The sequence below is a fragment of the Sphaeramia orbicularis genome, chromosome 4 (assembly GCF_902148855.1).
Source record: "Sphaeramia orbicularis chromosome 4, fSphaOr1.1, whole genome shotgun sequence".
Taxonomy (NCBI): domain Eukaryota; kingdom Metazoa; phylum Chordata; class Actinopteri; order Kurtiformes; family Apogonidae; genus Sphaeramia; species Sphaeramia orbicularis.
The window spans coordinates 50,641,490-50,785,668 of NC_043960.1; the positions used below are offsets into that span (position 1 = coordinate 50,641,490).

Consider the following 144,179-nt stretch of genomic DNA (forward strand, 5'->3'; position numbering starts at 1 on the left):
TTATAATTGCTGTCAATCTATTTTTGTATCTTTTATATTTATTCTTTTTCTTTCGTTCTGTGCTTCAGAAATTCCTTATAAAGCCTGTTTTTCTTCTTACAAGACCTTTCCAATCCCTTGTTAACATGGTTTCTATTCTTTTAAATTTTGCCTATGTTCTTTCACAGGACAATGTCGTTGTCACAATGTCAGGAATATGTCCTAAGAACAGCATTCTATGAATTCATTAACATCATCTACATAAACGTCATGCCAGTCATAATTATTAGTTCCCTCTTTTTAAGGCCATAATTGCTTCTGGCTGACTTTGTTCTCTAACCAGACAAGGTTTTTGCTTATAGTTGGGTAAAGATAATTTGTTGTTCATTTCCAGTTTCTACAAAACTGGCCAACTGATCAGTAAGAAATAGACCACTCGTTATTTCACCATCAATAATGTTTTGTAAAATATTATCAATCAATGTTGCGCTTTCCAATGTGATTCTACCTTGGTTTTGTAATTGACAGGATGAAAAATCAAACTAACACATAGTATTAACAAATTCTGCCGTTTCTGCATGTTCATTCCATTTCAGTAGATCAATGTTAAAGTCACCACAAACCAAAATCACCTTATCACACTATTTTTCATATAATCAGTAAGCTCCTTATTGAATTTCTTCAATACATTGACCCTGGTGTCCTGTAAATACAACTAAGAACTATGTTTTGTGTTTTCCATCTTCATTTCACCGTTACACATTCCCTCAGATTGTCTATAGCAATGTCAAGTCACCATTTAGCTTACATTTCAAATCATTTAATCCAAATAGGGCCCCGACGCCCCCTCTCTTTTATTGGCTCTGTTTTGCCAAAACATTTCACTATCCTTCTAATTCATCATGTAACCCTTTTCATCACTCAGCCAAGTTCGTCTGAAATTGATATACACTAAATTTCTGCTGGAATTGTTGAAATAATCTTTTATTTTATCAAAATTACTATAGAGAACTCCTGCTATTAAACGTGACATCACCGAAAACACCTTCATTTAGAATTCTACTTATCTTCGAATAATATTCACATGTTGTTTTAAGCTTTAATGCTCTATGTCAGCTTTCTTTGTAAAAGTTACAAATGTGATTATATTGCAGAATTTTTGAGAGTTGAAATTAGACGTACACCTACAAATCTTTATCATAAATGTGTGTGGTGACTATACTGATGCAGCAGTGACCATAATTTTTACATTGAAAGGTTACATATTGTAACTCAATTATTTTTGCTAAATTTTAAACATAATCTATGTTTGAACTTAATTACAAATTAGACCCAGTACCCACATGCTTGGTATTCACCATCAAGGTTTGGAAATGGGGGTAAATCAGCCCAAGTATATGACAGGTTCAGCCCATCGCTCCCCAGATACAGCACCTCCCAATACAAAGTCACAAATAAAGGATGGAAATTTTTTATATTTATATTTAAAGCTATCTGAACCATTGCTTTTTGGACTGACTACATCATGACATGACATAAATAAACATCAAGGGTCTGAATATTTAATTGTTATTTAAAATGTGTTTTTTTAGTATGGGACAGCAATTTAAACCAATTTCAATAGAATGGGCCATTATAAAAAATGTCTACAAGAAATAACAACAACCAAGAACAGAACAGTATAAGAGTATAATATAAAAACTATATTACAGGTACATCTCAAAAATTAGAATATCATGAAAAAGTTCATATTTTTTGTCACTCATTTCAGAAAGTGAAACCCATATATATATAGACTCATTAGACATCTGTTTCAATATTTCAACCTTATTCTGAACATTTTGATGATTAGGCTTACAGATAATGAAAACCCAAAATTCAGTGTCTCAGAAAATTAGAATATTGTATAAAATCTATAATAAATAAATATTTTAACAGAAATGTCAAGCTTCTGAAAAGTATGTTCATTTCTATGTACTCAATGCTTGGTTTGGGCCTCCTTACATGAATTACGCATCAACTGCGGCGTGGCATGGAGGTGATCAGCCTGTCGGCACTGCTCAGGTGGAATGGAAGCCCAGGTTGGTTGTGATAGTGGCCCTTCAGGTCATCTGCATGGTGGATCTGGTGTCTCTCATTTTTCCTCTGACAATACTCCATAGATTCTCTATGGGTTTAAGTCAGGTGGAGTTTTTCTGGCCAATCAAGCTCAAGTAACACCACGGTCATTGAACCAGCTTTTGGTACCTTTGAACAGGGTAGGGCAGGTGCCAAGTCCCCTGCTGGAAACATGAAATCAGCATCTCCATAAAAGTTTGTAGCAGAAGGACGCATAAAGGTGCTCTAAAATGTCCTGGTAGATGGCGCGTTGACTGTGGACTCAGAAAACACAGTGGACCAACAGCAGCAGATGTCATGACAGACCAAACTCACCACTGACGTGACTGAAGTTAATTAATTGATTAATTGTTTCAGCCATTACTATCAACTAATCAGTCAAATTTTATTTATATAGCGCCACATCATAACAAAAGTTATCTCATGACACTTTACATTTAGAGCTGGTCTAAACAGGACATTTAGGCCAATTCACAGATATACATAAATATGGACTCTGATCTGTGATCCACATATGCATCTAATTTACGTTGAAACCATCCTCTTTCTGATTAATTTGTTGTAATAACTTATTTTTTTTGACAGATTTGACAGTTCTGCACTTTGTGTTGTACCTCATGGGACTGAGCATCAGAAGACATATGAATGGTGGTCAACAATGAACGTTTAAACTGCCCGCATTTTATAGATTGGAGTTCATCAGTTCAAAACATCTTTTCAAGTCAAGAAAGATTTTAGAATGATGAATTCTGAGTTTGTGCCAAAGGTACCAATGAAATTATACTGTATAGATATGAACTGAACTTATTTGCATCAACAGGCTGGTGGATTTAGTGACCACTAGAGGAAATAGTGAGGGTTTATGTGTTCGCTTGGATGGCAAGTCGGCAAATCTACAAGCACTGTAGAGTTGGAAAAGAGGCAGAAGGCCAGCATGGGAAAGCAACAGTGCACTTATCTGTAAGAAAAGCACTACTTGGAAGTATCTGCAGTGTAATGGAGGCCTTAGTTTACAGCTGGAGAGGAACTGCTTAATAAAGTTCAACCAGGTGATAAAAAAAAGGTGGCACTAATTTAGAAAATAGAAACCTAATAGAAAAATAGGACCAATGGCCCTGTAGCTTACCAGCCAAATTAAACGCTTTGGGAATTGTATCCAGATGCCATTTATTATCACCCAGTTATGTGTATGTATTATATTACAGAAATAGCCCATGTTTTTGGTCATATTCCAATCAGATCTGTCAAAATTCAAATTCCAACTCAATATCATTGATACTTACTGATTTATTGTATCAATCCACTTCCTATCTCTTATAATGGGAAAATTTTTCAAAGTCGCCACCAAATCCAGAATCAGATCCCGATTGAAATAATTTCAATGCCTTGTGTTGACATCATCATAACGAAGCTGTATACCAAGTTGTGAAGTCAAATCAGAAACTGTAGTTTCGGAGAAGAAGACGATTGAAATTTTTCCCCATAAGAACCATGTTACATTTTCCCATAAGTTCCGGGATCCAGAAGACCATCTGATCAGCATGTGGCCCCCTGATGGGGGTCACTTCCCCATCGGGGCTGGACTGGTAGAAATTTCAACTTGATATCATTCTTATACTTACTGAGTTATTGCATCGATCCACTTCCCTGTCTCTATAATGGGGAAATTTTTCAAAGTTGCACGAAATCCAGATTCAGATCCGGATCCAAATAATTTCACCTAGCTTTTGTTTGACATAATTCCCATAAAGAAGCTGTATGCCAAGTTTTGAAGCTGATCGGAAGTGTAGTTTCGGATTTTACACCAATTATTACATGTATTGATAGATAGTAGATCCAACAGATATTAAACACTTTACATCAGTTAGATGGTTTTTGGTTGCCAGTGGCTGTTTGGGTTTTTTACAGGTTAATGGTTCACATTCGCTCTCTACACTTGGTAATTCTAGGAGAGAAAAATGGACTCAGCTATATTAAAAAAAATAATAAATACGTAAAAAATCTTGACACTGTAATTGTCATTTACTATTGCCTAGTACAAAAGCTGCTCATTCCTCAAGTGTGGTGCATTGAGTGCATGGTGTAGAGTGATAAATGTCCTCCCTCTGCCCTCTGTGTAATGTGCATGGTGCCAGACCAGCTATGGCTCAAAAGTTAATGGCCATGTTTGTCTGGACAACTTCTGTGCATCTGTGAGGAGACCAACCTATATTTACAGCCTTGCTTCCCTTTGGTCATCTACTGAAATTTCCTCCTGCAAAGGTGGCCACCCAGGACACTAAATCCTCTGACATACAGTATCAGTCCTCTGAACATGAACAGTAAACAAGCCAGCTGGGGGCAGGACAGACACCGGCTGATCAATACAAACAGCATTTGCTTCCATTGTTTTCCCTCCTCTCAGCAGAATCACCATTTCTCATAAAGAATCTGCTCACACCATTAGGATGGGTGCTGATGGTGACTTGGGTGGACAGGGTATTAGATTTAGAAAAAAGGGTTAGCAGGAGGGCAGAGAGATGATAATGAGACTGAAACTGCCCTAAAAGTACGATTTAAAAAGATAGAAATGTTTCAAGACAGAAAAACCACAAAAATAACCTACAGTTGTTTACAACTTTTCACTCAGAAATCCCCTTTTAGACTGGAAAGACACTCATTTGACCTTTATCATAGTACTATTGACACTTATGAGGTTATTATGAAATATTCTGACATTATTGGCATTTTCAGCAGAAACATGTGAGTTGCATCAGCTCATATAACTTGTAGTATTTACAATTCCCCACAAAATGAATTGAGGCCACATTAATCATATCATAGTCTCCATTGCATAATTGCCTAACTCATACACTAGGGCCCGATCTACTAAGGTTTGTTGTCAGTGACGATTTCTCATAGACTGCAAGGGCAGGCCCGGCTTCCCCTAAAATTACAAAAATTAAATGGTTAAATATGTACGGTTGTGTTGACATTTTTATTGAGTACAAATGTGTTAGAACACGTTCATCTCAAAGACGTAGTTCGTTCAGAATCAGCTTTATCACAAATCAGTGGAGTGATGTTGTTCACTTCTATCCATTTACGGTTGCGCTGTTTTCTCATTTGATCTCTGCTCAGTGCATTTGCCCGTAGAACGGGCGTCTATGGCTTCAATGGGACTGAGTGGAGCAGTTTTTTTTCATTGCCTCAAAACTGGACGGTAATTGGATAACTGTCACGATGTGTCACGCCCCCGGACGCAGGGCATCTCTGGGGGTGAATGGAGCTGTGGGCGGAGCTCAGTTTGGGCTGGACGCCAGAATCCCAGGCTGATTGGAGGATCAGTCGAAAGGTTGAATCCTATTTGATTGAACAGCATATTTTCCGATCTACTCCTTCACTGACACAGTTCAGTTTAATACTGCCGCACATTCTGCTGTGAAATCAAGAGAGAAACCACACGAAATTTCTCGTCTCATTTCTTGCACTGTAAATAAAACACACTCATTGGACTTCCTTGTTTCAATTTTACCATAATTTCAGCGGTTTTCTTGTTTCAGTTACATAATTTAATCATTTTCTTGTTTGAGTTAAATCTCGTTTTGTAGATAGTTAAATCAATCAAACTGTTGGCTAGGTCGGAGTGAAAGGAACATCTCTTGTTTAAAAGGCTGAGGTTTACAGGGTCGGAAGCAAAAATTTACAATGAATATTTAGTGGTTTTTTCTCAGCAGCACTACGTCAATTGTTTTGAAACCAACATATATTGATGGCATAATCATACTCAACACTCTTATCCATACCCTTTTTCAGAAAATTTCTTGCCCATATGAGTAATCAGGAAAGCAAAAGTCAAAGAGTGTGTGATTTGTGAAGCACTCGTACACCAAAGGAGATTTCAAAACAGTGGAGTGTCCATAAAGACTGTTTATAATGTAAAGAAGAGAATGACTATGAGCAAAACTATTACTGAGAAAGTTTGGAAGGTACTATTAAAGAAGAATGGGAGAGTGTCACCCGAATATTTGAGGAACACTTGCGCAAGTTTCAGGAAGTGTGTGAAGGCAGTATTGAGAAAGAAGGAGGACACATAGAATAAAAACATTTTCTATTATGTAAATTTTCTTGTGGCAAATAAATTCTCATGGACTTTCAATAAACTAATTGGTCATACACTGTCTTTCAATCCCTGCCTCAAAGTATTGTAAATTTTGCTTCCCCACCCTGTATACTCGCAACACAATGGGCAAGGCAACTAAGCAGCCCAGCTCTGCTGGACATCGACGAGGACACTGGTCCAGTCCCCGGAAAAGACGCATACTTGGTACGATAAGGTCACTGACCATTTCTTAAAAAGGAACAGAGGGCCGAATTTATGTTTAAATAAGCTGGACAGTGTTTTGTTTTGTTTTTTTGCTGTAAGCCAACAATGAGCTTCCCCCTGTCGAAAGACAAACAGCCCCCATGGTTTGTGTGTATCTCAAATTGAATGCAAATTCATTTGCACATGCAAAAAAAATGTACAAACTGATTTACTAACGTGCGCACAAGGGTTGCGTCTTACAAAGGTGCAAAATAGTGGTCTACATCCAGTTAGTACATTTGCCCACGTGAATATGCACTATGGGACGTTTACACATCAATTGTGCATATGCTGGGAGGAGAAAATGTTAAATATACTAATTTAGCACATGCAAAGTAATTATCAAAACCCAAAAGGAATTTTGCTCATAGAAACTGCGTCCTATATTTAACACGTCTCAAAGGGAGGCGCAAACGGTTTGTAAACATAATTGCGCACACGTGGCTGCGGTTACTGTCGCAAGAAGGAGACCACTTAAAAGATGAAAACAAGACACAGAGAACGCATTTTTCACCCTCGGGTTAACATTTTTGGAATGATGGAAGAAAAAATAGACAAAGACATATAAACCCCTCACCACACACATTATGGGACTCTTTTCCTACTTGATCTGATAGCTTGTGATTAAAAATAGCACCGACATTAGGCTACAGTGTGACAAAATTACATGGCGCCTGACACGTCATTCATTTCAACAACACCCCAAGCCCCCCCACCTCTAAAAGGAAAATTTTCCAGTGTGTTGTCTCCATGACGAAAACCAGTAGCGCACTCATTTAAATACGAGCAGTCTCCAGACTTTGCACCTGTTGTCATTGGTGCAAGAAATCCTTTGTAAATCACCAGCAAACTGCGGTTTTCAACCCCCACCGCAAATTCTAGATTGCTCACGCAAATTAGTACATGAAAAAATGGGACCTTAGTAGATCTAGCCCTATATGGACAAATGTTTGGGACATGGTGAATTCAGGTGTTTCTTTTCTAACAGGGTCTGGGCTACAAAACAGTAATGACAAATGTCATAATATAGTTCTATATGGGATAAATATCATGATGATTATTAATATGATATTTATATGTCATATCACCATGAACAGGACATCTACAGCTGTAGACAACATGTCTCCGTGTCCCATATTTTGTGTCCATATAGTCTTATAAACATCAATATTTCCTTAAAGTTTAATGGGAGATTTTCTTCCGAAGTGAGATGTGTAGAAAGTAGAGGTTAGTTGAGTAGAAAATTATATTTAATCAGAGCACAAAAATATTGTAGAAATTTAGAGGAAGAACATTAAAAGCAATCATGGATAAAGAAAAAAATCAGTGTTGAGAGAAATTAAGTAAAATCATTTCTAAGGCATTTTGGAAGCAAAAATAACAATTTAACAAAAAAACCAACTGCAATGAGTATTATACAATATGAAACTATATTATGACATTTGTTCATTATTGTTGTTATCTGAGAAACCCTGTTAGAAAAGAAACACCTGAATTAACATATCCAATGCTTTTGTCCATGTAATGTATGACTTAGGCAACTATGCTATGAGGACAACAATAATATCTTATTTTTTTTGGGGTTGGTAGTTGTGTGCTTGTTCAGATTCAAGATTCCTTTATTGTTATTGTATACACAGAGCATACACAACGAAATCTGATGCGCTTTGTAGGAAATGGTACTTCTTGAGTAAAAAAAAAAAAGGAATATACAATGCAAAATATTTTAAATAGTATTAAAAAGTAAAAATAGTAAACCACACACCCACACCGCCCCTCTCCCATTCTGTCAAGTCACAATATCACAACGTGATACCTAGTTGAGGTGCAGAGGACAGTGAGAGGTACGTACAACCGTATTGCACGTTTTAGATTTTTCATTATACTGCACATTGTTGATTTGTTACACATTGCTGATTATGTTTTTTGCACATGGTGATTATGGTTATTGCAAATTGGTATTTTCCATCTTACAAATTATTGGTTATTACACATTGCTGATTGTGATAATCTGATTATTGTTGATTTTCATCATTGCACATTGTTGCTTATGATTATTGCACATTGTTAATGACTCTCAAGACCTAAACTTATGCCCTTGAGTCAGTCTCAGTCCTGATCTCACCCAGCTCCATTTAAGAGTCGTGATCCAGCCCCTATTGATGACTTTATAGCAACAGTGCCTGCACCACATGTGCAGCCCGAACTGAAAGGCTACACTTGAAGAGCCGTCGTCCCACATTTCTTGTAGTAATGTCAAGTCTGCAGTGTTTCCAGCACGTCTGCCACGTTGTGTAGTCCTGAAATGGGAACAGATGAGGGAACAGAGCTGATGTGAGCACTCTCCAGCCAGTTACTGCTGAACAGGCCACCTGACACTCCATCCATTTCCTGCCTGCTTTTCTATTATTTACAATTTTCAAAAGTATATCTGTCTGTCAGTCAGTCTTTCTAATATCTGTCTCTCTCTGACCACATCTCTCTATCTTCCTTCATTGCATTTTTATTAAGGTAAAGTGATTCTTTCATAACGCCTGTCCAAAGTTGGCTCCTGCTCTGGATTTGATATCTTTGCCTGATCTTATGGGATGGAGCGGTGTATGAAATGAGATAAGGATCTATGACCGCTGACTTTCATAGAAGACAAAGCTCCACCATATTAGATCCCAAATGCTGTTCGAGTTGCATAACTAGGAGGGCTTTATGAAAAGATAAAGAGGATCACCTTTAAAGGAAAAATTTAATTTTGATGTGTGGCAATATAACCCAACAAAGCTTCAAGGATTTGTTATAGAACCATCTTCAACAAGATATTTTAGCTCCTGCACCTTTTTGTCCCTCAGCACTGAGAAAATAAGGGTGGAAAAGGAGATAATTACAGCATAGATCATGTATGGTATGTGACACCAATGTCAACTGTACCAATCCTTTCTGGAAAAAAACCAACCATAAACGGGCCAAAACACAAGTAATCATAAACGTTCACAAGGTAAGTGGTTTCAAAAACTATACAGCCAGAAGTAAGTCTTAAGCACACTGACACAAAATAAAAGTCTCTATTCCCTCTAGGGATATCCTCACCACTGTGTTTTGACAACACGATCTTTGCATTTTTGTTTTTACTGTACATATTGTGAACTGGGAGACTGCGACATGCATATGTGCAGTCATGTTGGGAGTAACAAGTTACAAAAGTAATGCATTACAGTAACTGATTAGTTTTTGCTGTAACCACAGTAGTACTCTGTACAGTCAATAGCACTGCATTACAACCACTTTTGCCCATATTTTTAATTGCTCAAATGAAAACAAAACAAAGAGCCAGCAAGACATGAGACCTGGGGAATCAAAAAGTGGCAGGAAAGTTCTATTTCCTGTTGTGGTCACCCAGTGGGTGAAGAAGGCAGAAGACAGTAGATTTGTGACATGGACGTATGCTCATTCAACTAGGGATGCACCCACTACCACTTTTTCCAGATCCGAGTACAAGTACGAGTACTTACATTTGAATACTTGCCAATACTGAGTACCGATATGAGTACTTAATAATCCCATTCCAGTTGTTAGTTCCTTTTGTAAATGTGCTTTATTGTCGTTGTCATTAGTCTGACTGTAACAAGGTGCTGCTGTTGACATTTAATGTGTTGGAATGAATGTTTCTCAGTTAATCCACCAGGGGGGCGCTGCTCTTAATTAACCATACTGGACAAATACCACGAAGAAGAGGTCAAGTTTTTGAGAAGAAGAAAGTCAGTAAAAACAACATGGATACGACAGAGGCCAACCCTAATGTGATACTAATCTTGCAGCGTTTTCGCTAGTTAAGGTTTCAAAGCAAAGCTTTCAGCAGGTAAGGAAAAGATAAATGAGCGATAAGTTTCGTTTTCACTTTCACTGGCGGCGGGTCTGCACCGCTCCGTACCCCCATAGTGTTATAGGTAGGACGGGAAACCAGCCCCAGCTCTGGGTAGTTGTCATAAATCTGTCAGTAGTTTTTTCTCCTAATTCACACAGTCGCTCCTTGAACAGATCCTCTACCTCCATGGATCCCGGTGGTATTCTCTGTCTGGGTACGCATCTGCAAACCCCTGGAAAATGGATGGAATGTACACAGAGGACGGACAGAATGCTCTGTCCGTATCTGTCTGTGTCTTTAACGTTACTTGTAGTCAGCATAACTTTTATCACCATCATTTATTTACTTAAATCTCCACACTCTTCACACTTCCCAAACATTATTCCACCGCTGTGTACCTGCTGCACTTAACTGTGAATGTCACACCGCCGTATGTGGTATCGGTGCAGTGTATCGGATTCCTTTTACGAGTACGAATATGAGTACACACACTGAGTATCAGAGCCGATGCCCGATACTGGTATCGGATCAATGCATCCCTAATTACTACTAACCCTGCTTTGAAGACGCTACTTAGCATGATCCCTGTCACCAATGACAAGGTAAGCTAACGTTTCTATGACTAGTTAGAATTCTTTATCGATTGCGGATTTATCTACCAGCGTCCTCGGCACCACGCCCCCTCCTTGATCATGTAAAAGGCTGAAAAAAACGCAAGCATTCCTGGTGGGATTCAAACATCATAGAATAGACTGTAGCGTAGCATTCCCCCCCGATACAATGCTCAGTGTTGTTAGTGGTTTAGCCCCACAGATAGGATGTACAGGGGTTGGACAAAATAATGGAAACACCTTAAAAAATCAACAAAATATAATTTAATATGGTGTAGGTCCGCCTTTTGCGGCAATTACAGCCTCAATTCTCCAAGGTATTGATTCATACAACTTGTGAATTGTTTCCAAAGGAATTTTAAGCCATTCTTCAATTAGAATACCCTCCAACTCTTTTAGAGACGATGGCGGTGGAAATCGACGTCTTACTTGAATCTCTAAAACTGACCATAAATGCTCAATAATGTTGAGGTCTGGGGACTGTGCCAGCCATACGAGATGCTCAACTTCATTAGAATGTTCCTCATGCCATTCTTTAACAATTCTAGCTGTATGGATTGGGGCATTATCATCTTGAGGTGAAGGTGTTTCCATTATTTTGTCCAACCCCTGTAAGTTACAAGAGGAGACATTTTGGAGTGAGTTAGATGAAGTGATGCAGAGCATTCCCAGAACTGAGAGAGTAGTAATTGGTGCAGACTTCAGTGGATATAATGGGGCAAGCAACAGAGGTGATGAGGAAGTGATGAGCAGGTTTGGTATCCAGGACAGGAACGCAGAAGGACAGATGGCAGTTGTCTTTGCAAAAAGGATGGAAATGGCTGTAGTGAACACTTCCTTCCAGAAGAGGCAGAAACATAGAGTGACTTTTAAGAGCGGAGGTAGGAACACATCTTGTGTACATGATCTTGTGTGCATGATGTAACCTGAAGGAGATCAGTGACTGCAAAGTCATGGCAGGTGAGAGTGCAGCCAGACAGCACACGGTGGTGTGGTGGTGAGGAAGATGAAGAGGACAAAGGCAGAGTAGGAGACAAAATGGTGGAAGCTGACAAAGAAAAAATGTCATGTGGTCTTCAGGGAGGAGTTGAGACAGGCTCTTGGTGGTCAGGAGGTGCTTCCAGATGACTGGACAATTACAGCTAATGTGATCAGGAAGACAGGTAGGAGAGTACTTGGTGTGTCATCTGGAAGGAAACTAGATAAGGTCACTTGGTGGTGGAACGAGGAAGTGCAAGAGTGTATATCAGGGGTGTCCAAACTATTTTTCAAGAGGGCCAGATCTGATAATGTGGAGATTGCCAGGGGCCAGTGGTCCCTTCGGACGTTTTTTAAACAGTAAAAATTACATATAAACGCGCTGTTCTACAACAAGTTTATTTTCATTGTCACAATATCATTTTTTTAAATGGCAGTGTAACCAAATCTGAGCCACTCAGGTGTGAACAAATTAAAAAAAACAATTCTGCCTTCCTTTCACATCTGGAGTCAGATAACATAGAACAAACTGTATGGAGTATCTTAAACATCCAAGTTGATAAAAATCTTAACCCCGCATTCATTTTAAACATGACTTATATGAGTAATCATTACTCATATATTACTCAGTAATGCAAAGTCTGTTAACATTTCAGATGAAAACATATGACTCTTACTCTTGTCTTTCACAAAATCATTCAGAAAGTAATATTTTGTGTCACATCTACAAGTACGTAACACCAGCAGTTATAGGCAACTAACCTGGCAACTTGGTAGCTTACCTTGGTGGTGAATTCATTGAACTCACAGGTTCACATGAAGAGTCACTGTTGTGAGTTTAAAGCAGCTGGAATTTGCTTCACTTTTTCGGAGCGCTCACTCCCTGCTAGCTTGTCGTATGCGTTAGCATGTTTTGTCTGCTCGTGTCTCTTTACATTGAATTCCTTAAACAAGGCAACAGTCTCTTGACAAATTAGGCAAACATAATTGCCTCGATTTTCAGTGAAAAAAATTGTAATTCCTATCTCTCCTGGAAGCGGCGGCCCTCACTGTCAACTTCTGTTTTTTTATTTACAGGCACCATGGTTAGAAATTAGCGAAAAAGGTTCACGGCAAGGTCACAGAGCCAGATAGAGTTAGAGTGGTGCTGCCACCATGAGGTGAAAGGAGAAACTACATTTGGAACCTTTTATGATTCATGTACTCGGTTCAACAGTCCAAGCGGGCCATAAATAATATATTATAAAACCCAAGCTGTGGGCCATATAAAATCTGACCGCGGGCCGTGATTGGCCCCCGGGCCGGACTTTGGACATGCCTGGTGTATATAGAGAAAGATGTTAGCAAAGAAGCCATGGGACACTGAGAGGATTGAAGAGAGTAGACAGTACAGGGAGTTGCAGCGTAAGACAAAGGCAGAGGTAGCAAAGGCCAAGAAAAGGCCTATGAAAGTTTGATGATTTGTATGCTAGGTTGGACACTAAGGAGAGAGAGAATGATCTGTACAGGTTGGCGAGGCAGAGAGATAGAGATGAGAAGGATGTGCAGCGGGTTAGGGTCATTAAGGATAGAGAAGGAAATGTGTTGATAGATGCTAGAAATGTGATGGGAAGATGGAAGGAATACATTGCAGAGCTGATGAATGACGAAAATGAAAGAGAAGAAAAAGTAGAAGAGCGGTCGGTGTTGGACCTGGAAGTAGCAAAGATTAGGAAGGCTGAAGTGAAGAGGGAACAGAAGAGGACGAAGAGTGGAAAGGCAGTCTGCTCTGGAAAGGAAAGGGATGAAGTTCAGTCACAGCAAGACAGAATATATGTGTGTGAACAAGAGGGACCAAAGTGGAACAGTGAAGCTACATGGAGCACAGACAAAGAAGGTGGAGGATTTTAGGTACTTAGCGTCAACAGTCCAGAGCAATGGTGAGTGTGGAAAAGAGGTGAAGAAGCATGTGTAAGCAGGTAGGAGAAAAGTGTCAGGTGTGTTGTGTGATAAAAGAGTGTCAACAAGAATGAAAAGAAAGGTGGACAAGACAGTGGTGAGACCAGCCATGTTGTATGCAGGGTTCCTACACATTTGAAATTTCAAAATTCCATACTTTTTCTAGACCCTAATTTCCAGATGTCTTGGTCAAAAAAATTCCAACCAGCCAACCAGTCTTTGTATTTGGGATTTATGAGCCAGTCAGCAGAGAATTTGCATCTCCCCATTATGAGTTCTGCCAACAATCATACAAGGCATGTTGAATAGCTTGCTAACGAACAGTGTGTGGATTAGGGTGACCAGGTGTCCCACTTTGTGCGGGACTGCACAGCATTATGACCATTTTTTCCATGTCCCACAAATTGAGACGATGTCCTACATTTGATTGGCTCTGGCTCTCCAATGAGCAGGACAGTCGTCTTTCTCCAATCATGACTTTCATTTTATAGTGGAGACAGCGCTATCACCATTAGCTGTGTCCGCTGTCAATCAACCAACATATACGTGGATTACATACAGGAGTCCATCCATCATCCTCCTGAGCTCTGCTCACTGACACAGAAAACAAAGGCAGAAGCCTCATACACTGACATATGTAAATATTGAGGGAAATCATGGAAACTCAGCACAAAAAAAGGAGAAGATGCAACTACAGAAAAGAATGGGAAAATACATAGGTGAAAGCGGTGGGGGATGATTTACAGAGGGTATTCTGCAAACAATGTCAAACTTATTTCTCCATCGCGCATAGAGGCGAGTAACAACACTGTATGTTTGTGATGTTTGGTTAGATTTGATCCATATTCCCTTTAACTACTTTTAAGTTTGGAGTTTGAAAAGAGAGACTTGGGGTGACAAAATATGCTTTTGTTAAGTGTGTGGATATTTCTTTTTTGACAAAATTCCACAGGAAATTTTCTTTATCTTATTCTATATTTATTACTGTGTTAGAATGCTAAATGTTTGACTGTTCTGTGTTTGGATGCACAAAGCTGTTATAATGTAGTCAGTTATGCCGTTTTGTTTTATTGCACATAGATTAGTTTACCTTTGAGGGTTGAGAACATGTACTCAAATTTAAAAAAAAAAAAAAAACAAAACAAAAAACAGATTTTCTAAAAGTATTTAATTACAATATTTGAAACTTGAGGTTTGTATTTTGAGTTTTTACAAGTAGATTTTTTTATTTTGTTTTTACAAGTAAAAAAAGTTGTTGAAACCTGTGCAAAAAAAGTAAAAAATAAATGCCCAGTGCAAAAATATGCATAAAGTGTGTAACCAAATGAAACTGTTGTTATTCATATTCGTAAGCTCGACAATAAGATGCACATTGTTTAAAAATCTAGACTTTGTTCCAGCATTATGGTTACGTGTCCCACATTGTCCCACACAAACACACTCCTTGTCCCACATATGGCTCATAAGCACCTGGTCACCCTAGTGTAGACATCACCTGTCTGTCAAAGCAGCAGTGAAACTTGAAGACACCTGGGCAGGCCTTAAAATGTGCTGGAGCAGGATAAGAGCAGAATGCTGGGAATTCAACTTGCCAATCTGCCCAAATGTTTTCAAGGATGCGTAGCCTACTGTATGTGTTCTCACACAAACATTTTAGCAGCACTACCAAGCACCGTAAAGGAGTAATATTTTGCTTTTTTTTAAGTGGACTTATGCATTTTAAAATATTTCCCTGTAATTTACATAAACTGCAAATGCTTTGCTTGGGTCTGAATTCTTCATTAATTACACTCCACAGGCCCATCTTCAACCCCTATTTCTGAGTAATGACACCAGAAAGGTTGTTTTGAGCGCTGGCCCCCAGGAGCAAATGGAAAAATGGTTTGAGTAAGCTATATTTTGAAAATACACAATTCAAAAGTCCAAACCTCTTTCTTCAGACTTCCCCCCTAAGCCACACCTCTAGAGTATTGGAACATGTAATGCTTGTTCCTGAGGGTTCATGTGCACTGCACAGCTGCAGAGCATCAGTTTGGCTGTCCACCTGCCCCCAGTCTGTGGATCCATGCGTACTTCATTCATTCTCCTCCAACATCCCCCCACTCTTACAACCCCCCCCACCCCACCCCCCCATTAAATTAGAAGTTGGACTTTTCACTTGTTTTGATATGAGTTCTAGTAAGAACAGCTGACTGCAGTAAGACTGATGTCAGGCTAGCAGCCCGCTAAAGTTTGCTTTGAACGCTGTAATCTCTGCATTTCACCATTATGTTTGTTGGCAGAACAGCCCTAATTCATACCTATCTGGCTAACGTTACATTCCCTAGTGATTTACATTAGTGACAAAACAGCTTGCCAGTGAACTTTACATCCTAATATAGCTGATATAGCCAAGCTCTGGCTTTATTTCCTGTACAAATGCTCCAAGCCTCTGCAAACACGTGATTTGTGCATGAAGAGGGCTTCACGGGGGGTGGGGGGGGGCAGGCAAAGGGTGGTTGAGTTTGATAGACATATCACCATTCAATCATTTCGATGGGCCAGTTAAAATGATTGGATGGTGTGTTTTCAGTCCTGTTCACAGGTGACTAAATTTTTTTTATTTTTGTGTTAGAGCATTTAAGTAATTGGTTGCAATCAGGGTGTGAGGGGGATTTTAAGCAATATAGTAAAAAATGCTCTGGGAAAACATCTCCTACCCTATTTTTAAATGCACAAGCCACTAAACGCCCCACCTTCTCCAGGTGGTTGGCTGTGCTGCTCAGTCCCGTTCAACCAACAACTGAACATTTTAGGTAATTGGCTCAAAGTTTCGACATATTTTCAGTATGGACTACAACCGCCACTGCTGACAAACAATTATGGTGTACTCTCAGACATTTTTGTCAGAAGTCTTGACCTTATATGTGCAAATGTCATAACGTAACTAGTTATAGATGTAACAAATTAAGCAGGAATTAAAACAAGTTATAGAAATCCACTCAATTTTTTCCAAAATGAATATAAAGATAACTTTGCAGCACCTGGAGGGTTCAAATTCAAACTTTTTGAACTATTAGGGTCCCCAACTACACAAATAGATGTAATAAAGACTAATAAAAATGGGTTTAGCAAAATATGACCCCTTTTAAAAAAAAACAAAGAACAGATCGATCCTTTTCTTTTTTTTCTTTTTTTTTTTTTTTTTTAGATATTCATAATTTTATGTTTTAGATAGAACAGTAGTAACAGTCTTGGAAACATGAATATTTTTCCATACATTTGTTTCCATTTTCCATACTTTTCCAGACCTGGAAATTTATAAAATCAAATTCCATACTTTTCCATACTTTCCATACTAGCATAGGGACCCTGTGTATGGATTAGAGATAGTGGCACTGAGAACAAGACAGGAGGCAGAGCTGGAGGTACCAGAGATTAAGATGCTGAGGTTCTTTATGGGAGCGACCAGGATGAATCGAATCAGGAATGAGTACATCAGAGGTTCCTATGTTAGATGTTTAGGAGAAAAGTCAGAGAGGCCAGGCTGAGATGGTTTGGACATGTACAGAGGAGGGATAGTGAATACATTGGTAGAAGGATGCTGAGGTTGGAACTTCCAGGCAAGAGGTCTAGACCCAAGACCAGATTTATGGATGTAGTGTGTCACATTCCCAGTCTCCCAGTTTCCCTCCTGTCCTGCTGCAGTGATTTTCTACTCTCCCTTACTCTGCCCCACTCATTGTGCCAGCCACACCCACCTCATCAGGCCAGCTCTCCTCACTTGCTTGCACAGATGCAGCTCATTCCCCAATCAGCCTTGTATATAAGCCTTACTAACTTTCCTGTCTTTGCCAGAATGTTCTATTGCATTCATGTAAGATTTTCCAACACTCATTTCCCGTTGCCTGTTTTCCACCTCGTCTCCCTGCTTCCCTCCCAGTTAACTTACCGGCCTTCCGTCTCTGACCACATCTTCTGCCTCAGCGTCCCTGGCTTCTGTCTGTACCCCTGGCTTCGACACCGCTGCCTGTCCCCGACTTCCCTGCTGCTTACTCCTTGTCAGCACCTCAGCACCATCAGCTGGTTCTTCGGACTATAGACTCCTCGCTTCTGCTACAACAGCCACAGTAAGCTCCTTTCTTTTTCTCTGGGCACTGAAGGAACCCATCTGTATGGGTCCAAGAGCCAGGTTCTCCCCCCTGGTCACACGGCCAGGTTCGGCCTCACCACTACCCCGAGCCTAAGCCTTAAAGACAGTGTGAGGGCTATTAGCCTGAAGAATGACCTGTGTGTTGAACTTGCTCATTCTGCTCTGCTACCTGTTGTCTGCTGTGATAATAAAGGCCAGTTCAAACTGTTCTTGTTCTCCATTGTACTGCTTTTGGGTCCAGACTATTCCCGTTTCAGTAGTGAAAGAGGACATGAAGGAAGTTCATGTGAGAAGAGGATGCAGAGGATAGGGTTATATGGTGGAAGATGATTCACTGTGGTGACCCCTGAAGGGACCAGCCCAAAGAAAAAGAAGACCGTGTTTATGCTGTCCCACTCTGACAAACAGGCACTCCAAAGAACTTTTTTTTTTTCAAATCATTAAACAAATTACAAAAATAATAAATTGATAATTAACACAAAATCATCTTATGTTTAAGGCTATAAGTACAATTACTACAAATTGCTCCTTTTTAAAAAGTCAGTGGGAAGTCACCCAGCTGTAAAAAGGGAAAGATGTGTTCCAACTCCAGACAAGAAAATAACTGAGCTGCAGTTCTCTGGTGGTTTGCAGGTGGGCACACACTCATGCAGGCTATAGAGAGAGGAATAAACATCTTCCAGACACATGAGTTTTAACAGTAACTGAACCCCAGGGTTTGAGTCTCCATCAGAGAACAGATACCACCTGCACTCTGTCCAAATACAGTCACTCACTAAACAAGCTCCTGTCCTGCATAATCCATCTTTCCCTGGGACATGCTGGTGACCTGTTCTGTCAGCTGACCGCTGCTATGAATGTGGGTATGTGTGCTCCTTCCAATGTGCTCGTGAATTGACGTGTTGGCACAGTGTTCTACTGCACCACTGAATCTGGGTCAAAAAAAGGAGCAGCTCATAGATGAGTACACAAAGACACACTTTGGTGACCTTCATCTTTCCAAAAGAGTTACTTTGCAGCAGGAACATGACAGAGTTGCAAAAGCCAAGGCTTAACTTTAGATCAAGTAAGAACAATGTCATGTCGCATTAAGCCCATCTGAAAACATCTGATGCATAAAATAGTTTATTTCTTTGGAACTTTGAGGAGTGAGACAGGTGCTGTCTGCAGCTGTTTGATATATTATCATAATGCAGAAACATTACATAGAACAGTTAACCTGAAAAGCTTTACCTCAACAGCAGATCTATTAAAAATGGATAATTAGATGGAAGGAGGACTACAGAAAAGGATGACACTGGTTAAATCGTCCTTAAGGAATGTGGTGCCAGGGGAGCTCAAGGACAGTATAGTTAATGGGGCATCAGACAGATGACGGGGGAACAAAGGAAATGGGCCGGATGTTAAATAAAAGGATGGCTGACAGGCAAGAAGCACTTAACATGTGTTGGAAATTTTCCTTCCATGATATAAAGATGAATTGTTACAGATTTTTTCTTTTTTACTGCTTTTTGTTACTTTGTTTTTGAATGAATGCAGAATTTCTGCATCTATTTCATGGGACATCAACCAGCCCTGTCATAAAGGATGAAAATGCAGTGTTGTTGTCTCTTTGGGTTGCATTGTGAAACAGCTAACACAGCACATTGTATCCACACTGATCACAGTTTTTTTCTGCATATTCTTTCCTCTTGAGCTGTTGTCACTCAGCTTGTTAGTCTTGCTGCAGTTGCCAACCTGCATCCCAGACCACAGTGGGATGTCAACACTCACCCATCAAGTGACAGAGTCTATGTGACACTTCTGCCCTACTTCCTTGGGACTCGACCTCACACCGCTTCACTCTGTGTATGTGTGGTTTTGTGTGTGGGTAGAGAAAGGCAAATGTGTGTAGTGGTAGCACCCGGCTCGTAATTTCTTTGTTTTGCACACACTGACATAGTATCTCTGCTGAGGTTAATTAACAAGACTAATTACATATACATTTTCTTCCTCTCTACCCATTTTAACACTGTTGGTGCTTCAGTTAATGTTCTTACGCAAGTAAGCCATTTCTTTAGTTCATAAGATAAAGAAAGAAGCCCTCTGTAGATCCACACTTGATTATTTCCGGGGATAGTTCCACTGCAAGTATAAGGTTACAGCTCATATTGAGGTTAAGCACTTGAATAGGGTTAAGCTGAGGTTAAGGTTTCACTGTGGGGGTTATTTATGTAGATCGATTTCCTTTCCTGCTGATAAATACTGTTTGAGGGTGTCAACTTAAAGGTCTGGAGTGTAAGACTTAAGGGCACAAAGGAGGCTCTAATGGCAGATGTTGACTACGATATAAATAATTCCATTTTCATTTGTGTATAATCAAACAGAAATAGAGATCGGACTGAAACTCAGAAAATCAGAAACTGGACTGACAATACAGACCCAAGAAGGGCCAGAGTCCACCTGCTGAGGAGACTGGTCCTTCGCAGTGGGCGGGGCTCTTGTCCCGACATTTTATGACACTGTGGTGGCCTCTGCAGTACTTTTTGGTATCGTGTGCTGGGGAGCTGTTAGTATGGACAACGACGGGAAGAGACGGAATAAACTGGTTAAGAGAGCTGGCTTTGTCATGGGCTATCCGCTAACACTAACCCTAACCAGGACCCTCTGTCTTAGGGTGCCCACTAAGGAGAAGCCCTATTGTCAGAAGGCCCGTTACTCAGAAAAGGGTTAGGATTAAAGCTGCAGTATGTAGGAATTATGTTCTAAGTAATTGTAAAATTGCCTTGACTGTCACCAGACATTAAGGAATCATGTTCATTTCAAATACTGATCTCACTGACAGTAGTAGTCCAGCCAGAATATGTGCAGTTCAAAAGCTCAGTGTCAGCCCCAAAATGATGTTTATGTTGACATTGTGTGTTTTGGTCTGATGCCCCGCCCATCACCTGTCTGCTAATCACAGTCAGAAGCCTTTCAGCATCCAGGTTGCCAGTTCCCAGTGGGCTGCAGCTGGAACATTTCTGATCACAAATGTCTGACATTATTAAACCTAAAAGGACTCTTATTATTCCCAAATACATCGTGACAAAGTGAGAAATAAAACAAGGAGATGTATAGGAGATGATTTAGAAACATGGAGACAGCTGAAAGAGGAGAAGGATTTGAAGACCGACGCCGGCCCTGCCTTAGTCTGACCACCGGTAAGAGCCACTGAGAGCCGGGGTCGCGGCCTCTTTACCTGGTCCCTTCTTCCGGGGCCAGGCAGCAGTCTCTTCTCCTGGCCCCGGTGAAGAGACTGCCGGTCCGGGACTGGTGAACAGACCGAGTACCACTGTAGGACTTGTGTCTTGCCATGGTAGCTCCTTGTAGTTCAGTGTTTTCTGTGGAAGTGACCTGGGGCCTGTTTCACAAAACTAGGATAAGGGATTAAGCCGGGATATGTTGGCTATCCTGGCTCAACTTATCCATGATCTGGTTTCACAAAAGCAGGATAGGGGAAAGCAGGATATGTTTTAATATAAATTACCATGGAGATTTAGTCTGTGGAGCTAGCCTGGTCCAGACCAGGCTAAATTCCAGGATTTATTTTATCTCATTCCTCATCTCAGTCAACAATCTCCACAAATGGAAACCAAAAGTTATTCCACTGCCCATTAAACAATGGAATCACAGTAACTAGACCTACTGTCAGTATTTAAACATTTGTGATTATTAATTTCAATAATTTTACATAAATGATGATTTTAGATGATTTTGCAATCATTAGATCAGTTCAGTTCAATTGTGTTTATTCAGACATTTCAAACATTAGACATTTATGCAGATCCAAAGTTTGAAAACTAAAGAGTCTGTAAAGGAATAGGTTGAAGCCTAAGCTCATTCTGCTGACCCCCCATTCATATCACCAAACAAAATGAAATAAAATAGATACCAATGCCTTTAGCTCAGTAACAATAGAAACAACAAAAAACTAAACAATTAAATAGTTTGAGTGGAAAAATGAACATTCACATTATTCATATATTTTCATGACATTTAAACATAGTTTTAAACATAAATAGTGTTGTACAGTCTTTGAACTCAGGATTGAACTTGTTCCAAACATTTTCTCCAACACACAGACTAAATGTCTTCATATTTGTTCTAACAGAAGGTTTTTTGAACACATGACTTCCTCTGAAATTAGAAATACTTTCCCATATTTTCATCAAGCTCTGAATATGAACAGGCAACCGATTTTTTCAATTTTCAACATGAATTGTTTTGTTTTAAAGTAGACTAAGTTACCGAACTTTAAAACTTTTAGTTTGATCATGAACTGATGTGTGTGTTCCCTATAGGACACTTTATTGATCAGTGGTATTGGCCTTTTCTGAATAATGTTGATTGGATTTGTATTAGTTCTGTCAGTATTGACCCACACCTCCATGCACTGCAACATCTTCACTTCTTTTGTACAGTTATTCCAAGGAATTTGATTACATTGACCCTTTCACTCTCTGTATTATTTATACTTAGGTAACTGACAGTTTCCCATAGACTATGTATGTCATATAAATATAAATACACAAAGAGTAACATGATGTTCCTTTATTGAATAAGGATCAATCAAAGCATGAAAAACCATCAGCTCCTTTAAAACTGAAGTCACACAGTGACTGTACAAGATAGAAAGAACAGAACCAAAGCATATGATAGAACAGAAGAATAAATACACATTCAAAGGTAGAATACAGCCCACATGTCTGCACACTGAAAGAAATATGTCTGTACACTGAAAGAAATACACGTCTGTACACTGAAAGAAATGCAAGACAAATCCATGTGTAACAAATGAACAGACAAACGAATGGATGCAGTAGCCTCCCTGCAACATAGTACACACAGTAAACACACAGTACAGTAAACATACAGTATATACACAGTATGTAACACAAACATCAAAACAGGCCAAATCAATTTAAAGTGAATAACAAAAAAAAACACAAATTCCTCTGCCCCTGCAGGACATATTTACCTTAAATCATGCACGTGAACTAAAATAATTGAACACATATTGGTCCCTGGCCAGCTGATCACTGCAGTCATCAGGGAAGATGGCAGGATTGTCCCAGTCTGTGTGATGCACTTTTTTGAGGGGGGGCTCCCTCCCTCCCTCTCCTTCCTCAGGCCACATTGTGGAGGACAGTACAGGCCACAGTGATGTCACATGACCTCAAAGGGCTGACCCTTAAGTGGTGAAGACAGTGAAAGCGTTCCTTCAGGAGGTCAAAGGTCATTTGGATCCTGGTCCTTGTCCTGGCATGGGCATGAATGTAGGCCTACTGTGGTTCCTGGGGGTCTGTGTATGGTGTCAGGAGAAAAGGATGGGAGGTAGACCCCTGTCCCCCAGAAACACACCAGACAATTCACCTGTCAACACAAAACCTCAGCATCACAACCTCAGAAACACAGTGACATTCTGGACACAGATATGATGTAAAACGTGGTTGTTAACAGAGGTTGTGTAGCTCACCTTGTGATTGGCGCTGACAGATTCCACAGGTCCGATAGACTCAGGAGTCATGGACCGAGCCAGAACCAGAACCAGACCACTGAGATACAACACTGATGAGACAGTCAGCATGGACCATCTGAAATGATAAGATGAAGAATATTAAACCAAACAACGAACATTACAAACAATGAACAGTGTTCATTAACCCATAAAATCCCAGCACTACTTTAGTGTCAGTTCACAAATGAATTTTCTCTATATCTAACCTTTCTTAAGTGATTTATCTCCATTTGTTATAATATTATCTTCTGTAGTTTGTATTTTATCAGTATATATCAGATATTTTCCTATATTTAATTCACTGATCACGTAGATGTTCATTAAAGCTCAGAATAAAGTTGATGGTTATTCTGTCAGAAACAGATCAAACTGAATAAACAGTGTCTTTTTCAGTTGTGATGGCCGTCGGCCATTTTGCCTGTGGTTCTCCTTGTTTTCCTCCATTTTAGCTCTGGTTGGCTCCACCCTGCTCGTTTGGCACACCTGGCCAGACCCTATATAAGTGTGCTGGAAACCAAAATGGCTCTCTCCCTCCTGCCTGCCTGATGACACCTGGGGTTCCCAGCATGGCCGTCTGATTTTTGGTTTTGTTTGTTTGGTTCTTCTGGTTTCTTTGTTCTCACATGCATCCACACATCCTACACTTCACCACTGATTACTGATTTTTTGACCTGAGTAAGTTTGATTTGCTTATCTTTATTAAAATACATTACCTTTAATTGTCACTGTGCAGACCTTCCCTTCTTTTGTTATGCTCTCATACGAGCTGGGCATAACAGTGGGGGCTCGTCCTTTTGAACCTATTGTCATCTGTTAACTGAGAATGATAGTAACAAAGGGGAGGCTCACAGTGACTTTAAATGTAATGTTAACTCAGGTAGGGAGGCAAAATCTAGTTCTCTCATTTGGGGCTTGTGTTTGAGATGTTCTTAAGGGGAAGAAGGGTTGTAAGTTACACAGTGTGGAGCTATGGGGAGGTTGTAGCTTGATAGCTTTGTCACATTGAGCTGTCTGGCTGGAGCATGTGTTACCCCCAGATAGGCTTTAGTGGCAGTTCTCTCACAAGGAGGGGTTGCTCTCTTTTTTGTTTTTAAGGGCTGTTTGTTATTTTTGTGTGTTGCCCGCGTGGTTAGCAGCAGTTGTCTCGGGAGCACCCCGAAGTATTGGCTGAGACACGTTGTCTCCCCAATACAGACGGTTTACAGGTGCATAATTACCCGCCGCCAGTGCGCACATGAAGACTAGGGTGCAGTTAGCCAGTTGAGGTTAGGCAGTTAGGAGGGGGCGCTCCTTTATCACTCAATCTCCCTGTGGTTTTTGCTGTGTAACTGAGATTTTTTTTTTCTTCCTCCTTGAGTTAGGTCTCTGTCTGTGGCTGGGTTGAGGTCAAGTTAACATGGATACTGAACACAGTAATTCTTTGGTTTCGGAGTTCCTCCAGCGGCCATCTCGTGACATTTAGCTCAATTTGCAGTGGGTGAATTTGGTTGATTTGGCTGTGCATTTGGGTTGGGCTAAAGCAGAGAAGGTGCCAAAAAGGCGGAGCTTCGGGGTATGTTGCGGGGTTAGCGGGTCTCCGCCTCAGCTTTTGGAGGCGGTGGTTCAAGCTCCAGTTGTTCAGGAAACTCCAGGTGTTGTTAATGAGAATTGGTCTTTTGATCAGTGTCTTCAGATGGAGAAGGAAAGGCTAATTGGAAAGGGAGAGGTTCCAGTTTCAGCTACAGCAGGAGAAGCTGAAGGCCTGAAGTTGCTTTGGAGAAGGAACGACTTCTGTTGGAGCGGCTGAGGTTGGAGCTGCAGATGGAAGGTAGAGGTGAGGCTGCAGGGGGGCATCGTGGATTTGATGTAGCTGAGAGTCTACGTTTTGCTGCCAAAATTGATGAGAAGGACCCTGACACATTTTTTGCGCTGGTTTGAGAGGGTAGCAAGTAGTAGGGGGTGGTCTGATACCCACCAACTTTAATGCTGCAGTGTATCTTAACAGGGAAGGCCCAGAGAGCTTTTTCTTGCCCTTAGTCCTGTTGAAGGTGCCAATTATGCTAAGGTTAAGGCTGCAGTCCTTAAGGCCTATGAACTAGTGCCTGAGGCCTATAGGCAACGGTTTAGGAACTGGAAGAGAAGGGATCAGCAGACTCATGTTGAATTTGTTCAGGACATTTCAACCCATTTCAATCGTTGGTGTTCAGCCTCAGGAGTGGATACATATGAAGGTCTTTGTAATCTGATTGTGTTGGAACAGTTTAAGGGTTCAGTGCCAGCCCATATAGCTACTTATATCACTGAAAAGAAGGTTACAACAGCTGCGGAAGCTGCGGTTTTGGCAGATAGAATATGTTTTAACACATGGCAGTCATTCCACAATTGGTCAGGGTCATCGAGAGGGACAGTGGAGGGGGAGTTTGAGGCTAGGCTAGTAAGCCTTCAGCAAAGTCATGAAGTTTCTCAGGTGGGGGGTAGACAAGTTCCTGGTACGATGGCAAGTTTGATCCAGTCAAAACCTGCCATGTTTGTAGGAACAAGGGACATTGGAAAGGGGAGTGTCCTCTGAGTGGGGTTGGTCAAAAATCTGTGGTTCCTAGTGTTATAGTGAAGCCAGCTGGCTTGATTCATCTACATTTCACATTACCAGGCCCACAACTGTTCCTCCACCAGAGTCTCTACCATCTAAGCCTATAGATGACTTGTATGCTCCTTTCGTCTCTGATGGTTTTGTGTCTTTGATGGGACAGGGAAAAGTTCTGTTAAGGTTTTGAGGGACTCGGGTGCCTCTCAGAGTCTAATCTTAAGTGGTATTCTGCCATTTTCAGCCAGTACAGCTACTGGGGCTAAAGCTCCTGTCCTTGGTGTTGGAGATGGTTTCCACTGTGGGTTCCTGTACATCGTTTTCATTTAGACTCTGAATTGGTGTGTGGGGAAGTTGACATGGCGTCCGTCCTCAGTTGCCCATTAAGGGTGTGCACATCATCCTAGGAAATGATTTAGCAGGGGCTAGGATTTGGAAAAATGGTCCACCATGGAGGTATGAGGGTTCAGTCTTGCTAGGGTCTAGAGATCCTGCAGAGAGTGCTAAAGGGCACTCTACAGTTTTTTCATCCTGTGTGGTAACTAGGGCCCAGAGTAAGGCTATGTCGAAGCAGAGCCAGTGTTCTCAAGCAGGTCTTACAGAAGCAAAGGATTTGTGTAATTTTTCTGTCCTTTTACCTGAAGTCTCTAGAGAGGAGTGGGTTAAAGAGCAGGCAGTGGATACCACTCTGAAACCTTTGTTTGAACTGGTTGGTTCAGAGAATAGACTCAGAAATGCTTCAGGGGGTTATGTCCTTAGTGATGGTCTACTGTTGAGGAAGTGGATCAGAGTTGTAGCGGGAGTGCAAATTGATAGTGTGGTTCAGGTTGTGGTTCCTTTAAGGTTCAGAGATCTGGTGTTAAGCACTTCTCATGATGGTGTGGGAGGCCATCTTGGGGTGAAGAAAACTTATGATAAGGGCTTCGCCACTTCTCTGGCTCGTACTGAAGAAGGATGTTGCTGCATACTGTAAAACCTGTAACGACATGTCAGTTGACAGGGAAGCCAATCAGAAGATCAAGCCAGCTCCACTCTATCCCATTCCTGTTGTGGAGAAGCCATTTGAATATCTGCTGCTGGACTGTGTAGGACCGCTTCCACGGAGTAAGGCTGGTAACCAGTATCTGTTGACGTCATGGTGTAAGGTACACGTATCCTGCAGCATTTCCCTTGCGCTCTATTAAAACCAAACCTGTGCTGAAGGCATTGACATCCTTTATTACACTTTTGTGTTCCAAAGACTGTACAAACTGACCAGGGCAGTAACTTCATGTCCCGCACTTTGCTCAGGTGTTGAAACAGTTGAAGGTTGAGCATTGTGTCTCCAGTGCCTACATCCTGAGTCTCAGGGGGCTTTGGAACGCTTTCACCAGACATTGAAATCTATGTTGCGTTCCTACTGCACTGAGCTCTCCCATGAGTGGGAGGAAGGCCTGCCATGGTTGTTGTTAGCAATAAGGGAGGTATCACAGTCCAGTACTGGGTTCAGTCCCAATGAGTTAGTGTTTGGACATGCTGTTCGGGGTCCACTAGCAGTGCTGGGGGCTGACTTGAAACCTAGGGAGCCTCCTGAGAATATTTTGGACTATGTAAATGATTTTCGCCGTCGACTTTACATGGCCTGTGCTGTTGCTCATAAGAACCTGGGTGAGGCTCAGGGGAAAATGAAAGAGGTTTTTGACCAGAAAGCTGAGTTCCGGCTGTTTGAGCCAGGGGACCAGGTTCTGGCTTTGTTGCCGGTGATTGGCTCACCATTTCAGGCAAGATTCAGTGGTCCTTATGTTGTGAAGAGCAGGGTGTCTGACCGGGACTACTTGATTATTACACCTGACAGAAGGAAGAAAGTGCAGTGGTGTCATGTAAATTTGTTGAAGCCTTATTTTTCTCCCTCAAACAGAAAGGAGGATGGTCTGCTGACTGTGGATGGGGTTGAGACTAAGTCAGTGGCCGCAGTTGGGGCTGGGTTTTCAGATGATTTTGATGTACCCTCTGATCCTATTTTGACTGGGAAGCTTAAAAACTCAGAGTATTTAGATCGTCTACCCAGTCAGTTTAATCATCTGGCAGGGACTCAGCAACAGGATCTAGTACAGTTGATCTCATCTCATTTGTCTATCTTTTCAGATACACCAACTCGCACCAACCTGATTGAGCATGACATAGAGGTGGGGGATGCCCTGCCAGTAAGGCAGCGTGCTTACAGGATGCCAGTGGGGAAGCGAGAGCGTATGGAGAGGGAGGTGAAGTATTTGTTGCAGCATGGGTTGGCTGAGCCATCATGTTCAGGATGGGCTTCTCCATGTCTATTAGCAGATAAAGCAGATGGGTCAGACAGGTTCTGCACTGATTTCAAAAAAGTTAATGCAGTCACCAAGCCTGATGTTACCCTCTTCCTCGGATTGAGGATTGCATTGATCAGGTGGGTGGGGCAAAAATTTGTGACCAACGCTGGACCTTCTGAAAGTGTATTGAGCAATGCCCACTGAACAGCCAGGGCCAAGGAGATTCTCCTTTATTACACCGTGGGGTCTGTTTTCCCTATTCTGTAATGCCTTTGGCCTCCGAAACGCTCCAGCCACATTTCAAACGTCTTATGAATCAAGTCTTAGCTGGGTTGGAAGGGTGTTCAGCTTATTTGGATGATGTGATAGTGTTCAGTGACACATGGAAGCTCAGGTTCAAGCGGCTGGGGGCAGTGTTCGACAGGTTGACACAGGCAACACTTAACTTTTAATTGGCAAGTTGTGAGTTTGCTAAAGCAACAGTTACCTATCTGGGCAAAGTGGTTGGTCAGGGGGTAAGGTCCGTCCGGTGCAGGCTAAGGTGGAGGCTATGCTTCACTATCCAGTTGCCTGCATCCAAAAAGAGCTGATGAGGTTCCTCGGTGAGTGGGGTATTACCGCAGCTTTTGTCCCAACTTCTCCACTGTGGTTACTCCGCTGACTAACCTGCTGAAGAAGATACACCTTTCGTCTGGTCATCCTCCTGTCAAGATGCTTTTGAAGGTGCGAAAACTTGATATGCTCCACTCCAGTGCTTGCAGCTCCAGTCTTCCACAAGCCTTTTAAGATCCAGGTGGATGCGAGTGATGTTGGTGCTGGGGGCAGTGCTCCTCCAGGGAGGGGAGGGGGGGACTTGACCCATCCTGTGTGCTTCTTCTCTCGTAAGTTTAATTGTCACCAGTTGCACTATTCGTTATCGAGAAAGAGACTCTGGCTTTATTTGGGCTTTAAAGTTTTTGAGGTTTGGGTCCTCACAGCCGGTGACTGTATACACTGATCATAACCCACTTACATTTTTGAATAGCATGCACAATGCCAATAGTAGGCTTATGAGATGGCTGTTATTTTTACAGCCTTACACACTGAATGTTTGTCACATTAAAGGTAGTGATAATGTAATGGCTGATGCACTCTCTAGGGCACCTTGTTGATGCTACACTAAGACCCTGTTAGTGGGGTCTTGTGTTTATGGGGGGGGGTGTGATGGCCGTTGGCCATTTTGCCTGTGGTTCTCCTTGTTTTCCTCCATTTTAGCTCTGGTTGGCTCCACCCTGCTCGTTTGGCACACCTGGCCAGACCCTATATAAGTGTGCTGGAAACCAAAATGGCTCTCTCCCTCCTGCCTGCCTGATGACACCTGGGGTTCCCAGCATGGCCGTCTGATTTTTGGGTTTGTTTGTTTGGTTCTTCTGGTTTCTTTGTTCTCACATGCATCCACACATCCTACACTTCACCACTGATTACTGATTTTTTGACCTGAGTAAGTTTGATTTGCTTATCTTTATTAAAATACATTACCTTTAATTGTCACTGTGCAGACCTTCCCTCCTTTTGTTATGCTCTCATACGAGCTGGGCATAACACAGTCCAATCGGTCATTAACTGAACATAAACCCAGTGTGTCCATCCACTGTCATTGATCCAACCCCATGGGTTTTACTGGTGAATCAATGTTGTAGAAGATGACGGGGTTTCCACGTTCACTACGGAGCTTGTGAACGTCAAAATGGGTCATATCTGATGACCATGAGAAGATGAAGAACTGTATTTGACACCAATTATTGACATGGATGAATAGGATTAGTGGATCAACAGGGATTAAACAGTTTAGATAAGTAGTGACTGATGTTTGGGTCTTTATGGGTTAATTAACAATATCAAAGTCATGAATCATTATAAGATAAAACAAGATAAGTTTATTTATCCCAAAGGTAAATTCACTGAAGTCAGTGAGCTCATCTGTTTATCAGAGTTATTCAGTCTGATGCAGTTACATTTACACAATTTCACTCACATCTACAGTCAGTTTAATTTACAATTTCACAACTCCGTTTTCACAGATGTTAATTTACTCTTTGGGTTATAATTGTGATTGTTTCAGTGGAACAGTCAGTGTGTGTTTGTGCTCTACTTACTCATTCAGGTGGTCTGCAGTCCTTCACCGCTGTCTCTGGTTGTTTTTGTAACTGTGGCGGTGTTGTCTTTCTTTTTGATTCGGTCCTTTACTTCCTCAATAGCCAAAATGAGGAGTTTTGCATCCGACGGGGTAAAGTCCACTGCTCTAGTTGCCATGGTGAATCGGTGAATCTGTGATCGATGTCGGGGTCTATTGAAGAAGCCGGGTGCGCGCACTTATCCAGGATGAGTTCCACCTGGCTTGATGAATCCGTGTCCGTTCATCCTGGCTTGGGTCTTTGTGAAACCATTAAGCCTGACTCCCATGTTTTGGATTCGTTGGAGCGCGGCTTAGTCAGTCATCCTGGATGACGGAATCCTAGTTTCGTGGAAACAGGCCCTGTTCATTTAGCGGTTGTGTATCCGAAACGGGGGGGGGAGGGAGAGGGGGGAGGAGAGGGGTGTTCGGTTCCGTGGTTCGGTCGGGGGGGGGGCGGGGGTTGGTAGTTCGGCGTCTGTGGTTCGGTGGGGGGTTCGGTTGGTAGTTCGGCGTCTGTGGTTTGGTGTGGTGTGTGTGTGTGGGGGGAATCGGTATGTTCGGCGTCCGTGGTTCGGTGGTGGTGGTGGCGGGGGGGGCAGGTTAGAGCGATCGTGCGGCTTGTAGTAAAAGTGAAACCTAATGCTCATTTCCCTTTTCTCTGTCTCTTGAATCTTCGCAAACTTTCATTTGAGTGTGCAGAACGTTTGTCCTGGCCTGTTATATATTAGACTTATGTAGAATAAGTCTGGTGATGATTTTTTTGTATGAAATTTATGGTGTGGTGGCAAGGATTAGAGGAAACGCTAGTAGTAGATGCTTCATGCGGATCTGGCAACCCCTAGCCTGAGGGGAGGAGGAGAGGATACCACGTTCTACAGTATTTTGAATGTAATTGTAGTACCAGTTTTGGCCACAATCCTACATACTGCAGCTTTAAAGTTAGGTTTGGGGTTAGGGTAGGGTTAAGGTTGGGTCGCATTAGGGTTAGGGTTACAGTTAGAGCTACTGTTAGATTTATCAACTAAATCCAACTAATTTTTGGACTACTGGACCTTCTGACAATAAGGTGGGCACCGCCTGCTAACGCCTACCCACTAACATTAACCCAGACCCTCTGTCTTAGGCTGCCCAGTAATGCTAACCCTAACCAGGACACTCTGTCTTAGGCTGCCTGCTAATGCTAATGCTAACCCTAACTCATTAATGCAAACCCTAATGCTTACCCTCATGCTAACCCTGACCCTCTGTCTTAGGCTGCTCACTGGGCTCCATCAAGGAGGTGGCGGACAGAACGATGTTGGTCAAGCTGACATCCATCATGGACAACCCCTCCCACTCTGCTGACATCATCATGGTTAACCCCTCCCACCCCCTGTATCACACGGTTTAGGCCCTGAGTAACTTGTTCAACACCAGACTTGATACCACAGTTCATTCCTCCCCACAGCCATCAGACTACATAGCAGTTCACAGTAAACCCCCCACCCCCCTATATCACACCATGTGCATGTGCAAACACAACGTAAATATTATATAATATTCAAATCTATATTTGTATAAATAGCAGATTTTTTTCTTCTCTATATATTTTATGTTACACAAGTGTATATTTTCTGTTTTCTGTCTTTCCTACACTTTATTTTTGTATCTGCTGCTGTCAATTGCAATTTCCCTGTGGTGGAATCAGTAAAGTCTTGTCTTATCACTGTGTTTCTATAACTATTTTATTGGCTTGCCAGCTTGACTTTTATTTGGACCCATTAGTATGTTCCGATCTTTCTGTAAATTAGTGAACTGAAGGTTTCCATGTCTGATGGACAGATGTGTACATCAGCTTGTGCTAGAACATTTAGTACAAATTTATCCAGAGCCAATATGACGATTGCAAAATGCAAACTACTGGCTTCAAAAGCAACAGTTCTGTAACACATGGGTGATGTGAAGGGACACTGGTCCATCTCTTACATACATCTAATTATGCTTGGAGTGGACTTCCTCTTGTTTTTTCTATGTCATAGCTGGTGGCATCCAGCATTACGGCACGTTAGTGTCAGCATCATTGTTTGAGTTAGTATCCCTTTAATTAAAAAGCCCAGAATGGAAAAAACAAACACCTGGAGTAATAATGGACATTCATGTTTTTTTGCAGCCACTGTTGGACAACAAGAGAGCACTTGATTGAAACAAACGGCCAATACATATTTTAATTTACCCATATAAAACATAGACAGAGATACCACAAATTACTTACAAGGGAATGTGAAGGAGAACCGCATAATACAAACAACATAATGCAAAATTCCAATTTATATGAGGGTAACAATGGCTCTAGACATAAAAGACTGTTAATCGTGATCCTTGATAGCAATGCATACAACAGTCACCCGTTGGTACGCACATACACACCTATATTTGCAAACATTGTCATCAGGAACTCAGATGTTTTTTGTTTTTTTTTTTACAATAAATCCATGCAGAAAGACTAATTCAGATTAAAAGGTTTTGTTAAAAGTGTCTGAATATAAAAAGTTGTGACATGTCCTTTGCTGAAAATATGACACATATCCTGCATCCTAATGTTGTGTGGTCAGAAGGGCTAGATGAAACTAGATTAATAAATCTACCTAAAACAATAACACAATAAATCAAAATTTTCATCAATACTGAGCATTATTTTCATCATTATCATTCACTTTATTTCATCCTACTGGCCATTTTACCCCCTTTAGATGAGATTTGTGGGTGTGTTGCTGAGACAGTCAAGTCTCAAAGTCAACTGTTTGCTAATCAGTGTGTCTGAAAATAACCATTTCAGTATCAGCAGATGTGACACTTGTGGACATTATTTACTTAGGTGATAAAAGGGTTGGCAGCACCTTGGGCCAGTGGTTGGCACTATCACCTTGCAGTAAAAAGGTCCTGGGTTCAATTCCAGTAGTGCAGAAGCAGGCCCTTCTGTGTGGAGTTTAGTCCAAAGACATGCAGTAGGTTAACTGGTCAACCTCAACTACCCACAGGAGTGAAAGTGAATGGTTGTTCATTCATACACATATATTAATTATATATATTATATATTCTGTCAAGATTTATGGCGCCGGGGATGCCAGCAGCCTGTTACGTCTTGTGCTGTTACTGTAACAAAGTAATTTCCCCATTGTGTGGATCAATAAAGTAAGTCTAAGTCTAAATAAGCTGCCCGGGACCAACTTCATATCATCATCAGCATTTACAGGAGAATTCCCCACTGTATACTTGTTTTTCATGGTAGGGGAAAACAGCGTACTCAACACAACAGTGTCCAAGTGGGAACTCAACTCTGAACTGCCACCAACAGATGACAACAAGAAAATAACTGGTCATAATCCTATGAATGTGTGTATTGTAGATTAAATATATGGAGTGAAGGTGGCATTTTCAAGTCAGGACCTGTTAGCAACCATCTTACCATGCAATAATAATGTACTGACGCTTCAAGAAGACCTTAAGGTGACTTCATATCCAACGTGATGGATTATGTTAAATCAACCTCAAATCGAAGCCATGTAAAAACACAAATGTGTGTCAGATCTGATCTGGGACTGCATGCAAATGACCACAGACTCCAGGGTGTCTGTTATGAATACCTGTGTTTGTGAAGGGAAAGCTATGGGGGTATGGCGGGGGGGGGGGGGGGGGGGGGGGCGCATCCTGAGCGATGACTACTACACTGAGGAACTGCAGCCTCAGCACAGATCAGCAGCAGAGAGGATCCATCATCTGGGACAGCCTTGGAATGGCAGAGCTGCTGGCCAACATGTGCGGACAGATGTACACATGCAGGAATTCACAACACACAGGGCTTGTTTTTAAGGTCCCCCTCCACCCCCACCTTCTCATCCAAGGCAAGCGTTATCAATCCTGCTGTATGACAACAGGCTGGTCTATATTCATACAACACTGCATGCTGCTCTGCATCCGTCCATCTGTAAAGATCAGTCAGACTGGACTCAGATCACACTCTTTCATCTCCAGCAGCGTTAACAGTGAACAGCACAATGACTAAATGAATCAGTCAACACTAAAGGGCAATTTAACTCACAATTTGACAGATTTCATTTGCACTTTCATGGATGGGTGGAGGGTTTGTTTGAATATTGGGAGGGGGGCACATTGTTTTGTGGTCTGAGGTTCTTCCCCCAGGAATATTTGAGCATCAAACATGTTATTTCCTGGACTCAAGTGAATATTCACGTACCAGTTTATGCCTTTGTCTTCCAGTCTATAATGGAATGTAAGAGAAAACATTTAAATCCAGGCACTAGGTGGTGATTCAATTAAGAACTACAAACATGTCTGGAGTTGAAGGGGGGGGGGGGTTGAAAGTCAAGGGGTTTTAATGAGATGAAAACGACATCTTCACACTGGTCTCATTTTGGATGTTGTGCAAAGGAAATCTTTCCTGTGTCAATGGCACAACTTCAGGAAATGACAATGTGGCAGAATTGCACATGAAACCAAAATGGTAAACTTCTTGTCGGGTTTAAAGAATGAGTCTCTTTTGTGGTTCTGGACCTGACACACTTGATTCATAAATTTTGTTCTTCTGGGTGACAATTCATGTGGGCGCTAGATTTTTGAAACTTTCTATGGGTTATTTACAGACTGTCTGCATACGCGCAGAACCTCGTTTACTCTTCTTTCCTCTTTTGAGTCTTCTTTTTCATAAAGTCATTAATGTGACATCTGTTTAATGACACACTGATTTATTTACAAACTCCTGGACTATAATAACTCATACGTGCTTCAACAGGATGTCTTCAGATGCACATTCAACTATCACACAATCTGAGTCAAGCGACACTTTTTCTTGTCTTATCCCAAGTTTCCTGTATTACGTCTTTTACTGATATTGAAGCAACAGACACTGCCTCATCAAAAAAAAAAAAGAAAAATCACATATGTCATCATTGGACCGTCTTCAGCTTTGATAAAGGAATCTGTTCACTGTGCCACTGTTTATACCATGAAATGCTTATGCAACATTTATTTCTGTACAGAGTTACATTAATTCTTCACAAAGGTCTTGTATTGACAATAGGAGAGTCAGACCATTGTGTAAAATGTTCTCCATGTGGTTCATGTCTGGACTCCATGGTTCAGGTCTGGACTGTGAGGTTTAGGTCTGGACTTTTTACATTTTTTACATTTAACCTTTATTTAACCAAATAAAATCCCATTGAGATCGAAATCTCTTTTACAAGGATGACCTGGCCAAGAGGTCAAGCAGCACACACCATGATGAAAGAAAGGTAGTTTAGGAATGTCACAAAATAATAACAGTTTGACAGAGTTTCTAAAGTGGAGTGTAGTTTAGGTCACAAACAATTTCTGTATTTTTTTTTTTTTTTTAACTTTGTATTTCAGGTCTGAACTCTGTGGTTCAGCTCTGGACTCTGTTGTTCTGGTCTGTTCATTCAGTTTATGGATGTGAGAAATGATGACATAACCATCAAATGGTTTTCCTGTTTCCTGGTCCAAAGATGTGCAACTCACTGTGCAAATGGCTGAGCCGATGACTGTTTTTACCATTACAAACTACTTTTCTGACTTTTCTGTGCTGGAGTGGGTGAAAAAGGGTTTGAACTCTTTTGAGTCTAATCACGTTAGTTCTGTAGTTGATAACAACGGCAGTCTGTTTTCAATCATGTTTTGTCTTTAGATCAAATACAACAGGGTGGCTATGGCTCAGGAGGTAGAGCAGGCCATCCAATAACTGAAGGGTTGGTGGTTCAAATCCTGCTCTGTCCTAGTCATGTGTTGTTGTGTCCCCTTTGCCCACCTTACCTTAAGTGTCACTCACACTGGTGTTTGGTGGTGGTCACAGGGGCAATTTGGTGCAAATTGGCCTTTTTAAGGGTTTGTCCTATATTTGATCTATTCAGTGTATCCATTCCGTTCCACAAAATTTACCAGAAGTCATCAGCTAATATACACACACTGATACAGATGTGCACACGCACGCATGCATACACACACACACACACACACACACACACACATACATACACACTTTTTAAAAAAAATGTTTCTACCCCCTGATATGATCAATAGTAATAGTTAATGTAATAGTTAATAATGCTAATAACTAGCCAACGGTTAGCTAGGTATAGTCAGTTAACTATGAATACAGTCTAATAATGTTACATCCTCTTGCACTAAATATATAAGCTTGTACATGGTATATGCAAGAATTTCAACAAAAATAAACTGTTCACCAAAGGAAATTGATCACTGATTACCTTTGAACATGTGTCCTAGAAAGGAAGCAAGGAAGTTTGGACAACTGAAAAAAGTCAATGTCACACCCCTGCCATCTAGTGGTCAATTATGGGAAATCAAAAAATCCTTAACAGTGACAAAAAAATTACAATCTTCAAGAGAGAGTTACATGTCACACATATTTCATATCATCCCATTGTCTATATAAACGTGTGCTTCCACTTTGTTCAGAGATACCTTGAAAGGCTAAGGCAGGCATGTCCAAAGTCCGGCCCGGGGGCCAATCACGGCCCGCGGTCAGATTTTCTACGGCCCACAGCTTGGGTTTTATAATGTATTATTTATGGCCCACTTGGACTGTTGAACAGAGTACATGAATCATAAAAGGTTCAAAATGCAGTTTCTCCTTTCACCTCATGGTGGCAGCACCACTCTAACTCTATCTGGTTCTGTGACCTCGCCATGAACTTTTTTCGTTAATTTCAAACCACGGCGCCTGTAAATAAAAAAAGGAAAGTTGACAGTGAGGGCCGCCGCTTCCAGGAGAGATGGGAATTACAATTTTTTTTCACTGAAAATCGAGGCAATTATGTTTGCTTAATTTGTCAAGAGACTGTTGCCTTGTTTGAGGAATTCAATGTAAAGAGACACGAGCAGACAAAACATGCTAACGCATATGACAAGCTAGCAGGGAGTGAGCGTTCCAAAAAAGTGAAGCAAATTCAAGCTGCTTTAAACTCACAGCAGTGACTCTTCATGTGAACCTGGGAGTTCAATGAATTCACCACCAAGGCAGGCTACCAAGTTGCCAGGTTAGTTGCCTCTAACTGCTGGTGTTATGTACTTGTAGATGTGACACAAAATATTACTTTCTGAATGATTTTGTGAAAGACAAGAGTAAGAGTCATATGTTTTCATCTTAAACGTTAACAGACTTTGCATTACTGAGTAATATATGAGTAATGATTACTCATATAAGTCATGTTTAAAATGAATGTGGGGTTAAGATTTTTATCAACTTGGACGTTTAAGATACTCCACACAGTTTGTTCTATGTTATCTGACTCCAGATGTGAAAGGAAGAATTGTTTTTTTTTTTTGTTTGTTTGTTTTTTTTAAATTTGTTCACACCTGAGTGGCTTAGATTTGGTTACGTTGCCATTTTAAAAAATGATATTGTGACAATGAAAATAAACTTGTTGTAGAACAGCGCATTTAGATGTAATTTTTACTGTTTAAAAAATGTCTGAAGGGACTACTGGCCCCTGGCAATGTCCACATTATCAGATCTGGCCCTCTTGAAAAAAAGTTTGGACACCCCTGGGCTAAGGAGTGGCAGACAGGACTAGAGATCATTTTAACCATCAAGTTAAATAGACAAATGCATGGAGAGAGATTATATCACAGTTATATCTAATAAATGAAACTTAAATACAATGATATTAATATGATATAATATATATAGTATAAATGGCTCAGTTATTACATTTGCAAAGATTTTTTTTTTTTTTTTACCAAGCCAATAACACAATAACCAATAATGTAATAAGTTATTACGTTATTGGCCAAAAGTTATTACGTTATTGGCCAGTTACTACGTCATTGGCCTATTACATTTTAAAAGTGGCAAATTTATTACGTTATCGGCCGTTATTATGTTATCAGTCCTTATTATGTTATTGGCTTCTACACACCCCAAAACAACACTACCATGATACAATTAATGCAAAAATTCACCACAAAAATGCTGATAAAAGCATTGTCTCTCACTGACCATACCTGCTGTAAGGACCACACTGCACACAGCAAACCTGAACCTCAATCGACTCTCTGTTTCTTCACACAATGAATAGGTGTTTGGCTTCATACCCACATAATGAGTTGTAGCCATCCATTCTTATCCTTTTCATCAACAGGAAAGAGATAAAAGGAAAGTTATGGGCACATCTCAGAGTGATTACCACAGAGCAATTACCACAGAGGGGCACACAGTACTGTAACATGGTGAACCAGTGTTACAGAGCAGGAAAAGTTTGGCGCATTCTTACTTTGGACCCAGAAACAGGAAAATCACATGACTGTTACATCACACTTAACCATCCCCATTCAGGTTCACCTGAACTCATTTAATGAGCACATAATGTCACTGAACCTACTGATCGTGTCAAAAGGTTGTCCTGAGAAAATAAAAAAAAATTCCCCTCCTTACTTTAAAAAATGGTTAAATGATTTGTGTTCCTGTTCCTTGAAGTTCACTTTGCTGAGATGTTGAAGTTTCTGGAACCCCATATTTAACACAAAAAAAACAGTTGCATATTGCACATGAGTTTTGGGATGATTACGGGAAAACTGACACCAACAATACATTTTTGCCAGAACCAGTTAAAATATTCATCATTCAATTAGAGAATGAGACCATCCATCCATCCATCCATCCATTTTCTTCCGCTTATCCGGGGCCGGGTCGCGGGGGTAACAGTCTAAGCAGGGATGCCCAGACTTCCCTCTCCCCAGACACCTCCTCCAGCTCTTCCGGGGGGACCCCGAGCAGTTCCCAGGCCAGCCGAGAGACATAGTCTCTCCAACGTGTCCTGGGTCTTCCCCGAGGTCTCCTCCCAGTGGGACATGCCCGGAACACCTCCCCAGGGAGGCGTCCAGGAGGCATCCGAAACAGATGCCCGAGCCACCTCAGCTGGCCCCTCTCAACGCGGAGGAGCAGCGGCTCTACTCCGAGCTCCTCCCTGGTGACTGAGCTCCTCACCCTATCCCTAAGGGTGCGCCCAGCCACCCTGCGGAGGAAACTCATTTCGACCGCTTGTATCCGGGATCTTGTCCTTTCGGTCATGACCCAAAGCTCATGACCATAGGTGAGGGTAGGAACGTAGAACCGGTAAATCGAGAGCTTCGCCTCTCGCTGTACCGGTCTGTCGTGGTGAAGAAGAATGAGACCATGTGAAACAAAATAATATCCCTCTTATTCTGTCATGTTTTTAAAGGTAATTTCCTGAGAGGTTAAAAATGATATAACACAATAAAAGAGACCAAAGTGTACAATAATAGGAGACATTTTAATGGAGGTGGTGACATCTTACATAATACAACTGGGTGAAATGCAACAAAAGATAAAAAATGCATCAGTTGAATTTGCAGTCAGCTTGACAGATGAAAGGTGAAGTGATGCAGTTTATATCCTCTAACCTTATAAACTACAAACTGGAGGTGCACAGTTAGTCCAAATACAATGACCACAAATATATATTGTTATCCTCATAGCATAATTACCTACAGTGGGGCAAAAAAGTATTTAGTCAGCCACTGATTTTGCAAGTTCTCCTACTTAGAAAGATGAGAGAGGTCTGTAATTTTCATCAGAGGTACACTTCAACTATGAGAGACAAAATGAAAAAAAAAAAAAAAAATCCAGGAAATCACATTGTAGGATTTTTAAAGAATTTATTTATAAATTATGGTGGAAACTAAGTATTTGGTCACCCACAAATAAGCAAGATTTCTGGCTCTCACAGACCTGTAACTTCTTCTTGAAGAAGCTCTTCTGTTCTCCACTCGTTACCTGTATTAATGCCATCTGTTTGAACTCGTTATTTGTCCACAGTCTCAAACAGGCAGACTCCAAACTCAACCACGGCCAAGACCAAAGAGCTGTTGAAGGACACCAGGAAGAAAATTGTAGACCTGCACCAGGCGGGGAAGAGTGAATCTACACTAGGCAAGCAGGTTGGTGTGAATAAATCAACTGAGGGAGCAACTGTAAGAAAATGGAAGACATACAAGACCATCGATAATCTTCCTCGATCTGGGGCCCCACGCAAGATCTCATCCCATGGGGTCAAAATGATCATGAGAAAGGTGAGCAAAAATCCCAGAACTACACGGAGGGACCTGATGAATGACCTGCAGAGAGCTGGGACCAAAGTAACAAAGTCTACCATCAGTAACACACTACGCCGAGAGGGACTCAAATCCTGCAGCGCCAGGCGTGTCCCTCTGCTTAAGCCAGTACGTGTCCAGGCCCGTCTGAAGTTTGCCAGAGAGCATATGGACGATCCAGAAGAGGATTGGGAGAATATCATGTGGTCAGATGAAACCAAAATTGAACTTTTTGGTAAAAACTCAACTCGTCGTGTTTGGAGGAAGAAGAATGCTGAGTTGCATCCCAAGAACACCATACCTACTGTGAAACATGGGGGTGGAAACCTCATGCTTTGGGGCTGTTTTTCTGCAAAGGGAACAGGACGACTGATCCGTGTTAAGGGAAGAATGAACGGGGCCATGTATCGTGAGATTTTAAGCCAAAACCTCCTTCCATCAGTGAGAGCATTGAAGATGGAACGTGGCTGGGTCTTCCAGCATGACAATGATCCTAAACACACCGCTCGGGCAACGAAGGAGTGGCTCCGTAAAAAGCATTTCAAGGTCCTGGAGTGGCCTAGCCAGTCTCCAGACCTCAACCCCATAGAAAATTTGTGGAGGGAGTTGAAAGTCCGTGTTGCCCAGCGACAGCCCCAAAACATCACTGCTCTAGAGGAGATCTGCAGGAGGAATGGGCCAAAATACCAGCTACAGTGTGTGCAAACCTGGTGAAGACTTACAGGAAACGTTTGACCTCTATCATTGCCAACAAAGGTTATGTTACAAAGTATTGAGTTGAATTTTTGTTATTGACCAAATACTTATTTTCCATCATAATTTACAAATAAATTCTTTAAAAATCCTACAATGTGATTTCCTGGATTTTTTTTTTTTTTCATTTTGTCTCTCATTATTGAAGTGTACCTCTGATGAAAATTACAGCTCTCTCATCTTTGTAAGTAGGAGAACTTGCAAAATCAGTGGCTTACTAAATACTTTTTTGCCCCTCTGTAAGTCATACATTACATGAACAAAAGTACTGGGACATGTTGAATTCAGGTGTTTCTTTTCTAACAGGGGTCTGGGATACAAAACAATAATGACAAATGTCATAATATAGTTTTATATTGGGATAAATATCATTGCATTGCATTGGTTAGTTTGGTTTAAATTGTTATCTTTGCATCCAAAATCTCTCGGAGATGGTGTTTGCTTAATTTCTCTTAATGATATTTAAAAATCCATGAGTATGATTTTAAATGCTCTACCTCTACACTGAAATATTTTTGGTGCTCTGTAAATAATTTTCTACCACAACTAACCATCTACTTTCTTTACATCTCACTGAGGAAGAAAAATCTCCCATTGATCTTTAAGGAAATGTTGATGTTTATAAACTATATGGACAAAAATATTGGGACACATGTCTACAGCTGTAAGATGTCCTTTTCATGCCGATTTTAAATATAAATGTGAATAGTAATAATCAATATAATATCCATCACAGTATAAAACTATATTATCACATTTGTCATTATTTTGTATCCCAGACCCCTGTTAGAAAAGAAACACCTGAATTCAACAATTCCCTATAGTGCATGACATAGGCAATTAAGCTATGTGGTTAACAATATGTAGTATAAGATAGACTTCATCAACTTGAGTTAGACATGTTGTAATGAAGAATATCTCATTGTCTCCTTGTTTTTCATTTAAAGGACTTGTAAGTGATGGTGCTCACGTTAAAGGTAGTGCAGCGGAATATAAAATTCACCACGCTTCATGTTGAAAATGCCATAAATCAATCTAGGGACATTCACATTGGTACCATTTAGGATCCGCAAGGTTAGAGGGATAAGCTGCAGGTAGTTTCTAGAGGGCTTTCAGTCAGCAAGGAGAAGACAAGGCACATTAAACACATGATGCAGTTATAAACCTCCACTACACAGTGGCTCCAAGGCTGAAGAATATATAAATGCAACACTAAAACATAGTGTGCTGTGCACATTTAATACCCCTCAGCCAGAATGGACAGACAGAAAAAACAAAATGATTACAATACCCCTCTGGCTAGAGAGAGGTAAAAACTGAATGATGGAAAGAGTGGATTGTCCTACATAAAAAGGTTTCCAGCCGTACAACCTGGCGTGCTATGAGAAGTAAAAATCTGATCTTACACATCCTCAGCAGTTTGGTGTGGACTTTACAACAATTCTATTTAGGCAGGCAGAGCAAAATGAGTGCTTTAGTTCTCCTCTGGAAATGGAACTGCAGAAGGGCTGCACAGGAAGCATGTTTCTGAATGGAATGGTTACAGCAAATACTGAAACTCCAGTTAACAAGTTAATTAAAAATATTGTCAGCCTCCTAGCATATTTGCCTGTCATACACAAATAGACAAAAGTATTGGTACATGTTGAATTCTTTTCTTACAAGGGTCTGGGATACAAAACAATAATGACAAATGTCATAATATAGTTTTATATTGTCATAAATATCATTGCATTGGTTCGTTTGGTTTAAATTCACTTTGCTTCCAAAATGCCTCAGAGATGATTTTTACTTCTCTCAACATCGATTTTGTTTTTATATCCATGACCATAATTTTAATCTTCTACCTCTAAATTTCTAAAATATTTTTTGTGCTCTAAATAATAATTGATAATTTTCTACCACAACTATGGTAACCATCTACTTTCTACACATCTCAGTTAGGAAGAAAAACCTCCCATTAAACTTTAAAGAAATATTGATGTCTATAAACTACATGGACAAAAATATTAGGATACATCATGGCTACAGCTGTAAGATGTCCTGTTCATGCTGATTTGACATATAAATATGTCAATAATCAATGTTTATTACAACATAAAACTATATTATGACATTTGTCATTTGTCACAGACCCGTTAGAAAAGAAACACCTAAATTTTTACATGGAAGCCGTTCCTCTCTTACTTTGATAAAACATCTATAGAAAACATAACAGAATAGAACAGCTATAACACTCGTAATTAAGTGAATGTGGACCAGTGTGGGTGGGGGATGGGGGGATACTCCTTATATCTTTTTTTTTTTCAGTTTAAGTTTTTGTTTCTTGTTGGTTAGTTTTTGGAAAACTAGAAAATTGGACATGCCTATACCTGTGCTGAGAGGATATGTATACTGAAAATGTGTTCTAATAAAACGATTATTAAATAAAAAGAAACACCTGAATTCAATGTGTCCCAATACTTTTGTCCACTTGTGTATGAGTGAGGCAATTATGTGATGAGGCTAACAAAATTAGAAAATGCCTTAAAAGGATTCACATGGCAGTTCCAAATCAGGGCAGGCTTAACCAATTGCATCCTAAAGGTAGTCTCACATTCACTATCATCATGTACAAATTAACTGAACACACTTATCAACTTGTGTCACACTGAGGCACAAAATGCAGCAACAGTATCTGGGTGAAAAACTGGAGAAGTGAGTCTGTGACTACATATCTGCAAAAACAAGTCAAAGTTGGGATTTTGAGTGTGGACTTGCTGCTCTGAGGTTCTTCATGTAATGAGGAGGACCCTGAAAAGAGTAACATGCACATAGTTCTGCTAAAATAGTTGCAGAATGGCAGCATTATTCAACCAGAGTACATCCTATGAATCAGATGAGGTCAGAAGAAAAAATGAATAAGAATTTCTTTTAAAAATATCTTGTTAGAGTGAAAAACAAGGGTCATCTTTATTTTGCGCAATAAATATAGACTTTCTTACAGCGAAACAATTACATCGTACAATTATCATACAAACCAGAGTCTAGAGGAACACTGATGGGTCACAGTACCACCAGTTACTCCCAAAATGAAACCCAGAAACACAAAGGAAAGGAATGAGGGTGTGACTGAGGAGGGCTGCAGAAAACAGATCTGATTTTAAAGACACAGATGTCAGCCTGGAGTTGTAAAAGCTCAGGTACAAATGTAGGTGCATGATTTTAAAGTCATCTCCATAATATTGAGGATTTAGATCCAATATTAGAGAACTTCATTTTGTCCCTTAAATGTCAACAGTAGCTACACTGCAACAGACAAAATTAATGAATGCACACCCCTACAGGCACTGCACAAAGTACAGTGGATGGTAGTTTTTAGTGCTCTACTGCCCCCTAGCATCAAGAAAACTCCAGGACGTACTGTGAGGCATGTAAAAAAAACAACCAAAAAACAGAGAACTGAGGTGACTTAAACCAAAACCAATGTTGTAGAATAGAAAAGAGGCTGTGAAGCAGCACTACTCCACAGTGTTGATGAAGTCCCTCTGCTCCACACACCACCGGGTCTAGATTCACTCTCATTCAGCTCAACTGTTCAGGTACAGTTTGTTCTCTCCCTGGGCAACTTCTGTTTTGTGTGCTTCTTAACAGTTTTACAGGATCTGTTCTGTGCTAGACGCAGATATGTCTAGTAGTCTCCAGGCAGCGTGAGGGTTGAGCTCCTCCTGGTCTCGACATAGAGCCCACACATACATCATCCTGAGCACTTTGTCCTGGGGGAAGGAAACACATGGGCTGAACTATCAATGATTAAGTGTTTTCTTAATCACTTACAAACAAGGACAACAAATGTGAACAAAAGAGTACATGGTTCAACCTCTCAACCTTTGGCAATGCAAACAGACTAAGGTTTTAAAACTATTGTTGTGACACATCCAGAACAGTAATTAATTTCTATAACGTTACATGAATACATTCCATTACTTATATTTGATGAATTTGTTGATTATCCATTTTCCAGTGTCTTCAGCTCACAGATGACGACATAACTTCTATTTTTACCCCTCGGCCAAGGGTATTGTAATCATTTTGTTGTCTGTCTGTCCATTCAATGACATAGTTGCATTATCTGAAAAACGCATTGAGATATCTGCACCAAATTTATACTCGTGGATGCATCTTGGCATGGAGCAGAAGCCTATTGAAAATAGGTCACCTTGACCTACTTTGTCAAGGTCAAACAGCCTTGTGCAGTTATAATATCTGATTACTTTCAAATACAAATATGTATGTAATAAGTTTTACACAAAGAGAATCTAAATTATAGGGCAGTAACTTTCAACAGAATCTTACATTATATTTGGCTGAGGGGTTTTAAAAGTACGCAGCACATTATGTTCTACGATTGCAATTGTTTTTAGACATGCACAGACATAAAAGAACTAAATAAGTCAGATTAACCTACATACATGCAGGAAGATAGTGTATTGGGGACAAATCCAGGTGTGTTAGTCTGATTTATTATAATCAGATGACTGATAAAGCAGATCAGATTATACCGTTTACATGATCAATAATAATCTGATAACTCCGGAAATCAGATAATGATTGAAGTATTGGTGTGCATGTAAATGGGCTCAACAGGAAGTTTGATTCTACCATCACTATGTACGTACGAACTCTTTATTACAATGAACTGAGTACTCCCAGTTATTGTATTTTTATGGTTACGTAAACAGGCTCAGTGACTGGAGTGAATGTGTGTGAGTGTTACTTACAGGATCTCCTTCTATCACGTCTCCTTTGGTGTTTCGGATAACCATGACTAACTGAGCCTGGAAGGTGATTATCAGTACAGGCCCCTGGTCCATCATCTTCCCCATGGCCAGCTAAAGAGAATATGTGTACCGTTGAGTCACAAAACTGGATGTTTATTTGTTCAGCTCCAAGTATTACACAAGCATTTCATCAAAACTGGACAGCAGCGCTCCATGGGAAGTATTTACCTGCCTAATTTGTAAAGACTCTTTACACCCTATCGCTGGAGATTCAACTAAATACACGATAAATCAGTGGTTCTCAGCTGGTCTGGCTTCAGGACCCACTATCACCCTTCAATGACAAGCTGTGACCCAAATTAATAACAGTTAAACTTATAAAATACACTATATTGCCAAAAGTATTTGCTCACCTGCCTTGACTCTCATATGAATTTAAGTGACATCCCATTCCTAGTCTATGGGGTTCAATATGACGTCGGTCCACCCTTTGCGGCTATAACAGCTTCAACTCTTCTGGGAAGGCTGTCCACAAGGTTTAGGAGTGTGTTCATGGGAATTTTTGACCATTATTCCAAAAGCACAGTTGTGAGGTCACACACTGATGTTGGACGAGAAGGCCTGGCTCTCAGTCTCCGCTCTAATTCATCCCAAAGGTGTTCTATGGGGTTGAGGTCAGGACTCTGTGCAGGCCAGTCCAGTTCATCCACACCAGACTCTGTCATCCATGCCTTTATGGACCTTGCTTTGTGCACTGGTGCACAGTCATGTTGGAAGAGGAAGGGGCCAGCTCCAAACTGTTCCCACAAAGGTGGGAGCATGGAATTGTCCAAAATGTCTTGGTATGCTGAAGCATTCACAGTTCCTTTCACTAGAACTAAGGGGCCAAGCCCAGCTCCTGAAGAACAACCCCACGCCATAATCCCCCCTCCACCAAACTTTACACTTGACACAATGCGGTCCCACAAGTATCGTTCTCCTGGCGACCGCCAAACCCAGACCCGTCCATCAGATTGCCAGATGGAGAAGCGTGATTCATCACTCCAGAGAACGCGCCTCCACTGCTCTAGAGTCCAGTGGCAGCGTGCCTTACACCACTGCATCCGGCGCTTTGCATTGCACTTGGTGATGTATGGCTTGGATGCAGCTGCTCGGCCATGGAAACCCATTCCATGAAGCTCTCTGCGCACTGTTCTTGAGCTAATCTGAAGGCCACATGAAGTTTGGAGGTCTGTAGCAATTGACTCTGCAGAAAGTTGTCGACCTCTTCGCACTATGTGCCTCAACATCTGCTGACCCCTCTCCGTCAGTTTACGTGGCCTACCACTTCGTGGCTGAGTTGCTGTCGTTCCCAAACACTTCCACTTTCTTATAATACAGCTGACAGTTGACTGTGGAATATTTAGGAGCCAGGAAATTTCACGACTGGATTTGTTGCACAGGTGGCATCCTATCACAGTTCCACACTGGAATTCACTGAGCTCCTGAGAGCGACCCATTCTTTCACAAATGTTTGTAAAAGCAGTCTGCATACCTAGGTGCTTGATTTTATACACCTGTGGCCATGGAAGTGATTGGAACACCTGATTCTGATTATTTGGATGGGTGAGCAAATACCTTTGGCAATATAATGTATATTTAATAAAAAGGTGGTGTGTTTTGAATCTGATATAATACAGAATATCACAGTATGAAAACACAGAAGAAAAGGTTAATGACGAAACAAACTGACCAACAGGTGGTGATGCTACATATGGAAATATTCCCTTTGACACTAAATTAAGTACATTTTAACCAAAACTCAAATGTTCACTCAGTTAAAAATTAAAAGTGCATTCAGTCACTTATTGAAGAATTAAACACACCAAGGTTTTTATCCTCAATGTAGGTAAAACCATATTTGATGCAGTCATTGTCATACCTGAGTTTTGCCATGATATAAATAGAAACTTTTGGTTCTTCTTTTATGCTATCTGGTGTTAATTAGCATTACAGTGCATTACCGCCACCTACTGTTGGTGAGTGTGAATGGACGGTGCTTAGCTCCATAAAAAATAAAGCATAGGGTTGGTGTCTTAACATTAATTTTTGCCCAGACAAAGACCCACTGAAAATGGGTTTGTGACCCACTTTTGGGTCACGACCCACCACTTGAGAATCACTGCTCTAAACACATGTTCTTCACAGTGAGTATGGACTCACTCACATCAATATTGTCAATGTCCAGGATCTTGGAGTGGAACTGAAGTCCCATGGCCTTGGCTTGTTGGATAGGGTGGGCCAGCTGGCTGTACGTCTACACACCCCACACACAAGAGAAGACAACACAACATTACATACCCCACAGTCATTTACACAAATCTATCGGTCTAACTTAAGGTACAATATTTATACCAATACATGTGACAACACTATGGTTTATGACACAGTTGTCAAACATATGATCTGCAGACCAAAACTGGCCCCCAAAAAGGTTGAAATCTGGCCAAAGGGATGAATTTGTGAATGCAAAAATTACACAGAAGATATTAACAATCCGTGATGTTAAAATAAGTTTAGTTCTGGTTCCACATACAGACCAATATGATCTAAAGTGGATCAGAGAAAAAAAAAACTACATGAAGAATCCGAATCAGAAAGAAGTTTACATTTAGAAACTATCCTTTCATAAAAAATGTGAATAGCATGAACGAATATAAACCTGAAATGTCTTAAACACCATTTTAACACCACATTGTTGAACTTTCTGAAATCTTTGTTCATTTTTTTGCATGTTTTGTTCTTGATTTCACATTTCATTCTTCTAGTTTATTTGTTCATATTTGTTAATTTTATTTATTTTTTGTTCATTGTCTGCTCATGTTTCTCAAATTTTTGTCCATTTTTAACATTATAGTTTATTATGTTATAATGTTACTGGTCAGGCCCAGTTGAGATCATATTGGGCTGCAAATAACATGAACAAATATGAACCTGAAAGGTTTTAAGAGAAGTAAGTACAATTGTACCAATATTCTGCATGTTAGTACATGTTTTGTGCTTTTGTAGATCCACTGTGATCTGTAAGTCATAATGTACATGTGTAAATGATATTGTGAAAACTGCACCTATTTTTCTTAAGATATTTCAGGTTGATCATGTTATTCACATTTTTAAGGAAACTTTGTAGGCGTAAATATTTTCTAATGTAGTTTTACTTTTTTTACTGTTATTATTTTATTGGTCCAGCCTAGTTGAGATCATATGGCGCTGTATGTAGCACCTGAACTAAAATGAGTTTGACAGCCCTGGTTTATGAGAAGAATGAAAACTGTCTTTATTGTGAGCATTTCTCTGTGTGCATATTGCTGACATACCGCTTCATAACACCAGTCCTTCAGAACCTCTAGCTCTCCTCTAATCATGGCCTGCATGGACACACAAGAACATAACATTGGAAAAAAAGAAAAATAAGAGCAATATTTAAATATGTTCATACATACTACGGTTCAACGCAGACATAGTTCCGTTCAAACACACCTCCAGTATATTGGGAATAATATCCCTTTCACATTGCTTCAAGAAAGAATCTTTGTCAAAGGATGGGTCCACCTTCAAAATCTCTGTTAGTACCTCAGACATCTCAGTCTTAGAAAACAGCCCACCTAACAAAAAAGCACATATGGACAGATATGTGACAAAACAATCTCATCTTCATGGTCTGAAATGTTCTACAGGTACTAAATACACATTACATTTCTGTCCTTTTTGTTAGGGCTTAAAGTTCTGCTTGTAGACTTTTTGAGGCTTACGGTGTCTCACCTATGAGGTCAGTCATTTTATCTGTGACAGCGCGAGATGCTCTGATGAAGGCATTATCACTCTCATCATACTTCATCTTCATTTCGAAGAACCCTGCAGCATGACAGTAAAGACAACACAACAGATTAACCTCCCCAAAGAACATACTTTTAAAAAATAATTTAATTATAGACTTTTTTACATTTTCAAGAACAGACATAAGAAATGTCACAAAACAGAAAAAGAAAAAGAATCCACAATTGGACAGTCTGCAATCCCTTCCAATTCAGTTAATACTCAATAACATTCATAGTTGTTAAGACTAATACACAAGTAGTAAGCAGCAACTTTCATAGAATATTCTGCTAGTTCTAAATCCAGAGACAGAAGAGTAGACTTAATGTAAAGCAGTGGATGAATCTATGAACATCACAGGAAACAAGGATGAGTGTTGTTTAGCTTGAACAATGTCACATAACCTACAGTTAGAGCTGCAGCCTGTTCAGTCTGTTATACCTCGGTTTAATCCACCACTGGTGTGTGTGCTCATTCTGTTTGTTTGAAACCAGCTGAAGTCACTATAATATTGTTGTCTGTACAATAAAATAGACATTTACTCACAACACAAATAGGCAACATGTTATCAGCAGCCACTTATAAGCCACCATAAAACCTTTGTTTTACAACGATAAAATAGTAGCTGGTAATGACCAAAATATTCAAATAATTGCTGACTGCTTCTCAGTGAAAATCAAATAGTATATTTTGCCTGAAACATCCATCCATAATATATTTCACAATTATTACAATATCTTCAATCAGCGACAGACAGACAGACAGACAGATAGATATAGAGTGTGATTCAAGGGTGAATCATCAAACAATATACAAAAACACAGACAAGGACCATCCAGACATTACATACATATACTGTCAGTGTCGTCATTCAGGCTTATATGTGTGCAGTTACTCAGAATGTCACATAAAAAAAAAACCATATAAGTAAGTCAACAGGCACAATATAGGCTATTCAACTGACTACCCTTACTCATTTAGCAGCCTGATGGCAGAGGGAGTAAATAAGTTTAAATGAGCAAAAACAATTAAACTACTGTTGATTTAACCTGTGACCACCAATATTAATGCTGAATGTTGTAATGACCCCTTCACCTCTTTGACTGTGAGTTCTGCCCTGCACCTGTACTCCTGTTGCTCCCTGTTTCCCTACCACTATCACTAACCCCTCACCTCATTTGTGCTAGCTTCTCCTATCTGCCCCCAAGACCATGCACTGACCCCCAAAAGCTAGAAACATGTAGGACACTGGCATCCAAATTTGACATGTCAACCCCTATTTGACCATAAAAATGAAGGTCAGGGTTGAACTTGTCTAGAGGCTTTGCTAGTTGCACCTGAAGAGAGGAGAGCAAACCATTTGGTGAAGAGCAATCATCACATTGAGACTGATAGACAGATGCCACAGGGTACGACAATACCCTTGCAGCCAATGGCTGAGGGGTAAAACCTGGAGAAAGTTCTGAAGCAACATAGCTGTAGATTTATTGATATATACAACTATAACACTGGCAGATGTTTTGGCCTGTCAAAAAAGTATTATTCATTGCTTCCATTACCCTCACTTTTCCTTCACCAAATCAGCTTCGTAATATCAAATGTTGCAACCACCGAGGAGCTTCATCATTACATAAAGTTTGCAAAAGAATAATTTTATCATTCACATCTAGAAAGACCTTCCTAAATATGTATAGAAAGATGTACTGATGATTATTGAAGAGTGGAAATAAACAACCTATGGATTTATTTTATTCTTCACTCCAGTGTACTGCCAACGATGCAGAAAGAGGCAAAATTCAGCGAGATCAGGTGGTGCTTACTGTTGAAAACCATGTTGTTGTCTTTAAAGTCTTTCCACTGCTGGTACCACTTTGAGTCCTTATGGAGCACTACACCCATAGCTTCCCTTAAGGTCACATTAAGAAAACACAAGAAAATAAATTGTTATTCATATGTTAACAAAGATGTGAAAATGGCTGGGCTTGAGGAATATCTAAAGCCTTTCCCTTTTAATACGAGGGCAAAGCAGAAAGCACTCACGTACTCGTTGGCTTCGAACACCTTGCTACCATCCCCTGAAGCCTTAGAAGAAAACTCGGTCCTCTTCCTGAGCCTGGCAGGAGGTCGATATGGACCTGTGTGGCCGAGGTCACCGATCTCTTTCTTAACACTCTCCATGCCCTGAGAGCAGGCAAATGGGCAAAAACAAAGCAAATTAAGCCCTCCCTGACTTTTGACCAGTACAGTGAACAATGTAATCATTGGTAGTTGAATGTATTATTATTGTTGAAAATATATTTGAATAGTTTTATTATGTCTGTTTGAACTGTAAAAGGTAACTATTTTAAAACATAATGTGGCCGCACTTGAAAACCCTCGGCCTTTAGTCCACCCCAAAGTTTTTGCACATATGGACGGACAGATGATGAACTGATGACAATGCCGAGGGTCGAGGGTAAAAACAAGCAGCCAATAATACATTTTGCTTTTTTTGTTGCTGATTTGTTCTTTGTTCCACTGTTTTACTTAAACCTTGTACAGAGTAAAGGTCTTTACACACAAGGTGTTTTTTTGTAACATTAATTTGTACATCAACAAAAACAGTGGTGAATCTGTTCATATCTAGCCACATTTTCATTTGAAATATGACAGAAAAATTGTAAAAACACTGATATGAAGGACATATGGAGCATCGCCAAGCAACTAGAGCAACTAGACTAATGAGGAGTTTCTGTAATGTTAACATAAGAACTAAACTCAGCCTGTTTACTGACCCATAGGAGCAGAAAACACTGAACCAAACTGGAGACATGCTACATGTTTTGTCCATTACACTGGTCAACAATGATATTGCTATTGGGATTGATTTTAGCGAAATTCCAACTGCAGAGAAAGATTATATGAACAGTTACACAGGTGTTACATACTAAATACACAATTTCATAATGTGGTATTGGTGGATTAATCCCTTTTTAAATAACATAAAGTATTTTATTTCTCACCCAAAGAAACAGCCCCAAATTTAATGAAAGCAACTCTGACCTTTAATGTTGTCAATATCTTAGTGATGGCCATAATTACAACTGACAACTCTAGTTCTATTGGTCTGTCTAAGACGTCATACCTTGGTGATCTAGTAATCTCAATAAAGTTGTTCATCTTATGTACACTGCTTTTATCAAGTAGCAGCAAACACTGCATAAAATGTAATATCTGTGCATGGTCCACCTGCAGAAGCCACTCCCAGACTTGGTGGGGAACTGGTGTATCATTAGAAATTAGTAAAGTTGTCTCAACTATCCTGGCAATTTTTGTCACATACAGTATGAAACAAACATACACCTAAAGACCAACACAAGAACTTGAGCATAAAAATAAGGACTGCTTACAAGGGTGCTTCTATTTGAATATAACTGGTGATTACTTTTTGATCCCTCAGTGGGAAATTGTCACAGTCCACAAGTGAAAGAAAAAGAGTGGGAATACTTTTAAGCAAACCTGATCGGCTCTGCAATTTAGGTCTTAGCATAACTCAAAATGTTGACATGCTGAAATAATTCTGATCTCAGATTTGGAATGAGCATGTCTGATTGGGTGAAGATCAGATGTTTTTTCTCAATAAGCAGACATTAGGATTTTTTGTTGTCCAGTGTTATTATGGCTGAAGACAAAACTGCAAATCCATATGAACATTTTGCTAATAAGTGTCACCAACTGTCCCAAATTTGCATTTTAGCTAGAATAAAAGATTTTGATGTGTATTTTGCATATTTATGTCATTAACTTGTCACATCCTTTGTATGTAAGGACCTTGACACTTAAAATCTTACTCTTCTCAACTCTAATACTTCTCCTATGCCAACATACAGGTACATTTCAAAAAATTAGAATATCATGAAAAAGTTAAATATTTTTGGTCATTCGTTTCAGAAGATGAAACCCATGTATTATATTGACTCATTAGACATAGCGTGAAATATTTCAAGCCTTATTTCTTGAAATTTTGATGATTATGGCTTACAGATAATGAAAACCCAAAATTCAGTCTCTCAGAAAATTAGAATATTGCATAAAATTAAAAAAAAAAAAGGAATATTTTAAACAGAAATGTCAGGCTTCTGAAAAGTGTTCATTTCTATGTTCTCAAGACTTAGTTGGGCCTCCTTTTACATGAATTACTGCATCACTGTGGTGTGGCATGGAGGCGATAAGCCTGTGGCACTGCTCAGGTGGAATGAAAGCCCAGGTTATTTTGATAGCAGCCTTCAGGTCATCTGCATTGTTGGGTCTGGTGTCTCATCTTCCGCTTGACAATACTCCATAGATTCTCTATGGGTTTCAAGTCAGGTGAATTTTCTGGCCAATCACGCAGCCCAAATCATCACTGACTATGGAAACTTCACACTGGACTTCACGCAACGTGGATTCTGTGCCTCTCCACTCTTCCTACAGACTCTGGGACCTTGATTTCCAAATGATATGCAAAATGGACTTTCATCTGAAAAGAGGACTTTGGACTTTCCACAGTCAGTGATGACTTGGACTGCCGTGACATCTGCTGGTGTTGGTCTACTGTGTTCTCTGAAGTCCACAGTCAATGCAGCCATCTACCAGGACATTTTAGAACACTTCATGCTTCCTTCTGCTGACAAACTTTATGGAGATGCTGATTTCATTTTCCTGCAGGACTTGGCATCTGCCCACACTGCCAAAGGTACCAAAAGCTGGTTCAATGACCATTATGTTACTGTGCTCGATTGACGAGAAAACTCACCTGACTTGAACCCTATAAAGAATCTATGGAGTATTGTAAAGAGGAAGATGAGAGACAACAGATCCAACAATGCAGATGATCTGAAGGCTTCCATTCCACCTGAGCAGTGCCACAGGCTGATCGCCTCTATGCCACGCCGCATTGATGCAATAATTCATGCAGAAGGAGGCCCAACCAAGTATTGAGTACATAGAAATGAACATACTTTTCAGAAACCTGACATTTATGTTTAAAATGTCCTTTTTTTAACTGATTTTATGCAATATTCTAATTTTCTGTGACAGAATTTGGGGTTTTCATTATCTGTAAGCCATAAACATCAAAATTTCAAGAAATAAAGCTTGAAATACTCCACTCTATCTCTAATGAGTCTATATAGTATATGGGTTTCACTTTCTGAAATGAGTGGCAAAAAATGTGAAACTTTTCATGATATTCTAATTTTTTGAGATCTATCTGTATGTGTTGTTTCTTTTTATTTGAATCCACACCTGTGATATTGCTTTGAATGCACTTGTCTTCCCCAACATCTCCCCACTTTTGGAGACTGTCTCTGCTGAGCTCTTCGCTGTTTTAGCAGCCTCTTCCACTCCCTCTTTGATTTTCTTTCCAATTTCTGTTCGAGTGACCTCCTCGAGCCCCTGTCAACACAAACATATTAGTATTGAATAGGTGAACGATGCAGAAAAAAGGTCAGTACCTAGTAGGTAAGGTAGTACCTAGTATTACCATCAAGGGAAATAGTTTTATAATCAAGTAACATCTACCTCTTTAACTGTCTCTGAGAGGTTCCCCAACTTCTTTTTAAGTACTTCAGATGTCTTCACTGTTTCAGACTCTATGGTTTTCTACAAAGGAAGCAGAGAGCAGTAGATGCATTGATAAGGATATGATTGATAATTTTAATCAGCAGATATTCTGTGTGTGGCTAATACTAACATATTTTCTTCGAGCTTGTTTCAGTGCGTCCGACTCCTCAAGTTTTTTGGCCTCTTCCCGAAACTTCTTGATGTTTTCTTTCATTTCCTTGTTTTTATTTAGTTCCTGCTTTATGTTGTCCAAAAACTCCCCCAGGAAACCTTTTCTGCCACCTCCTCTCTCACCCGACAAATACCTTCTTTGCAAAAAGGGTGACTGAGGCACCTTCATGAAAAACAACATTAATGTTAGGTTTCTTGCCAAGAGGGAGAATATTATTGCTCATCATCCACATAAGCTAAGAGGCTACAGGTACAGACTTAATGATAGGTTATTCAACTTAAGGTGAAAACAACACGAAACGGACTAACACCCTTCAAAGAGACCTCCAGTTGATGTTTTTATGGTTTTGGTAAATGTATCTGTTAAAGGAAAATAAAGCAATGTCCCATGAATGATAGTGAGATCCGGACTCCGACACGCAGGCTGGGGACATGAACAGGTATAAACACAACAATAACACAACTTCTTTTATCTGTACCTGGAAAGGGCTTGTGAGAGATCCACATATCCTGAAGACGTTGTGTCTGTTGTGAAGTAGCAGGTAGGAGGGGAATGCTACTAAGCCTCTTCTTACACATAGCTAGAGAAAAGTACAGCATTTCAGACAAATCATTGAACTAAAAACAAACGGCAAACAGCACCTGGTTTTGTGCATCACAAAGACACACTTACGTTGAGTTCAGTCGAAGTGTAATGCAAAATCTTGTGCACTGATATGTTTAAGAGGCCTAAACACTGCTCTTTGTAATGTCTGATACGCCATGAAATATTTTTCAGACCTTGTTAGTCACATTTTGTGCTCCGTGAGTTCAAACACCGGCTACAAAAAAGCTAATTGTGCTAGCAGCGTAGTTCATAATAACGTTACAGCTACGGACCTCGGGAAACACCGTAAAATACAAAAATGAAAAACACAATTATAGTTACCCGCTTTTATTGTATTTGCCAGGACCGATAGTTATTCAAAAACACCACTAACTCACCTTATAACACTGACACATGGGGGCCGCCATCTTGAATGTAGTGCCAATGACCTTCTTCCGGTGGTGACCTTACGTGTCAAAGAGGGAGGACTTAAACACTCACTCGCGATAACTCATGCATATATGATTTACGATCATTACACTACTCACTGGAGGACACATACTATTCACAAATATCCAAATTGTTACAACTCACACTCATTAAAGGCATGACTTGCTCAAAGACGTTGTGGCAGTGTGCAGAACTTAATTTCCCAGTGCAGTATTTAAAACAATGAAAAGCCACCCAGCGATTTCAAATACTGATATTTATTTATCAAAACACCTTGTAGAACAAAGGCAATGAAAGGTGAAGCATGACAGAAAATAAAGTTTAAAATTTGGTCTCTACAAAAGTAAAATTCAACTAAAACACTTATACCAATTTCTAACTAAAATAACATGTTCATTGTTTTAAAGATCTAAGCCAACTAAATGAACCTGACTATGTTAGAGGGCAATTCAGATGATACAGAGCGCTTCAACAAGGACAAAGTCAGGTGGTAGACAGACAAATAACTTATGCATTTCTGTCAATTCTAACATCGATCTCCCTTCCATTTAGCCGGTACCCATTCATGGTCCGGCAGGCACGTTCAGCAGTGTCAGGGTTGTCGAAGCGAACCACCCCACAGCCCTTTGACTTGCCATTCTCCATCTTTATGTCAGCATACTGGACAACACCTGCAAAGACATAAGAACCAATGTTATAAGTCATTAATCAAAACATTTAATGGCAATAAACACTTTTGCCATTTAATTTGTCATTTATCCGGACCCCTACCACATGTATTGAAGGTATCCTTCAGCATCTTCCATGTGAAATCAAAGGGCAGCTGAAAAAGAAAAAATGCATTCAAAATTGTATATTATTGATCATTAGTTATATATTATTATTAGTTAATTCCCAACAAAGATAAAGTAATTACATTTCTGACAAAGATCTGGCATCCTTTCCTGGCATTGCCCCCAGCTCCAGGCCCTCCAGCTCCGGCTCCTCCAAAGGAGTTACCACCAAATCCACGATCCATATCAGTAGAACGATCAAACTGACCTCCAACACCTCCAGATCCCATACGATCCATACCAGAGCTCATTCGGTCGATGCCACCAGAGGAGAACCGGTCAAGGCCTCCAGTAGATCCCATGCGGTCAAAGCTGCTACCCATTCTGTCAAGACTGGTGTTGCCCATGCGATCCATGCCCATTGGAGAACCAAAGTCCAGGCCAGAGCCCATGCGATCCAATCCAGATGGGCCTAAACGGTCAAAACCCGCTGGGCCAAGGCGGTCCATGCTGGAGCCCATACGATCCAGGCTGGGTCCTAGCCTGTCCATGCTGGGCCCCAGCCGGTCCATCCCCGAGCCCATCCGGTCAAACCCAGAACCCAGTCTGTCCAGGTCAGACACACGATCCATCCTGTCCATACCCATACGATCCATGCCACCCATGCGATCCATGCTGGATCCCAGGCGGTCCATTCCGGAGTTCATGCGATCCATTCCCATGGAATTTCCTGTCAAGATTAACAAAACAAAATGAGGAATAATAATAATAATTAAAAAAAAACATGCCAGCAAGCTTGAGGTGTAATAAGGATCATTTTCTTTTAGGCATCATCAGAAGAACCAGAGGAATGAACAAAATCCTGAAAATACTAACCCATTCCTCTGTCAAAGGAGTCTCCAAAATTATTGCGAGACATGCCCATTTCATTTCGACCAAACTCCCTGTCAAAAGCACCACCAATCCCACGGTCCATCTCTGACAACGCAAGAGATGAAACCATTAGAAACATCCAGCAAAACGTGAAAAGGTCCACGTTCGCTTCGGAGGACTTGACATGTCTCCTTACCGTTCATTCTGCCCATCCCTGAGGAACCAAAGCGATCCATGTTGTTCATCCCGCCAAAGTTGTCCATTCCTAGGAAAAACGAAAGCTACTGGTCAGAGGCTACAAGTATGAAAATCTCACTATAAACAGCAGCCCAGGCAGAAATGAATCCTAAAATACAACTACAATTTCAGTAAGCCATCTGAGAATTTCTGTTTGGACATACCTCCTCCCATGCGACCTCCCATGTTGCCGAAGCCCATTCCATCCATTCCTACAAATAAGACCATTTAGTCACTGGTTTCATTGATTTAGTGGTTACAATTAAGAAAACACTTAAGTTAGTTACCTCCAGGGCCCATGTTGCCCATTCCTCCTCCTCCACCACCACCACCCCCTCTGTTAAGCTGTGCAGCATCAATGGGCTGGCCACCAGGCCCAAGGCCCAAACCAACACCACTCAGGCCACCTGGGAAGATAAAATGGGCACCATATTAAATCTGATCTGCAAATAATGAAAAAAGGCCCACATGGCTGCTGGCAATCACCTTTAGATAAAGCCAACATATTTTTATAGAACAACTTATTTCTAATATTGACATTTAGATCAGCCAAAGAATAAATGCTATGAGTACATGTTGAAGATTCACAAATGCTGTGTTTCCACTAGGTGGTACCGGCTCGACTCAGCCTGATTATGGTACCAGGTACTATTCCTGCAGACCGTTTCCATTACAGGATACAACCAACTTTAAAGTAACTGGTCGTAATAGCGCGTAACTTCCACAACGTCATCTTCAATGCGACACAGCTGATGGTAAAAATTAAAAAACGGAAGAGAAGAACAACACAATACATACACACAGTGGAGGATGTCGAATGGAGGATATTTCATTTGTCATTTTGTGGGCTGTTATCATGGACTAGCATACCGGTATATTTACTGTAAACATCCAAATCTGGTTTTCTTTTGTTTTTTTTAATGGCAAGTTGCACACTGATGACGCAGAGACAACTCTCTGACCAATCAGTGGTCTGCAGTGTTTACATGTAACATTTTAGTATCTCTTCACCTGTTTTGGAACCTCAGCCAGGCCAGTACTAAAAAACCATACCGGGTACCAGATTCCAGGTTTTTTACATAATGGAAACGCACAAAGGCAGTGTCAAGTCTGTACCACAAAATGGAAACGCTGCAAAAGGCTACTACCACGTTAATTTTTAACAAATGTTATTTATTCTACTGGAAACAGTAACATGTATCCTTACGAGGAAGAGCAGCAGCTCTATCAGGGGGTCCCATGTCTTTAGGGAGAGATTTCTCATCCTGAAACACATTAAGAGTAACACTTGCATTAAGACAAACCTTTAGCATAATAGTGTGATCCACAGTAAACATTTGGGCAACATACCAGTTTGACATGCATGACCCTGTTGAACAACAGCTGCCCATTGAACATAGCTGTGAAATCATTAAGGAAATCATACCAGAGAAAACCCATTTCAAAAAATCATACCGAATCAGCATTCTGAGCACAACATGGCAGAAATCAACACCACACAGTAAACACTGTTCATTAAGGATACAGACAGCTTGGACGGCCTCAATGGGCATATCAAATGTTACTGTGCCCATCCCTCTGCTCTTCCCATCTTTGTCTTCCAGAATGTCAGTCCTCACTACCATGCCTGCCATGGAAAACACCTCTTTCAGCTTCTTCCAGCCCACTTTGTAGTCGAGCTGTGGACACAAGAAAATGAGAAATGACACTTATCCATGACATGCTTCAGTGTTATTTGTTTCTTGTCTGTATTGGAAGCAGTGTGTACTGTTAATTACAATAAAAACATGCACTGATGGGAACTGAATTGCATTTACTGCCTCTGTTTTTTCTAATAAAACTACATCAGTGGGAGATTTCTCAAGTCTTACATTAGCCACAAAAACAGTACTGCCGATCCTGCCAGCCTGCAGGCCATGAATTATCTCATTGGGGATGTTGGGGTTGTTCATTAGGCTGGGAGGGATGTTAACCATGGGGCCATTTGGTCCAGGTCCCATTCGATCCATGTTCATACGATCCATGTTCATACGATCCATGTTCATACGATCCATTCTACCCATACCCCCCATTCCTCCGTGCCCTGCTGGGGGGCCTCCACCTCCTTGTGCCTTGTTGATTTCCCTCTGAGCAATAACACCATCAGGATCCTAACAGACAGGCATCAAAATATGAACCAGGCAAATGCAGAAGCTTAAAAGTTTACATTGTGGCCAATACTAATAGTATTTTTTTCCTCCATTTGGCATGGCCTACCTCTTTCACTTTTAGTGGCCGTCCATTCAGGCTGTGCTTGTTGACCTTCTCCACTGCTTTCTTCATTAGCTCTTCAGTCCTAAACTCAACAACACTAAAGAAAGACATGTACATCGTGTGAAAGTACTTGTACATACTTGTAAGTAGGGCTGCACGATTTTGACCAAAAATAAAATCCCGATTTTTTTTACTCTAACATCACACCTCTTACAGTGGCATCCCTACTGAGGGTCCATCACAGATTTAAGGTCTGTGGTCATTACACAGACTTGTGTGAAAGACCGCTCTCACAGTTAGGAGGAGCCCACAGTAGGCGGAAGGCGCGCGGTCCTAAAGCACGAGAGAGATGGAATTGATTTGATAATTTCCCTATTTTAAAAATCATCCCAATTAAAATAAAAACGATTTTGATTTAAAATTGATCAATCATGCAGCCCTACTTGTAAGTGTCCTTTCAGTAACAGTAAGAGCATTTCAGCAGCACTAGAGACAATACTGTAAAATGATAAATTCAAAGACATTACTTACGCACAACCCTTGGTTGATTGAAGAATCAAAGGAGAAGGCCGCACCAGAGATTTAAGGGAAAACAATCCAATTAGTAAAGCAATGTTAACATTTCAAATAAATGATCAAATGTTCTGAAAGTAGTTTAGAGAAAAGCAGAGCAAAAATAGAGAATGACATGCACATTCAAAACTTCACCATCAACACATCTACATCCTTGGCCACAACTGTGCTTCCAAATAACATTACAAAATTAGACTCCATTCTACCCAGTCACTAACACAATGCAGGCCAAGTTTAGTTTATTACAGAATACTTTTCCAACATCAAAAGCAGAAAATCCATAGTGAGATAGGATTCCCCACAACTAAGATATTGGAATTGTATGGTCCAGTAAAGCAATTCTACAGAACAAGTTATATTTAACAACCTTCTAACAGCTTTAAAAACCACCTCTTGCTATAACCTCTTTAGTTCATAAGGTACAAATCCAGCAACCAAAAGGGACATGTCAGCTACTGCAATCCCAAAGGATTGGCTACAGAGGAAGCTGAAGTCCTGGTATAAGACCATCAACTCTCAGTATGACCTCAAGTCAGTGCCACAGATGACACCAAATAGAACATGCCTCCAGCGTGCCACCATCTCAATCACTCCACCAGATATCTGAACAATTCCCAACAATGAAAAAAAGAAACCAAATCTGACAAACACAGGTTTGTCTAGGATTATTCATTTTTTTTTTATTTATATGTATTTTCACTTACCCTTGATTTGCCTTCTGCGTCCATTAAGTGTTCCACGTATGTTACCTCACCCACTACAAATCAGATTCCAGAGACGACACACACCAAGGGGAGAGAAGCCGAGAGAACAATGGGGGTTTAGAGCAGAACACAAGTAGGACGGCCGCTGACAGTGAGCTCAGACTGCCAGTCCCGAGCCTTCCCTCAGCACCTCAGCAGCACAATATGGTACAGGTCTACAAAAAGCAAGCTTCTGTCTTTAAGAAAAAACATAGGGACTTCTTAGCCTGTCCTTGTTGGAAGTCTCCCAAAGCACCAAAAGCAATAGACTGAGAACAACTGTTGAAATGGCCTTCAGCCTTCCTATTTGGATGATGCTGTAAAAACCACCTTCCACTTGAAGATAGTTGACCATCAGCAAGTCAAAGTCGTTCAATGCCTCAGCCCATTTCATTGCAAACATATTTAAACTTTAGAAAATGTCACCATAATTACACCTCAGGCTACTACATCAGTGCATTCACCCATCAGCTGAGCCTAAGAGGAGACGTACAACTAGAAACTGACCCTAATATTATGGACAGCAAGATCTTAGGAGACAAAAACTTCTACAAACTTTCTGAGTGGACCTGTTCCTGAGATGCACAATATCAGAATTTTGATCAGCGTCGACCACAGCCACGCCTTTGTTCCAGATCATGTAGTATTCAACGAATGGACATCAGTAACCAAACCTCTGAAGACAAGGACAATGCATAAGAAGTTGCTTCATTTTGTAGACCTGTACCCCAAAGAAATCACCAACGCACATCTGTGTTAGGCACAACAGGGAGATCTGCTGAGAAAACAATTGTCAAGGTCAAACCTAAAAAAGAAAATGCAATGTAACTCCACAAATAACAGTTGTCATAAAAACAAAGACCAGGCACACCTCCATAATAAGTGTTCCAATCCTTTTTAACAAATGCTTTAACTTAAAGCAAAGGCCAATTTAAAGCGTTTCTTCTGGTAACGCTTTCTAATTGCTCATAACTACTACACATAAATGAAGGAACATTAGGCGACACCTACTTTAGAACAAAGCTGCTTCAGCACAAATGATTTCATTCACCTCCAAAATTTTGACTAATTTGATAATTATGAAAAGCTCTACTCTTGCTGATAAAGACACATTGTAACTGAGAACAAGTTGCTTCTGGTCTTTTAGGCCAACAAATATCACTACAGCTTACTAATGTACATTTTAATGCATTTCTTTGGGGGAAAAAATCTCATTAGACCTCTTGTGCTTTCAAGCCACCGAATGTTTGTGGACCAACTTTACACATGTAAAAATCACGATTTCACAAAAACCACAAACGTTTAGATAACCCTTACGGAAACTGGGCTTCTGCCTAACATCCAGGTTCACAGCGGTTGTGCACTGTCTGCAGCACCTCATGAGCTGACCAATAAGAGGAGCCTCTTCCAGAACTTTTATTCTAAATGTATTCCATACCAGATCACAAGCTTCATTCATTCAGGACATTTCCAAAAACCCTTCAAACTGCAGTAGTCAAACAAAATGACCATTATTACTGCATTCTTTCTTGTGTCCAAATCTGTCGTGTCCAAACAACCTTACCTTTTTCTTTCATTAAATCTTTGAGAGCTTGCCATTTCACATCGTATGGGATGTTGCTGACAAATACACGGTATCTTTTGTTCACATTCCCATAGGGTTCGAAGCGGCCGCCTCCACCTCTCTTCTGGGGCCTTTCCTTCCTGCTTAAATTAGGTTCATGCTTGGCTTTCCCATTAACTTCCCTACGAAAACACATTAAACAGACGATTTCAATACCACAAAAAAACATGATTAAAACTTGACCTAAACATCGACATTTGATGATACGTTTTGAACCTAATGATGTGCGTCGTACTGAAGTTTGCGCCCAACACGGCCGCATGGCAAAGCCGCTATTATAAAGCTGCCCTGTGTTGCACAACTAGAACTGTAAATCCATTTTAAAATCTGTAACATACCTGCAATCTGATCGAGACAAACTATACAAAAAATATTCCTCGGGTATTTCATTTTAACGGTTAATTATCCGAGTTAAATACATTGCTAACATCACGCTCCTCGTTTTGCGTAAAATGGCTGCACAGAGCCTGCTTTACCTTATTAGCTATTCATGGTTCATACGCTGCATACCAATGTAAATGTTTGCACAAGTTAAGTTAAACACGTGGTAAATACAGTCAACACAGCCATTTTTATCAGAATATAATTGTCGTTAAGGTTTAACGCTGGCGAAATGTACTATTTTAAGCCAACTGCAACTGACTATCTAGCTAGTATGTGCTAACAAAGAGCCCGTGCTGAATGTACCTACCCCTGCTGCTGAGGAGCGGCTGCTGCGGCGGCGGCAGCTGGACAGCATTTTCCGTTGCGTTTTCAGTCTGTTCGTTGGACATTTTTAATTAGCTTGAAGTTAATGTTAAGTAAACAGAGTGTTTCTGTTGATATCAAAATTTAAGCCAGGAAAACCAAATAGCGAGCGAAGCGGAAAAGTAGTCGTTACGCACACAATCGCAGTTCACCGAAATGGCGAACAACCCAATCCGCCTGCTGAGGAAGACCGGAAGAGAAGAATTTAAATCAACCAACCTACATCCGGTTTTTTATAAAATAAAACTCCTCTCGGAACAAGAATGATTTTAGAATATGCCCTACAGCCGGTGAAACATTGAACAGTTTATAAATAAGAAAATTATTTTTTGAAATATGTGTTTTACAAAAGCTCTTACACCGATACCTCCTTTAATCTTTTAAAAAATGGCGCCGCATAAGTTCGACACTTTTACCTAAGTAAAGAAGTTGAGTCTTACAAACAAGATAAAATCAGTTTTTCCTCAAATTTATTCATCGTTTTCTATCCTTGCAAACTGTTCCCTGCAAAGATATAAAAACGACATCAGTGTGGATTGCTTTTTTTGTAATTAATCAGAAGAAAACTTAAATCATCTGTTTTGGTCCTGTCCCTCCTCAAGTGTTTTCTGACAAGATGACTGTTTTTTTACTTGTCAGAATATTGATTCTGATTTTTCTCTTATTTATGCAAAAATATTGTTAGATATTTTCTCATATCCTGCTACCAAATCAGATTAATATTACATCAGCAATTTGATACTCTTTTCAGCAAAATATCATATTCACAATCCAAATTCTCCAATCACAAACCTTCTTTTTTAATCTTTAAAATTGATCTGAAACAATATACTTCAAGTATTCAATATTCGGAAAATAAAAAAGCTATCAAAACCACTGATCTATGTAACACTTATAATCTCTACGCAAACTGATGTATTATTTCTGCCTGTATGTTTTGTCCCTTGCTAGGGTTCTGTTTTGTTCATGTTGTTATATTAATATTGCACTGTATTCTTTATGTTTCCATTGTATTCTGTATAACAGGGGAAAAAAAAAAAAAAATATATATATATATATATATATATATATATATATATATATATATATATATAAAGCAAAAACAAACATTCATTTAAAAAGGAAGAAGTTCAGGCCCAGTCTGTGTTTTTTATTCAAAGCATGTGCAATACGCCTCCAGGACTCATGGAGGCAACACCGTTAATCAAGCGTTAATCAATACACAAGACAGACACCAAAAACGGAAGTGGTCGTTAGCTACACGAGCGGCATCTCTTCAAGCCACTCGTGCGTCTTCAACAATAGCCAGAGAATAATATTGCTAAGTCACCTGCCAAAGGAGCTTTTGCGTCGTTTATAAACGTTCATATTAGTTAAAAAATAGAGGTCGTTTTGGACCGTTGCTGTGGTTAAACGTATTCCGTGTTTGATATGCTACTGTTAGCCTCTTAGCTTGGATCGCATTTGTCGGATAGTACAGCGGTGTCCATGTATGAAAAGTACATATTGTTGACGGGTAGTTAGAAGCATTTATATACATTTATCAGTCATGGCGACCGGTGCAGATGTGAGAGACATTCTGGAATTGACCGGAGCTGAAAATGACGGTCCTATCAGCAAGAAAGATCTTATTAACTCGGATAAGGTGAGAGATGTTGGTACATTTCTTTGGGTTGTTTGATTTTCAGTTTTCAGGAAGAATTACAGACTGATGCTGTCAAGCTTTTTTCGCATTCAATAGCTAATATGCTAGAATTTTAAATTTGGTTTTTAGCCTGTTTTTCTAAAAGCAGAGATGTGACAGCGACATTTCACGATGGCTTTGTGTCTGCTCGTAATTTAATAATGGGCTTTCAAGAATGCACTGCATAATCTTGGAGTCATAATTTACTTTCACCCGAAATTTACTTTAAGATAAAAGGAAATCTGTTTGTCCAAGAAATAAAGTTTGTAAATGAACTATATTAATATATATAGAGAGTAATTGATTAACTGTAGCAATGTGTCTTATTATAATATATTTATGGTATGGATAAGTACCTGTGAACCTAACGAGCATTAGTCCCTAATCCTATGTGTGGTCCCCCAAAGCCTGAATTAACTTTTAAAGACAGAAAATTTGTGTGGTTTACAAAGTTAACATACCAGTGCATAAATGAGCAAAACTGGAGCTCAAGTTGAGTAAGTAGCAACTTTATTACAGCTGGGAAGTTGCAGGTGCACATAGTTCTACTTCCCCAGAGAGACTTTGCCACATCACTCTGATGGTGGGACTTTTGGGAGTCCTAGTATGTTATTGTTGTACATTAGTTCAGAGGGAGATGTGTGCTGTTGGTTGGTTTTCTCGCTGTGTGCTGTTTTGCACAGTTATTTTGATTTACAGGAGCAACAGAGCTGACAGCCTACATTTTAAAGTATCATGAATAGGTTGAACCTTGTTTCTTATAATGTTCATGGTTTAAATCATCCCATTAAGAAGAAGAAAATATTGAGCCCTTTGAATAAACAAGTGTGCAATTACACTAATACAAGAAACTCACCTGGGTGAGAACAAACATAAAAACTGAAAGGGGAATGGGTAAACCAAGTATTTCATGCTTCATATGACAAGAAAAGGAGGGTGGCCATACTAATCAATAAATCGCTTCCATTTTCAGCAGAGAAAGTGGTTAAAAATCATATGGGAAGATATGTTGTGGTGGTTGGCACAATTGGAGATATGACTATTTTGATATTAAACATCTACGCCCCAAATGAGGAGAATGAAACATAGCTAATATAGTTACTAGTAATGGAAGAGGGATGATAATCATGGGGGGATTTCAGTAGAATACAGAATGGTATAAATTAGACAGGTTGCCATCAGAAAAGGGATCAGATACAAAAAAAATCCAGAGTACTAAATAATGGTTTTAAAGAATTAGCCTAGGCCTTATTGATCGGTGGAGACATAACAATCCTAAAGGAAGGAATTTTACCTTGTACTCTAACCCACATGGTAGTTACTCGAGAATAGACTTTTTTTGTGTATTGAAACAACAGATACACAAAGTCAGGTAGGGCTGCAGCTATCAAATATTTTAGTATTCGCGTATTCTACTGAAAATTCCTTTGATTAATCGAGTAATCGGATAAAACTTATTTTTGCTTGGTTAAAGAGCAATTATAAATACACAAGAGGAAATAAGGTATTTCACTTAATAATGAAGGACCAATTGGTTTCCTTTTTTTCTTTTTTTGATAATTAACAGTTTTATTTGTTACATTCATATTGTACATACGCAACAAAATGTATTTTCTTGACTAGAAACATTTCCAGAGAGGCAATTGCAAATACAAATAAATAAAATTTAATTACTTTCAACTTAGTATTTCTTGTATCAAAAGTATAACACATTAATTAAAAAAAGGCTTAAACATTGTCTTTTTGATGTGCAACTGAACTTTGGCAGCTGTCAGTTTCAGAATTTACAGTTTAGACATAACAGGAATGCGTTGTGGCATATAAGAGGCAAGAACTTTTGAACGGGAACTTGGAATGAGTCCATGCATGAACAGTTTTACACATTTCTGCTATATTCAGGAGAATCAAGACAATGGCCACCCCACCTTATCTGTCTGTCTGATAATGTATAACACCCACACACTCACACACACACGTCCAGTTAATTGATGATGCACTTCATTTTAGCAAAAAGTAGTTGGATTTTGCAAAAATTTGACTGTGACAAGGTAAGAGAAAGCTTTGAGCAAGCCGTGCACCATTATGGCTGTGCTTTTGGGAAATTAACCGTGCAAATCATGGGTGCACGGCTCGCTGCCTAAATCTGTGCTTGTCACAGTCGTAATAAACTAGCCACACATTCGACAGTAGCCATAATTAATGGAAACCTAGTCCTCCGCAGGGCTGACTTTATGTAAGTAAGGTACATTAACGTTAATCTCATTGATTTGCACTACGTTAATTTTATTTCATCTCGGGTCCTCCGCTCCATTCTGGGTATCTACGGAGAAGATGCTATATCGGAGATGTGCTGTTGTGGTATAGAAAGGCCGTGTTACAACGGATACATGTCACGGTGTTTACCTTGCTGTTCAGTCTGAAATGCTTCCACACTTTTGACATTTTCTTTCTTTTTTATTGTGTTTTTTTGTCTTTCGTCATCATTGTTGTGTTCACTCACCTCTTTCATCTTTTCGCTACTTCCTCCGAACACTTCAGCGTCTTCCGTCATTTTCCTTTGTGTGAGTGACGTAAGCATGTTGTGCCACATCAAGTTGTCCTTGTGAAATACCGTGCTTTAAGCTTTACAATTAAGCGTTTCCTCAAGGCAGAGAAAATTCCTCGATCATTTTTTGTAATCAAGGTACTCGAATTACTCGAGGAATCGTTTCACCCCTAAAGTCAGGAATTGCAGTATAGAGACCATAACTATAAGTGACCACACCCCTATCACACTATTTCTAGCTGGGTAAAGAATCCTTCTTTAAGTACAGGAGACTCATTGTGTCAACTCTTTTAGATGAGATGGTTGTCAAACAACTAAAGCATAATTTAAAGGAAGACATTCGAATAAATGACAATTGTGACATCACCATAAATTCTGTGGGAGGGAGGAAAAGCAGTTAGGGAAAATAATCGACATAACATCCAAATTCGGACAGCAAGGAAAGCCAGAAAGCAAGATCAGAGATTTGGAGTTAAAACATAAAAGAACATCTAACAACTCCATACTCCTTGAATTAAAGAAAATTAGGCATGATTTAGATGGACTTCTAACATATAAAGCAGAAGGAGCTCTTCGTTTTATAAATCAAAGATATTATGAGATGGACAACAGGGCAAGCTGGTTACTTGCATTCCAACTGCGAAAAGTTCAAAATATTAGGCCTAGAGGGCAAAGATCCAACTTCATGTGAGGGATATAGACCCATCAGCTTGCTCTGTAATGATTTACAAATATTAAACATACTGGCGCAGAGAATGCAGCAATATGTAACTAAATCAATCAAACTAGATCAAACAGGGTTTATTCTGGGGAGACAGGATAACAATATCAGGAGAACATTAAATCTTATATCATGTACAAAAAACAACCCCCAACTTGCCATGCTGCTAAGCCTCAAAGCACAAAAATGCATTTGACTGTGTGAAGTGGAACTTCTTATATTAAACACTGGAAGTTTTTGGGTTTCAGTCAACAATTATAGAATGGGTAAAAATGGTTTATAAAATTCCCAAATCACAGATCAGAGTTAATGGTTGTTGCTCAGATTTTGTCTCTATCAAAAGAGGAGTCAGGCAAGGAAATTGCCTGAGTCCATTGTTGTTTGCTGCAAGTATTGAACTATTAGCAGAGTCAATAAGACAAAATAAAAACATAAAAGGAATAAAGGATGAAGGGGCATAGAATACAAATTATCTTTATTTGCAGATGATCTATTAACATACAGTATGTAATGGAGCCCTCCATGTCTATACCAGCCCTACTGGACAACCTGAAAGAATAGGGTGAGATATCAGGGTATTTGACGAATGAAGCCAAATCAGTAGTAGGGCTAGGGCTGCACGATTAATCAATTTTAAATTGAAATCGGATTTTTTAATTAGGACAATTTTTTTTAAAAAGGGAAATCATAAAATCGATTTCATCTCTCTCGTGCCTCCAGGCCGTGCACTTGCGGGCTACTGTAGGCTCTTCCTCCTATCAGTGACAGTGGTCTTTCACAGAAGTCCGTGTAATGACCGGACTTTAAATCTGTTAATGAGCCTGCAGTACTTATAGCAATGTAAGCTGTGGCTTCATGCACGGATCCTGCAACTGAAATATAACTGCATGGGGATCACTCATCTTACGTTGTCCCGGATCCGTACCGTACTGTCTTCTTCCAAACCGGATCCGGGGTCACGGGGTCATCAGCCTCAGCAGAGGAGGCCAGACAGCCTTCTGCCCACACACATGCACCAGCTCCACAGATAGAATCCCTCCAGTGTGTCCTGGGTTGGTCTGTTCCACGCACGGATCCCTCAGTTTAAATAGAACCACATGGGGATCACTCATATTAATGTGGTCCACACATGCACGCACGGCTGATGCCTGTCACTGACTTACATTGGTATCACTTCTGTGGGCCAGATACCCCAAAAAGAAAGAAAAAAAAAAACCTTTTTTTTTTAAATAATTAATTTCGTCCTCTTACTTGCTAAATTTTTCATTCACAAATGTAAGTTCTGTAACACAAAACCAAATATTATTTATTTTTTGAAAGATGTTGAACTTTATTTAAAGCTGTTAGATTAATCTGGAAACAAAAAGGCTCTAAAAACATTCAGTATTTGCTCTAATTTGGACATTGTATTGTAGTGTATTCTAGGGCTGGGTATCATGGTCATTTTCCATAATCAATTCGATTTCGATTCATAAGGTTCTGAATCGATTAATCACGATTCGATTTGATTCAATATCGATTCGATTCAGTATTAATTGACTGATTGAGAGTAATTTAGTGATACCAGAGTACAATTTTGAGTTGTAACCTGATTATTTGAGTACTGCAGTCATGCAACACATCAATACTGGTATCAATATTGATATTAGATATTAGAAAGGAAATAAATTTGACATTTCAGCAGTAAATTGCTGATTGTGCTCTTAAATAATGAATGGGACAGAAACATTCCCATGTTTCTATAGTGGCTCAGAACAGACTTCGACATCTTTATCCTGTTTTATGGCTGGAGGCTTCTACTCCCTGGGGGGTGGGGGTGCGCTCTGTGATTGTTGGTTGGAGTGGAGTGGGGCTGGGGGGTGCACGTGCTCCTGGGTGTTGGTTGGGGGGGGGTAGTGCAGCAGTCGGACATTGTTGCTCTACTCTTCCTCTAACTCCATACTCAGCCATAGGTGATAGCATGGATCCAACTTATTATTCCAAGAATGACCGGCTTCCGCGACTCGCTCGACGGCCAATTCCTTCACACTGCGGGTTTGAGTTTGAGGCCGGAGGACCTCCAGCGGAGGGGGTTTCCCCACCGCGTCTTTTCCATGTCTTTTTTGCGAGCGAGACCAAGTCTTCCCCAGGGGTTCGCAAGACAGAGCCGCCCGCGGTTCCGCATACTCCCGGTCCTGCTCTGAAAAATCAATCTCATCCACTATTATTCGATTACGCAAAATTAAAATGAGATCGATCTAAGATCGATTAAATCGATTTTTTTTACCCAGCCCTAGGGTATTCCCCCTGGCAAACTTATGGTATTTTCTTGTTGTATACATTGTTTGTATTCTCTACTTCATTCAATAAAGATTTAATTAAGAAAAAAATTAAACTTCTGTGGGTTCATCAGGTGATACCATCACAGATTTGAGGTCAGAGCAGTGCCTTGCATTGTGGGCTGCTCACGAAAATGATATGCTGACTTCTGTTGTCTTTTGTAGTTTTACCCAAAAATCGAAATCGAAAATCGAGTTTTTAGAGGAAAAAATCTGGATTTTTTTTTTTTTTTGCCAAAATCGTGCAGCCCTAAGTAGGGCTGATCGATTTTTCAGAGCGGGACAGCGAGCACCTGACCCGGGTACCGCCAATGCGCGGCCAGCTCCATTGAACCCCTGGGGGAGACTCAGTCTTGCTCGCGACGGTTCTGGCAAAGGACGGGTGGCATAGGAAGGGTGGGGAAAACCCCTCCGCTGGAGGTCCTCTTGGCCTCAAACTGCAACCTGCAGTGTGGAGGAAGTGGCCCCCCAGACCATCTAGTTGGCGGAGGCTCTCCGAGGCAGGTCGCGGAAGCTGATCATTCTAGGAATATTAACTTGGATCAGTCATAGGTTCGTACACATCACGAAACAATTCCCTTAGTATTTGCATGCATTCACGTTCAATGGCTGCTCCTCTTGGCTGATAGTATCACCTATGTGGGGCCAAAATTGGTAGGGTTGTCCAAGAGTGATCGTAATATGCCTTAAAGGTGCTGGAGACTTTCGTTGACCCATTTTTCATCAAATCTGTAAAACCTCAGTCATAGCCTAAGTATCGCAAATCTGTAAGTCTTTCTGTGATTACTCATCTGAATCTCTTGCATTACGGTGAACAATTTCGAAGTGCCATCCACCATCAACAAAACCCATGTGTTTACATTCAGACCAGGAGGTCACTCAGGCATCTTCTCAATTTTTTGTCGTGACGTGCATTGTGGGAAATGGAGGCTCGCGCTGCCACTGCCACTGCAGACAGCTGGGAGGTTTGCGCAGCACGAGCAACAACACCGGTTCTTCTTTCAAATGACTCACTTTTAGTTCACCTGTAGTAGACCCCCTGTCCAGTTGATGGCGAGTGTGCATATTAATCAGTCATTGTCAAGTCTTGTCTCGTTGTTTAGCTGACTTAAGTTCTCTGGTTCACATAACCCTAACTGTAACCCTAACTCTAGCCTTCAGTGCCTGGTATTTGACGTGGCGTTAACATACCACACTGGAAGCTTATAATGATAACACACCAGTTACAAGTGGCATGTATACAGAGTGTCCCAAAAAAATGTATATACACTTTAAATAATTGTAAAGTAGGTGACCTCACACCTCTAGACTGTTTTTTTTTATGGGGATACCTAAAAGACAAAGTCTACGCTATGAGAACTGCAACAGTCACTGAGTTGAGAGCAGCCATTGAACGTGAATGCATGCAAATACTAAGGGAATTGTTTCGTGATGTGTACGATTCCATTGCTTCGCGTTGTCGGCAGTGTCTTGACCAGAACGGACATCAGTTTGAGAACAGGCGTTGATAAAACAATAAAATGATGTTTGTAAATTCTATTACATTTTGAAAATTAAATGAATTTTAATAAAAACCTACTATATAATTATTTAAAGTGTGTATACATTTTTTAGGGACACCCTGTATTCACGCGAGTCATGATATCACATTGGTTTATAAACCAGCAGCAACTACAGTTGCTGCATCATTGAGACTTTTTGAACAATAAACACTACTAAATATGTCTCATTATCATTAAAAAATTCAATTTGAAATGGTGGATAATAATGTGTCATGACGGAATTTTTACGACCCTGCCCGACATTTTGACAGACAATAAAAATGTCTAGCACAACCTCTGTACCTGAGTATTATTATCACTCCTGGTACAGCACAGTTATTTAAAGCTGGCTATGGTAAACTGATAAATGAGATAAAGGATGATTTGGCTTGATGGGAGATTTTACCATTGACACTGATGGGAAGAGTAGAAACAGTAAGAATGAATATACCGCCAAGATTGTTGTTTTTGTTCCAGTCATTGCCTATTGTGATTTGGGGAAAAAAGAGATAAAATCATATCAAAATTCTTAAGGCAAAATAAAAAAGCTAGAACTAAATATAAGCCACTTCTCTGCAGAAAATAGAAGGGAGGGTTGAACTTGCATAACTTAAGAAATTACTACAGGGCAGCACAACTCAGAGCCAAAATTGTCAGTTGCTAAAGAGAAAGATTCAGTGTGGGTGGGGATGGATCTAAATGCATGTTAAAATATACCTGTAGAATCGCTCCCATTCTTAAACAAAGAGGCTCAGAAGAGACTCGGGATGGATAATAAGTGGATCAGGGGAACAATGAAAATTTGGTCAGCAGTGGGAAAGCAGCTGAAACTGTCAAATTCTGTAGCCAGGGCTACTAAATTAGCAAAGAGCCCAGACTTTATACCATCTATCATGGATTCAGGATTTAGTAAATGGGCTAAAGAGGGGCTAATATATATTGATCAAATGTTTAAAGGTGCCCTGCCACACAAAACTGTTTTTACTTGTGTTTTTTTTAAATGTCAGGTCCATAGGTGTTTTTGTTATGTAGTAAATTTGAAAATGAACTGCTACCTCCTTTGTCTGCTATTGCCACTGAAAAGAAATAAGCAGAGAAATCAAGTGTATGTTGAATTTTCATGACAACTGGTGCAAACTGAACTGAGTCTTCCAGCAGGCTTTCTATACCACGCTACAGTGGCTTGAAACCTGGTAACCAAGGCATTTTTTTCCACAAAAAATGTTACAGAATCCAAGGTAAAACTTCAGACATTACCACAAAAGTAATGAAATACATGTGGCAGGGCATGTTTAAGGGACAAACCATAAAGTCATTCACACAACTTCAAAAAGAATTTAACTTACCAATTCATGACTTTTATAAATTCTTACAGCTAAGAGATCATCTACAGAAACACCAGGAATAGGAAAATATTTGTAAGACACCATGCACTAGAGGCAGTGTAATTGGCACTCAGAGGATGAATCAAAAAAAGGGGTTCTATCAAAAATCTATAAAACACTGCAACATGAATCTAGTGATAACAATATGGATATCAAAGAAAAATGGGAATTGGAAGCTAATATCATGATATCAGAGAGAGAATGGGAGGAAACATTCAAAGAGGGACATAAACTAATAATCCAACAAGGAGGGAATTGAAAGGTGAAAATGCGTTATTTTAACACTCCATTTATTACGTCGAAATACAGTAATATGTCTGAGCTAGGGCGACACGGTGGTGCAGTGGCTAGCACTCGTGCCTCACAGCAAGATTCCAACAGCAGTTGGTGGGACCTGTCTGTGTGGAGTTTGCATGTTCTGCCCGTGTCTACATGGGTTCTCTCCGGGTACTCCGGCTTCCTCCTACCATCCAAAGAAATGCACTGATAGGCTAATTGGTTAATCTAAATTGCCCATAGGTGTGAATGTGAGAATGTTTGTTTGTCTCTATATATCACTGGCGACATGTCCAGGGTGTACCCCGCCTTTGCCCGTAAGTAGCTGGGATAGGCTCCAAGCAACCACTGTGACCCTAGTGAGGATAAAGCAGGTTCAGAAAATGAATGAAGCGGTGGGTGACTTTACTCATGTATTCTAGGACTGCCCAAAAATACACGATTTCTGGAAGAATGTGCAAAAGGAGACTAAACAGATTCTGGGGATTAAGTTCCCTTTGGAACCAGCACTTTACATTCAGGGTGTAATTCCTGATGGTATGACGGATAATTTTTTTTTTTTTTTTTACTGAGAATCCTGCTTCTAATAGCGAAAAAGATGTTAAAAGCTTCCTGGTTAAAACCACAGCCTCCCAAAACAACGCAGCAGAGAGACCAGGGTAAAAAAATGTGTTTATCATGGAGAAAAATCTCAGCAAGACTACAGCTGAAAACAGACTTGTTTGTTAAAAGATGGTCATTATTACCTCCGCCAAGGAGGTTATGTTTTTGTCAGGGTTTGTTTGTTTGTTTGTCTGTCTGTTTGTTTGTCTGTCCGTTAGTGTGCAACATAACTCAAAAAGTTATGGACAGATTTGGATGAAATTTTCAAGGTTTGTTGGAAATGGGATAAGGAAGAAATGATTAAATTTTGGTGGTGATCGGGGGTGGGGGGGCCCACGGGGGGGGGCCACTGATCAGCCTTGGCGGAGGTCTGCGCTCTCCGAGTGCTTCTAGTTAATACTGTCAATGCCAGAACTCTAGTCACTTCCCCTCTTTTTTTCCTCACTTGTAAAGTACTTTTGCTAATGTGGAACACATGTCAAAGTTTAATGGAGAGAAGGTGTAGAATGGACTATGAGAAATATGCTGTACAGTGAGAAATACAATGTTTGTTGGGTTTGTGTTTATGTGTACAGGGTGGGGAAGCAAAATTTACAATGAACATTTAGTTGTTTTTTCTCAGCAGGCACTACGTCAGTTGTTTTGAAACCAAACATATACTGATGTCATAATCATACCTAACACTATTATCCATACCTTTTCAGAAACTTTTGCCCATATGAGTAATCAGGAAAGCAAATGTCAAAGAGTGTGTGATTTGCTGAATGCACTCGTCACACCAAAGGAGATTTCAAAAATAGTTGGAGTGTCCATAAAGACTGTTTCTAATGTAAAGAAGAGAATGACTATGAGCAAAACTATTACAAGAAAGTCTGGAAGATACTATTAAAGAAGAATGGGAGAAGTTGTCACCCGAATATTTGAGGAACACTTGCGCAAGTTTCAGGAAGCGTGTGAAGGCAGTTATTGAGAAAGGAGGACACATAGAATAAAAACATTTTCTATTATGTAAATTTTCTTGTGGCAAATAAATTCTCATGACTTTCAATAAACTAATTGGTCATACACTGTCTTTCAATCCCTGCCTCAAAATATTGTAAATTTTGCTTCCCCACCCTGTATATGTCAAATAAAAAATCAGTTCCAAAAAAAATAAAACGTGCCAGTGCCATATAAAGATACTGAGGTTTTATTATTATGTAGCACATTTAGGTTAAGAGTATTCTGTCTAATATATAACCTTCTTTTATTACCAAACAGAAGAAAACAAAGAAAGCTACGGAGACGCTGACTTTCAAGAGACCGGAAGGAATGCATCGCGAGGTCTACGCTCTACTGTATTCAGATAAGAAGTATGGGATCCGTTTATGTGTCATACAGGGATGTTATTTGTATAATCATTTAACTGATTCTGAGGGAACATTGGAGCAAAGCGATAATGAAGATAATTTTTCCTGTGAACCCTCCAGAGATGCACCCCCTCTGCTGCCCAGTGACACAACTCAGGGCTATAGGACAGTCAAAGCCAAGCTGGGCTGTAAGAAAGTGCGTCCTTGGAAATGGATGCCCTTCACAAATCCAGCTCGCAGGGATGGGGCAATATTCCACCACTGGAGACGTGTGGCAGAAGAGGGCAAGGACTACCCTTTTGCCCGTTTCAACAAGGTAAGGGATGTGTCGTAAATTTCAGTGTGGCCTCATGACCTTTTAACTCTTTAAGTGCCAGACAGTTAAGGGGATAATAAGCCTTAAAAGTGCCACAGAATTTGGCCGTTTTTCAGTATTTCGCGTCGTTTTTATAATATTTGAAGAATCCTGCAGGAAACCGCTCGGTAACATCCGACCGATTGCTGATTAGATCCAAAACGCACCGGACGCAGCCGATTCATTATTGATCGTAATTTGCATAATTTATAATAATAATAATAATAATAATAATAATAATAATCATCTTTATTTATATAGCACTTTTCATACATTAAAAACTGTAGCACAAAGTGCTTTACATATCAGTTTAAAAATCATTACCGCCCCCCACCCACACCCACCCACTCACCCGCACACACACACACATATACATGCAAACCCACAAGCTCACACATACTTAAGAAGACTGACTGAGCACGGGTAGACCAGAACAAAAATGTACAAGTAAAAGTAAAACATCAATTTAGGAGGTGCTGTCTCAGGGAGCCTTCCACACCAGGATGCAGTCGCCGACCCCGGCGACCAGGCACCAGCAACACAGCCCCGCATCCCAACTAGTGGGAGAGGGCCAACTGGGACCCCCACCCACCACAGCCCCCGGAGTCCACAGCCGCCCCCCGGCATGGAGGGCTCCCTCTGATGAAACACCGGAGAATAAGAAACATTAAAAAGATATAAAAATATTATTCGGTCGCGTGACCTCAAATTCCCGTCTGCTTGGTCTCAAAAGGGGGACACAGAAAGAACGTCATCGAAATGTGAGAAAGAAATGGGGGTGGATGGTTTGTTTGTACACAAATATGGCGTGTTCTCCAAAGCCGATCTGATCGGCCCGTGGCACTTTACAGGTTGTTTTCGTAAAGCCGATTTAATCGGCCCATGGCACTGAAAGTGTTAATATAATCAAATTTTCTTTTACATTGTTTCCTTCTAGGATCATTACATATTAGTCTTAACTTCATTTTTTCTTTTTGCAATTTAAATAGTAGCCACTTTTACACAGAGATCCTGGAATAAAGGTGAGATGTTGATTCCACCTTTTTTCCACCATTGACTGATTTATATACCCAAACGAAAGGAGTAACACAGGTGAGACAGGCTGGACTTTTACACAGCGGACCTGTGTTCTGGAATGAAAAGCGCAGTGACGCAGCACGGCGTATAGTGTGATGTATCACTTCTGCATCGGAAATACCCCGTGCATAGCGGTGTTGCAAACCTCTCCAGAGTCAGCCCGTCTCTAACCGTTCCACAAATGTTACAATTAATAGAGTCCTCTGCCTGAAGTGGCAACAGCTCACGGATCTCGGTGTCTCCTCAGTTCGACATCTTTCTGGTCGTGTTGCTGTGCTTGTTTGCTGTACACAGCTCACACTCATTTTTAAATCCCCCCAGTGTGAGAGATAGCAGGCGCATATGGAAGTACTGGCATGGTTTCTGCGGCAGGTGCCCCAGGTATGTGCCACGGATAATAATGGCATGTAGCCGCAGCACCACTGGCATGTAGCTGTGGCACCCATGGCACGAAACTGTGATGCCTGTGGCATGTAACTGCTGCACTCAAAGCCACGGCACCTGGGGCAGCTGCTGCAGAATCCATGCTAGTGCCTCCATATGTGCCCTCCATCTTTCAGGCGCAGGGGTCGCCGTCATCAAAACGTCACACCTTGGTTGCGTAACAAGAGGTGTTCCTTTTACATAAGGTTCCAGAATCATGATTCCACCTTTATCACAGCTCTGTTAATACCTCCAAAGGCGTTACAAAGCCACAATAAAGGTGGGGTCCAAATGATCCCACCATTTAGTTTACACAGATGTCGTTTCGGAATAAAAGCGAAAAATTCCTGTAACAGAAGTGCTGTGTAAAAGGGGCTAGTATTTGCTGAAAGTCTTCAAATTCAAACCGACAAATTCATTCCCCTTTTCTAATGTTCTTCAGACAGTGCAGGTGCCAGTGTACTCTGAGCAGGAATATCAGATGCATCTTCACGATGATGGTTGGACTAAAGCAGAAACAGACCACCTGTTTGACCTGTGCAAGCGCTTTGACCTGCGCTTTATAGTTGTCCATGACCGTTATGATCATCAGCAATACAGAGTAAGCACTCACCTCTATTTCTCATGTTTTGTTTCAGTGAAATTATGTTGCAAATGTAACTGAATAATAATTCAGTAATTCAGTTACAAGTCAGTAAGGACACATTTAATAGGGAGGGGTGTCGAAACCCAGTATTCAAAAGCCCTGGGGTCAAACAATGAAAGACTGATAAGTTCCAATGTTCTCTGTTTTCCTAATGGTACTGGAGAAATAAAAATAGAAAATTAGGCCTCCTATGTGTCCCAGGTTACTGTATTACAGAAATATAAATGTTTTATGGCAACACTCATAAACTCAATTTCTGACTAAGACATTTGTCTTTGATGCATTTTTGCAATTTTCAGTCCAGATGAGAGACCTGGCTAGGGCTCTCTGACGGGCTGTTCAGCTCCCCATCACACACACTGTACCACTGAGCAGCACAAACATGTAGACATCCTAGAGACAGCAGTAGGTGTTCACTTCAGAACTAAACTGCAAAGTGGTCATTTCACTCACTGACACAAGTCCTACAAGTCTTTAACATATTCAGGCAGAAACATGAGTGACTTGTCAAAAAACCCAGTGAAAGTCCATCAAGAACTCGCAAACAAATGAACTATGAGTTAAACATCAACCTGTGCATTTCTCTGTCTGATTTATCTTCCACTATGCTAGCAGCCTGGAGCCTAGATACAAAAGTGGGTCATTGATTAAGATTGACCCATAGCCAGCTGATTGTTTTGATATGTCTCCATTCACCCTAACCCTAGCTCTTTATACTCAAAAATTATGAGTGAAAGACTTTTTTTTTGGTTGCAGTAAATAATTGTTTATGATATTTGTTTGATACTACTATCATAAGTATGATAGTGATTTGTTAGGGCTGTTGCACTTTACTACTAAAGAATATTAGTTAAATATTGATTATTTAGACCTAAAAAAAAAAGCAAATAATTCTGTTCACAATATGAACTATAGCTCTGTAAGAATTGCTAAGAATACTGTTAAAGTACCAGACTGATAAGCAGTATCAGTAAAATTTATAGTAAATTAATAGTATTGATTAAATCTCAACGAAACCCATTTCTAGTTATTAACATGCTTGCTTTTGTTCTGTCAGAAACGTTCTGTGGAAGACCTAAAGGAGAGATACTATAATATTTGTGGTAAGCTGACAAAGGTCCGTGCAGCTTCAGGGACAGAACCTAAGATCTACGTCTTTGATGCTGGCCATGAAAGGCGCCGTAAAGAGCAACTAGAGAAGCTCTTCAATCGAACACCAGAACAAGTGAGCACTATAATGGCACATTTATCCCTTTTTGATGCTGTCAAGTAACAACACTGATTATGTTTACAACCAGCCAATATGCATCAAAGACTGGATTGCACTTTCATTGTTTTTCCTGCAGGTGGCGGAAGAAGAATATCTTATTCAGGAGCTGAGAAAGATTGAGACTAGGAAGAAGGAGCGTGAAAAGAAGACTCAGGATATACAAAAACTCATTAAAGCTGCTGATACGACTACAGAGTTGAGACGGGCTGAAAAGAGGGTTTCCAAGAAGAAACTCCCACAAAAAAGAGAAATGGAAAAACCAGTAAGCACTTACATAAAAGTACAAATGAAATCATTGCTTAAGATGTCACCAACGTTGCACTTAACTGTGGGAGAAAACTTGATTCAACAGGTAGATGAAGCTAATTTACTGGGTGTAATTGTGGATGGCACATTGTCGTGGAATGGTCAAATAAATAATATATTGCAAAAAATGGGTCAGAGTATAGGAATAATTAGACACTGTAAGAAATTTATTCCCCAATGGTTGACCAAGCTATTAGTTCAGTCATTAGTATTATCTCATGGATTATGCCTCAGTTGTTTGGTCAAATACTAATGAAAATAATTTACACAAATTGCAAGTCGCACAGAATAAAGCTGCACAAATTGTTTTGGGTTGCCCTTACAGAACTAATAGAACCACAATGCACAACAGTTTGACATGGTTAACTGTGAAATCTAAATTGAAATATTCTTTATTATCATTTATTCGTAATATTATAGCAACACAAACTCCAGAAATTATTCACAGAAAACTGTCATTTTTTGCAGATCAACATAATTATTGTACAAGACAAACCACTGAAACACGGTGTGCTCTGCCTCTAGGCAGAACAAATCAGTTACAGCGAACTGTTTTTTATATTGATTTAAAAGACAGTTATTGCATGAAAACAAAAGCTTTCATTTACTAGATTTGTCAATTAACCCCTGTTGCTTTAATGACCTGTACCAAACTCAGAGACTTAATGCAGTTTGCATGCTTGAGTTACTAAGGCCTAAACTTATCCCATTCACTTAATTTAAATTTTATTCATATTTCAGCTTTTCCCCATATCTCTCAAGTGTCATTTTTTTCCCACTACAGGCTGTTCCAGAGACAGCTGGCATCAAATTCCCTGACTGTAAATCAGCTGGAGTCGCTCTGCGCAGCCACAGGGTAAGTATAAGGAGCCCATTTGACATATCTGAAATATAGAAAGGACATTCTCAAATGCGTCTTTAAAGTAAAACTTCACTTTGCTTTTCAAAAACCAGTTACGCACTGGTATATCAACCTGAAACTACAGCATTCAGGAATTGTATCATACCTCAAAATGAGACTTATTCTTCATAAATGTATCTGTACTGTTCGGTCATTCAGTACTGGAACTGCTGCAAAGATTGTAAAAGTGAGTTTATTTGAACCACATGAAGATGTTCAGTGATACCTGACCCTGTTAGTGAGAAACCAGGATATATGACTTCAGCTAGCTGTCTCTCATTAGCACTGTGATGATTAATTGTATTAGAGACTAGCTAATATCTGTAAGACTTCCAAGAGGACTCATATTCATCTTTGAGACTGATGAGAAGCTGTCATTCTCAATGGAAAAGGCATTAGTATGGCTAAAGGAGTGGAGTGCCCCTCTAGCTAATCAGTCAGACAGAGTTCAGTGGATAAAGACATTTTGATCTGGCCCGCTGAAGTGCATTTCATACGAATTAAAAGCCCCGAGGTGGAGCTGTTTGTCCTAATATCCAGTGTCCCTTCAATCTCAGCCTTTTGCATGTTAATGCGTGTGCGTCTCTGCATGATTGTGTTTGATATAGATGAAACTGCCGAGCTCAGTAGGCCAGAAGAAGATCAAGGCTATTGAGCAGATCCTGATAGAGCAAGGAGTGGGTGAGTGAGACCAGATGTTGGCAACTTTTCTACATTTTTTTATGATGATCTTTAATCTACCATAATCTTTTAATTTAATTACTTTATTTGGTTTTGTTCAAAGCTATCCTCTCTTTGCTCTTCTTCCTGAATAATGGGCCTTCCACAAGAACCACAATTATAATGATAATGTTGTGAGCATCAACATTGTGAACAATAACAGTCTAGAAACAGTGGATCCAAGTACATGCTCTGTTCCAGCTGTGTCTGAGCCTCAAAATAAATGTTTCATAATGCAAACTTTTAGTTCTAGTTCAAGAAAGTTTCTGTAAGTGAATCAGTTTTTTCATGTAGACAAATAATTATCTTATCGAAGATGTTTCAACATAAAATGTAGCAGGTCATCTCAAAAACTACACAAAAATGTGTTGTCTCTGTCTCTAGTGGACTGTTTGTCTATAATGTGTCTAGGTCCACATGTTATCTGGTTTCATGTTGGAACTGTATGTCGTGAGCAATGTAAAAACCGAAACCGAATTCCTTGTATGTGTTCACATACTTGGCCAATAAAGCTGATTCTGATTCTGTTTCTGAAACATAATCTAAAAAAGTCAGAAAATGCTGCCATTATTTTAAACAGATCACAGAAAATATCTAAGGTCCTCACTGTCATTAGTGTAGCTGGCTGTAATTGCTTGATAACTTAATAGTTAACTGTGTGGCCCAGCTTTTCCCTTGGTGTTCTTATTTGTATTATTAATAAAAGTAAGATATACAAAAATTCATGATACCTTGACCGGTATGTTTTTTAATTCAGATGTATTCTGATTGCTTGAGATCATTCTCCTTCATCTTTATTGTTTTAGTTGTGTGTGAACATTCATTAGAGTTGGAATAATTTGCAAAAGTATAGTTACAGTTATTGCTATAATTATAGTTGCTGTTGTGGACGGCCATTATGTGTACATTGTACCCCGTCATACTGCTTATTTTAACACAAGTGTACACTTATTTTATGTTATTATATTGCTCTCATTGAATATAAATTGTTGTCCTCTGTGTTTGTTTTTCACTCAGATCTCAATCCTATGCCGACAGAAGAGATCGTACAGATGTTCAATGAACTACGTAGTGACCTGGTGCTGCTTTATGAGCTGAAACAAGCACACAGCAATTGTGAGTACGAACAACAAATGCTACGGCACCGTTACGAGGCCCTGCTGAAGGCCGGTGGTGGAACCGGGTGTGGTGGGACTACAGGAACTGGACCAGTGGCCACAACACAGGCTGGAGACCTCAATCCCACCAACAACACCACAGCATCCACACCAGGTGGCGATGCTCAGGCCTGGCCCAGTGCAGATGACATCAAGGTAGAATCCAAAGAGCAGATCATTGACGTGGTAGGAGCGCCACTTACTCCCAACTCAGTAAGTCTGTGAAGCATACCCAGAGCCTACTACTAAGTCATTGTACATATCCCTTCACACTTTCACTTAGATCTTAAATATGTAGGAAATTTGAATACATAGCAAATTTGAAACTTCAAATGATCATCAAAGTCAGTAATTATGGCATTAGAATGAGGGCTAGTCTAACTTTTTTAGACTTTGTACAGTGCTTAGAAAATATTTACTTTTATGTCCGTAAAATGTACAAAAGTGACGATATTTCTACTATGCAAAAAAAAAATTCAACAGATATTCCAATTTACGTGCATATCTTTAGGTTGTGGAGCAAACAAGACATTTTAGAGTGTAATCATGGACTTTGGGACTTTGGCACTTTTTGCCATTTTCTGACATTTTATGGAACAGGTAATTGAGAAACTAATTAACAGATTAATTGGGAATCATTGACAGTGATCGTTTGTTGCAGCCTTACACCACACAGAACTGGCCATAAATAGCCAGAGTTTGTCATATATTGCAATTTGCAATTGAGCCAAATCAAGCAGTGACACAGGGACACATTTCATGTTCAATAAGCTCTGTGTTGAAAACTAAATAACTTATCGCCGTGTTTAATACATGTATGAATAGGTCTCAGTAAGTGCTTTCACGTGGCCCATGTTGCAATTTACAGAAATAAAATTTTGGGGTAAAAATACTTAAATTACTGCTGTGTGACACGGGGACTCAAAATGAACATCTTTTTTTCTTCACGTTACGCAAATGTACAAAACATGCGGTTCTCATTACAAATTGATACTAAAAGAAACATAGGGCTATAGCTATGATGTTAAACTACAATTGTGATCAATACTGGATGAAAATGTTTAAATGAAAAGTTTTTATGAACACAGATATGTCATGACACAGGGCCAGGTGGGAACTGTGACAAGGGGACATCAGTTTGTCTCTTTGTTCAGTAGTCATAATAAAAGACTTTGTTGGAACTAAAACACTACAAATATGCTAATAAACTTCAATTTAACACACATATTATAACTGAAGTGATATATACAGCTAATAGCAGAGCATATTTTACAAATAATTAGATTACACATAACCTTTCTATATTCTTGTACTGTTGAATAATTAGTTCCTACAGATTGACAGACTTAAAATATCACGTATACAAGCAAGAAAATATATTCTTATTAAAGCAGTGCATTTACATATTTTAGTCTTTTTTTAGGTTTCATTTTATATTGATTATATCTTTTTTCTACAAGTGATGCTGAAATTTTGTAAACAGTTCCATAAAATAAGAGTTCTTAAGCTAAAAAATTTGCCTGTTTGAGAAATTATAGGTGAAACATTCATTTTTGACACTGATGTTCACTTTTGCTTGATCTGGCCGAATTCAAGCTTACTCTGAATGGACAGTTTGCCAAGAATGTTCCTATATAGACATTGTGTTCAGTGTTCTGCATGATGGTCAATGTAATTTGTGCTAAATTAGAAGAAAACTGCTGTGTGGCCATGATATGGATATTTTGCGTGAGGGATAGACAATTTCAAACTGGTTTGATATTAACCCAACGTAAGATCAGTACACAAAACCCCAGGTTGTCACACTTGACTTGGCAGATGTTCCTGAATGGAATGAGACTGTTAGAGCCCGTGGATGAAAGTGTATCAACTGCAGTCCACTTGGTGTCACTAATGCACGTCTGACCTGGTGTCCTGACTTTGAGCAAACTAAATAGTAACTAAATTAGAATAAGAAGCAAATCCAAAATGGTGCAGTTTAAGTTATCTGCTCTACCTTTCCTAATTTTCTCAACCAAAATCAAATAGTTAATGGATGCATGTGCATCACACACCCTTCCCTCTACTGAACAGAGACCTCCTTCATTTGTCCATCCCTGCTCAGCATTAAACTGCTTCTGTGTCAGTTCAGTTACTTTACATAAATCGGGCCAGTCTGAGGATAAAACCAGAGATTGACCCAAATCCTTTGTGTATCAAATTGCAGCGTAAACGGAGAGAATCAGCATCCAGCTCTTCCTCAGTGAAAAAGGTAAAGAAGCCTTGATGAAGACGAGATCCTCAACAGGCATACGTCGAAGGACAAGGGACCACCTTAGCAGCTCTGGTCACAGTGGAGACACCCATCAGTTTTACAGATAGACACTGGGGAGTTGGAAACTATATTGCTGTTCATTTATACAGAAAAATCACTGCGTAGACACAGAGGCCCAAGTTTTCACCTACTAATGAGACCTCTCAACTTGTCCCCATTTGGCTTTGCCTCCATCGTTGTGACAAAGGCAACAACTGAGTGACATTTCATTCCATTACTGGTCGTCTCCTCACCTAGGCCATTGCCCAGCCTTAGATGAGGCAAGATCAACTGTAAATTGCCAGGCTGAGCTAATCGGGACATGGTGGGGAAGGTGAGGAAGGCCGGGTAATTGAAATGAATGAAATTGGGATGAAAGAAGAGACTCTGTGAGTGGGAGCACTTCGAGCCGCAATGTTCATTTGTCCCATCTGAGGTATTTCTGTAGTCTAATCATACCATAGTGTTTACTGGAAATGTGTTTTTGTTTTTGCCTGTAGTGCTGGCTCTCTCATGAAAGCTGGTTTCATCTGCTGCCAGTGCTTTATGTTTGGACTAGTGGGGCTGATTTGTGTTTTTGTCCTCAGGTGACCTTGAAGATGCTTTAGTCAATGATTCAATAAACCTCATTGTTTTTTTTCTTCTCACGCATTGTGCAAGTTTATGCAATGATAGTACCTTTCACATTTATGTCACTCCCTCATAGATAAGATTTTAACTTGGAGGCAATTAGTGGTGAATACACATTTGCTGGGAAAATTGTAGAATCATGACATTCTTACCTTACCTGTCATCTAAGTTAAGTGACAACTAATGACTTCATTAATATGATAATTAAGCAGTGATCATTCTAAGGTTGGTACAGCCACTGCCATGGAAACTTCATTAGGTTCCCTTATAATATTGCTAATTGCGTGTCAATTATGTCGTTTAGCCTACTCAGACATTAATTTCTATGCAAATTATCAGTAGTTTTTCCAGAATAGTGTGTACATATCTGCAAAGCTATGCACACACTCTATTCTACTATAAACTTATAAACTCCACATACTGCAGTTTGCAAATAATTCTCCAGAGTGCTCCAAATGGTATCACATGTCTCAGTATTTAACAGAAAACTGCATGGTGATGTTTGGATAGGTTATTTCTATTTCGGTTATTTCCTTTTGATAGCCATCTTAACTTACCTGTCAACACTTTCTACCACAAAGTAGCTCAGTGGTTGCATCTTTACCACATGACAACAGTTAAAACCCCTTCATTTACAGCTCTAATAAGCGCTACTGAAGTACCAGTGGTAGAGCCACCCTTGCCCACTGTGGCTTTTTTGATTGAGAGAGAAAAAGAAAAGCAGTGAGAGAAGGCAAGTAAACATGGCTAAAATGGATTCTTGGTGTCTATATTTCATGTTGAAAATTGGCTCATAAATCCAGTGGTTTGATCTATGGAACCCGTTGTTGCTTGAAAAAACCTCCGTAAATGTGTAATTTCTCCCTTGACAGAACACAGCCGAAAGGCTATCTTTCTTGCTTCCTCCTCCCCTCTCTCCCCTTTCCTCTGTCTCATTCTCACTGGCTCTCTCTACTTGCCTCATGTTGGATTAATGCTCTGCTCTCTTCCCCTCTCTTCCTTCATGCTCTTCAGATATCTTCTTTTCATCACTGCTCATCCATTTATCAAAACTGGGGCTCCTCTTTCTCACCCCCTCCCCTTGCTATTTCCCAGTATCTAAACCCATCTTTAAGTTGTATGGCAGGTATCTTGTATGATAGGCTTTAAGAAGGTGGAGGTTATTAATAAATACTAGTCCAAATTGAAAATAGTTGTGCAGGGATGCATCACCAGTCATGTGTGAATGATAAAGCCCCCCATAAACTCTCATCTACCCCTACCTGCCATGAGCTCCAGTCGGGGCTACAGTGTACATTCTACAGTACTGATGTGAAAAGCATGAGGCAGAACACCACAGCATAGTGTCTAATAATGTGGTTGTGATGGCATTGAGATGGAATCTCTTTATCAAGGCGGGGCTGAGGCTTTAATCATGGCCTAAGAGGTGCACTGGCGATTTATCATAATTGAACTCTATCCAGGCTAATCGCTGGCATAAGTCACTGTCGAGAGGTCACTCGGCTGCACCAGCGGGCAATGCCGGCAGTGGTGATTGAACATGCGGTTAAGAGTAAAAATGTGTACGGAGGGGCATAAGGCAGGAAGAGGCAGGTTATAACAGATGTGATAGAGCCTTGTTCAAATACGTCACGCCTGGAGGTAATCACTGATGTGACAGTGATTAGATTGGCTATGCCTCCTCTCTGTGGTATGGTGCTGTATACCAATCATGTCACACACAATCACTGATTACTTGAAGGGATAGAGGCAGGAATGGTGCAATAAGAGTGTAAGGACAGGCTCTGGATAATTTCTTCCCTGAGCTCAGGATTGAGCACTTGCTATATGGGCCAAAACAGACTTTGACCTCCGTGGCCCTCTCTCATCTCCATGCCTCTCACTTTGACTTTCACCTCCTCATGTATTTAGGTCACCTTGAGGGTGAAAACTTTTAATCATTGTTCCACATCAAATTCACCTGTGCCCTCTGGGACGCTGAGCTGCAACAAAGAAGAGGCGAGCTGAAAGTGCATGTTGGGAAATCACAAGTGCCCACAGGGTTGGACAGTGGAAGTCATTTCCAGTGGATTTTTTTGCTAGTGGGGGAAGGACCGCTGCAACACAAACCCAATCACTGGTTCTAAGCAGTGCTTACAGCTAGGCATTAACCCCACTGTCCACTCTCCACATTAAAGCCCCAGGGAGGCACAAGAGAGTGGAGTGGAGTGGAGCAGAGAGTGGGACTAAATCTAGACTTCCTATTTCTCAGTACTGTGCTGCTCCCGGGAACATTCCTGGTCAGGTGGTGTTAGGACACCTTGAAAGGAAAGAACAGGACTAGTTGGTGATGGAGCAGAAAAGTAATTTTAAGGAGAGAACTGATGACTTAAGAGATGATGAAAGACTTCCCAACAAGAACTGAGATTGAGAACATAAAACAAACAAGAAAAGGAGTGCCATTTTCAGATTAGCACCAACGTATTTAGAGTTACAGTCACATTTTCAATTACACATGACAATGTCACAAAACTGATAAAAGTCTGTCTAAGCAATGCAATCTTTGTAACCCCTTGACCTCATGACCTGTTTGTTTTGTTTGTGAATCTGTAAAAAACTTTCATAAATAAAGAGTTAAAAAAAAAAACTGATAAAAGTCACAAAAGGGAAGGAATGAAAAACACAAATACTAGACTCCAAATGTTTTTAACCTGGGTTTTAAAATTGTCTATGATTTGACATAATGAGCCCATTTACATTCACAATAATGCTCCAATCATTATCTGATTTCTGGAGTTATCAGACTATTAGTGATCATGTAAATAGTATAATCTGATCTGTTTTATCAGGTAACAGCAGTAATCCAATTATGTCCCTAGTACTCCAATGTCTTCATGCATGTATTGAATAGAATAGAGTAGAAAAGACTTTATTGTCATTACACAGGTAGTGCAACGAGATTACAGAATACAGGACAATATGATTTATTCCATTATTGTGTGTCTGCACATGTATAAACACAATTAAAATCGTAGAGAACGAAAGTTACATAGTCAAATGTGAGCAGAAGATAACAGGAAGTTTGATTCTACCCTCACTATGAATGTATGTACTCAGAATGAAATCCGATAATGGACTGGAATGTCTAAACTGGGGTTTATTGATTATTGCATTTCCTGCATGTAAATGTATAGATGTGATTATTCCAATTATCTGATTACTTCCACTTATCAGATTTTATGGTCATGTAAATGGGCTCAATCAGACATGTACGTAATGAGGAAAAAACAAAGCACAGTTTCATCATCCAACTCATATACTAACAGTGACATATTAAAGTGCATCTTAGCCACACCTACTACACCTAAATTAAATAGATATAGTACAATTCTTCATCTTCTGTGGTACTGTGCATGTTTATCAGGTAAAATGTCAAAGCATCTTTTTCAACTTGACCCTCTTAATGCTCTTCGACTTCTACCAGTGGAGGCACACGTCTTTTTTTCCTTTGACTAAAGCACATCATAGATTTTACTGGTGAGGACTATGCTGAAATTACTATATATAATAAAGGTTCTGCACCTTTGGGATCGCAGTTTTCCCCAAAGTGTAAAGTTGCTGACTCGTTTAAAAAAAAAAAAAAAAAACACAACTGGAAAGCTCTCAGTCATGCAGCCCAATAAACCTCGACCAAATTCCTCACATCATATCACTACCAATACAAGAGATGAAAAACCAGCAGAACATCATTTACTGTTACAACTTACATGCAAGTATGTGATACATTAGAATTAGAATCAAGTCTGATCAATTATGACTAAGACCTGGCTTTTACAACTTTCACCCCATAATGGAAATGTTTTTCCTGACCTTTACCTTTGACTTCAAATGGTCAGAATATGTAGTCCTCTGTACTCACTGTCATCAGGAACACAGACAGATGATGATCGAAATGGAACCCAATTGATGGAAATAATTAAAGCAACAACTTCTCTTATTTACAGGTGAGTGTCGTCTAAAGTAGGGGAGATAGTGTAAAACCAAATAGCCAGAATGGTAAACTTTGAGATATTTAATCCACAACTATTGTTGTCACAACTCCCAAATGATTTTTCCTGTCTTTCCTAAGTGATTTATCACCATTTATTATATAATTCTCTGCATTTTGCATTTTTCAGTGAAAATCAGGTATTTTTCTGTGTTTAATTCATCATGTAGATGTTCATTAAAGCTCAGTGTAAAGTTGAGCGTTATATCAATTCAGACAAAAATGAGGAGAAAGTGAAAACTGAACTGAAACTGAACATACAAACAAGTATTTTCATCCACTGTCATTGATCCAACTCCATGGGTTTTACTGGCAAATCAATGTTGTTGAAGATGATGGTGTTTCCTTGTTCACTATGGAGCCTCTGAACATCCAAATGGGTCATATCCGATGAGAATGAAAAGATGACAAACTGCATTTTACATTTAATTATTATTTATTCATATCCATTTATTATTTATTATTTATTTAATTATTTACATGTTTCAATTATTTACATAGGATTAGTGGATCAACAGGTATTAAAAACAGTTTATATCAGTAGATGGTTTTGGTTGGTGGTGGATGTTTGGGTCTTTAAGGATTAAAAGTTCCACAACTCCAAATGCTAAAAGTCTTAGGAAACTAAAATACACTAAAGCCTGTAATTTAGGTTCTTATGTCCACAGTGATCATCAAAAAGTATTAGAAAAAAATACATTTCAAAAATAGTCATTTAAGTTGTGCCCCATGAGACCTTATTTTGGAAAGAAATTTTATTACCCATTAGAATTATGCCATCATTTACACATGATGTCACTTTAAAAGATGATTTTACATGTCAGGAGTCACACTTCATTGTAAAATGTTTGAGGAGTCTGGAAATACATAAGTAGAATGACATGATGGAAGTGACGTCAGCATACACTATATTGCCAAAAGTATTCGCTCACCCATTCAGATAATCAGAATCAGGTGTTCCAATCACTTCCATGGCCACAGGTGTATAAAATCAAGCACCTAGGCATAAAGACTGCTTTTACAAACATTTGTGAAAGAATGGGTCGCTCTCAGGAGCTCAGTGAATTCCAGTGTGGAACTGTGATAGGATGCCACCTGTGCAACAAATCCAGTTGTGAAATTTCCTCGCTCCTAAATATTCCACAGTCAACTGTCAGCTGTATTATAAGAAAGTGGAAGTGTTTGGGAATGACAGCAACTCAGCCACAAAGTGGTAGGCCACGTAAACTGACGGAGCGGGGCCAGCGGATGCTGAGGCGCATAGTGTGAAGAGGTCGCCAACTTTCTGCAGAGTCAATCGCTACAGACCTCCAAACTTCATGTGGCCTTCAGATTAGCTCAAGAACAGTGCGCAGAGAGCTTCATGGAATGGGTTTCCATGGCCGAGCAGCTGCATCCAAGCCATACATCAAGTGCAATGCAAAGCGCTGGATGCAGTGGTGTAAACCACGCCGCCACTGGACTCTAGAGCAGTGGAGGCGCGTTCTCTGGAGTGACCAATCGCGCTTCTCCATCCGGCAATCTGATGGACGGGTCTGGGTTTGGCGGTTGCCAGGAGAACGATACTTGTGGGACCGCATTGTGCCAAGTGTAAAGTTTGGTGGAGGGGGGATTATGGTGTGGGGTTGTTTTTCAGGAGCTGGGCTTGACCCCTTAGTTCCAGTGAAAGGAACTGTGAATGCTTCAGCATACCAAGACATTTTGGACAATTCCATGCTCCCAACTTTGTGGGAACAGTTTGGAGCTGGCCCCTTCCTCTTCCAACATGACTGTGCACCAGTGCACAAAGCAAGGTCCATAAAGACATGGATGACAGAGTCTGGTGTGGATGAACTGGACTGGCCTGCACAGAGTCCTGACCTCAACCCCATAGAACACCTTTGGGATGAATTAGAGCGGAGACTGAGAGCCAGGCCTTCTCGTCCAACATCAGTGTGTGACCTCACAAATGTGCCTCTGGAAGAATGGTCAAAAATTCCCATGAACACACTCCTAAACCTTGTGGACAGCCTTCCCAGAAGAGTTGAAGCTGTTATAGCAGCAAAGGGTGGACCGACGTCATATTGAACCCCATAGACTAGGAATGGGATGTCACTTAAATTCATATGCGAGTCAAGGCAGGTGAGCAAATACTTTTGGCAATATAGTGTAACATTATGTCTCTATTGTCTGCTCAGAGCTGTTGAAGATGTCTTTTCTTCAGCATGAGCAGATTTGTTGTCATTTTCTTATTATTTAATACTTTTTCTTGCTTCCAAATTATTATTTTTTATTTTGAACATGCAAAGAAACAAAATAAAACACAACAAAACAAAGAAAAATAAGACAAAAACAAAATAACATTTAAATGAACGGAATCTATCTTCAGGTATGTGTCTGAATTTGCATGGCTGAAAAGGAGTAGTAAGAAGTATAAACTCATTTAATCCTACCCCTCAAGTGCTTTTACACCTTTATCAGTAACTTAATACATGAATCAAACGATACATTTTTCCTAATTTAGCATTCAACCCACAACTAATACATAATGCAGTAATTAAATTATACACAACAATGCTATCATGGCAGTACAGTCATACAAACAGACATCAACAGTTCAACAATTTTCTTCAATAATTACAGCATATTTATCAACACAACATTGTCCATAAACAAACAGCCCTCATTGTCATTATTAAATATTACACCTCACAAAAATCTATTCTGTGTATCTTTTTATAAACTTAACTATGTTTGATATTTAGTTTATCTCCACACACAATTTGTTCCACAATTTTACTCCACAGATGGTAATACAGAAACTTTTTAACATAGTGCACACTTTATGAATCTATCCCCTTAAATCATAACCTTCCTCTCTTTCACAAAACATTTCCTGAATATTACCCAGCAGTAAGTTAATTCTTTGCTTTATACATCATTTGAATAGTTTTGAACTCCACAAGGTCAATGAGTTTTAAAGTTTTAGATTGTAAAAATAGTGGATTGGTGTGTTCATGAAAACCAATATTGTAAAAAATTCTTATTGCTCTTTTTTGCAGTATAAAAAGTCTTTGTAAAAAGCTTGCATATGTATTTCCCCCTACCTCCAAATAGTAACTTAAATAAGGTAAGACTAATGAATTATACAGAATGTGAAGTGATTTTTGATCTAATATCTCCTTTGCTCTGGCCAGGACTGAGATGCTTGTGAATAGTTTGTTGTGTACATGTTTTATGTGACGTTTCCAGCTAATTTTATCATCAGTTATCACTCCAAGAAACCTGCTTTAATTCACATTTTCTATATCTACACCCTCTATTTGTACCTTTACCTAATTACTTATTTTACATTTACCAAAAATCAGGATTTTTGTTTTACACAGATTGATTGACAACTTATTTTTGTCAATCCATAATTTAGTTTTATTTAGCTCTGAAGTGATTAAGTCCAAAAGTTGCTGTAAATCCTCACCAGTTCCTAAAATATTTGTGTCATCAGCAAATAATATAAATTTCATGTCATTAGTGATGATGGAGAATCGGACCACTGCATCATATTGTCATCACATCCCAAATTAGAGTCTGGACTTTATGGTGGTTAATCCATGTGTGAAAATGATGTCTTATTCAGCCTAAACCATTTTGTCACAAGCCTGATGACCCTGATTAATCCTGGCATTGTCCAATCTTTTAGACGTTAAAGACATGAGAGGCTACTTGCCGCAGTTAGTTCATTAAACAGCCTGGCCAAAAAAAGGAACTGCCTGGATTTAACTAAGCAAATAGTTCAGATCCTTCTGTGGGTAAGTACTGCAGTGGTTAATAATGTTTCAGCTGTAACAAGTTATTTAACTCTAACTGACACAGTAAGAGTCCACTCATGTCTTTAATGTCAAAAAGATTGGACAATGCCAGGATTCATCGGGGTCATCAGGCTTGACAGAATGGTTCAGGGAGAATGAGACATAATTTTCACACATGGATTAACCACCATAAAGTCCAGACTCTAATTTGGGATGTGATGAAGACTTGATGCGGCCGTCCAATTCTCCATCATCAATAATCAAAAATTGATGCAACTATGGATAGAAACAATATTATGAACCTTATTGTGACACTATATAAGCATTATGTGGCAAAAAGGATGTCACAGTGAATGTCTCCTGTAATCAAAACCAAAGGTAGTGCAGTAAAATTTTGCATGTATGACTTCTTGTTGGCTGAGCTGTGTATTCACAGCCTTTTATTTTGTTGTATGTGACTGCCATATTAGTTTGTTCTTAGACTATATTTAATCTAATTAGCTAACATACTCTGCCAACATATTTAGCCCAAACTTTCTAGCAAAGAAGATCAATCGAAATATGACCTGCCACATCTTCACAGTCTGATAAATGGTCTAAACAGCAGAACAAGCTTTTTTTGGACTAGATTTTGTGATTGTGTTGTTTATTTCCACTAAGCTTTTTCTGTATGCTTGTGACCCACTCATCCTTGATAAGAGATATGTATTTTTACTATTTCAAGCCAAATTTCCAAAGTAGATGAGAGGAACAAAAATAAGATTCATTATTTTTGTATTTTCCTCCATCTCCTATTACACTAACAGTGCACAGTAAACACATTGTTTGGATTTTCCTTTTTTTTCCCCATATTTACAAATTCCTACCTCAGCATCATTGTCTGTGTTGATATGACAGACAGGAAACCCATCAGTGGAGTGTGGCCAGTGTAGGTCAGTGCTGGGATTCCAGACTCTGAACAGTAGCAGGTCGGACAGAGCAGCTCCATTCTGTTCTCCCATCAGCACTTAGAAACAAACCAGTTTGATTCGATTTGTCAGTGAGAGATTGAGAGGCCTGTGAACAATATGTGACAGAGTTACCTTGGCAAAGCAGTGTGGCCAATGTCTTTCTCCCTCTCTTTACCTGTGCAAGCACAATTCTCATAAAGAAAAAAAAATCCAATTTACCATGCGATTCACAGCTGTCACAGCAGGGGAATTAAACATTACCCATAACTCACCGGTGGTGCTGAGCAGGTCAATGGATGGCAGGGATGGTAACATCACTCTGGGGTGCAATAACAAAGGATTTTAACCTTCTCTAACCTGACACCTTCACTAGGGCTGCTAGCAGAACATCCTCCTGCGCAACAGCAGCTTTCACCAAGCTGGTTAACAATCTCCGGCCAGGTTGATGACTCAACTTACTGGTACACACCTTACTACTCATCACTCAAATTTCTGCCCAACACAAACAGGAAGATGCGGGGAAATGTCAGCATAAATGCAATGTTTTCCACCCCACTGGATTTGGAGCAGTTCTTGTGATGCTCCATGGGGGGTTGCTGGGATCGTGTAGCTACTACAAGCGTCCTGGTGTCATCACCCACTCAGGCTGACTGCTTGCCTGGCTGGCCCGCCACCACCACAGCCTCAATTACCTGACTGACGTTTCATTAGTGCCTGCAGCTGATCCCATGGCTGAGAGGCAGTGGTGCGCAGAGGAGCACGGAGCCGGAGAGAGACAGAGAAGGAGGGGAGAGAAGGAGGCTTCAACACATTACATTCTCATGCGCTGTCAGTGTCACAGCTACAGCCACACAGCCACTCATTACATTGCAGTCATTTAGTACATGCTCTTATTGAGCTGGACGATGTATACTAAAATAGAGCTGGTTGGGTATTATGTGGTGACACCAGTTTTGAGCTGACATTCACATACCTGCCCTGATTGTTGGAGCAGGTGAGCAGTGTGAGAGGCTCAAGGTGAGTGTGTGTGTGTGTGTGTGTGTGTGTGTGTGTGTGTGTGTGCGTGCGCACATGTGATATAAGATAGTAGCAGCAGCAGCAGCAGCTGGAGGTGTCTTTATGAGACAAATCAATCCGGTGCAGTGTACTGATCAGAGTTTTATCTTCTGTTCTTGTGTTTCTGTGCATGTGTGACCTGATACACATCACGTGCAGTAACAGGTTCTGTATGCGTACCTGATTTGTGTCTTTGTGTGTGTGTGTGTGCGTGTGTGCGTGTGTGCGTGTGTGTGTGGCCTTCTCCATCCTCAGGGTTAGTGCAGGCCATGTCAGAGATGATCCAGGGCGGAGCTGAGGGGGGCTTAGTGAGACCCCCGGCCTGAGCCTCTCCACAGAGCCCACGCTTGGCTGGCGTTTACTTCCCATTTGTCATCCAGGGCCAGTAAGACCCCCGGAGAGATTAGGGGCAGAGCAGAGAGACTGGAGGAGTAGCAGGAATAAGAGGATCAGTTAAGCTATAAACACAGACAAGTTTGTGTCTCTCACCCACTCTGGCGCAGTGACAGTTTGTAATGGCTGTCAAAAGTTGGCTCTGTGCTGTACATCTTCCTTTAAAAGACAATGCAGTGCCTGGATGTGACATATGTCTGTGTCTGCAACCACAACAGGTAGGAACTTCTATAAGTTCAATCAGCCACTGCTCAAGTTGGACATTAAACAAAAGTTAACTGCGCTGAACCACACTGACCTAAACTAATGAACCATGACCCAATGCCGAACAGAAAATGCAAAGGTTTAGCTATAATTAGAATTCTGTCACACAAAGACCATTAGTCAAAGCCCGAGATCTTCTTCATTTCCATATTTTTGAATATTCTACTTAATTATGCAAAGAGAATAGTGAGGTAGATGAGAAGTTTTAAGAAAGCCTCATAAAGTCCTTATTAAGAGCAGAGGGGATTAATGACAGTTAATATGAGGCCAATCAAACATTTAATGCAAAGGCCCTCCTGCAGGCAAACAGTATTTAAATGAGTCAATTAGACATTCATTATCTACGGGCCTATAAGTGGAGTCAGATCTGCATAAATGTTGGTGCAGAGAATCACTCCCCTCTAAAAAGGACTTAATGAAATATTAAAAAAGTTAACAACTTAGACACGGAAAATGTACAAATATTGATTGCTAGAGGGCTGGTTACATGTCATCAAATCAGGCGAGAATGCTCGATATCCACTGGAGATTGTCTCATAAATCATAATTATTGAGTTAGCATGATCTCTTCTCCCAATTAGCCATGTAGCATTGTTTGAGTAGAATGAGCACAAGGCTAAAAATAGGGGGAAGCCCTCCTATTGTCCAGTATGAAATCCTCTACATCCTGAATGTCTTTGGTTTCACTGTAACTTCCGCTAAATTATCATTATGGTAACAAACCACCTTAAAATAAGCAGATATACACAAAAATATACATATTCTGCAGAGGATGACTTGAATAATGTACCAAACTATGCAGATATATCATTGTCAGGACCCCCTCCCTCTCTCCCTCCTCCTCCTCGTCGTATCCTTCTTTCTTTCTCTCTCCGTGTCTGAGCCTCCACTCTTGTCAGTTGCCCCAGCACACAATTACTGTGTGTGATTGCTATCAGGCGGGACGGTCTGGGAGGCTCCCAAATTAGGGCCTAAATAGGATTTCCTACAAGGCGAAGGGCACAGGCCTGGACATGGTAATGAAAGCCTATACATCACAATCAGGCCGACAATCCTATTCATACTGCAACACATTACTCTCACTCCTCATAATTATAGAGGGGTGACAGACGGGCCTGTGAGGCATGGCGGAGGAGGCGAGGAGTGTGAGGGGGTGAGGAGGAGGAGGGGGGTGTAAGCGGGGTGTTAGTAAGGAAAGGCAGCTGAGCAGTGTGACAGTTAGTTTCGAGTGGCTTCTCGTCTCCACTTCTGTGATCTCTTGATACAGAGAGTGACCGGATTAGGTGACAGTATACTGGTTCCAGTTCCTACATAGTCGTAGCAAAGCACTTCTGCCACTTATAGATGTGTGTAATTACCGAAAAGACCTCTAATTTGGGTGTTTTTTTTTCTTCTCCCAGTGGTAAGATTCTTCCAATGGGAGGCTGACCACATCTTCTATCAAGACTGACTGACACAGGCACAAGCACAAACACAAACACACACACATTCATTCACACAACGTGATGTGATGAGATGTGAGGGAGGACAGCTTTGCGATCAATACCATGAGCAGGAATCAGCGATGGGGAGAATAAGACAATGGCCTATCAGATTGAGGTTGACTTCTCCTTGTATGTGTCGCAGGGCCTGTGACAATAGATTGGCCGAGAAATCCGATGGCACTCACCAAACGGAGGGAAAAAAGAGGAGAGAGGAGACGAAAGGAGATGAAAAGAAAGATTGCTAATGCTCTCCAAGCAGGCATTTTAATCTGTGACAGAGGGGGATTTGGTGAAAGCCATTATCACACAGCAACCCCCCCCCATCTTCCTCTCTCCTTTTCTTTTCTGATAAGACAACCTTATCAGACTGCTTGGGGATGAATGTGTGTGTGTTTGCATCCACACCTTTTGCATGTGTTTGTGTTGCAAAATGGGATATTCCAAATTCATTGGAGCCAACAAAGCCCCACTCTGTCAATGTAAATCACCTTAAGAACTCAGTCAAATGGTGAGGATCGCAAAATGAATTCAAGATCACAATAAACCACTTCACCAGTCAAAGAAACAGCAGCACAGGGAAGCATGAACATGAAGTGCATTGTTACATCTGTTTGCAGCTGCAGGCCTTTTTTTTTTTACCTCTCATGATCAAATCACAAGCTTAAAAAGAAAGAGATGAGGTAAGTAAGGGGGAGATGATGACGGTGTATGCACACTCATGTCACACATTCACCTCTGGAAAGTTGTCCGTTTTGTCAGCGGTACCAGGTACAAGAGGTTGAGATGACTCTTGTGAGGCATCAGATGGAGAGCTGGGCATTAGATGACTCTTCCTGATGTAATGGACAGTGGGTGCAGCTGGATGTTCTCTAAGTACATTTTGCTGTCTGTTGATGTGAACATGAGTGACTATACATATATTTGTATGTTTTTGTCTGTGTGTGTGCGTTAGGATGAGTGTGTGTGCTCTCAACGTGGTGTCCCTTCTGTAATCAGGACAATCTATCAGCTCTTGCTGCTCATTAATCACTAGACAGGCACACATGCATGTTCACACACACAGAACGCACCTAGGGATTAGGGCAGGGGGTGAACAGTACAGTTACTATAGTGGAGCACTCACACCTGATCCACAGATGGTAGGATGTCAGCAGATGAAAAACACTTTGAAACCAGGTGAAAGAACATGCTCCAAGTTATGAAAATGGCCACAGAGAGGACAAGATCAAGAAACAAAATGTTGCATGTTGTTTTTCTTGTTTGTTCCTGGTGTGATGTTACAGTAAAGGTGCACCTGAACAACCATACCATTGCCACCATAAGCTTCAAGATACTGGCCACAGAATGTACTTATTAGCTGCTGAAAGCTTTTGATCCACCATGTCATTTTTCTTGTCTTTGTCCTGGAATAGTTTTGTTGAAGATGTCTACAATATTTAGTGATGGCAATATTTGGTTACAGATTGCAACCAACAGCATACCTTCCCAATGCTCACATAGGGTGACCACAGAAAGATGCGAATGTATGTAGTAGCTGCACTTACTGTAATAACACTGTTAACACAAAAACTTTCACTCTCACCTTTAAACTGGGATGAAGGTCTACATTAATAAACTGTAAGTCAACTATTAGTTGCAGTAGACTTACAGTTACTAGGTCGCTGTGGTCTGGCATATCTTGGCCTAAACAACCCTTCAAAATCCACATTTCAGTATACTAAACTGAAATTTCTACCTGGAATTGGGACTGTGACCCTCTTGAGTATAAAGTGGTTCAGAGGATGAATGAATGCATGAATTTGGACCATGCCTTTGCAAACCGCTATGCTTCCCCTCCCCCTTGAAATTCTATGGGATTGAGAAGATCATGATGTCCACTAGAAGTGGAGATGTGCCAGAGAAACTCAACACAGTGACTCCACCTGGACTTAATGAGGACATCAGTTTAAAATGTTGTCTTTGTTAAAACTGTTTAAAACCCAGTGATTATAAATGTAGGATAGTCTAGTATTGGGACCATCCTATGATGACAGAAAAAAAATTAACAGCTTTATCTACAGACTTCTTTGTTGCCAACTTGTAATAGAAAACCAAGGGTTAGAAAAAAAAATTGTATACACTTGTATTTAGTCTGTACAGAGAATAAAAGAAGTGTTTGGCTCCCAGATAAGGTTCTAAGAAAGGGTTCTTAAGCCATGATTTATTTAGACTATGCTTTTGTCTAAATCTATTGAACTGATCTTTTCTATTTCTCAATCACTCTGGTGAAGGCTCTGTGCCTTAACAGTCCCTTGTTAAACACTCAGTTAGGAGGACTGTTAAGAGAGCTCAGCTTCACACTCAGATGCAGCAGGTGACAGAAATGCACCTTAACGCACAATACAAAATTTGAGGAAAAAACAAACAAACAAAAAAACTCCATTTGGAGCTACTGTAGGAACATGAGTCTGTGTGCAACAACCAGCTTTAAGATAACCAACACACAGTTCTTATTTTCAGATGATTACACTACCGGTCAAAAGTTTTAGAACACCCCAGTTTTTCCAGTTTTGTATTGAAATTCAAGCAGTTCAAGTCCAATGAACAGATTGAAATGGTACAAAGGTAAGGTTAAACAAAACTGAAAAATAATGTACATTTCAGAATCATACAAAAAGGTGAACAAGAAATGGGTTAACAGCTTAAAGCAGTTCTGCAGCAATGGAGGTTGATCAAGCCTCAAAAGTTGGCGCTACCAATTCCTACAGGTGTCCCAACGTTTCTGAATTACTTCCAACCCCCTCTGTCTGCATAAAAGTAGTGTCAGACCACACTTTAGTGCCATACCGTTGTGAGCATTCTTTGAACAGTATTGTACTGCAGAAAGTAGTGTGTTACTATAAAAATGGTGAGGAAAAGGCAATTAATGATAGAAGAGAGACAGACCATCATAACACTTAAAAATGTAGGTCTTTCCTACAGAGAAACTGCCAAGAAAGTCAAGGTGTCAGTAAGTCCAGTTTCCTCCACCGTCCAAAGGCACTCAGAAACTGGGGGAAATGCTGACAGGAAGAGGTCTGGCAGACCCAAAGACACAACAGAATCAGAAGACAAGTTTCTGAGAGTCAACAGCTTGAGTGATAGGTGACTCACAGGACAACAGCTTCAAGCACAGCTCAACAGTGGTCGTAGTAAGCAAGTCTCAGTTTCAACTGTGAAGAGAGGACTTCCAGTTGCAGGTTTGATCAGTCCATAACACCTTCTTCCAGTCTTCAGTAGTCCACTGGCGGTGTTTCATGGCCCAGGCAAGCCTCTTTTTCTTATTCTGAAGTCTCAGCAGTGGCTTTCTTGCTGCAACTCGACCCATCAAACCAGCAACTGGAAGTCCTCTTTTCACAGTTGCACCTTGGCACCATTTCAAGCTGTTCATTGGACTTGAACTGCTTGAATTTCAATACAAAACTGGAAAAATTGGGATGTTCTAAAACTTTTGACCGGTAGGGTATACACTAATGAAAGCATCATTACATAAGATTTATTCCATTCCTCCACTTAGAGCCCCCTAAATTGTTTATACTGGAGCTTAATATATATGAATACAGTTTTACCTACTTCCTTCTAAAACAGTACTCACATTCAGTCAGATGCATCCACTGTCCTTGCATCATAATATCTTCATGCAGACCTATCCCCACCAAAATCTAATCAGTTCATCCTTGAGTTCAGGTCAATGCTTTTATCAGCTCTTAAGACATCAGGTGAGACATTGCATTCATTAGAATGAATATACATGAGGGTGTAGTGACCTTGACATTTGAACTTTAGCCAATATAATATATCAATTTCTTCATTGTGTCCATGTGAACTATTGCACTGAATTTGAGGACATTATGTCAAGCAGTTCCTGAGATATTGCATTTTAACCATAATGGGGAAAACCATCCAAGTGATGGTTGAGGCAGACCCTCTTAAGTATGAATGCTCTCTGTCCACATGAAAATACATAAATACAATTAAAATACTGTCAAGATCAGGCCAAACTAATTACCAACAATTTAACCTTAATTCTACAGCTCTGTTGGCCAGTCAGAAGTTTGTCCCACAGTATAGTAGAAGAGTACCTGTATTTGGTACAAAATTGCTTCATATACCAAGTGTATCTGTAAAGGCTCACGATGACATAAATAAGGAGATAATTGTGCTTCTTTTAATTTTACAAGCCAATACTTTTTGTCTGTTCACACAACAACACTGCAGATTGAATTTCCACATATCTTCATACTGGAATGAACATTCCAAAAAATCTTTTTAGTGACCTAAAACCATGTTTTCATATTGACAAAAGGCCTAAACCCATAGAAAAAGCTACATTTTAAGCAAATACCTGTGTTATATACAAAATATGCTTGGGAAAATAACCCTCTCGATGTGAAAGACAAAGCTGTTTGACACACATTTCACTTGACTCTGTGAGGCGATTAGCCCTGTGAGGTGACTTTGTTGTGATATTGGGCTCTATAAATAAAACTGAATTGAATTGAACAAACTCACCAAATACCTGTCTCATTCATCTGGTGTTGTTGATTTGTTGTTCTACATACAAAGTTTCCTGAAGTGACAGTTGAGTGATTAGAGTAGGTCACCAGTAAGCAGCAGGCACAGCCACTCTAACCCTGAAGTCCACGCTGCCTCTATGCTCATCTCAAGTCTCCTCTCATGGCCTTTTACTATGGATCATGAGATCAGAGCTGAGCGGCCCTCCATAGAACCAGTGCACTGGCTAATTCACTATTGATCCTGGCCCATAGACCAATTTCCACTTGTGTTTGGTTTGGGACTACAGTTTCGGTCACGCTCCATCTCTCCCTTAGGGGCCAGGCAGGAGCCCCTGCCTCTCTGTTATCAGGCAGAAGCACACACACATACAAAGAAGAAGAGTATGTGGGATGGAGTGCGATGAGGAGAGGGAAAGAGAGGTCATTAGCAGATGGTGATGAGTTCCCAAGATTGAGAGAAAGCAGAACAGAGCTGGCTTTGTGTGAGGTCGCAGTGTGTTATGTAGCACATGAGGTACACATTGGAGGACTCTCTGCCACTGATTCGCTCAGTGCAAATCTTTGGGCTGGAGAAAGGAGATGTGTTGAAGTTATACTGTGACAGGTAGACAGGAAATATAGAGCTGTCCATGGTTCTGAAGCAGGGCTTTCTTTCTTTCTTTCTCAGCTTTTGTCAATCTATTGCCAGTTTTGTCAGTGCTGTAAACAACTGTAGCCTATTACTCACGCCATATTAAATAAAACAAAGTTTTTTCTTTAAATAAACTTCCACTTTGCTCTAACAACTATGCACAAGAAAAACTAACGAATTTTCCACTCTCCCTATGAAATCATTTAATGTCCTTTTGACTATAGCTGCAAAAAGGCATGTAGAACACCTCAGGGACAGTCTGATGATGTGGTGCTAATGCTGGCAACTCAGTGGAGACTGAAAATTGTCTTTTATAAATTAATCAGAAGCATGGCGGATTTTGTAATTATCTATTGTTATTCTTGTAATTATTGTTGTATTAGTATAATATTTTGAACTTGTAATGTTAATAATGATAGTTCTGGATTAGTTCAGTTAGTACATAATAGTTCACAATAAAGTAGAATAAAGGTCTGGTTAAAAGTCTAATTCATTAATTCTCCCTGTGCTGTGATTGACCCATTCTAGTTGGTTTCTGGGACTCACTTTTCTTTAAACAACCGCACCAACAACTAACCACCAAAAAGGGTTAAATGATGATTACAATGGAATACTGAATCCTCTTGTGTCTTTTTAGTAAGCAAATGGTCATTTATTTCTAAAATGTTAAGAGCAATTTTTATCACATAGCTGCTGTAAAGAAAAAAAAATTACCTAGTGGAATGTCCATTGACTACCCAGGTTTGGGCTACAAGCCAAATATTTACAGCATGTAGGTCCTTCTCTGCATTCAGGGCCTGCTTTCCTTTGGTCGTGTTTGGTTGATCCATTTGTTTGATAGGTTGATGTGACTGGTGAGCTTCATTACAGCTGTGTCACTAAGTAAATGTGTGTTGACCTGAGAAACTGATGGACACAATATGCCAATATGATGCTAACAGCTAATCTCCTGCACACTCACAAACACACACTAAGCTAAAAGAGGTGGTATGAAGGATGCTTCAGGGATCAGAGCTCAAACCTGTCCACACCTCATATTCCTTCTTTTTCCTTCTTTTCCATCGCTGCTGTCTCTTCCATCCTCACCACTCACCCCCACCCTCCAGACACACTTTTTCTTCTCTTTTTTTTTTTTTTATCTTCCCACCTCTCACTTTCCATCTCCAAGCTCCTTTCCTTCCCCCTCCCTGTCTCCCCTTTACCTGTCCCCTTCTGCCTCCTCCCTTTCCCCCTCTGTTTCTCTTTTTCTTTCTCCCAGTAACAACATTCCCTGGACTAATTGCAATTCTGTCAGCAGGTAAATGCTTTGCGACCAGTCACTGACAGTCATGCCAGCCAGCCCCCAGGTTTGGCGCTGACAGTCATTGTGGTGCCGACAGGACAGCCTCAGCAGCGTTGGCAGTCAGTTAGCAGGCGGTGTATATGGATGTGGCCTCTCAGCTGAATAGTGAGACTCCAACTGTCTGCTAGTGTGTGACACTCCCATTACCCCACCACAGAAAAAGGTAGACAACCACAGAACAGCTGGATAATGCACTGTCTGATTGACAATACACTCTACCTCTCACACACTCTGCTTCTCACCTCGTCTCCAGGCCCATGACAACACCATCTTGATACTGTCAGGTTAGGAGCCAGACAATGTGACACATCAGCACATGTTTGACTCCTGATGTGCAATATTAAAGCAAACATAAAGGAAGATGGAGATTGACGAATGATGGATTACACAATGTAAAGAGGTAACAATCATATTTTTACATACAGCTGAACTACACTTGTCAAGCCTGAATCTCTCTGTTATCACAAAAAGCTGAAATTATATTTTTGTATACATTTTCATACAATTATTCTATTCTTTACAAACAGGACTTTGAATGTAGAATCTGACGTAGTATATCCATTTGATGACCACGATCCGCTAATTAAAGCAGGCTGTTGACAGTTGTCAGCGTACCCCTTCACACAACGCTCCCCCAGGGGCTCAGTTAGCATGCTAATGCTAATCCCCAGTGACGGGGGACAGGGCATGGCTGTCCCCTGAAGCCACTGCCTGTTGTGGCCATGGGATGTGTCAGGACAGGCACAGTGATGTGCTAACATGGAGACGTCCCCATGTGCATGTCACACATCTGTAATTAGAAAATAGGCAGGCAGAGGGAGGGCTAGAGGGGACAGTTGTTGTGGAACCACTTGATCTCTGTTTGCAGCACAGCTCAGAAAAGAGCATCCTATGCCTCAAACAGGCAAATAAAAGAGCAACAAGTTTCACAGGTTTTAATGCGACGATTTGCCTCACATATGCTTGGGAGGCATGTTTGAGATTTGATGTTGGGGGTGTTCACAGAAAGAGAGACTCCTTTCACAGTCTCAGCTCTACATAGAGCTACAAATACACACTGAAGTATACTACTAGCTAACATGATTTGTCAGTGTTAGAAATCATTGTTAGCATTTCTTGTCTACCATGATTGACATTAGGATATTTAATCTTATTCTTAAATGGATTATGCAGCAAAGTGCATTCTCCTATATTTTGATGGTTGGACTGCCAGAACAATGAAGTCCACTGACCAGCTGATCCTAGATGTTCCAAGGTCACGGCTAAAAACCAGAGGAGACCGGGCTTTTTCTGTTGTAGCCCCCAAACTCTGGAACAGCCTCCCGTCAGACATCAGAAAAGCCCAGTCTATTAATATTTTTTAATTGTCCTTAAAAACTCATTTGTTTGCACTGGTGTTTAACACAGGCTGAGCAGGACATTTTATCTTTTTTTTTTAATCATTATTATTATTTCTTTTTATTTGTTTTATTTGCCTGTTGTATTTGTTTTTACTGTTTTAGTGTTGTTCTTAATTTCTGCATTGGCACATTTAATGTGGCTGTAAAGCACTTTGGGCATTGTTGGTTGTTGTGAATGTACTATAAAAATAAATTTGACCTTGACCTTGGACAAAGTAAATGTCTTTTTTGTAAGTTTCAGTCTCATAAAAACACCAACAAATTTACACGTAGGATTGGAATGGGAAACTGCCCACTTTTAATCCATTTCTTGACACAACCAGGGCAGTGTTGTGTGTATGTACATGTGTATCTAATCTCACTTTCCAGTTTGTCATCTTTATTTCGATGGTAAACATTAGTTAGAGACCATTTCTAAGTTACAAATTTTTGCTATTTTTTATTGACTGCAAAAAAGTTTAGTTTAGTTTATTTGTCTCAAACTCTGATTTAAAAACAAAACAAAAAAAAGTAAAACAATAAAAGCAAGAAATCAATTACATATGCACCCATCAATGGTCATTAATGACAGAAAAGTAACGAAATACAAGAAATTTAACATAAATGTACATGTGTATCAAATCATAATACACAGTTTGAGAAGGGACAGAAAGAAGCAAAAGCTTATCTAGTCCTGCCCCTTCGTTACTTTCTGTGTCCAATTCTTTACCATATAATTTTCCTTCCTGCTATCACGTTAAAATTAGTAACAATAAATAACTAGTCATAGCACCTTTGTATTGGTTGTATCACCATTGCTCAACCATTCTGCCAGGAAATAAAAAATAAACCAATAGAGAACTAAACTGTGGAGGGTACAATATGTAAACCTCAAACTTCATATAAACCTATCAAAACTATGTCAAATTACACAAGCAATAATATGAAAGTGGTATGTTTACTCAGTATATTTGTATGAGTTGATTAACATTTGTTTGTAATGTCTTTTAAATAGCACTGAATTCTTACATGACTTTAAAGTGTCATCAAGTTTATGCCATTACCAGTGAGTATGCTAACATCTCCAGTAGCTAGCAAGCATCTGGGCATTGTTCATAAAATGAGTTAATAAACGAGTGTACACTGGGCAAATACACTGAAATACATAGACTATAGAGAATTTATCTCAACGATACAAGTGCAACAGCAACAATGCCATGTCTGCATCCATATTGCATGCTTCTTTTTCTTTCAGCTCTCACTGTTCTGCAAAAGCTCAACCAAGGCAGTCTCTTGTCTTGTTCATCGTTTGGTCACTCTCTCTTTTCTTGTTCCTCCATCCTCTGACAATGGCTACCTGTTTCTTTTTGCCAGCTTTGCTGTGATAAACGCCTGTGAAATGAAGGCATGGCTGGTTTGTGTTTATATTGTGTTTATAGCTAGCTGGCAGCTTGAATTTAGCAAAAAAAAAATAAAAATCTTGAATTACACAAAAAACATCTGCCAATGGAACAATCTTGGTAAGAGTTCTTGAAATAAGATTTTCAAGATGTGCTGTCTAAGAATAAGGTCTTTATATCTCACTGAAAAGTTACTCTTTAGGTGATTATGTCTGATTTTAAGTGTGATGAGATATTTTGACTAGAAATGAGAAAAATACACTTGATAAGATTTTTATTTGTGCAGCGTAACGTCACAATTATTTCAAGGCTGTTTAAGGTAAAAATCTTGCCTAGTTCCCCTTTAATATAATGATGCTTGAGATTTGATATGAGTTGGTTAAAGAAAGAAGAAAGAGGTAGAGCACCACAGGACTGCACAAAACGAAAGGCAAAAGCATAAACTGGTTACTACCATTGTGACTGAAAAGGAAAAAAGAGGGAGTACTCCACCACCTGTCTGTCAGTCGATCTGTCTCCCTCTCTCTCTTTTCCTCTCCAAGGGAAGGTCAAGGACACATGCATATTCATGGAGCAGCCTGGCACAGAATCGATGGCTTTTAATTGTTTTCTCTTGGTTGGTGGCGGGACGTGCCAGTGTCTATTGATCTGTTTGAGCAGAGGCCACTCACAGAGCACGACTGAGAGACCTTTACCTGACTGAACACCAATAGACTGTGTGTGTGTGTGTGTGTGTGTGTGTGTGTGTGTGTGTGTGTATGTGTATATGCAGGCACTGTGGACTTTGTGGTGATTAGAATTTTGATACACATGAAGCTAGAGGCTTGCATAGAAGGGCCTCGTGGGGTTTTAAAGCCAGATAGAGGTGACACACCACAGTGCAAGACATAAACATGAGGGAAGATGGTTAATGTTTAAATACTACTGCACCATTGCATTGATACTTTGGTGATTTTGTGGCAATTTACAGTTTTCTTTAACTTAGAGTTGGGACTAAAAGACAACAAAATATGTATGAATATCCCCTGGAAGGGTTTACAAATACCGACCTCACCAAAACCATGTGAATCTTACAGGAGAGGAAACAGTCGTAAAAGATGTAATAGCAAAAAAAAAACAAAACAAAAGAAATTGAAAAAAAACAAACAATGTAGAGGATGTAACAGGAAGAAAATGACAAAAAAAAAATGTAGAAAAGAAGGTGGAATTGATAAAGCAACCTACAAGATGACAATGACATTAAAAAGAAACTTGTCACCGTCATTGTTTTAACATGGAAAAGAAAGTCTTTGTATGTTGGCATTTGATTTGTTTGTTTCTAATTAGTTGGTGTAGGTGTGCTGTTACTTACTTATCAGTTTTATAAATGGTTGCTGACTTAATCTTCCTGTCAATGTTGACTTTTCCAAAATTCCAGCGAAGCGTATTGAATTCAGCATTGTTCTGTCAAACGAAAAGTCAGCAAAAATGTAGACATTATGGTAATTAATGGTCCATTCCTGTAAATGTGGGACCCTAGGAAACATTACATTGATGGTTTTTGTTTCTCAAGGTGAGAAAGGTTAGGTTAGGTTAGTCAGAAATTGGAGTTATTTGAAAACTGAAACTTACAGGCCAATATGATACTTACAGTGCAAATCCCTCTGTATAATTGTTTTCCTCAAAATATGACCAAATTCAACCAAATAAAATTAATTAGAATACAGACAGGGATAATCACAATGTAACATATATTTCATTGTCAACCTCTTCTTTCTGTCACTTTCTGTCTAAATCATAGACTGTATATAACGATGGACATTGGAAACCACTTAAAAAATGAAGCTAATACATTATAGTCTCCCCCTGGTGGTTGGCAGTAGTATCCTTCATAAATCCCACCCTGTCCCTGTTATGTTACATTAAAAGAACACGTCCCTTTCTGACAGGCAAATTTCATCAGGGACATCGGTAACAAAACAAAAAAAAAAAACAAAACTGAAGATTGACAACCATGTTTAGCAAATGTAATCCGGAATCTGACAGAGACTTGCCTAAAAGATAACACATGACATCGTCAAGTTTGTTCTGTACAGACTCTGGATGCAAATTGTGTTGCAGAAGGCACTCAACAACAGGAAGAACAGTGTCACACCATCCATGGTGTACTTTTGAGAAGCCCTAACTGAAATATAGAGGTAATATTTTTCATTATTTTTCTATTAATATGTTTATATCTGTGTATGTGTATCTTCAATACAGTCAAAATTTCTGCCACTTGGGGCATTTTCACACATGAAAGTCTGAACTAGGGTCTTGTTTATATAAAATACACAGATGCCACTACACTTCCCGCCATCTATGTGTGATGTGTTGTTTGGAGGTTACTGGTGACAGTAGCCTTACATAAACTAAGTCTGAACTATTCAGAAGGTGTTTTTACGCTGTAAATGAACTGAACCACTTTGGTTTGGGTCAACCTGGAAACCATAAGTCTGGATCAAATGAGACAGATGTGAAAATTCCCTTTAAATGACTTGACGTAATTATACCATAAACTTTGACACTATTTTTATGGTGTTGAAACACATTTACAGCTGAATTTACAGATGAATTCATTCACTTGCTGGTCTTTCAGTCAAGCAGATCTTCCCCCATGTGCAAAGATTATCCCCTTCAGAGGTCTCTCCTGTCTCTTTCATTTATTCTTTTGTAGCTGGTTGAATTTGTCAATTTGAACAGTCAAAGTTGTGAGATTGGAGAGGGAAAAAGTGGGGGAGTGAAAAACGGAAGGGGGGGTGGGGGGCACAAAGTAGAAATAGGGAGGAGGAGAGACAGACAGATATAAAAGATTGTGACAGTCATCCATTTGACCCAGGCTGTTGAGTGAGAGCAGTCTGGCTTGTCAAATCTCTGTGCTAACAGTGAATAGCCATATCTGTGCAGAGCATAGAAGGGTGTCATGCACTATGGTTTCATGGTTCAGGATAAGGCTGGATAAAGCCATTGGCTGGATGACACACACACAGACCCACTTTCACTTTTCTTTCTCTTCTGTCTACCACACTGCCCTGACCTCAGAATGAGACATGAGAACTCTTATTTCAATCAAATCTGTCTGTTTATACAGAAAGCGACTATCAATGAAAACCCTCGCTGTATTTTAAAGACTTTCCCCTGTGTTGGTGAGGGAGAGGAAACTCTTTCTTGCTCAGAGATTAAACCTTGTACCCTCTGATTATTGAACAATGAGAACCCTCCACCTCCAACTCGCCCCAGTCCTCCTCCTCCTCTCTCCTCTACATTGTAATATCCTCCTCATCCACACACACAGGACCTATTACTGGCTCATTAGCCTGAATCATAGAGGAATTAGACTCCAGCCCACTGACAATAGCTCAGAGAATAGGCCATTTTTGCTCAGGAGTCAGGGGTTAAGTTACCAATCAAAATAGCCAGGCAGATGTATTAAGACATTTTAATATTGGCCATTGAGGAAGCTCTAAAAAATTTTAATCTCTTGCTGGCACGGCTGCCCCCCAAGGCAACTCAAATAACAGTCATCAGGAGGGGGTTGGTGTTCAAAGAATTGATGTACCCTGTGGCATTCAGATAATTGTGTTGCCACCTTGAACAGTTTTCAGACCAGGCGCCCCTTCTTCATTTTGTTTTTCACTGCTCTATAGATTTTGTACCCCCCCCCACACCCAGTGTGGGATTTAGTATCAGTTCTTCTTCAGTCCGACTCCAGCACAAATTCCCTTTTAAAATCTCTCACACTGAGCAGCTTCACTGCACTGGTACAAACCAATATACTGATTGTGTTAGCAGTGGCAGTATATTGGTTGGTGGACAAAGTGAGCCAGGTGTTGCTGTCCCACCAGTTAGTATAATGTAAACCACCAGGGGGGGCTGATGATGAGGACTGGACCACAACAATCAGCTTCAATAAATGCAAGCTGCAAGTTTTTACCTCCGCAAAGCCATCTTTTTTTTATCTCACCTGCCTGATCTGCATTATTTCCCTGTATTTCCTCCTCATATGGTATGGTCCTCCCATGCCGCCCCCCCCCCGCCCCCGAGTGGTCCTGTCCTCTCCTAGGGTTCAGACTAATGACTAGTGACAGTCCACTGAAGGGAGCGAGCTGTTTGCAGTCAGCAGTGCGTTTGTTGGTAATTATTTTCCAGAGTGTCACATTAGTGTCAGCCTCGTGGCACTGAGAGGGGGGAGAGAGGGAGAGGGCCCCGGCTGGCTGAAGAGCAAAAGGGGGGGGTGGGGGTTCAGCGGTGGGAAGTTTTGTGTTTGGGTGTGTACATTAAAATGATGGTGGTGGTGGGGACATATGCTGTCACTGCTCTTTATTGTTCGCCTCTCAGCTGAATAAGACCAAACATTAAGGATGGAAGTGAGTCGAAGAAAAGGAATCTATGTACACATTCACTGCTTTTTGCTCCTATTTATTGCACAGGAAATCTGAGTATCAGGGGTTTCCCAAGGGCTCTGTGGAGGGTCAGATGCTGTGACTGCAATCAGCATCATGGGATTTGATGTTGTTTCACTAAAACCTAATTTTATGTAATATTTTACTATTATTAGAAACAGACCAGTTCATCACTTGCCCAATTAATCAGCACAGATAAGATCGGTATCAGGAGAACTTGGTCCAATAATGGCCAATGGCTAATGAGAGTCATTACATTGAGCTTGATTTTAATTTCAACAGTTACCTAGTTTTTCTATGGAAGGAGACTGTTGCAATGCTGGCCTCTTAATCAGCTGTCAGCATTTTCCTGCTTTAAATCATTCTTATTATCTCAGCCTTTAAAAATCAAAGAACTGTGATATAGTGTCAGCATACATTAGTCTATTTTGGGGTAAAAATCCCCACTCACCTGCTGCACATTGTGTAAATTATATAGGTTAAACCCTCAAAGCAAAAATCAGAAAGTATTTTCTATATTTTGCTTTCTTGCTACTTTTATCAGTGGTCTCCCAAGAATTCCTATTATTCCTGTTTGAGAAATGTTGGAAAAATGGGTGACTCCGGTCAGAAAGATGAGGCTGGTTTAAATAAATGGTATTTACCTTTAACTTCTCCTGAGCTGAGTCATACGGTGTTTGAGTTAAGTTTAGTAAAACTGCAGTTTCCAGCATTTTTGTTAAACAACTTAACTACAAAGTAGGAATGATGTCAAATGTTAATAAACTGACTACAGTTCCAGTCTTTTCACAGAATTTGTGAAAAAATGTGATTTAAAAAAAAAAAAAAAATTAATGAATGTTAAATATTAATTTAACCTATAATACTATCAATCTAGAAATGAAAATACTTAACACTCCATCCTCAGAAAGCGATTTAAAGGGAGTTTTTTTCTTTTAAATTTTGGATTTTTTTGTTTGTTTGCATATCAGTCTGCATACTGTACATATCAGAATCATGAAACACGGGACATGATGTTAAACTGTCCATTGTGCCAATAGATAGTATGCACATGAGGTTTGCCTTGATGTTGAGAGCAGAGGCGATTTCCCATAGACTGCAGGGGAAGCTCGGCTTCCCCTAAAATAATGAAAATTAAATGGTCAAATATGTACGGTTGTGTTGACAATTCATTGACTACAAATGTGTTAGAACACGTTCATCTCACAGATGAGTTCGTTCAGAAATCAGCTTTATCACAAATCAACGGACTCAGTAGGCCCTTTCCCACCAAAAGGCCCAGGAACTTTATTACCAGGAACTTTTTGGGGTAAAAAAGTTCCTGGTAACTGCGTTTCCACCACACCCAAAAGTTCAGGGTAATTTATTCAAATCAGGTTGATGATTTATGAGGGAGCAGTAACAGAAACTGTAGTCCAGTTCATGTACATTCACAAACTAACCTCTAGCACAATAAAATGACACAGTACTGAAGTGGACAGTTTGGGTTTAACATTTTACTGGTTGTTGAATCACTTAATCCATCTGGAATACATTTTAAATGAAGTTAACCATCATTACATATCCTTAATTTGTATTTAAAAATGGCAGAACATGCATTTTCAACTTCTCATTCCTTAAACTAAATCACGTCTAACTTTATGTGTGATGGATGGTTCTGTTTCATTTCTATTGTTTTATAGATATAGTCCAGGTTCAACCCTAAAGTCTGACAGATTTAATCAAATGCCTGCATTTAATTCGACTGCATATTACTGATAAAAGTACTTATACTCATTTTTGATGCCTTGTAAATGAACAGACAGTATTAGGTTAGATTTTTTTTTAATTAAAAATTGAAACACAACAAAGGTGCCTTGAGATTAAAAGGGAAATAAACACGTGTGAAAGGTTCAGGCTTTTGGACCAGGGTCTGGTCCAGCTAGTCCAGGACAGCCAGTCTGGAACTCCATGGTCCTGGTCCCTTTTTCGCTTTCCTACAGGAAAAGTAATAAAAATGCTAAAATGAATAACAGAGCACATGATGAAAGATTCCTACCAGTGTGATGTGACATGTCTGACCGGGGCCGTTGTAAAGAGCAGTAGATGATGGACCAGGACACAAACGAGCCACAGGTTTGGAAAAAGAGGCGAGTCCGTCCGGTCCATTTCAGGTGGAAATCACAAACATACAGAATAAATCAGTGTTCAGCTCACGGCGACAACACAAATCCATCCAGTTCTCAGATTTAGGTTTAGTGTCAGACTGTTGACCAGTTAGCATTAGCATTAGGTTAACTGGACTTCACTTCTGACTAAACAGCTGATGCCGCTGACTACTGTTACAGCATGAACCAACTAAACAGGGAATACTTCTGTCATATACATACCATTGGTTTGTTCGACAGTCAGATCCACTGCGACCGTTGTGGTCCTTTAGTTTCTTTTAATCCTGCATAAATTTCTTCTTCTTTTCTCGTATTTCTTTAGGCGTGTGTCTTACATTTGGCTCCGACAGCTTTTACTCGCTCGTTTCATGTCGGCGATTCAAAGTCCGTCTGAATTTCCTCGTCGTCCGTCCACTTGTTGTAGCTTCTCTTTTGGTCCATTTTCCGAATTATCAAAATACAAAGCTTGTGGAAATTGAATGAGTTAAATATTGGCAGTGAACAGAATGGGGAAATGCTGCCAGTCTAGTCCACCACTCAGCCTTCTCCAGCACACAGCTCCGCCCCTTAAAGTTCCTGGTAATCTGGAAAGTACTACCTCCCTACCAGGAACTTCTTCGGGGTAAATTTGGGGCCAGGGGAGGGTCAGTTACCAGGGTAATTTTCAGTGGAAATGCACCAGGAACTTTGAAAGTGCAGGGTAATACAGAAAGTTCCTGCAAAAGTTCCTGCGGTGGGAAAGGGCCTAATGTTGTTAACTTCTCATACGTTCCCGTTGCACTGTTTTCTCATACGATCTATGGTCAATGCATTTGCCCGTAGAAGCCCGGCGTCCATGCACTTCAATGGGACTTCATGGAACTGTTTTTTTTCATTGCCTCAAAACTGGATGGTAATTGGATATATGCCACGATGTTGTCCCACCCCCGGACACTCGGCGTCTCTGGGGGTGAATTGAGCTGTGGGCAGACCTCAGCTGGGCTGGACGCTGGGCTTCCAGGTGCTGATTGGAGGATCAGTCGAAAGGCTGAATCCCATTTGACTGACAGCTATTTTGAGATTTACTCCTTCACTTGACAGAGTTCAGTTTAATACCGTCGCACATTCTGCTGTGAAATCAAGAGAAACCACTACGAAATTACCTGTTCATTTCTTGCACTGTAAATAAAACACTCATTGTACTTCCTTGTTTCAATTTAACACAATTTCAACATTTTCTTGTTTAGTTGGTACGATAAGGTCACTGACCATTTTCTTAAAAGGAGCGGAGGGCCGAATTTATGTTTAAATAACTTGACTTTTTTTATGCAAGCCGGCAATGAGCTTCTCCTCTCAAAGACGAGCAGCCGCCATTGGTTGAAAGGGGGATGAGAGCTATATCTCAGACATGGGAAGGATGTAAATTTCGGGACACATCACCAGTAGTGTTGCCAATATGGATGTTGGAATCAGCAGTCCACAATACTTGTTGCTGGACCTCAAGTTTGTTCTAGTGAGCCCACTCTGAGAATTTGAGAGCTCAGGATATATAGTCAGTAGTGTACCTTTGAGTCATAGGATGTTTCGGCCTTTCAACACTAAACACCCTCATCACAGGTGGCCAGCTACAGGATGATCAAGCCTGAGCTTGTGTCCCATGCCTAATTGAGAGAAATGCCTGGATGTTTGAATGGCGCAGCTCCTGGGACTATGCAAGGCTGCTTCCCTGAGTCAAGCCTCAAGCTGACCGTGTACTAATTCTGTGTAGCAGTTTCTTGCGCTCATAGGTCTCTTCAACTCAATCCCCCATGAGACTGTGAGCACTATGATATACAAACTTCAGTGAAGGAGACCAGAGTACAAAGTCTGGTCTAAGGGTAGTGGCTGCAATTTCAGGTGGAAAGATTAGCTGCTGGCCAATATCATTTAGCATCTTCCAATCCTGGACCTCATCTTCTGGTTTGATAGTATGATTTGGCTTTTCCTGTCCCTCTCAGCTGAATGTTGGTGCCGTGATAGAACTGGTTACCCTCAGGGGCAAGAGGTTGATAGTATTCCTCTTGTTCTCAAGAGCTGCTGCCAGACGCTTGAGGACCTGGTTGTGCCTTAGGTGTAGCGCCCTTGTGTGAGGCAGGTCTTACAACTGCTCAAGATGTGTTTTAGAGTCGCTGGAGTGGGGCAGAGGGCACAGATTGGGTCCTTGCCATACCACTGGTGGGGATTTTTTGGAGATGGGAGCACATCATAAGTAGCCCTGACGATGAAACTGACGTTTCTTGCCTTCATTTTCCAGAGCTCCCTCCAGCTGACCTTTCTCCTCTTCAGGCCTTCTCACCTCATCCATTGTTCCTGCTTGGCAAGAGAGACAGCCTTTGCACTTCTTTCAGCCTCCTCGCTCACCATTTTCCTCTTCTCTGATGTTTGAGGCCTTGCACCAAACTGTTAAAAGTATAAACTGTTAACATAGTTGCAAATTAAATTGTGGGAAGATAATAAGCAAACTTCTCATTGTCTAAGAATGAATGAAAAATATTAAAGGAGGTTGAAATTACTATACGTCTGGTCATACTGAAGCTGCAGTTGTTCCTTGTCAAATCAACTTGATACCTCTGATGTGACTTTTGGATGTCTAGTCTATAAATCCACAATCTGATATGTTAATTTTGCTATTCATTAAAAAGTTATCTTTTAAACTGACAGACATCGTATGTGTAATTAATGGCATGATTCAAAGGGGGAACAATGAGATCTGTCATTTAGCAGACACTGCAGAAAATGAAAAAGCCTCATTTCTAGAACATCTGTCTTATTTTTTCCATCTAAATAGACAAAAAAGCTTGCCAAGAAATTTTAAAATAAAATATTCTTAAGAAAAAAAAAAAAAAAAAAAAAATATATATATATATATATCACACTTTTTCTTAAATGAATTTTCCAACTAATATCAAGCCAGATTTGACCAGTAACAAGGTATGGCAATGTTTTGCAAATTATCCCAGCAAAGGATCAAAATAGTTTTCCTTATTTTAAGACTGAAACCACTTGCACATCTTCTCAATTTAAGAATCCTAAGCAATGGCAGCAACTAACTTATCTTTTTAACCTTTGTTATTTACTGGCTTAAAAAATTACAAAAGTGATAACAGTTTAACATGACCCTTGACCAATTTGAAAAATGACTGAAAAATTGCTACAGCCAGAAGAACACTCATAAAACATGAAATGAAAGCTGAATTTCTTCTCATTCACTCCCATGTTAAATTTCTGTCACTAATGCTGCATTCCAGAAGGGAAGTTTTGGACATGTAGCATATGTGTAAATATGATTTGTAATTCCTTAGTAATTAATAAGTATATAATAATAATAATAATAATAATAATAATAATAATAATAAGCTAGTGATAATCAGAAGACTAGGATTGACTCAAGGAGAGAGAGAAACAGAGACTGAGGGTTGCATTTAAATAGGTACCATGTATTGCAAAAACAAACAATGAACAACAACATATAACAAACAGTGCAGTAATGATTAAACAAATGAAACAAAGCTGCAGCGGTTCAATTTGTACAAGAATGCAACACCATAGTTCATAATTGATTTGAGAGTCCCCAAACTTAAAGTTTGTACTGTTCAAAAACCCACACTGGGATTTTATGAAGATGAGTCCATGGATCCGGGTATGGCGGTAGAGTTTGGGTTGGAAGGGGAAACCTTTTGAAGTGGGAAATGAGTGAGTAAGAGGTGGAGTGTGAAAAAGGGTGCGGGCTGAAGGAGCCCTCCTACCAGCCAACAGCAGGATGCAGCGGGGGGGGTTCTTCGCACTGGGTAAGTGCAATTGTTGAAGCCGTGGGCTAGGCTCAAAGCCTGGTTCATTAGCTCGCCATCAAACAGAATTATCACAACAACCTGGCATTTGTTTATTTATTTCTTTCATGGTTGTGCATTTCATCAGTAAACATTCAATAATCAAGTAAACAAACATGTACACACCCATGCTCGAAAAGGAGCAGGATGAAGAAAATCTTATATTTCCTGCCCCCTTCTAAATAATAATAACAACCTTAGTGGTTTGCCATACACAACTAGCTATAAAATCATACTGTATAAAGTCAGTCAAACCAACTAAATACATCCAAAGACAGTACCAAATGAATACAAAACCAAGTGCAAAACTACATATCCAGAAAGTACAAAACATAGGTAAATATAAGCGTGATGAAATGATGCAAAAACATTTTACCAGTCCAAAGCAAGTAAATAAAAATGTCACAAAATACAAAACAAATACGAAGCCAAATGTAAAACTTATAACTGTTCATATAATCTCATTCTTTCTTTATACACTTTTTTCAGTTGGAATATGTTTTTACAGTCCTTCAACTCATTATAAAGTGAATTCCAGAGTTTAACACCAACCACTGATACACACATCTGCTTCAAAGTTGTCCATGCACACTGGTGTTTGAAATGACCTTTCCTTCTGTGCCCTTCATTATCTGAAGTGAAGACAAACAGTTCTTGTAATTTAGCTGGTAGTGCTTTACTTTTGGCCTTGAACATAACAAGTAATGTCTGTAACTTAACTAGCTCCTGCCATTTCAATAATCCAGAATCAATAAATAATGTATTAGTGTGTTCCTGATAATCTGCTTTATGGATAATCCTGATAGCTCTCTTCTGTAGGAGATAAAATGGCTTTGTGTTACTCTTATATGTATTACCCCAGACTTCTACACAGTAGCTAATATATGGCAAAATAAATGCACAATTCAGTGTTCGCATTGCCCTGTAATCTAACAAATACTTTACCTCATTTAAAATGAAATACTCTTCAACATCTTTTTCCTCACATGTGCAATATGGGATTTCCATCCATGTATAGAGAATAGGATTCAATTACTAAACAGGCAACAGGTTAAATCCAGTGCGCACACAATATATCACCAGCTGTAATTAATTACTAAATCAAATTCAATCAATCACTCAACAGTGCATTCAATCATCCAATGTATATACATCAACCGTATTTTAAAATAAATAACATTCAAAATTAATTAATCAATCCATGCATTAATCAGATTGTTAATACAGTTAATTAAGTGATAAATAAATACAAAATTAATCTTCAACTCAAGCATTAATCAAATTAGTAACACAGTTGAGTAATGAAAATAAGTACAAAATATCAATTCATTAATTGGTCATATCATTAATACAATAAATAAGTTCGTATCACAAGTCAAATTAAACAGGCATGGACATCAAGGTTGAAGAAACCCTTGTGCAGAAGCGGCAGCAAAATCACCGGCTAACCACACCATATGAATTAAGTAGCCACGGATAAACTAGTGCGGCGTCACTCACCAATTCGGGTGTTAAGTCCGATCATACCGGTCCGGTTAACGCGGCCCGGGTCGGTGGACGGCTCCTAAACACCACAATGTATACACTGAATGTTAACTTATTTGCGGTGAAAACAGAAGCGAAAAATGGATCTAAACCAATTTTCAGCGTGCTACATGTGTTGCGTCTCCACTACACCTGAGCGATTGACTACAGCATGTATATAAGAACAGTGGTTGGTTACACCCCCGTCACGTGACTTGGCGCGATTGTCTACACCCCGTCACGTGACCGAATGACACTCCCAAAGCCAACACTGATTGGTCGCACCGACCCATGTGACCGTCTCGCGAGAAATGATGAAACAACGCGAGATTATACTCACACTCACCAGAAGAAGACATGAATTAAAGTGGTATATACGCGGTTTTATCACCAGGGTCCAACTTGGTAAAATGCATTGGAACACCAGTCCAAACCGGAGGCTCTTGTTGCAAAGTGGGACCAGATAGAAGTACCTAGACCTCACCTCAACTCACCTCAGCTACAACGTGACGCCAACACAACAATGGCGGTGCACAGTGTGCAAGTTTGCAATGAAAAAAATCTTCACAATGTGTAATTAGCTCAGCCGTCATTTCGCTTCTTCCATCTCATTTGCGTATATGAGAACACTGGACTGTCGACAGTCAAAAGGCCTCTTCAGTAACATAGCAAATAGGAGCTTAGATCTTTCATCTCCATGTTTGTTGTTTATGTTCAACATGGATCACCGGGAATACTTTGAGGTGGGATATAGTTTACGCCAAGTGAGATATATTCTACCTCCTAGTACTCTGGAATGCAGCATAACATGTTTGACAAACTCCATGTTCCCACAATCACTGCCTATTCAGTTCTCCACAAAAATCCACAAGTCTTACATGGAAGAATTTTTGAGACCGGATGTACGGTTATGGACTGATAACAGTTTGTTTGAGAGGTGGTTTTGTAGTTAATTTAACAGGAACATCTATATCTCCTCCATAATGAGGAGCAAATTGGTCGCTTGTCAGCACAGCGGGTGTTTTGCTCAGTAGGTAAGGCATCGGAGTCCAATGCGGAAGACCCAGGGCCAATTCCCAGTTGAGTGGTCATTTTCAGCTCAAGAGAATCAAATTCTTATTTTAAGAAATTGCTTCTACTTGTTACTCTTATTTTAAGACTTAAATTCTTATAGCCAGCTCAGTCAGAGACTAAAATTCCTCATTTAAAGTAGTTCTGTCTTGAATGAGTGTGATTTTATTTCCTGTTTGCTAAAATTCTAGCATTTTTGTCTACTTTGAAGGCCTATTATGTTTTTTTAGTTGATAGACTTTTTTTTTTTGCTTGTTTTAAGAATTCTAGCCAAGAATTTTTTCTTACCCCATTGGAAGATTTTTTTTTTTTTTGCTCAAAATGAGCCAATTTGACCACATTTAGGAATAGTAGGCTTATATCTAGAAGGGCATTTTTTGCAGTGTAGTAGTCTATGCTAAATGCTAATGTTACGCTAATTCTGCTGTATGCATTTTTTCATGTTGATCCACAGGCTTCACTTTGTAATAGTTCAAAAGCACTGCAACCTGCTTAAGCCATGATGTTATTTACTGTTCCTGAGTTTGTTTCTATTCAGTGTTCTGCAGTACGGTGTCCCTGAGTCCCATTCTGTTGTCATTCTACCACTTTACATGTGATGATAAAGAGCAGAGAAAGTGGATGAAGTTGATAAGTAAAGATACAAATGAGGAAAAGCAACTTTGGCACTAGTTAATGTTAATGCCATATGAAGTGTGTCATATCTTTACAATTTGTATTTCAATTGCCAGTCTTTTATCTTTACTGTCCCGTTCAGGAGACAATAAATAAAGTAGAATTGTATGTCATGACTGCCCCATTTAAGAGACAGACACACCTGAGCATGAAGTGAAGCAATATACCAGTAGAAAAGGACCAGTAGCTTAAACAGTATTTAATACAATTAAAAATCAGTGTCAGTTTAAGTGTATGCTATATTTAGATTTGTTTTATAATTTATTCAGTAGTCTGTGTCCATCACAAAACACTGACAATAGAAAATTTCACTAATCACTGTATTTGGGGTCAATAAATGAATTTGACCCCTTAACTGCTGCAGTAAAGAATGTAAAGTTAACAAGTATACAGGCTCCACCAATGATAACTCTAGACCAGTGGCGATTTCTCATAGACTGCAAGGGAAGCCCGGCTTCCCCTAAAATTACGAAAATTAAATGTTTAAATATGTAGGGTTGTGTTGACATTTTATTGACTACAAATGTGTTAGAACACGTTCATCTCACAGACGAGTTCGTTCAGAATCAGCTTTATTACAAATCAACGGACACGATGTTGTTCACTTCTCATCCATTCCCGTTGCGCTGTTTTCTCATACGATCTCTGCTCAGTGCATTTTTCTGTAGACTGCGGGCGTCTCTGGGCTTCAATGGGACTGAGTGGAACAGTTTTTTTCATTGCCTCAAAACTGGACGCTAATTGGATAAATGCCCCGATGTTGTCCCGCCCCTGGACGCCGGGCGTCTCTGGAGGTGAATGGAGCTGTGGGCGGAGCTCGGCCGGGCTGGACGCCAGAATCCCACGTGCTGATTGGAGGATCAGTCGAAAGGCGGAATCCTGTTTGATTGACAGCTAGTTTGAGATCTACCCCTTCACTGACAGTTCAGTTTAATACCGTCGCACATTCTGCTGTGAAATCAGGAGAGAAACCACTATGAAATTACTCATTCATTTCTTGCACTGTAAATAAAACACACTCATTGGACTTTCTTGTTTCAGTTTAACATACTTTCAGCTACATAATTTAATCATTTCTTGTTCAGTTTAATATCATTTTGTAGATAGTTAAATCAATCAAACTGTCGGCTAGGTCGGAGTGAAAGGAGCATCTCTTGTTTAAAAAGGCTGAAGTCTTACACCTGCAACACACTGGGCCAAGGCAATCTAAGCAGCCTAGCTCTGCTGGACATTCAGAGGACACTGGTCCAGTCCCTGGAAAAGACGCCTACTTGGTACAATAAGGTCACTAAGCATTTTCTTAAAAAGGAACGGAGGGCCGAATTTATGTTTAAATAACGTGACTTTTTTTTTTTTTTTTTTTGATGTAAGCCGACAATGAGCTTCCCCTGTCTGAAAGACGAGCAGCCGCCACTGCTCTAGACCCAGTCAGACATAGGCACATAGTGTTTCCAAATATTAGTGTTGATCGGGAGCAGCAAATAGTGCAAAACAGTAAGAAATGATGGCTTGACTTTTAAGCTAAGTAATAATACATTACATGCTTTCTGCATGAACTTTGTCTGTTTACATGACTGACTTTATTTTGGACATAATGATGATACTTTCTAAACAAAAATATTTCTCTACAAGTGCCACTGTTCAAGTTTGAGAAGTGAAGTTTTAGGTAATTTAACTCCAGTGTGGGGGGTTGGACAAGCTGAATGCATGCAAACTATATCAGCCCCCGTCCACCAGGGGAGTTCTGTGAATGTGAATAAAACAGGGCATATGTATATGTGTGTGTGTGTGTGTGTGTGTGTGTGTGTGTGTGTGTGTGTGTGTGTGTGTGTGTGTGTGTGTGTGTGTGTGCGGGTGGCCACCAGCCCCTTTGGGAGGAAGTGATCAATGATTGAGACCATAATGCACCTCTCTGTATTCCTCCTCACATTCACGCTCACTGGCTGCTTTGGGGGAGCTGTCACATACACACACTCCTCCGTGCACGTGCACATACACATACACACACACACACACACACACTACCGCTTTTTAGTCACACGCACACATTGTCACATGTTCGACAGCTCATCTCTCACACGTTCCCTTCCACTCCATCTTGTCGCTGTCTGGTCGATGGCCTCTCTGTGTCTCACTTCCACGGCTCAGTCTTTGGCAGACTACTGTGCTCTGGCGCTGTCTCTCCCTATGTTAATATAGTAGCTAACCTCTCTCTCCATAGCACTGCTAGCAGACAGTCTCTATGTTGATATACTGAGGAGAGTGTAGCACTCAGCTACTACCCAACTGACTCCAGAGAACTGAGCACTCTTCATCTCCGCCACTGCTACTGCTAGGATCCACCTTGTAACAGCTACTGATACTTTACATTCAGAACATCCATCACTGGCTTTTCTACAAGCACAATCACTCAAACAAAATACCTTTTTTTCTACCCTCAGTTTTTACATTCTTTTGATTAGTCAACAACACTTGCATTTTGGAGGCAATCTGCAGTAATAAGGGATTGAGTCTCACAGCAAAATGGCAGTTATCACTAATTGGTTTTTAGAAATGATTAGAGCTGTAAATTTGTTTATTCTACACTCTGACAACAAAAATCATGCATGGGAATGAGTAAAAAATGATATGACTATTTACTGTGCAACACTCCAATTACACTTGAAAGTTAAAAGACTGCGCCACTGACCTCTGGGATCCTAATAAAACAAGTGGAGACCTATGATTTCATTTGCCTCGTCTTATCTGTTACTCACTGAAAATTACACTAAAGACCATTGAAACTTTGCTGCAATGCCCAAATGTTATTAAAATTACTTCAACTTTATTTTGAATGTGGTGTTAAAAGCAAATAATCAGTGGCGTGACCATACGGAAGAACAGAACGATGCAAAAACAGGCTGAATTAAAGTGTATTTGAATGTTATGCTCTGTGTGTGTGTGTGTGTCAGGCATGAAGACAGCCAAGTGACTCACCTCCTGCCAGAAAATGAAGACATACAATTAACATCGCATCCCATCATCCTCAGCTGAGCGGGCAGGCCTGTAATTGGCTGGCTGACCAGCCTGCGTGGCTTCGGGTGGCAATTTATTCTGGGAGCCATGCAGTTTACCCAGGGCGGCTAACGGCCCCTGTGCCATAACCTGGCTGAGGCAGCAGGGACATCATTAACACTTGACTGGGCCTGCAGGACACGTCCACATCATCCTCTACACAACCACCTACAGCCACTAGCACATGGGCCAAATTGGAGGAACAGGGTAGAAATAATAATCATAATGTCAATAGAGCTACTTGAAATGAGTCACTGATCAGTCGGCAAATCAAGATCTGTCATTTTATTAAAAATATATTTTAATTAAGGATTAGTAATGAAACAAAGTGATTGTGTCTTTCTGATATAAGAATCCAGGCCTGTGTGAGTTCATTCATGTCTCCTGTCTGACCTGTGAGCTTGTCTTTAGGACACTGTGTACTGGCATGCAGTTGTCTAACCCCAAAACAATGTGTGAGGCAGTGGGGGCTTGCTCACTTTAGTAATGACCTTGGCTTGTCACAAGGAGACATGTGTTGGTCCTAGGAAAAAGACTGTAACAGAGTCAGTCTGGACTCTTTATTTGTCCATGTAAAAAGTCTGCATCTGCTGTCTGGTCCCTCACCTCCTCATCACCACCTCCTTAGCAGGCTGAGTTTGGGAGGTGACAGGAAAACAGCAATCACAGAAGCGTCCTGGACAGAATGACAACAGAAAATGTTAACATCCCAAAGTGACCCGTTTTAGGGTTAGGGTTATGTTTGAAATTGTTTAAGGAGTTGAAGTTTATTTTATAATCCAGCCATATTATAAACACAAAAACTAGAAGATGTTCCCTTTCACATGAAATCTCCTCATGCATATCGACCTTACACAACTACTATTATAACCCTAACTAAAGGGCTCCATGAAAAGAGTTCATGTTAAAAGACTGAGGATACTAAATGGAGACTTGGACACATACAGAAAATGATACTTTTCTTAAGTGTTCATCACATCTTATAGACATGTATGTTATGTCTTGACAGCATGAGCTCACTGATGTCTCCTCATAAGCCTGTTCCCTATCTCTTCTGCTCCTTGCTGCGATATTCCCAACTCACACATTTCCTATCTGAGGACTTTCTTTGGCACACACACACACACACACGCACACACGCACACACCCTCACACACACACCCTCACACACACACACACACACACACACACACACACACACTTACGAGTGCATAGAGGCTCACAGCCAAATGGCTGTTCATTAAAGACAGGGACCTGAGGGGAAGCAATCGTCTGAGAGACGGAAATTGCGTGTCACATTAGATTAGCAGTGTAAAGCCTCTGGATTGGCTCCGGGGAATAAGGAATTATTTCAATTACATTATTTCAAAAAGTCTTTAAGCAATACCAATACCGATAAAAACAAATTAAGAGTGATTTGGGCTGATTTGTGGTGCTCTGAGCTGTGCTTTCTGACAATGTGCTGGAAATCAGATATGAATAATGCAGATATTACACCCTGTGTAATGTGTTGGAGTTGAAAGCAGATTATCTGTGACAAATACTACCATTGGTTTGCATTGTGTCTCATCAAAAGGGAATGTTCCCAAATGTCAATCATACATATGGGCCCTGATCCACCAGCAGAGACTGAACCAGTATCTCAGTGCTCCACAGAGGAGAGGAGGACTCCATCACCTGCCATTCACACCAACACACACAGGGAGAGGACAGCAAGAGTTGCAGCAACTGAACTGAGATTAGGCTTGACATGGTAAAAAGTCTTCATTTGGTCTGATGTTACACAGCCATCCTTCACCTGTATGTGAATGCAATATGCTGGCATTTGTCATATTACAGTTTTAGTGGCTGATTGGACAATAAGACTATAGGTTGTAATCTAGAAGTTTTTGTTCTGGATTGTACCTTGGTGTATAGTCTGCTATCAGTAACTTTTCTTTTTCCTGTGTCAGAAGTGAATCCCGTTAGCCTATTTCCTGAGGAGTGTTGCCACTTCAGGGGAGAACAGAGCAGAGCACGGGGAAAGAGGCTCCAAAGAAAGAGGGCAGGGAAAAGAGGGAGAGAGGAGGGGTGGGGGGCTGGGATGGAGGGGGGCGACTGTCACACCACGGAGCTCATGAAGGAAGAGACCAGCAGAGGCGGACCGACCCGCAGCCAGTCCCACTGATGCCACTGATCCTGTCCGTGGAACGCAGCGACTCCTACCACCAGACCCTCCTAAAGTCCACTTCACGCGCTCATACTCTCCACATCTGGACTGTGGATCGGGACTGGGAGAGCGGTTCACACTCCGTCACAGCTGCACGTGTGTGTGAGAAAGTGTGTGTGCGTGCGTTCTTTTCCCCTTTTCTTTCCTGCGCGATCGGGAGAAAGTGCCGTGTCCTTGAAATTAGAAGTTGAAAGAAGAGGAAGAGTGAAGGAAAGGGAGTTCTGTGACAAATCTGTGTGAGTACTTCATCATCTGGGTAAGTAGCGGCTGATAACACAACTGATTACTGCTTCATTTGTTTTAATTGCTTTAATTGGTTGTGTGATTGCCATGTGTTGTGTCGGGTGTGAAGCTCGGTGGAAGAGATGTTTCCTTACTCATAAGTGGGGAAAACTCGTGTGTAGCCCTGCGAAACTGTTTGTGGAGCACACTTGCAAAGTAAAGACTTTGAACACATTTATTTTGTATGTATAATACTTTGCGTTTTCTTTAACAAGGCGCGCGTAAATAGTTAACGCGCAAACAAACTGCTTACAAACCTGATCTGCTGAGGAAAATAGGTTAAAAGACAAAAAGCTGAATAAAAAACACGCAACTTTGCTTGGAATCCACATCAATTTAACAACAGATATTGGCAAAAGAAAGATTCTGTTAAAAAAAAAAAAAAAAAAAAAAAAAAAAAAAAAAAAACTTTCCACACTTCTGTTTTTTCCAAACTTTTTATAGTCTATTTTTAATTTTCTTTGATGAACAATTTTACGTTTTTTTTTTCTTTTTTCACCATTGCATATTTTAACCCCAGGCATCTAATTGTAAATAAACTACATTTAATTACATCCTTATTTTTTATGTTCTTGTGCCGGTGGTTGTTTAAGAACTGAATCAGTCATGTTGAACAGCTTCTATATCTACACTTCAGACCCACCACCGATTTTATTTTACTGGACGCACTGAGCCTGATTTACAATTTACAGACCTACTCCGACAATTAATTCATCACAAAGAAGAGATAAACCAGCCCGTTCCCGAACAGTTTTAACGTGAAAAAGAGAGAAAGGTTTCCCCACTTAAATTTATTTTTAGCAGACGTTTTCGTGTGTGTGATTTTGGCAAATTATTCCGATATAATTGTTTACAGGCCTCCTTAACCGTTTCTGCTCATATTTAATCCAAACGTTAAAGTCTACATGAGTTTTGCAAAATTAAGAAATCAACACTGTGAAGAATTTTTGCAAGGATGATAAAACACTTAAAAGTCAAATGATAGACAGAAATTGTTCATTAAGTAGTTTATATGAATTATTTTAACTCTTTAATGATGTGAGAAAATACACGACGTTTGTTTTTCAGATTATAGAGTAAAACTGTCAACTTGAGCACTTATTAAATTCTATATTATTTATTTCAAAGTCCTGTTTTTGTGCTTTTATTCTTACTGAGCCCCTTCTCCACTCGTCTGTCTCCTCAGGACCACTAACAAGGAGGTGAATGGACCTCCACCGCCCCTTCAAGATGGACAGCCCCTCCTACCTGCCGGCTCCACTGGCCTCCCCCGCCCTCATGGTCCTTGCCTCCACCGCTGAGGCCGGCCGGGATGCCTCCGTCCCCTGTCAGGCACCCAGGCCGTTCGGCGTTCCCACCTCAGTAGAGAAGGACCTCCACCTCCCTTTCCCCTCGGCCTCCTACACCTTCACGTCCATGTACCAGCGCCAGGGCCCAATGTCTGGCACCTTTCCCTCCCGAGACTTCCCGGCTTCCCTGCTCCACCTGCACCCCCAGTTTACCCCCCCAAACCTGGACTGCTCCACCCTGGGCATGCTCAACCACAGCGGGGTGGGAGCCTTCCGACCGTTCTCCTCCACACAAGAGGAGAGGGATTCTGGGGGTTACCAGTCAGCTTTCACCCCTGCCAAAAGGCTGAAAAGCTGCTTCCCTGAGGTAGAGGGGAAAGAGTTTGACTTCAGTTCCCCGGGGGGATCCCTTAAGGCAGGGGAGGACACAGGGAGGAAGTTGTTTTCCATGTCCGGCCTACTGTCTGATGGAGAGGCTTCATCCAGCCCAGAGGAGCGCAAGGAGCACAGTGAGTACACTCAAGTACACACTCAAGTACACACTCAAGTCACACAGGAAACAGGCCTGACACGTGATCAGGTGTGTAAACATGAGTACATCTAAAACTCACACAGTCACTCACCTCACATCTCTAAAATATGAACAACCTGAGTTTAATTGGCACATCAAAGAGCTTTGTTAACCTGGACATGACAGTGCTGACGAGATTTCATCACATCCTCTACAGTTGCTTCAACTAAAGGTGACAAAATGAAAGCAGCGTTCTTTTTCCTGTGTAAAGAAAATATTCCCCTCTTGCACTCTAGTCTTTATCATCTAGTCAGGCAAAGTGTTTACAGCGACCGCCTGTGACCGACTTTGACACAAATAAATTGAATAGTGTCACTTATTCAGCTTAGTGATCATTAGCCACATATGACCATTAGGCCTATTGGAAGTCAGAGTTTTTCTTGGCGGCTGAGGAACACAAATACATGGGAGCGTATGGAGGGCTGACATAGGAGGAGTGAGAGTTGGAACGAATGACACCTTGTCAGAGATAACGAGGTGGCAAAGATAGAGAGGGAGCGAAGGAGGAAGGGATAGAGGACGATGGAGAAAAAGAGAGAGAGAGATGCGATGATGCGCCTCAGCCTGAGTTTCCCAACGACAACCCTCAGCTCAATATGGCCGCCCACACCAGCCGTCTGATTTGTTGACAAATGAGTGGGAGAGGTGTCAGTCAGCGTGGAGCGGAGGGAGACACGCTCCTCATTACTCCCGGGGATAATTGCCCAACGACGCGGGGGCACAACACTCGCCTCAGAGGGAAGAGAGGGAGGGAGAGTGAGAACCGCACAGTCAGTGAGGCAATGCTAGGCATGATGGGAAATCAAACCCCCTCAGTGGCGGTCGCCAAGAGGAGCGCCTGACAGATGAAAGAGACCAGAGGAAGACAGAGAGAGAGAGAGAGAGGAGAGCACCCAAAGGCTCGGCAGATCAGAGGGGGACACCACAGAAAATAATGACAATGAGAAGGGGGAGGGGGAGGGGTGGGGTGGGGGTTGCAGAGATGGAGAGCGAAGGCAAGGAGGGAGATGCGCGCATACGTGCTCTCATACATATCACCTAAAGGAAACTTTCATCCCACACATAAAGGGCGGGAGCAGGGACGAGTTGTCTTAAGAAAAGTTTGGATTGTGTGTGTCTACATATGTGTGTGTGTGTGTGAGTGTGTGTGCGTCTTTGTTGAAACTTGCTGATTTTTTGTCGGTGGTGGTGGCTGAGTGACAGGGCCAGGGAGGCGGAGTGGCAGGAAGGAATCTCAATATGGAATTTTAATAAGGACGAGAAAGGAAGAGATGCCAGGCTGCACGCTGGTGTGAGAGGTGTGTCTGTCTGACAATGTTTGCTCTGTGCACTCGTGCATGCGTCGCTCCCCTCACCTCCTGATTTTGGGAATCTCATTTGGGGAATGTTGACAAGGACAAAAGACGGGGTAGAACAGAACATGGGGACCATCTTTCCTCAAAAAAAAAAAAAAGAGTTTGGAAGACAAAAAATGGATTGGCACCCATTGGAAGCTGCTTTTCCAGCTTTATCCAATTAGATTGGAGCTCAGGCAAACTAAGAGCTTTAATGCAATTGAGCTCCCGGCACTTTTCTGAGTCTGACATACACTTGTTCCTCTTGACTGGGTAACAGACAGTCACTTCAGGACCAAAAGTCTTAAGTGTTAAGCTTGAAATCTTCTTGTGCTGGCAGCAGAGATGGCAATGCAAATACTCAAAGTGTATACTCAAAGCACAAAGTGGACCGTACACAACTGAAATATACTTTTGAACATTTCTTCATAAAAGAGATGAACTTATGTGGAGAATGTGGATATCATCCCAAACACATTTATATTGGAAATACTTCCATTACTGCCCTTAAGCAATGCACTGGTCTAAGACTTGACTTGTCACGTAGGTAAACAAACAAATACCCGTCTGATAAATGAGTTACCCGCAATAGTTATATTTGGAAGACAGTGTGAATGTTTACCAGACTTTAAGAACCTAATGTCTGAAATATTTAAGACTGATGCAATGCAGAGGATGAGAGAAATACGTTGTGCATTCGGTAACTTAAACTTTGTTGAATATTGCACGAAGATGAGTGAGATGCTGATGCTCAGGTCTTTTTTGTAAGTAAATCATTTACAGTAAGTTTTTCTCCTTTTTTTTTGGGTAGATGTTTTTTGATCATCATTTCACTCACCACCACAGGAAAGTATGTCCTTCAGAGGATACCTGACATGAACAATAAAGGAGCCTTTTTGCCACAGTGTCTCCAACTCACAGGTCCATGTCAATCTAAACAATAAACCGCTACCATTTGCCTTGTGTATCATCGCCGCTGGACATCGCCTTCTGCCAATTCGCTGTCTTTCTTCTGTCGGTTTTCCCTTTCCAGACCTGCCTCTGTTTTATCAGGGAACGGTCTGAGACGTACGCTGGTGCTCTGACAGCTGTTCAAACAGCCACGCTTGCTTTCAAAGGGCAGATGTCTTCACTGGAGCGAGTCATGCTTATTTTCCTCAGGGAGATGATTTCCGCTGCAGGCCTGAGCTGGAACTAAAATGGGCCTTTACCAGAAACACGAGTTGGGGAAACGGGAGAAGCAGAGTGGCAAAACACACACTCAGGCCACATACTGACAGTGCTGTATGTGTGTGAGTGTAGATATTTGTGCATCTGTATCTTCTTTTTGAGTGAGAGCTGTGATAAGTGAAAGCAGATGTTTGAGCGCCACTGGGCTAGGATTGGTAAAGATCACCTGCAAAGTGGATGAAAAGATCAGTGAAAGACAAACCACCACGGGTTAGTAACTATTACTGCTGTTAAAGCTAATGAATCAATGCCTTGCAGTTTGTCTTTCTCTTCCTCCATCTTATCAGCTTATTTAAATAAAAAAACTTTTGGTTAATCCTTCCTTTTACAGGCTCCTAATTACTAAGTGTCTACCTAGGAAATATATTGTAAATTATGGCATATAGTTGGGTAATTACAGGTGGTAAATTAGTATAAAGACAAAGAAACTACAGCTGAAATAGAAAGAAAAACTCAACCAAGTACAGTATAGTTGTGACCAGTTTAGACTTGATATAGCTCAGATAAAATTGAGTACTTTCTAAGAAACTAGACAGACAGACAGACAGACAGATAGACAGATAGATAGATAGATAGATAGATAGATAGATAGATAGATAGATAGATAGATAGATAGATAGATAGATTGATAGATAGATTGATAGATTGATTGATAGATTGATTGATTAAATAAGAAGTATAAAAACAGACAAACAGACCTGGATACAAAACAGGGACAAATTAAACTGTAAGGTGCAAAAATAAACTGCAATGAACTAAACTAAGCAGCCAGTTGTCAGAAACAGTACCTGTGTTGCATGAATTCAAAATGAGCTTTTTCTCAGTATTTCAGCTGTAGCGTCTCTGTATGTCTGTTTTCTACATCTTTACAGAGATATATCATAATTCAAGATATATTTAGTAGTCGTAAGGGGACTGTAAAAGGAAATATTACTACACGTTGAGGTGTCTGGTCAATGCACAGACATTTTCAGGCATGTGGATTTGTCAGAACTGGTTCTGTATGCTCAACATGGTGAATCCAGGTCATAATTCGTATGACATTGTGCTTCTTTACCACACATTTAATTCTTAGTGTCCATATACGACGCCCTTCTTAACACTCATGTTTAGTATGTTATAAAGTCATGGTGAGTACTGACTATTACATTAGATGTCTGGACTTGAACTAAACCCTGACAAACTTCTCTTACTATGGTACAAAGCCACTTGCAGTAAACACCAGACAAATCTTTACCTGATACCACAGGAAGTTAATAGTCAGGAAACATTTGAGCATAGCACAAACTGAAGATGCTCTGGCATATGTTCTTAGTGTGTAAGTGTCCTCCACGCTCGGTTATTCATGGGTTGTTAGCAGACTATTGCGGCGCCCGAGCAGAATCAATATTACATAGATTCATCTTAGATTTGGCACATGGATTATCTCCCACTGAAGTTTTCTCCAGACACAGTGTTCATAGGTCTGAGGTGAATCTATGTCTGACGTTGGTCAGTATTTAACAGCTGTCAGATGAAAAAAGGGTGAACTTTTAAAGCCAGCATCACTTTTCACTCAGATATGAGTATTTATATTAAGGCTAGGTGATACAGCGAAAAATTTTACTACGATTTTTAAATCAGTCCATAGTAATAATTGTCATGATAAAAGTGATAAAAATCATTACAGTTTAAAGGCAGATTTTCAGTTCTCAGTGAAAGTTGAGGAAACCAGATGGTTATTAATGGTTTTAAATTATTCTTAAAATTTGCAAGTTGAAAACAAATTGAAAATGAGCTCTTAATTTTGTGATTTAGTTCTTCATTTGTTACATTTTCTATATATGTAGATTTTTTTAAATTATGCAATACATAATACAGAAGACAAAAATGCTACAGAGGAAATAAAAAGACAAAAACAATGTGAAAGAAATAACAAGAAAAAGGACTTTAAGGATGCAACAAATGAAATCACACCTGTAGTGACTGGTTTTGTGACACAACAGTTTTTAGTTCAGTTTTTCTTTGTTTGATTTTTGAAAACAATGTAATAGACACAGGAAGACAAACACACTGAAGAAGATGCAATGAGACAAAAAATAATGTAAAATAAATAGACAAAATTTACATAAAAGAGACAACAAGATTAAATCAATGTACAGAACCCAGCAAGATGAAAACAATGTAAAAGATGTAACAAGATGATGATAACTCAAAAGGTGTAATGCTGTGAAAATGATATGAAATATGTAACAAGATGAAAAAGATGTACAAGATTCAACAGGGTGAAGACGAAGATGTAACAAGATGAAAACACACTTGTAATCCCTGAGTTTGTGTTTTAGTGCTTATTTTTATGCTTTATTTAAACAAAACAAACATGAATGCTATCTGAGTTGATGTGAGTTAATGTGCATAAAGGCATAAACAATGGTTACTTGTGGGTTTAAACTCTTCTTTATGGCCAAGATGTGACCATAACAAACATTCAAAACTATTGTAGAAAAGTAAAATGAAGTAAAACAAAAAAACATTAAAGCATTAAGTTTTCCGAGAATGTCCATGAAGTAAACTTTAAAGACATGAGAAAAATGTATATTGTTATTATTAGAATCATCACAATATAGAATGAAGCACGCTATTGTCCAGCTGTACTTTATATAATTAAAATTAAAAACCAATATTAGACAGTTGACATCCTGAAACCCATGTCTGGGGATGTGTTTGTGCATTATATTGACATGACTCTGATATACACTCTGATGTATACTTGCTGTATACTTTGAGTGTGCGCTGATTTGATAAAGGTGAGGGTGTTTGCACACTATGTTTTCGCTGTAGCTGATGTTGACAGGAGCGTGTATTGAATGAGGCTTCCCGTTGAAAGACACAGTGTTCACATCCCACCGGCGGACCACAGGGGATCACTAACAATCACTCGATGCTCATGCATACGCATATATAACCCGCTGGCCACTATTTTTCCCAGGGTGTACGCTCCTTATCAGCCAGTCTTGCATGTGCATCAGCAGTCACACACACACACACACACACACACACACACACACACACACACACACACACCCTCACACACACACACACACCACATGCTTTTACTGTGCTCTCTATGAACCCGTTTTGGTTGTGATGTTGCGTGTGAGTAATTTGTCATGAACAAACTTTGGTGAGAAAGATGAAGCAATGAGAAAGTGTAAACATGGATGCACACCTGGGACAAATGTTACCTGTTAGGTAAAAGGGAAAAAATATGAAGCGTGTAGCACATAGCTTATGATGATTTAGATACAGACATACAAATATGAGGAATAAGAAACGGACTTTAATTTCCCCTTCACAACCACTTCAAGGTCTGAAAAAAACTGGAAAATAATATAAATAAATGCTAAAGCAAAAGCAGACATCAGGGATGGGTAGGTGTCTTTTTTCAGGGCAAATACTAAAAATTATTAGTTGTAATTAAGGAAGTTGATATCTGAAGTTTGGGACTAGAGATAGAGTGATTAATTGGCACTGATAAGATATTTTACAGGCTATCAGTATTGACAGAACTTGGGTTTAATAGCTAATATTTGTCTTCTCAACTGAGATTGACTTTGAGAGAAAAAAGAAAAAAAGGTCTCTTAGAAGTGCGCAGATGTTCATTAGTTTTATGTTCAGTGATCCAGATGTATTTAAATATGTACTATTTTAGATGTAATTCAACAGTATATTTAGTATCTAATAAATTTAAAGATAGTTTTTGTAATTGGTTGCGATATGTGGTGATAAATCAGATCAGCTTTTCCTCCTCCAAACCATTATTATTATATCTGCCTTGAAAAAAATCCACCATCAGTCGATCTCTATATTGAACCAATACACACTATTTTCAACACAAAACTTTGTTCTTTTAATCCTGACTGTCAAAACAATTCAGTAATATTTCTGCAACTTTTATTGTCCGTCTTTACATTGAATCGGTATTAATAAATAAAAATAAATATTCTTTTCTCATTTTATCATTTGTCAGAGACCAAAGAGATGTGACTATCCCGAGTGTGCTGCTTGATCAGAACCAAAGAATAGGACAGTTATGAGTTATTTATTTTATCAGATGCAGATTTTAATAATATAGCTAAATATAAAAATGTTAATATCTGCAATGTTAATCGGTCATGGCCACGGATTCATTCATCCCCTCTTCAAAAGTTTTATATCACTTGATAAATTTTAGATAATTATTTTTTTCAGTTTAAAGGCTGACTTATTTGAAGAAACCAGAAGTTATTGTTTTTTTTTTTATTTTAATTTTTTCTTTGTGGTTAGAACATGACAAACACTCATATATATATATATCATGTACATAGGCTTGGACAGAGTTTATTTTTGATTTGTGTAATATTTTAAAGTTATTTTGTGGAGCTGGCATGGGACTTTGTGGCCAGTAGAAAAAGATGGGATAAGGGGGCAGGAGTATATAAGTTGCACTTCATCCCGCTCCTTTTTGAATGTGTTTTTTTTTTTTTTTCTTAGTTTTTCTTTGATGATTTTGGTTTTAAATTTGAAATAAAAAAAATAAACAACAACAATGTGAAGAACATATAACCTAAACACACACACACAAAAAAAAAAAAATTCTCAACCACTCTAGCGATGGAAAATGATCTGATGGTGATCACAGGCACTGAGTGATGGGAAATGTTAGGCTGAATGACTTTGGTTGTTTCTTCTGTGCAGTTTTTATGCTGTAACTGTGTGTACTGTCACATCTGTAACTGGCTCTTACCGGACACACTGGTTGTCCTGTTCTTGATTTCAAACCCTCCAGGAGGAAGCATTACAATATTAATGGTGGTTGTGTTTGATGTGAAAGCCCGCTGCAGTTGACTGTTCCCCCTCCTGTTGTGATGGTAGTTTGTTCTCTTAATGTTCTCCAAGTAAAGTAGGCTTTCATCCTGGCAGGAGGGGAAACTCTTCTCAGCTTTTCCCTCTGTTCCCCTTCCTTGTAAAGGCTAAAAAAGAGCTAACACGGAGGTTTTCTCCTCATGTATTCTACCGTTAAAGGTTGACAGTGTGGTCTGACTGCTTGTGCTGCGTTTGCGACTGCATCATGTGTGGGCAGTGTGTATGTATCTGAGTGTGTTTTTGCTTCCATGCAGACTTTGTGCGTCTTCAAAAAAGTTGTGCAGGCACAATGTCAGGCTGAGGACCACACGGCGTGTCAGAGACAGACAGGATTTCTATAAGTCTGGCACTAGGCTTTTACAGTAGCAGTGGGATCTATGTGTGTATCTGTATGTGTGTCGGGGGGGTTGCGGTGACCATCAGCACCTGTTAGAGTTAGACGGTCAACAGAATGTTCTGCTGCTGAAACATGAGTCATAACACATCTTGTAGTTGCTGCCTCTGCCTCCATCTCCTACTGTGCTCAGCCCACATGAACAGCAGTGCTTCTGTGTGGAAACAGAAAGAGAAACGGGAGAGAGAGGGCGTCTGGAGTGTAGAGCAGACGTAGAGGGTCATAATGAGTACATGGCCCAGGGGTCGTTAAAACAACAGACTTGTTTTTACAGAGGCTATCTTTTCCCTTCTTTTCCTCCTCTCTGTGCACACCTGATCGACCTGCATCACGGCTGCTTCTGATCTCACATCAAAGACCCCGCTGTGTGTGTGTGTGTGTGATTGTGAGGAGTAGCTCGGCTGAAGGCGGAGGGGGGTGTTTCTGTAGATTGGATCACATGTTCACAAGAAATAACACACACACAACACACACCAGACTCACATCCTTGGTCCTGAAGCCCAACACATCAGCCGGGCAGATAGAGGGGGCAGGAAGGCCAAATGCTGGGGTTAAACATATGCTGCTGAGAAGACAGACAGCAAGACCACACCAATCTCACACGCCTGGATGGTAGCCAGGAACCCATACAAATATATACATGCACTGTATATTATATATGTGTGTTTTCATAGTGTCACATGCAGACCTCATTACAGCATGTCACTTGTGCTTGTTGGAAGTCTCCCAGCTGTGGAAGAAGCTTGACAAAAGCCAACACTGTACGTCAAACGCACACCAGGCGTGATAGCTTTACCTCTCAAACGCATGACATCTTGAAACAATTGCATGGCTTTCATAAACAGGATTTTAGAACTGTGGCACATTGTCGAATGTGCATTGTTTTGTAATTCTAAAATAATAAAAAAGCAGAGAATCTTTAAGGAGCTGTCAGAGTATTGACAGAGAGAGAGAAAAAGTTCTGTATTAGGCGGGTTTCCATGTAAGTATACCAAATTTTCAGAAAATTGACAAAAGATATATGCTTCCATCCAGTAGTGTTTGGTAACTGATTCATCCTTGTTATCACTGTTTTTTGTGCACAAATTGAAAATGCCAATAAAAGCAGCCCGTTGTTGGGGTGTGCACCCGTGACTTTTATCCTAAAAAGCACAGGAAACAGGACAGATTACTTACATATGCATCCTCTGATCGATTTAGTTGCTTAAAAAGCACTGGAACATCAGTGCCGGTGCACCCCTTATGTTAAAGGTCAAAGTTTGCCAGGATTGACCCCTCACCCCGCTGTGGAGGGGTGTAAACACTCCCCCAATTCTCCTCAGAGAATAGGACTAAGTCTGGGTTGTAAATCACAAGCCTGATAATTGGTAGAAAAACAGCAGTCCAGCAGTATATAACCTTTTACGTGTCGTCTCAACTCTTTATTATGGTGCTAATGAGTGGCCGCCGATCAGGGTTAGAGCCGCAAGCAAAGGGGGTGGGGGGTGGGATCACTTCAGTAAAATATGGGCTACTGGCTACACTGGGAGGCAGACACACACTTAAATCCATCTACACAAGTTAGAAAGCACTAATACACTCTGAACTCGGACACTACACTACACACAGGAAGGCACTCGTGCGCACACACACTGGAGTGTATGCGCGTATATGCAAACATTCCTTAACACATACATATGCAAACACACAGGCACACACACACACACAGTGGCTGGCAAGCTCAGCAGTATCCATTACAGGCAGCCATTAGTATGGAGATTGTGCTAATTGTCCCCATAGACCACACAGGCAGCGCTCTGCAGGCCCGCTGTGACGCTGCCAGGCTGAGTAAGAGCAGAGACTCGGCTTTACACATCCTATTGTCTCGGTCACGACCCTATTAGTGAAATTACAAATCAATCATTGAATGATTGTGGGGTACATGCTGTGGATTGTTTCCATGCAAATGACACTATTATATCACAAGAAGCAGCTACTGTAGCAAAGATTCACATTGGAAGTGTCAAAGTTCACCTTCTGAAACAGTGAAGTAGATCACACATTTAAATCACATCTAATCACAACAATAGTGGTTTAGTTAAGGGCCAGAGCATCCACTGATACTTTGGGTTCAGTGAAACTGAGCAGAGAAAGATGAAAGTTGCTGCATTTTATGTTTTATATTTTCTCAGACTTTTTATATTTTATTTTATCTTTTATATGAGTTCAAAATGAGTTGGAAAAAGATACACATTAAAAACTATTTTGTGATCTGTGCATTTTTCTTGATACCAAGTAAGTAGTATTTATGTTTTTTGTATTGAGTTCAAAACATGGTGAAAATTCTTCCATGATCACTACCAAGTTTCCAACAGTTAAAGGCTGCATGTTTTTTGAATCACGTTGCTTCGAATTGGAAGCGGGTGGGATAATTACTGGTCCATGTCCCTCTTCATTAGAAGCCAAACATTAAAGTGCAAATTGTTTTTTACTGCCCAAGTGTCTCTGAACAGAGGTTTATTATGTTATGATAGTACAACTGCTGACATCCTGGGTTCATATTATAGTCTGATATCATTGTCACATACCAGACACATTTGTTTATTTTCACTTTTGATTCATCTGTTGATTCTTTTGCCTTACATTTTTGGGCTCAAATGTATCAAAGGCATTCACTTTAATGTCACAGAAGAAAGAAAATAGAAAAAAAACCTACAAGTTACAATCTGAGGTGTTTGTCTTGCTTTTCTTTCTTCTTAAAAAAACTACTCAAATCAATTATTAGACTGACAATGTGGTTCCATCAAAGATATCATATAATTGCAGGGATTTATGAAAATATTTGATTGTTATGGAGGCATTAAAATATTCATGAACTCATTATTAACAATTTAGGTTCCAGAGTTTTCCAGAGTCCAGGTTTTTTTTTTTTTCTTAAAACTCAATTTTGATTTCAAGATTTCAAAAAGCTGTCTGTTTCATTCTGTTCATTCATGTTGCTTGTTGCAGTACTGTGACTTTGGCGCTTAAAGGGTTAATAATAACCACTGATAGATGAATGAATGACTGAATATTTACATTTCTTGCACTGAAATTTAACTAATTACTGTTCTTAATTAAGTAAGTATCAAAATTTATCTTGAAAGTATTGTTTTCTGGTTTTATTTCAATATTATCATGTTTTATTTGATGTGCTCATTGTGTTAGTGTGACTTTTAATTGTAAAGATTAAAACTTAAGTGTTCAGTGTCCAATCCACATCCAACTCTTTGACTCAGTGTCTGTCTTTAAATAATGATAATAGAGGAATCCTGTTTGCCTTTGTTGTATGTAATGAATCTGATGTGTTCTTCCTGGTACTAGAGTGGACAGTGTTTGGGGTGTGAGTGGCCTGGTTCCAGGTCTTGCCCACTGGAGAGGGTCCAGTCTCATTAGCCACGACTCAAAGCTCAGTCAAGAAGATGAGGTTGAACTGTGACCGTCTCCAGTGTGACCCCGCTGAGTGAGAACACAGGAGAGAAGATCTATACCCGCTGGCGCTGCCACAGGGCTCTTTGTTCCCCTGTGTTTGGTGATGGGGGGGGTCAGAGGGGCAGATTGGCAGGGGCTCGCCCTGCCACTGTACTCGCTAAGGCATCACTGTGGAAATGATGCCCAAACCCACACACACAGGCCATTAAAACAGTGGCAGCCATTTCCAGTCTAATGCGGAGGCTCATCCATCCACTCAAAGTGTCGTAGTAAAGCACGGTGTGTCGTTGGGTTGACAAGGCTTCAGAGTTGAGTCACCACGGTGCCAGGAAACCACACAGGATTGTTTACCCTTTTGCCACAAAAGAAACTTTCAAAGCAGTATTTACTGCTCACTTTTCTAAAATCACACACTCGAGTGCAACAGTAAGGAACACAACATTTAATCACATCTAAATATCAGCACAATTAAGTGTATTATATCACTTTATCTGCACTGACACTGCAGTTTAGTTTAGTTCACTTTACACAGACAGTACAAAGAATGACAATTTAACTAATTTAAACATTGTGCAGGAGGGGTTGGAAGCTAATAAATGGCTCATGAGATTCATTAAAATCAGGTGAGAAATCAGAACTGAGCAGAAAATGTGTCCTTTTGAGATGATTTTTGTGAATAACGATAATGTAAATGTTCATTGAAGCAGATTCCAAAGAGATGGCCCTGTACGTATATGTCAGTGAAGATGAAAGATGATGGTTTTTCCAAGTGTCTTGTAGAACAGATGTGAATGTCTAGACTCTAGAGAAAACTTGAGTCAAAGATATTTATGTGTATAAAACTCACCTGAAAAACTGATAGAAGTTAGTTTTTTCTGTAAAGATGAACCAGTTAATCACATCTTTGGCAAAACGTGTTCTCAAAAATGTCTTTTGGATGAGGAAAATCTTATTGAAATTAGTAGGCCAAGTAACAGGTCAAATGGTTTTACTTACAGTGGACACAGTATTACACATGTCTTTAATGATCTAATGCAGTCACTCACTCTACCGGATGTCCTCTATATTTGAACAAGTACCTTGTGTGATGCTAAAAACTTTTTTATTTTATTTTTCAGTATTCATTTTTAGTCAATGAATCTGCAAGCGTAGGTATTGTAATATCTGTCTCCTTGGCCTTGAGCTCTGTTTATGTCACTGCAGATAATCTGCTCATTCATCTGTGTCTTTCCGCATCTAACTAGGTGAAGATAAAACCATCTTCATCTGCCATAATTGTTAGCTCCTCCAGGCAGACACAATAACATCCTTTAGGAAGTGTGACTAACCCAAACACAGGTGTGTGAGTGAGTGCCAGGTGGGTGGACATGGGTCAACACAGCTTCTTCTGACAGTATCAGATGCTATCGGGAGGACGACCGGTACGAGGGAGAGATGGCTTATCTCTAATGACGCGTGCACAATGAGACTGTCGGAAAATTTAGACAAGTTGTGACCGGAGCTCTGCGCGCATTATTATTGAAGCCTAATGCGGGGCCTTGTTTGATCAATCGGTCCTGTTTGAAGTCAAATGCTGGCTCTGAGGATGTTTCAGGCTCCCTGTGGTGGATGGCATCTAATAATGAACAACTGCTCCATCAGTGTATGAGGGACAGGTGTGTGTGAGGGGATACAAGACAAAATCTTCACAAAAATATACCTACAAATAACAACAAATAGTGATTGTTCAGTACATTAATGCCTTTTCTGACTTTTTTAATGTGTTCATGAGTTTTTCCATTTCTGTGTAATTTGAAGGAAAAAGATTTTGATAAAGAAATTACTCCAATGAATCGATTGCCAACACATTTCAAACCTATCACATGATTAGATGGCTTTAAGGTTGTAATAGTTATTAAAATACACATATGTAAATTCAATTATTATTATTGGTTTAAAGAAACATTTGATACAGATAACTCTCATGAATGAATGAATGAATGAATGAATGAATGAACTTTCATATTGAAACTTGGCTGCAAAATTGCAGAAATTAAAGTAACTAGATCATTATCAAAATACTTAGATTTGTCTTCAACTTTAAATCTCAAAATAAAAATGGTTAGGTATTTAAAAGTAGACTTGTGTTTAATATGAAAAAATCCAGGAAACCAAGTTACCTTTGTTATATGTAATGAATTTAGGAATAGTGGATAGAGGCTTTAATCTGTCATGAAGGTGTCGTTCAGTTGTAAACTTGTGTTTCCTTAAGTTTTGGTTGTAGTTGTGGAAGTGCTTCTTGACATGATGTGGATTTGTCCATAATGCCGGTACGGTCCGTCTCCCAAACGTACCAGTGCTGACCTCCATCTACTGCAAATCATTCACTGATTTATACACCTGGATTTAATATTTCAGGTGCAGCTTCATTACACAAACACATAATAGACAGGAGCAAAACATGTCTATTAACAGAGAAAAATATATAGTGTAGCAAAATATCAGGATTAGTGTGGACAGGGCAATAGAATAAAAAAAAATAGTATTTTGCATCTGCAGGTAAGTCTTTAGTTTGAGTCACTTTGCTAAACAGATTTCACCATATAAGACAACATAACTTACAAATGATTTAATGATTTAATTTTGGCTTCCTTCTCCTGCCATGTTAAGTACCTAAACATCTTACATAGAAGGTCACCCACGTGACAGAGAAACACAGAAGCTAAAGACTTAAGGTTTACAGCGGTGATCAAGGTTATACTTCTCCTCGGCTGACAACCTTCTGAGGACGTCTCACCAAAAGATCTAATACGTAATAAGAAATCTTTTCCCGGGCTGTGTAATTGTTGTTGAGTGGGGACATAATTAAACTCTTCAGTGACTTCTACACTGATGCACTGTTTGTCCAGGACTGCTGGAAAAGTCGAGTACTCGATGCAAGCAACAGAGCGATCCTCTCATTTTCTCCTTATTAACCACTAATTGAGAGAAAAAGCGAGAGGGGAAAAGAAAATGAGAGAGAGGTGATGAGAAGACGGGAAGGAGGGAGAGAGGCAGAGACAGTATTAATGTGTATTAATCAGCGGTGCGGGTAATAGTGATCTCTGTGTTTGCAGACAATCTAATTAGGCTCTAATGAGGGATGGTGATCTGTCTGAGAGCCTGTTGATGTTTTTATTTTCTCTCTCAGATGCACATAGACACACAAACATACACACAAGACATGACAGAAATAATGTATAGATGTTAATAACAATTCTTTTTGTATTTTTGCTTCAAGACCAATATAGACCGCCATAAAAAACATTGTAACAACCACAACAGTCTATAAAATATTAATATACACTTTCCTGAGTTACGTTCTTCTCAATGAAGGCACTCACTGAAACTCCACAAATGTGCAGTTTTTGTGCCAGCTGGTTTCATTAACACTTCATTGCTGCTAAAAATGCCAATGAGAATGGTGCGAAGTGTTTCAGCTGGATAAGACTATATTATAACTAAAAGAAAATCCTTATAAACTGCAGTTATTAAAGTGGCAAGGCAACAGTAGCAAAAAATAACTAAAAAGCACATGTTGAAACTTCTTCCTGCTGGCAAAAATTATTTGAACTTCGCTCACGTGTCAGCTGATTGCCTGAGGTGTGTTGAGACAGGTTCAGTTCTTGACAGTGCGATACACTGTGACAGAGGAGGATCTGTGTATATTTCAGTGCATCTACTGAGTTCAGGTTGATGGCATTAGAATGAG

At 40.1% G+C, this 144,179-nt stretch overlaps 4 protein-coding genes and 1 long non-coding RNA gene across 11 annotated transcripts in view; 2 read left to right on the forward strand and 3 right to left on the reverse strand.

The window, feature by feature from the left end:
• Positions 1-44,321: 44,321 nt before the first annotated feature.
• Positions 44,322-56,815, reverse strand: timm44 (translocase of inner mitochondrial membrane 44 homolog (yeast)). The gene is made up of 13 exons (XM_030132112.1): positions 56,749-56,815; positions 56,244-56,345; positions 55,724-55,927; positions 55,552-55,632; positions 55,276-55,425; positions 52,055-52,191; positions 51,831-51,916; positions 49,957-50,049; positions 49,675-49,799; positions 49,512-49,562; positions 48,362-48,451; positions 46,156-46,266; positions 44,322-45,150 (listed from the first exon to the last, which is right to left on the reverse strand). The coding sequence occupies exons 1-13, from the start codon at positions 56,776-56,778 to the stop codon at positions 45,031-45,033; spliced, it is 1,380 nt and encodes a 459-aa protein (XP_029987972.1). The 5' UTR covers positions 56,779-56,815; the 3' UTR covers positions 44,322-45,030.
• Positions 56,816-57,037: 222 nt separating this feature from the next.
• On the reverse strand, positions 57,038-64,815 carry hnrnpm (heterogeneous nuclear ribonucleoprotein M). 5 transcript variants are annotated; one of them, XM_030132084.1, is made up of 17 exons: positions 64,568-64,814; positions 63,817-63,998; positions 62,214-62,266; positions 61,468-61,475; positions 60,940-61,033; positions 60,738-60,833; positions 60,555-60,707; positions 60,209-60,362; positions 60,034-60,083; positions 59,891-59,948; positions 58,971-59,090; positions 58,847-58,895; positions 58,643-58,713; positions 58,450-58,551; positions 57,717-58,303; positions 57,572-57,623; positions 57,308-57,471 (listed from the first exon to the last, which is right to left on the reverse strand). In XM_030132084.1, exons 2-17 carry the CDS (start codon positions 63,827-63,829, stop codon positions 57,308-57,310), a joined length of 1,824 nt encoding a protein of 607 aa, XP_029987944.1. In that variant the 5' UTR covers positions 63,830-63,998; positions 64,568-64,814. The 5 variants fall into 5 exon arrangements, with proteins under 5 accessions (XP_029987947.1, XP_029987946.1, XP_029987944.1 ...); XM_030132087.1 differs by having other exon boundaries at positions 57,038-57,471; positions 58,643-58,711; positions 58,848-58,895; positions 60,555-60,833; positions 64,591-64,814; XM_030132083.1 differs by having other exon boundaries at positions 58,643-58,711; positions 58,848-58,895; positions 60,555-60,833.
• A 1,050-nt stretch (positions 64,816-65,865) lies between these two features.
• On the forward strand, positions 65,866-86,840 carry dmap1 (DNA methyltransferase 1 associated protein 1). The gene is made up of 10 exons (XM_030132107.1): positions 65,866-66,268; positions 76,957-77,048; positions 77,166-77,361; positions 79,343-79,501; positions 80,604-80,771; positions 80,893-81,078; positions 81,907-81,978; positions 82,632-82,704; positions 83,761-84,113; positions 86,107-86,840. The coding sequence occupies exons 1-10, from the start codon at positions 66,173-66,175 to the stop codon at positions 86,164-86,166; spliced, it is 1,455 nt and encodes a 484-aa protein (XP_029987967.1). The 5' UTR covers positions 65,866-66,172; the 3' UTR covers positions 86,167-86,840.
• A 95-nt stretch (positions 86,841-86,935) lies between these two features.
• On the reverse strand, positions 86,936-100,357 carry LOC115417922 (uncharacterized). The gene is made up of 3 exons (XR_003935222.1): positions 100,347-100,357; positions 96,439-96,443; positions 86,936-89,419 (listed from the first exon to the last, which is right to left on the reverse strand). It is a non-coding gene; the product is annotated as an uncharacterized LOC115417922 (long non-coding RNA).
• A 26,558-nt stretch (positions 100,358-126,915) lies between these two features.
• rnf220b (ring finger protein 220b) overlaps positions 126,916-144,179 on the forward strand; it is a 50,160-nt gene continuing 32,896 nt past the window's right edge. For all 3 annotated transcript variants that reach the window (XM_030132096.1, XM_030132097.1, XM_030132098.1), the window contains exons 1-2: positions 126,916-127,271; positions 128,484-129,095. In XM_030132096.1, coding sequence (XP_029987956.1) covers positions 128,504-129,095 — 592 coding nt within the window. In that variant the 5' untranslated portion in view covers positions 126,916-127,271; positions 128,484-128,503. The remainder of the gene's footprint in view (positions 127,272-128,483; positions 129,096-144,179) is intronic.

What these genes read in the sequence shown, in the direction of transcription:
- timm44 (XM_030132112.1), bottom strand. Translation starts at nt 56,778, where the DNA reads ATGGCGGCCCCCATGTGTCAGTGTTATAAG. An exon ending in TAAAATGACTGACCTCATAG is followed by an intron (nt 49,800 to 49,956) that starts GTGAGACACCGT and finishes CTTTTTTGTTAG; the next exon opens with GTGGGCTGTTTTCTAAGACT. An exon ending in AGGACTGGTGTTATGAAGCG is followed by an intron (nt 48,452 to 49,511) that starts GTATGTCAGCAA and finishes TGGGGTGTGTAG; the next exon opens with ACGTACAGCCAGCTGGCCCA.
- dmap1 (XM_030132107.1), top strand. Translation starts at nt 66,173, where the DNA reads ATGGCGACCGGTGCAGATGTGAGAGACATTCTGGAATTGACCGGAGCT. An exon ending in ATCTTATTAACTCGGATAAG is followed by an intron (nt 66,269 to 76,956) that starts GTGAGAGATGTT and finishes ATTACCAAACAG; the next exon opens with AAGAAAACAAAGAAAGCTAC. An exon ending in AAAGAGAAATGGAAAAACCA is followed by an intron (nt 81,079 to 81,906) that starts GTAAGCACTTAC and finishes TTCCCACTACAG; the next exon opens with GCTGTTCCAGAGACAGCTGG.
- hnrnpm (XM_030132087.1), bottom strand. Translation starts at nt 64,649, where the DNA reads ATGTCCAACGAACAGACTGAAAACGCAACGGAAAATGCTGTCCAGCTG. An exon ending in TGAGGCCGTCCAAGCTGTCT is followed by an intron (nt 60,084 to 60,208) that starts GTATCCTTAATG and finishes ATGATTTCACAG; the next exon opens with CTATGTTCAATGGGCAGCTG. An exon ending in TAGAGCTGCTGCTCTTCCTC is followed by an intron (nt 59,091 to 59,890) that starts GTAAGGATACAT and finishes TTATCTTCCCAG; the next exon opens with GTGGCCTGAGTGGTGTTGGT.